Here is a 124736-nt window from a genome sequence, read left to right on the forward strand (position 1 = left end):
TTTAAAGTGGGAAATTTGGTATATAGTCTTTTTTTATTGGCCTAAAATATTGTCTATATCATTCATGAATCCACTTGCTGAACAGTTGTCACTTTTGGGCATTTTTTTTATAGGGGTTTCTTGTGACCCTATACCATTAACATCCTATGGCAGGCAAACATTTCAAACTTTCCTTTTGCTTTAAGTAGCATGTGAAAAGCAGCCATAGCCACTTGCCCAAATGTGCCCAAAATGTGCTGACCACATCACATTTGTTATGACGTCTATGGCCGTTTTTAGCCCAACTCATTCTTGGAGGCCTGGGCCATGGCTCAGTGGTCCAGGCACCTTGGCTGGTAATCCAGTCTGACAGTGTGCCGCGGGTTCGACTCCCGATCCCGACGGCCTTTACTGCATGTCTTCCCCCCATCTCTCTCCCCATTTCTCTCCCCATTCCGCCTACTGTGTCTAAAGGCAAAAGCCAAAAAAAAATGTTTAAAAAAATAAACTCATTCTTGGAATGGATTCAGAATCATGAAAACCCCCTAGTTTGACATGTCACATGCTACTTAAAGCAAAAGGAAAGTTTGTCATTTTTGCCTGCCATAGGATGTTAATGGGAGGGTCACAAGAAACAACAATTGCCCAATAGTGACAGCCGGTCAGCAAGTGGATTCATGTATGTAGACAATATTTTAGGCCAATAAAAAAAAGACTATACCAAATTTCCCACCCGTCCATCTCGGCTGCCGGACTATGAAGTGAAATCTGTGAAAGGGGTTAATACATATTTAACCATTAAAGAGCTTGTCACTAAGTAAAAATCACACCCGTGTGAAGTGAGGGGCGCTCTTATCATCATACAGTACATAATCTCATTCCGGCCAATCATAATTTGCGTCCTCACCTTCGTCTTCAATGTTTGTGTTATGCAATGTTTGTGTTTACACAAACACTCAAAATTGTCCATTCATTGTCAATGGCATTTAATGTTTGTGTAGGACAAAGTTTGGGTTTGGGCACACTTTAAGCTAGACATAGGAGGGGCTATCGCCCCTCAATAACCACATTCGATCCATCGGAACACAGGTTCTTTCTTTCTCTTTCCTGAGAAGTCATGGCTTTGGACATACAAGGTTTCCACCCGACAGAGACCATATGGTAGTGTCTGTACTAACTGTACGTTATGCACTGATTAACATCCTTTTATTATGATGCAATACAATGTTGTGTAGTAAATACAAGTAATACAATGTTGTGTAGTAAAGTAATACACTGTTGTACAGTATGTACATAGTGAATGCTTAATGAAAGCTTGATCAGCTATATTTTCAGTGTTTGGAAAGTGAAAAGGCCTACAGTAAGTAAAGTATCTGTAGATGCTAGTGGATTCTCGTTTTCCTCCTCTAAGAAGGGAAAGCATCACACTATCCTCTATTCTCCCCCCCCCCCCCCCCCCTTTTTCTCTCTCTCTCTCCCTCTTTCTTTTTCTTTCTTTCTCTCTGTCAACTGAAGTCCTTTCATAATGAATGGCAAGGTGCGATAATAGCCTTCAGGTTGCCATGGAAACCAGACAGGAGCCATGCCCCCCCCCCCCCACACCCCCCACCCAAGCATAAATAGCAGAAGAATCTAGTCTCTCTGCTCCCAGCATCACTGTCAGGCCTGTTCTCACTCTATTATCACAATATGCCACAGTCATTTTCATATCCTCTTTTTACGATCCGTTGGAAACTTTTAATTGTGCACCCTGCTGATTTATCACAGGCAGGTGGTAAAACGGAAGTAAATTATCCAAAATGCCAGAATGAACTGAGGAACTATCACTGCAGCCATATCCAGCCATAAAACAGAACAGAACACCAAATATCTTTGCTAAAAATTGCCGTTCTATACAAGCTCACAATGCATTACGTTGCGACGTGTTGTGTGTTTTATATGGGCTATTTTCAGCACGGGGCACCATCATAGGGTTAAGTATAATCAGACAGTGGGTGTGGGGTGTAGTGCAGCAGAGACACATCCAAGCGTCCCACAAGCAGATGGAGGTTTTCTCTTTTTCTTTCTTTCAGTTTTTTTTTTCTTGGTACACAAGGTCTCCTCCCTGCATTCACCATCTTAGTGCAGCTGTTAGTGTTGCTATTGAGCTGAGCTCCAGGGATCTAAGATCCCTGCCAACAGCTGCTTTCAAGCTCAGAAAAGTATTGATCCCGTCTGTTAATATCACACTGTTGTGTACAGTATGTGAAGGTTTGAGATGATGAAGTGTTCATATATACAACACGCCTTACACTTGTCTGTGTGCTGCGTAGATCACAAACCCATTTTACAATATTCAGATCGAATGATTGCCTTCAGTTATATAGTAATATGTATTGCATATGATATCTACCTTTCCCTTTTGATATAATGGCAGAGAATAATGTAGAGAATGCAACCTTGAACCCTACAGTTACTGTCATGTTTCGATTAGGATCCAAACTCTTGGTCTGTATTATTGTTGGTCTCAGTCTTGTCTTGTTCTCACATTTGAGTGACTTGGTGTCTCTCTCGCTCTCTTTCTGAGTGACTTGGTCTCTCTCTCGTGCGCACGCACGCACGCACGCACGCACGCACGCACGCACGCACGCACGCACACACACACACACACACAGAGAGATCCTCTAGTCTACAACAAGTCCTTTGTCTAAAAGGACAAAGGTAGGCTATGAGAGTCACCACAGTAACCTTGACCAGGAACAAAAGGTGACTATGCACAAAGTTCCTGCAGGGTTTCACTGCTCTAGATAAAGGAGCTCCTGTGCTGTAACCTTGGCTCTTGACAACTATTGTGCTGGTCCAGTCAGATCATGCACTGTACTTTGATAAATTGTGAGATAAACTCACCACAATGTAAACATCGGTTAAGTGGTAATGAAGGAGGAGTCGGCTGAAGGTAAGCTCTGCCCATAAATAATGTTTTCAATGTGAAGTAGCTCGAGCAGAGCTGACTGGTAAATCCGATAAGGATGTACATTCTCTAACGGTTAGTGGTGCGGTGCTGTATGTCATTCTAACATCCATGGCAAAACATCTACATACCGAACATAAACTATGGTTGCGTCCGAAACCACATGCCAACGTATCACACTCAGTATGCTCATGGAAGCTGTGTGGACCACAATCGCATGCTTATTTATTATGCCCAAATTACTTTTTAGTATGTCTGAAGTGAGACCCTACTGCTTAGTTACGTAGATACTAGATACTAATAGTAGGCTGAAAATAACGTACAGTGCAGTTAGTATGTAGTACGTTAGTGTGTGGTGTCAGACGCAACCTGTGTCCTCTGCCAGTGTACCTGCAATTCTTGAGTAAAAGTATCAATACTGCAATATAGAAATACTCTGTTACAAGTAAAAGTCCAGATTTCAAAATATACTTGAGTAAAAGTATTGGCATCAAAATGTATGTACTTAAAGTACGAAAAGTAAAAGTACTCACATACGTTTTCAAATGTAGAAAATAGCAGATCTACATCTCACAATGCGTCGCATCACGAGTCACAACATCACGTATATGTATAGGGCTGAAGTGGTTAGTGTATGTTTTGTAATAATAATCAAACAAATTAGTGGAGTAAAAGTACAACATTTTCATCCGAGATGTAGTGGAGTAGAAGTAAAAGTGTTGGAAATTGGAAATACTCAAGTAAAGTACAAATACCTAAAAATTACTTACTGTAAGTACAGTACTTAAGTAAATGTACTCAGTTACTTTTCACCGCTGTCCTGTGCCCAGATCACTGTTGAATCCCAACTAGCTAGCGGTAAGATGGCCACAGCCACACTGGGGAATGTCCATCTTTCAAAGACCTGCCCCCCCCGCCCCATGTTGTCCGTCCAGCTAAAGGCACTTTTGGCCAAAGTCCACGTGGTGCAGAAAAGACCGTAGCATTCCTGATGTCTGTGGCTAATCTATGGTGTCAGCTCGTGTTAACGCCGCACCACCAAATTTGGGGGCACACAGGGCCGCGGAATATTAAAAAGAAATCCCATCAGCGGCATTCCTGGCTGCGGAGGGTGGTTTTGATGGGAGCAAGGGTCAGCTAAGGTTGAATGGTGGCTAAGGGGAGCAGCTTGTACTGTAGCGCTCTGATGTAGCCTGCCGGACAGGACGTGGGGCCAGTCCGGGATGGAGAACATACTTCAAAGAAAGTATGCTTACTCCTTGTCTCCCTTCATTGCAACGAGAGTTAAATGAGCTTTGTATGGGCTTTTGTTCCTGCATTTATAGACAACACAGAGAATGAACAGTAGACGCCGTCAGAGACAGCAGGTCATTTATAGACAACACAGAGAATGAACAGTAGACGCCGTCAGAGACAGCAGGTCATTTATAGACAACACAGAGAATGAACAGTAGACGCCGTCAGAGACAGCAGGTCATTTATAGACAACACAGAGAATGAACAGTAGACGCCGTCAGAGACAGCAGGTCATTTATAGACAACACAGAGAATGAACAGTAGACGCCGTCAGAGACAGCAGGTCATTTATAGACAACACAGAGAATGAACAGTAGACGCCGTCAGAGACAGCAGGTCATTTATAGACAACACAGAGAATGAACAGTAGACGCCGTCAGAGACAGCAGGTCATTTATAGACAACACAGAGAATGAACAGTAGACGCCGTCAGAGACAGCAGGTCATTTATAGACAACACAGAGAATGAACAGTAGACACCGTCAGAGACAGCAGGTCATATGGACGCTTGACCCTTATCTAGACACTGTTGCAGTACAGTGTAGCTCACTAGGAATCATTTTCAAGTTAAAACGCAAATGATCTGCTTCCCAACCCCAGATTCTCTGCATATTACTCCAATTGACCTGTAATGATAACCTGATAATATTCTGCTGAAGCTGCGATGGTAGAGTAGAGTTGTTTGACATACAAATAAAGGTGTATGTCAATCATGTAACATGTAAGGATAAAATGACTTAGGCCAATATCTGAACATGCCATTTTAACTTAGGCAATTATAAACCTTATTTAGGCCAAATTACTTCTGCAGTAAGTGACTTGGGCAAAATGTTTTTATTCCAATTATTTTTAATAGACCATGGTTTAGGGTCAGCCACATAGTGTTTAAAATAATATCAGAGCACAAAGACATTTGATATTGAAGGGGAGTGAATGGGAGTGAATGGGACTGAATGGGAGGTACTGTTACTATGGGACTGATACTATGGGAGTGAATGGGAGGGAATGGGAGGTACTGTTACTATGGGACTGATACTATGGGAGTGAATGGGACTGAATGGGAGGGAATGGGAGGTACTGTTACTATGGGACTGATACTATGGGAGTGTATGGGACTGAATGGGAGGGAATGGGACTGAATGGGACTGAATGGGACTGAATGGGAGGTAGTTACTATGGGAGTGAATGGGAGTGAATGGGAGGTACTGTTACTATGGGACTGATACTATGGGAGTGAATGGGACTGAATGGGAGGGAATGGGACTGAATGGGAGGTAGTTACTATGGGAGTGAATGGGAGGTACTGTTACTATGGGACTGATACTATGGGAGTGAATTGGACTGAATGGGAGTGAATTGGACTGAATGGGAGTGAATGGGATTTAATGGGACTGAATGGGACTGAATGGGAGTGAACGGGAGTGAATGGGAGTGAATGGGTAACAGTACCTCCCATTCACTCCCACTCACTCCCATTCACTCCCACTCACTCCCATTCACTCCCATTCACTCTGAATGGGAGTGAATGGGATGAATGGGAGTGACAGTCCCATAGTAACAGTAGCTCCCATTCACTCCCATTCAGTCCAGTTCACTCCCATTCACTCCCATAGTAACAGTACCCCCCATTCACTCCCATAGTATCAGTATCAGTGTTTAAAATAATATCAGAGCACAAAGACATTTGATACTGAATGGGAGTGAATGGGACTGAATGGGACTGAATGGGACTGAATGGGAGGTACTGTTACTATGGGACTGATACTATGGGAGTGAATTGGACTGAACGGGACTGAATGGGAGTGAATGGGACTGAATGGGAGTGAATGGGACTGAATGGGAGTGAATGGGACTGAATGGGAGTGAATGGGATTTAATGGGACTGAATGGGAGTGAATGGGAGGTACTGTTACTATGGGAGTGAATGGGAGTGAATGGGACTAAATGGGAGTGAATGGGACTGAATGGGAGTGAATGGGACTGAATGGGAGTGAATGGGATTTAATGGGACTGAATGGGAGTGAATGGGACTGAATGGGAGTGAATGGGATTTAATGGGACTGAATGGGAGTGAATGGGAGTGAACGGGAGTGAATGGGAGTGAATGGGACTGATTGGGAGTGAATGGGAGGTACTGTTACTATGGGACTGATACTATGGGACTGAATGGGAGTGAATGGGATGAATGGGAGAGACAGTCCCATAGTAACAGTAGCTCCCATTCAGTCCCATTCACTCCCACTCAGTCCAGTTCACTCCCATTCACTCCAATAGTAACAGTACCCCCCATTCACTCCCATTCACTCCCATTCACTCCCATAGTATCAGTCCCATAGTATAACAGTACCTCCCATTCACTCTGATTCAGTCCCATTCACTCCCATTCACTTCCATTCACTCCCATTCACTCCCATAGTATCAGTCCCATAGTAACAGTACCTCCCATTCACTCCCATTCACTCCCATAGTATCAGTCCCATAGTAACAGTACCTCCCATTCACTCCCATTCACTCCCATTCACTCCCATAGTATCAGTCCCATAGTAACAGTACCTCCCATTCACTCCCATAGTATCAGTCCCATAGTAACAGTACCTCCCATTCACTCCCATTCAGTCCCATTCATTCCCATTCACTCCCTTCATTCCCATTCACTCCCATTCAGTCCCATTCACTCCCATTCAGTCCCATTCAGTCCCATTCAGTCCCATAGTATCAGTCCCATAGTAACAGTACCTCCCATTCAGTCCCATTCACTCCCATTCTATCAGTCCCATAGTAACAGTACCTCCCATTCACTCCCATTCAGTCCCATTCACTCCCATTCACTCCCATTCTATCAGTCCCATAGTAACAGTACCTCCCTTTCACTCCCATTCACTCCCATTCTATCAGTCCCATAGTAACAGTACCTCCCTTTCACCCCCATTCACTCCCATTCTATCAGTCCCATAGTAACAGTACCTCCCATTCACTCCCATAGTATCAGTCCCATAGTACAGTACCTCCCATTCACTCCCATTCACTCCCATTCAGTCCCATTCTATCAGTCCCAAAGTAACAGTACCTCCCATTCACTCCCATTCAGTCCCATTCACTCCCATTTTGAAAGGTGTGTTAAAATGGCCTAAGTCACATTTTATTATGACTTAGGCAAAATAAAATGGCCTAAGTCTCACTCTTGACATAGGCCATTTTTTAATAGGGTGTAACAGGAAGGCCTTTTACGTTAGGGCTTAGGCGATTTTACCAGAGGTGGCCAGCATCACCAGGAGTTGATTTAGGCCAAAAACTCATTTTCGGCAAAAAATTACTTAGGCCATTAGTTTAATAAGGTGACGATTTGTAAAACTCATTCACTGCCATTCATGTAAAAATGTTGTGGGAACATTCTCCATGAGATTTTAAAGTTGCTACAGTAGATCATTTGAATTCAATATTTTCAACACGCCCACTTCATTTCTACATGAGCAAAGGGGCAAATTCACATATTCTGCTTTGTGTGACTGACCTCATTGGCTTTAGTTTTCTTAGAGTGGTCCTATGCGAAACCACATCCACTCAAACAGACTACAAACCAGCAAATTGATTTACGTATGCGACTATGCGTCACATTCTGCACTGCCCATATTTAGGAGGAATTTTGGAGCGTGTCACGAGGCGTGACGGACTGGCGGCCATATATGGTGGAGTGACATGTCACGAGGCGTGACGGACTGACAGCCATATATGGTGGTGTGACGGATCGACTGACGGACTAACAGGTTTTACACGTTTCCAATTCCATAGTAAGTAATTTGTGACCTATGGTCGCAATACAAAAAGGGGGGGGGGGGGGGGGGGTTCTCCCTTTATTTTGAGGGGATAGGAATAAGTGGTAACAATAACATGTTCTGCTACAACAAGTACAAAATAACTGTAGGCTTTATTGTGAGCGCAGGCAGCATGGCTTCCTAGAACACCATCACATACTGTGTGGGAAAAGACTGTAATTTTCTCTTGTGTCCCAGAATCCCTCTTGTGTGTGTGTGTGTGTGATACCATATGTGCGGGCAATGCAGGCTGAATTTAGTTGACCCTCGATGTGGTCCTAAGAGTCTCCCTCAGTGGTGAGTGATGTTCAGTTGAGTGGCGGGCTCGGAGAACAAGATGACAACCTGCAGTATCACAAGATTTCTGGAGTTTATCACACTCGCACGCACGCACGCACGCACGCACGCACCCACGCACACACACACACACACACACACACACAGTATATACTGTACTGCTGGACACATGACCTGACCAGAAGATATGGAAAATGGAAAAGAGCAAGAGTGCATTGAGGACTCTAGCTGAAGCCCTCATTCAATGCCATTTCGACTCTGCTTGCATCTCATGGTTCACTGACATATCAATGGATATGGACTCACCAGGACTCACCTTCTCCCAGCTCACTTTGCTAGTCTGGGTTGGCTCAGGGTAGATGACAGAGTGCAACATCTCTCAATTCCTTCTTTCTCTGTAAATATACCTTTTTTTAGTTTATTGCCATAAGGTCATTTACAGGCAATTTGTTTCATATTATAAGACATCTCTCAGTTCATTTTTTAAGTGTAAAAGTAAAATAAGTGACATTACAAGAAAAAGAAAGAAAAAAACAAAAAAACAGTAATATTATTTGCCTTGCGAGTGCCTTGGGGGTGAACTTTCACTGTGATATGGGAGGTTTTAATTTAGGCTATCTGGGCAGCGTCTCTACCCATTTGTAGAATCTGCTTCCAGATATTCTGCCACTAACTCCCATTAGGCCGTGAGCCTAATGGGAGGCTGTACACTTACACTAATATAGTGTAAGTGTACAGTGTAAGTAATGCATAAGATAACTTTCCGTTCACCATTACATCACCTTTTAGTCCATTTGACACTTCTATCTGTTCAATACCAAACCTAATAATGCTGTTTCATATTACGTTTTTGTTGTTGATTTGTATTTGGGGACAATTTTAGCTTGGTTGCCCAAACTTTGGTAATTGGCATAATCAAAAAAGGCCTTAGGTCAATCTCACATGTTAAAGAAAACAATGAAATAGAAACATATTTATATTTCTATAACAACTTATACTTATACATTTGTAATAATAGCATAAGAAAATATGATAATATTTATCTTTTGCAACTACATTCAATATCTGTAAGCTTCAACTCATAATCAGGAACATAAAATCAACCCACCACATCCCCCTAGCCCTCCTGATTGGCAGCAATATCTTACCCAAATCCTGATCTACCTCATCGTCTCTTTATTATCAACATCACTTCTCATTTGTAGCTTCAACATCTCATCGGGTGTCAGGTCACCCTTAGCAAAATGTGGATCTCCCATCCAAATTGTGTGACATCACCTGAACTTTCAAATTGAGCTTGGTGGTCTGCCACATTCCACTTGTATAGGAGTACAACTGTCGTGGTACAACAGCAGCAACAGATTGTTACATTGTGACACCCAACTCACCCAGCACATCAGGGTAGTCTGGGAAGTTCCCTGCCAGCAAAGTATTTTGTGCTCTGATCTTGCCTTTGCACATGGATATGAGGTTGCACAGGACTGTCCCATTGAAGGTCGTTAATGTCAAGGCAATTATGTTTATGCACTGTCAAATAGGTCTACATCTATTCTATGGTAACATATAGCTGTATAGTCATATTATCTTGCTCATTACTGTGCACAAATGTATACATCTTTGTGTTTGAGCACAAATGCATTTTGAGAACCCCCACATTTTCAGTAAAGCGTGCACGCTGTGCGGCACCCCACACACCATCATTCTACAGTTCAATCTAGTTGAATACCCCTGCTGTAGGTTACAACAACAAACAGCTGCATATCAATGGTAAGGTGAATACTGTGCATGTCAACCAGTGACCATACTGTATCTGCTGCATGCTTGGACACACCTGCTTATGAGACAGACATTGACCTGACCTTTAGCACATAAGATTGACCTACTTATAAGAAATTGATTTTATGTGACAGTTATTCTGTTCATTTTGTAATTGTAATGTTTTTACATAATGCAGTACAATAGAACATCACTTTGGGTGTGGTATGGACACCATTTTGGATTTGGCAATACATAATTAACTAGTGATGGGAGATTAATCGGCAAACACATCGGTATCGGACGATTTGAGTTGTTTTTAGATTAATCGGTTTGATTAATCAGACCGATTACGTTTTTCAATAAACTTTTCCCTACTCCTTTTTCGAACATAGTAACTGCGAGAGTGAGGTCTAGCCAACACCAACTCGGGATTCCTGGATCGCTGCCCTCCACAATGTCCTATCCAACATCAGGTTATTGAGCTCTGCAGTGTTGTTAGCCAAGCTGTCGCGCCGCAGCACGTCTACATAGGTGGTACGCTTCTTTCCCCCCCTTGGCTTTGCCCTGGGTTTGGCTCCCATAGTCAATTTACTTGCCTCAAGTTCTGGGTAGTCTGAAAACCCACCTTTTCAGACTCCATCATGGCCCATAGCACTTACCCTACCCCCCTTAGACAGCACTTCTTAGACTTATATAGCATTTGAAACAGACTTATAGCATGTCATGTAGACAGCACAATAAGTGCATTGTATGTAGTCATAGCACTTCATAGTATATATGTACAGCATAGTATAGCATATATGTATAGTTTATATGTATAGTGTCATTATATAGATATGTTCTAGTCACGTTCTTAGCTTACGCATGTTTCGCGATAAATGCATTTTACATATGTGATGTATTCCCATGCTTTTTGTTCTTGCTTAATGTAAATCGCTCTGGATTAAGAGCGTCTGCTAAATGCCTAAATTGTAAATTGTAATTGTACCTGACGCAGTGCCCTGCCAGCCTCATCCTTCTCTCTCTGACTTTGTCCGTGACCCGTGGTAGGTCCCCATAGAAGAGGTCCACATTTCTGATGTGACACCTAGTGCCATTCGTAGCATTCTTGTGTAGACTCCATCCAGGGATTTTTCCTGTTGTACTGTGAGGGTCCATGTCTCGACAGTATCTATGAACAGCCGCCTCTTAAGGTCTTCTCCCATGTCTGATTTCCACACTCCTCATCCCGTGCAAGGCTTTCCAGGCAAGTGCTCTCCGAACCTTCAGATCCTTTTCAGTTGAGGCAGTCCAGGCCCCGAGGTACTTGAAGTCCTCGACTCGCTCGAGCACCGTCCCGTCTGCAGTGGCAATGGTTTTGTCCTCTGTGTTGACTGTCATTACCTTTGTTTTCTTGGTATTGAGCTTGAGGCCGAACTTGGACCTTGGCTCGAGTCTGGCTGTAGCTTGACTCTATCATCTGGACCAACTTTTCTGGAACTCCGTAGGCACGTAGAATACTCATGAGTTTCCCCCGGTGGATGGTGTCGAAAGCCTTTTGGAAGTCAATGAATGTGATCACCGCTGACAGGTTGCGCTCCCATACCCCTTCCAATATCCTCCTCAGTGCCAGTATCTGCCCGACTTTCGAACATAAACATAAGTTAAGGATTATGAAAGATCATTATTATTATTATTTTTGGACGTTTATTTCCTTTGTCTTTTCTCATTTATTTTTTAACATGTTTGGAATAAATAAAAAAATGAAAATAATGAAATTAATGAATCGGTCTGTCTTTACAGATAAACAAGCCCAAAGTAACAGTTTGAACAGATCTACAAGCTCACAATATTATAAAGGTATTTAAGTTAGATGTGACTTGCCTAAGCCTGCAGTGCAGACACCCTGTTACATGTATTTTTCAGAATAGACAAAATTATAATCTTTCAATACAGAATGAGATCGACATTGGTAATATTGGTTATCGGCCATAACAGCAATTAATTATATCGGATATCGATATCGGCCAAAATGTCTCATCGGCACATCCCTATAATTAACTGATCACTTTCACTGATTCAGCCACATTCCTTTAGTCCTAAACCCCCAAAAAATGATGTTATAGCCATTTTAAGCTCCTGGCAGCCATATTGGACGCCATCTTGAAAATGACGCCTTTCCAGAACATATATTTTCCTATATTTTCAGTATATTCTTAAGCATGCCTAGAGGTACCAGAACCAATTGGAAAAACCTTTTCTATCATTTTTGGGGGGTGTATTACTATTTTTTTTCATATTGATCCATGCAATTTTCGCCTAGTGTTATAAAATAAAATGCATGATAGCACTCATAAAGCTACCACGGGTGCAATGCTATCACATATTTTCTAACTCTAGACATGTATACCTTCACAAAAATCACTATGAGCCTTATTCAGCCAGATGGTACAGACCAACCCCCCTGGCTCACGGACTACATCTCCTTTTGAAGTTAGGGAGCTTAATTTGTAACTGGGCTGTCATATATTCCATCTTATATATTTGTTTAACTTTTTGTAGCCACTGATCAATAGTAGGGGGGTTGGGTTTCATCCAATTAAGTGTCACAATCTTTCTTGTCAACAGAATATGCATTATATAGCACTGGTCATTCGTGAACACTCATATCCTGCCACACTAATAGCCAGCGCAACACCCCGTTCTTTGTCCGCCTTCTCCTACCAAACCACACCGTTTGCACACATCTCACCATGCACAACACCAACAGCATGCCTGTCCAGACAACACGCACTACTTTGCATCCACGCAACTGTCATATTTACTGTACAGCATAGTATGCTACAGTACAGTACAGTACAGTACAGTACAGTACAGTACAGTACAGTACAGTACAGTACAGTACAGTACAGTACAGTACAGTGGAGACAAGTACAGTGGAGTGGAGTGCAGTACAGTGGGGTAGAGTAGAGTACAGCGGAGTAGAGTTCAGTACAGTGGAGTACAGTACAGGAGTACAGTACAGTGGACTACAGTAGAGTACAGTACAGTGGACTACAGTAGAGTACAGTACAGTGGACTACAGTACAGTACAGTACAGTACAGTACAGTACAGTACAGTACAGTACAGTACAGTACAGTACAGTACAGTACAGTACAGTACAGAAGAGAGCAGAACAGAGGAGTACAGTACAGTACAGTACAGTACAGTACAGTGGAGTACAGTGAAGTACAGTACAGTACAGTACAGTGGAGTACAGCACAGTACAGTGGAGTACAGTACAGTACAGTACAGTACAGTACAGTACAGTACAGTACAGTACAGTACAGTACAGTACAGTACAGTACAGTGTAGTACAGTACAGTACAGTACAGTGTAGTACAGTGGAGTACAGTATAGTACAGTATAGTACAGTACAGTACAGTACAGTGGAGTACAGCACAGTACAGTACAGTACAGTGGAGTACAGTACAGTACAGTGGAGTACAGCACAGTACAGTGGAGTACAGTACAGTACAGTACAGTACAGTACAGTACAGTGGAGTACAGCACAGTACAGTACAGTACAGCGGAGTACAGTACAGTACAGTACAGTGGAGTACAGTACAGCACAGTACAGTACAGTGGAGTACAGTACAGCACAGTACAGTACAGTACAGTGGAGTACAGTACAGTGGAGTACAGTACAGTGGAGACAAGTACAGTGGAGTGGAGTGCAGTACAGTGGGGTAGAGTAGAGTACAGCGGAGTAGAGTTCAGTACAGTGGAGTACAGTACAGGAGTACAGTACAGTGGACTACAGTAGAGTACAGTACAGTGGACTACAGTAGAGTACAGTACAGTGGACTACAGTACAGTACAGTACAGTACAGTACAGTACAGTACAGTACAGTACAGTACAGTACAGTACAGTACAGAAGAGAGCAGAACAGAGGAGTACAGTACAGTACAGTACAGTACAGTACAGTGGAGTACAGTGAAGTACAGTACAGTACAGTACAGTGGAGTACAGCACAGTACAGTGGAGTACAGTACAGTACAGTACAGTACAGTACAGTACAGTACAGTACAGTACAGTACAGTACAGTACAGTACAGTACAGTACAGTACAGTACAGTGTAGTACAGTGGAGTACAGTATAGTACAGTATAGTACAGTACAGTACAGTACAGTGGAGTACAGCACAGTACAGTACAGTGGAGTACAGTACAGTACAGTGGAGTACAGCACAGTACAGTGGAGTACAGTACAGTACAGTACAGTACAGTACAGTACAGTACAGTACAGTACAGTACAGTACAGTACAGTACAGTACAGTACAGTGGAGTACAGCACAGTACAGTACAGTACAGCGGAGTACAGTACAGTACAGTACAGTGGAGTACAGTACAGCACAGTACAGTACAGTGGAGTACAGTACAGCACAGTACAGTACAGTACAGTACAGTACAGTACAGTGGAGTACAGTACAGTGGAGTACAGTACAGTGGAGTGGAGTGGAGTGGAGGACAGTGCAGAGGACTACAGTATACTATTCCCGCTAGGTTGCCACATTTACGACATCCAAGCAACTTGGTATATAGAAACACTGCCACTTGCCATGCTTGCTTTTAGACGGAAATAAAAACAACCAAAACAAACAATAGGGCCACTCAGCCAGGTTGCCAAGTTTGCACTTTCCAAGCAACTGGATATATGAAAACATCATGGGTTGCCATGTTTGCTTATCCAAGTAAAGAAAAAAAACAGTATCGAGTATCGCCCTCCCGCTATTGCCTTCTTCCCATTTGCGACGCGTGGTGCTAGGATGAGCGGGCCGAAGGCCCACGAAATTCTAGTATGTCTAATAAAGATGACCTTGAGTTCAGTGGAATATATCTTTTAAAGATTTTGTCTAATTCTGTTTTTACCTTTTTCCAATAAGTCTGTATCTTTGGGCAGTCAAAATATATGGGTATGGTCACCAATCATATCACAGTTTCTCCAACATTTATCAGTGGAGTTGGGTTTAAATGGACTGGCTGTCAAAGGGGTTCTAAAGAACCTCATTTTAGCTTTCCAGTCAAATTCTTTCCATATTTGGCTCTGTAGTCCTCCATGACAGCCAGAGCATATATCTTCCCATATATCATCCTCTATCACAATGTTCAACTCCATTTCCCATTGTCCCTTGTAAATATACCTTTTGATGCTGCTGATTTTTGAGGGGCGTTAGCTCCTCCTATATATAGGTTTAATGTTTGTCTTTAGTTCTTTAGTTAGTTTGTTTTGTAAACGCCATTGACAATGAAGGGAACATTTACTACATAATGTGCCTCATTACGTCATATTGTCTCTTTATTGTTAATGGCGTTTAATGATTGTGTTGGCATTGTTTTACATCACCATTACATCACCTAATCAACATGAGTTAGACTTTAATATATTAGCGCCCCTCACTTCACACAGGTATAATTTTGTATTGTATTGTATGCATTTTGCATATTGTATGCATATTACTGATGAATTAGGTACTATGGACCACAATTGGCCGAGTATATGATTTCGCCCCTGTACGTCCGGGTATGTGTTCACATCGGCCTGTTATAGCGCCACCAGGAGGACGATTACTCCTACAGATTTTGTCAGAAAATCGCACAGATGTAGCATTTAGCGAAGGTTCAATGAGGAAGATCTCTGTTTGAGCTTCAGAGGCGAGCCAATCTGCAGTCAGCCAATCAGGCAATTTGTCATTCTCTTTTCAGCTTGCAACAAGCAACCCACCTCCATCCCCAACTCCACTGCCACCACCAGCGTCTAGACTCCAATGGGGGGTTCCCCCTATTAAAAGCTAATCTTATACATTAAATGCAATTGGAGTCTAATCACCAAAATGTTATCTTTTACTTTTATGCAATAAAACTATTCATTTGCAACAACTTGATCTCTCCTTTCATTGAAATGGATACACATTGGGCCCGATTCACTAAGCTTTTTACACCCATATTTTGGGTGTAAAGGACATTTCCTGACTGAATCAGACTACTAACATGGGAAGTTTAGAAAATTCCTTTACATTCAAAATATGGGTGTAAAAAAGCTTAGTGAATCAGGCCCTTCATCTAGTCATGTTCAAGACAGTTCTGTCCGATTGTTCATATTCCATATTCCTTCCTGATTAGGTAAGATTGGCTTCCGAAGTTTGCAGAATTGGTCCGTTTTGAACAAAACTTTGCAGCGTCTGATTGCCATGAAACTTCACATTGGCCTGTTATAACGCCACCAGGAGAGAGATTTTTACTAAACACATTGGTTGGACCCATCAAGGGTTGAGGATTTTTGGAGAGAAAGCTTGTTGAACACAACATTTGGAGCAACAGTCACATCTGCAGATTCTGCACCAGTGTCTATATTGAATTAGACTCGTTTGTCTTTCAATTTCAGATTATTGTCCATGGGTCTCTTCTTGCGGCTTTTGTTCCAAGAAATAGGCTATTATCCACTTCCTGAAACTCATTCACTGTTTTAGATGATAGATAAGACACATATCTGAAGTGTCCCTTTTCCCATAGCCATCACACATGACACATTGCCAGCAGGGCACTGGCTTTTAGCATGCGAGGGACTGTTACCGTTTCCGCTTGTGTTTCTCAGAATTGGCATATATAGTTAGTAGGCCTATTCTCCTTCTGCCGTCTTTGTTTTTCCTGATACTGTTGGCTTTTAAATGCAACCATCCACAGAGCCCGTTTCTTAATTATTCCTTGGATCACCTTGAAAGTTTGTCTGATGTATTATTTTTTTGCTCCGTCTTGCCATGACAATTGTTTTGTCTAATGTGAGGTCTTTATCCAGCTGCATACATTCTGAGTCTGCTAGTCCAACACCTATCTCTGAGTCTGATCAATTAATTCATCATGCAGAGCTCCACAGTTGCAAGGCTAGTATGTACAGGGCTGTCGTTTTCACATTTGATCTTAACAATGAAAAATGCATAGAATCCAGTTTAGCTCATTTTCTTGGGTAGATGAATTAATGTTGCCATGTATATTTTGTTTATTCATTTACATTTGATTTGCCATCGTCAGCTGAAGCTGATGTTGGCCTCTGACATGTGTTCAGCTCCCACCAACACGAGGAGGTCAGGGGTCAAACAGATATGCTCATGTACATTGCTGCAGACTTGACTTGAGTCAGGACTGAAAACAAACCCATTTGATTTAAACTAAGCGTGACCTACAGTATATTGAATGTTTTTGAATGTTTTAACAACTTTCTTTGTTATAAAATCCCCCCCCCCCCCCCCCCCCCAGTTAGATTCTCTGGGCAAGCACATCTCACGTTATTGTTTTATTATTACTATTTTTTTGACTATTAGAATAGTGTTACAAGTAAAATACCGTAGCTCCAAATGTAAAGTGTTTCTAGGCCCGTACTTGAGTGTTAGTAGTGTCTCGGGGAAGCGATAGTATTCCTTCTGCCTCCTGAGAGAGGCCCTGCCATTCAACAATGTGAGGTCAACGAGTGCAGTCCATTACCCACAATTCCTCTTGAACGGAAAAAAAGGAAAAGAATTAAGCATGCAGGACTGCTCCTTTAAGACGGTGAGACAAGCGTCAGCTGAATGCATTCAGAGACAGAGCAGTAGCCAAGAAGGAGAGAAAGAGAAAACAAGAGAGGGACCATCTAGTGGGGATGGAGGAAATCATGTTTTTTTTCTTCTTCTTTTTCTTGCCTGCCCCAGCTACAGTGTTGTTAATTTGCCATTACTCATATTGTAATATTACGGGTGTCAGTTTTCTCACTGCACCGCTAACAGAGAAGGGGTCTTGTTGCTAGGAGAGGAGAGATTCAGCCTTCTCTTATTGGCCACTAGGACGCGTAAGATGGCCCAATGAGAGCCCTCCCCCCAGAAGCAATAGAATGGTAGAGCTACCCCCACATGCAGACCTGATTAATATGTCAGACATGTTTTATGGGTTAAAGTGAATCTGGCTGGATGCATTGAAAAGACTGCGGTAGGGACATAGTATGAGGAGTGTGTGTGTGTGTGTGTGTGTGTGTGTGTGTGTGTGTGTGTGTGTGTGTGTGTGTGTGTGTGTGTGTGTGTGTGTGTGTGTGTGTGTGTGTGTGTGTGTGTGTGTGTGCGTGCGCGCTTCGCACAATGATCAGATGTGAGCCAGGAGAACATACAGAACAGTACCATACAGTATAGACTCTGACATATAGACTGTATTATTTGTGAGGTCTCAATGTATGTACTTTAATCTCTCTCTCTTTACACACACACACACACACACACACACACACACACACACACACACACACACACACACACACACACACACACACACACACACACACACACACACCAACTAAACACAAACCAGACTAGTAAAAGTGGATAACAGATGTAGTACATGGTTGTTGAGAGAATCTTGTGTACAACAGAGATACCTATAACATGTGTGAATCTGAAATCACTCAACAGTTGTATGATTTTTTTTAAAGTCACATACACTACACTACACACACGCACGCACTTTCAATACAGAAACAATGATAACGTACTGTATGTACTCCCCAAAAGCACACTACTATAAATGATAATTAGGACAATATTGGATATTATAGCATGTCAAATTTTAGGCATGGGAAGTCATAGTTTATTACTGTAATTTCTGTAGTGATCACTCCATGCTTTAAACATCTTTGTTTGTCCAGTGAGAGGAAGCATGTATATATAAACAAAATGCTTTTCATTTGTGTTTTACACTTTGATCCTATGTAGATCCCTCCTACGCATGCTATTTGAATTCAAATGACCTTCACATGCTATCAACCATTACAATAGAATCCATTACTATACAGTTTAAAATCCATGAGCATCCTACTCCCCGCTTTAACCATTTTACACTTCTTTTCAGCTGCAATCTAAGCACTTCTGACGCTTTAAAATGCAAATAGGCGAGGAAAAAAATGCACTCTGCATTAATAGCTAGATTAAAGCATTCTTTTTGAGTGGTTGTTGGGTACTGGAGGCTGGAGCTTCAATCCAGAGCATGTCTCTCTCTCACTCACACTTTTTGATTTTATATTTTTAGTTTTTTAATTGACGCATTGTGATTTAGGTTCAATGTTACACTTAAATCAATTCCTTTACATTTTAAACACTGTTTTTCCTTGCATATTTTCTCCATTCATCTCTTCTGTCTGTTAGTGCAGTTTAAATGAAATGCCTGGACTAGGATTCAGCACCTTTTCCAGCATACACTTAAATGGAAGGCGTGCTGGTCTGAAGATTAGCTAGTTTCCTCTGACTGAAAGATCTCACCTCTTCCGATCCCTGCAACAGGTCATGGGTCCTGGTGACTATTCTTGAGTCTTGACAAAGTGTCCTTTTAGCATGACGTTTACATTTCTACATATTTCAGGGGAATCCCTCTTGACTGCCCCCTCTGGTGAAATGCAAACATCTACAGGCATTGAGAGTATACAGAAGTGGGCTATCCACTCAAAGAAGAATCCATTAGTCTCAGTGAAATAAGAATAGAAATACATTCTGGACTACAGTGTCTACTATAAGGGGTTCAGTTGCATTCTCATGTGTGATTAAATCAAAGAGGTTTCAGAGAGTTTATCACTGCAGAAACTACAGATTGTTGTTAGATTTAGATAGGTGTTGCTAGGTAATGCAAATGTAACTTATGACTAACCCACCACTTTTCTTTCCATGTAGTAAAGCAACAATTAGTATTGGAATGTATTCACACATTTGTAACTGGCAACAGATCAGTCTCATTGTAGATGGATCTTGAGATTTGCATTAAGTTCCATCATGTACTGACCTCTAGTGGTTGGTGTGAAAATGTTGTTCAGGAGAAAATCCCCTGCCCTCCGGCTAGGCATTGATTGAGATGTTATGGTGGCTCTGGCGGCTGGCAGCAGGGCAGACTGAGTAGATTAAACAATGCTATGCCATGACAACAAAAAACAGAAACATAAAGGTGATGCCTTTGAAAATATTCTGTATTTATTTTACAAAATGTTGATGCCATTACAAGCGGACGATAGAAAATCTGTACAATCGTGGGAAAAAAAAACATCATTACAAAACCGTGGTTACATTGACATTAACCAAAGAAAGTGTCCGTTCCATCATACCATCCTTCAAGACACTGCTATCTTTGCCCCCCGTTCACCCAACCTTAATAATTGTAGTGGTGAGACAATAGAAAAAATTATATTATATAGTTTAACATTATATAATTATATAAAAAGTAATTACAAATATGTTGACATTATCTAAGAATCTTCAACATCTGCTAGTTTGGCAACATTCTGACAGTGAGAGATCACCTCTGCTCAATAACTTGACTTCAAGTTGTACTTGAGTCAATAAACAGCAGCGGGTTTCTGGCTGCTACCATTGATGGACCATAAACAAGTACAACAACTGGTAAGTTAGATAATGGATGAAGAAGCACTGCACAGGCCTGTAATTATGTCAAACTGAGAACAGGTGCTCTTTGGAGAGGGTTCGATTTCAGTGGTTCAAGTTACTTTATTTTGTTAAACATCAGTTGAAAATAAGGCGGTGAACTTAAAAGGTCCAAGGCAGCTCTGTTCAGTTAAAGTAAAAAAAAAAGGCTTAATTAATTAGTCCATGGCAAGGAATTAAAAAATGCAGGTGACATCAGGGTCTGATGAGACCAGAGTTCACGTCTATATTTGCAACATTGCATCTGCTATTCTTTACGTTGTGCAATGGAAAGATTCTCACAGCCATGGGAATAGGTGATTTAGCATGAGGCATTGAAGGTTCCATGGAAGCCATATGGAATATTCACAGGAACGTTGGCTCTTCCCAGCTCTTCATAGGTCTTGGCATCCAAAACCAGAAGGAATGTGCCTTTGTCCTTGAAAGAATAGTATGATGTAATCAATATCAAATGTTCAATTGTGACATTATGACATGGGTAACCTAGTTATGTTCAATACAAATTCTTACGAATGCTATACGAATTCTGTGAAATGATCTACATTATGGTGTACACAGACAAAAGACAGGAGTCAATGGGACTCTTGATTGGGCGGAAACCTCATCCAAATACATCATAGATGTCATAGAGCACTAATTGATGTCACAGGCTGACCACATAAAGTCCGACATCCACATTGGAGCCATGCTGTTCCCATGTGGATCCCAAGAGCAAGTTCTATTTTGAACATTCATCTAGTGATTCTTATAATGCAAAACGATAGAACACCCATCAAGAATGTTTGGAACATTGGTTCTCATGATGCAACAATACATTGTCAGTTTGACATTGCTCACATTTTCCTCACATAACATATCTCTGCTGTCGAGGAGAAACCACCTAACTCCAAAAATGTTCAGGAAAAAAAAGAAAACCTTATATTTTTAAAACAATGCAATACTGCCTCATCAAAGTTGGTATTGTGACTTTATATATTGTCAATTACTTGCATGAGAGGGAGAGGCGGTGGAGTTAGCTGTGTTTGAGGGTCCAATGGAGCTAAGAGGTTTTCTCCGGGTGTTCAATAGCATTGATTTATATATATATTAAAAATAAAAGAAAACCTAAAAAAATGAGTTAGGTGGTTTCCTCCCGACTGCGACGATATGAGACGATATTTAAAATCAGGAGAATGAGGAATTCTTCCCTACAGTATGAGAGCAGCTATGATGTCCATGTAGTATTCACTATCAAACAGTGTGTAAGAATCTTACCTCTGAGGGTGTGAGAACCACAGAGAGGATGACCCCGTCATCTTCATCCACTGCATCCGGTGAAGGGACAAACACAGGCTCAGACGGGTAGAAGCCCTGCTGATACCACACCTGCAGTCACACAGACACAATCTGTCACTCTGTGGGTCCCTTTTATTAGAAATAAATTAATGTAAAGGAATGAGTGCAATAGGTTGTACAGTATTATAACTGTCCAATTTAGATGGGAACGCCCTCCCCATCACCTTGAAACTCTTGTCCGTCAGGTCCATCTTGAGCAGAGAGTCTCCCACCAGGTGTCTGAAGCCACAGCCGTAGAAGTAACGGTATGGACGGGTGTTACTTCGCCCATAGTTGATCTGTGGGAACTCCAAGCCACCGTATTCATGGAGGTCATTTCCATGGAGATCCTCATGATGGCAGAACACCTGAAGATACAAGAGATCGTTAACAATCCATTGCTGTTTATAGTGACAATTGACAAATGGATAATTGTAGCACGGAAGCTGGCAGCATGATAGTACATGACTATATGTTGTTTTGAGTCTATTTAACTATCTATAATAAATGTCTCTACTTGTGAGCAGCTGTCATACTACTGACGTCATACTGTTAATGACTAACGTCAAAGACTAGTATAGACTGCCATCCTCTGACGTGTACTGCTTTAGTACATACTTTAATGCCAGGCAATATAATGTACAATTAGTGGTGCGGACCACTCGCCCCACAATGCTGTCCCCCAGTGAAGCGGACCACACGGCCAGCTTGGTGACAACAGACTACAGACCCTAATTATATTAAGTTAAGTAGTAGTAGGCAAAAAACTGTTGCAACAACAGAGGCGCAGCGTCTGAAGCCAACTTGAGCCACTGCCAGGCAAGCGAGTCACCATGTCAAACATTGCAAAGTCTTCTTTAACCAACTCGGCGCCGTTTGAGTTACGATTAGGTTCTTCTGGCCAGAAATACCAGGTGGGTCCGACCGCTCAGAGGTCGTCGGATTTGACTGGATGGAGTGGACCCGTGCTCGTGTTCTCTGCATGTATTCATACGGGCTGGGGCGGCACCTGTCAGCAGGGAGTCTCTGCGTCCTCCCAGCCGGGGCTCCTCACTGGCACGTGACGTGAGTCAGTAGGATACGTGGGTCTAACTGCTCCGTGGTCGCCGGATCATGAAATTCATGACATAAGCGGATTCTCAACTCACCTTATCTGTGCTGATTTTGACACACGTTGCTTGACTGGAGGGCCTTGTGTTTAAATTTGTGTCTGATGGAGTATCATTGGTCACGTTAAGAGGCAGAACGAAGCGTCGTGGGAAGGCCCTTTGCATCATGTTGTACACCTTGAAGGACATTATTACAAAAATAAGTTTTTATGTTTCTGTACGTACGGTATATACATTTCCTATTAGGCCTAGACATGAAATAATTTGCCTAAAAATGCTATCTGTCATGTTTTGTATGCACATGCATGATCTTCCCATCAAGACACCCCCCCCCCCCCTCATCTAGACTGAGTGGCAAAACATTGAGCAGCATGGAGTGTTGGAGTTTGGAAGCACTCATTGGAAATCACTCAACAGTCCTGAGACCACCTGTTTCTAAATGTCACATAATGCAGGAGGCAGCCAAATGTTGTGTTATAGAAAACAAGCACTTCCAAACTCTGACACTTAGAAAAATAATCAAATGCAGGGCATTTCTTGACAGAAAGTAGCTCATAACGTTTCTATGGTGGATTTTTATGAAACAAAAGCTTTGCAGATAGAAAGATAATTCAAGCCTTTCATACAGCTGCAATGTTGGTGAGTTTAACATTGTTTAATGCAATCAGACAGGACTTTTCTGTTTGGATGAATGGGCTGTCAAGGCCAAAAAGTTGTTTTTTGACACTCAGTGGGCGTTCCCGCATAACTTCCAGGTACGATGATGTCACGCGCATATATATATTAAGAGTATTCTTTTCCATCTATCTACTGGGCAACCCGACAGTAGACTACTCTACCCGAAAGGCACTAAAATCAAAACTACGGATCTCTCAAAACAACATGAGCCTAACCCCAGCATGAGCCTAACCCCGGGTGGGATGGCTCAGGGTAGAGAATAGTTTACAATGTTTGCAATGGGCCTGGTCTTCAAGATACTCAAGGGACACTCAGTCAGTGCCCATGTACCTGTCAAACTACTTAAAAAGAGTGAAAAACACCCACGTGCACAACACCAGAGGGAGCTCCACTGATCTCATTCCTGCCAGAATCAGGATAAACATGGGGATGAATTCATTCTACTATTATGCCACCAAAATATGGAATGCCATACCACCACCAGCCATCAAAAAGGTGTGACTCCCTAACCTCCCTAACCTGTCTGCAAAGTACGAAGAATTTAACACGTTTTTGTGAATGAGGCCCACTGTGCTCTTGTTTGGTATATCATCATGGGGGGTTGGCTTAATGATTAACTCAATGTCCACTGAGCCGCTGTGCAAACAAACGAGAACATCAGTTGTAGAGAATTATTTGTATTTCTCATTAGCTTTTATTTGCAAATTGTTCTTTGTTTTCTTTAATTTGATAACTACTTATGGTCATACTTTTCACTTTACTTCAATTCTCAAGTAATATTTACGTATTTTGACAATTATTAAGTTATTGTTATCGGTCAACAATGTTGCAACAAATATTGATGTCTAAGTATAGAGGAAAAAGTGTGTGTGTGTGTGTGTGTGTGTGTGTGTGTGTGTGTGTGTGTGTGTGTGTGTGTGTGTGTGTGTGTGTGTGTGTGTGTGTGTGTGTGTGTGTGTGTGTGCGCGTGCGTGCGTGTTTCAGTGTCTGTGTATGCAGATGCATGCTGACCTCATCCAGTGCATCTCCTGACTTGCGCAGGTTCTGGATCAGGAAATTATTAATGGCTTGGCCATTGTCCGAGCAGCACATGTCAAGCATCAAGAAACCGTCTTCCTCAAAGGCATTGATCTGATGGAACATGGCGAGGGCCTTGGCGTGGTACTTCACTGGACTGGCCTGTAGGGGTAGTAGTGAGTGACAACATACTGCCATTTTACTCAGGTAAGTTTTGATTACTGGACTCTTACTTGTAATGGAGTAGTTCTACACTGCAGTATTGATACTTTTACTTGAGTACTTTTTCCACCACTGACCACTTCCACCCTGGGCTGGCACCCGTATTCTGGGACCCAGAATTGTCATTATAGGCAAACATTTTCAAACCTAAAACAATAGCAGATCTACAAGCTCCCAACATGTTGTATAACATGTTGTGAACATTTTTGAATAAGGCTTCAGTGGTTAAAAACTAAGTATGTCAAATGAAGGAATTTACAGTAGATCTCACCTTTCCTGTATGCTTGTCAACAAGGTGAAAGACAGTTTCCTGCTGGGGGTCCCAATAGATACCCTCACTCAAGCCCTTTCCTCTTAGCTTGCATGTGACTATCTTAAACAGGTCCATCTTGATTGGCTGCTCAATAAACACCACATAGTTCCCAGACATCGCTATAAGGACGAAAAGCAGTCAAGACAGAGTTCATAATATAATACGATATAATGAATAGACTATGAAACTTCACTAATGATCAGTGTTGGATTACCAAAGCTGTGGTAGTAGGAAGGATGGGACTTGTTTGCTGGCACAATAGAACACAGCACTTTAGCTCCTTGTAGGGTGTCTGTGCCGTCTGCCTTCTCTGGTGGGACTCTAATGATGTTGTAAAGGGCACCTATAGAACAACACGGTACAATTTAGCAGGCGCTCTTATCCAGAGCGACTTACGAGGTAAACACATACACCAAATGCACAGAGATAGTGTATTGCCTCAGTAAACTCAGATCACTGGTAAACCAAGAAACTAGCATCAGCGAAACAATATACCAGGGGTCCTCAACTAGAAATGCTGAAGGTCCACTAATCATTTTTGAAAAAGACTAAGGTCCGGTCCCATGCCACGCAGCGCGGGCCACACAGCGTGGGCCACGCAGCGCGGGCCACACAGCGCGGGCCACACAGCGCGGGCCACGCAGCGCAGGCCACGCAGCGCAGGCCACGCAGCGCAGGCCACGCAGCGCGGGCCACACAGCGCGGGCCACACAGCGCAGGCCACACAGCGCAGGCCACGCAGCGGCCAGCGGAGAGTGGGGCTCTATATTTTTTAGTACAGTCACACCAAGGCAAGCTTATACAAATCGGATCCCCTCCCAACCAACCAATACTGGGGTGCAGAGTATGGAAATAAAATGTTTCACAAATATTCCCCTCCAAAAATTCACAGCAAATGAGAGGTATTGTGTTGAGGCACAAAGAACACTTTTATTTTTGCCCAGGGTCCACAGAGAGGTGGTACGCGGACCGCGGTCGTGGTGACCGCGGTCCGCCTATTGAGGACCCCTGCAATATACACTATACAAAAAAAATATCTGTACATTGAAACTAAAACATACCATGTAAACAATGAACATCCATCTAAATAACACGGTAAAACAAAGTTATGTAACTAGCCACTAAATATTTTAGGATATCAAAGTAAAGTAAGTCGACCAAACAAGACCAAACAAAAGCATAATTAGTGATATATTATGTTTATGTTGTCATTGCATAATGTATGGTGATTCAGTCATACACAAAGTGTGTTGCCATTACATTCTTATAACGAAGGAGCTTATAGCCATCTTCTGCTTGGAAAAATAGAATATAGTAGTAATAGTACAAAAACAGATGTATGTGTAAGAGAAGGATTATGATCTCAAAGTCTTTGGCAGTTACTCAACTGCATTATTGTTCACATTTTAATCAAGTGGGAACCCATCGATTAAAAAAGGGAAATCTGTGTTGAGGTTACTGATGGATAAAATTGATGTTTACACGTCATGTCAAGTTGGACAGTTTTCCATATCCTGTTTGTCAGGACAGATAGGCCTATACCATCTTTAACTCTAGCCTATTCCCTGTTTACACCGTATTGTTCATACTTCATAGGTCATGTCACTCATTATTTGCCACCATACACATCCCATATCATCTTTAACTTTGGCCTAGCCCCTGTTTTATGTCATGTCACATTGTTCCATCCGGTTGTTCATATTTCACTGCCCTATTTTATCATTTATAAGATATATTTATATACTGTCCATTATGTTCACTGTCTTTCACCAGTCAGTAAGCTTACTATACTGTAGACAATGTTTTTAACTCGGTTTGCACGCAGTTGCCGTGTTATCAAATACCATTCACATAACTTGACCTTGGTCCTGGACGGAGCCAGCTAGTCAGTAAGGGAAAGAGTTTTCGTTATCTACAGATTGTCATGGCAACGCATTCAACTTCATGGGAGTCTCCAGGACTTCCCATTGACGTCGCTACACCATCCTCATCATCACCAATGTACCAACGAGGACTGATTCACGTGGGTCCACGCGAGTCGGACCAATGAGAGCTCGCCAGCCATCGCCAACTCGGACATGAAATGTTCTCCACCAATGGATTTATATCAACAATCTGACAACGAGCTGATGTCATTTCCACTATTAAATCATGAACAATGCTACAGAAGAGGACTTCGGACCCATCAACATTTGGATTATTTCTCTAAATGAATTATGTAATTGTACTGTATCTGAATTCCAACACATTTCTTGTAAATTGATTCTTACTAACTAAAACTCCTAAAACCTTAATTCACTCAGTTTCCTCGTTCATGCTTCTCTCTAAAAGTTACTATTTCAGGTCTTTCTTTTAAGGGTTGTTTTTTTTTTACAAAGGTTGTCAATCCATCTCCTGGAATGCATTTAAAGGGCATTTCACTCAAAAGGTATAAGAGATTACTTCTTTGGGTACATTTTTAACCTCTCTCTAAGGTATTTCATGGTGTCCTGTCTTAAAGTGACAGTGACATTTTCTGGTGGTCTGGACATTATGGTCCTGGTTCAGACTTTATTATTATAAACATTCTCCTCAAGATGGCTCCAAATTTCCATCAGTTACATTTTAATACATTTGTCAAATTGTGAAATACATGGGTGTCTGGATACTTAGAGCATAGCAGTGGGTGTGGTTTTCTGGACCCACTGAAAAATCACCCATTCATTTTCCCCATAGAGATTTACAAAAATATTTATATTAATTATTTTAAGCCTAGAATCCAGCCATCCAGGATCCTGGTGAATCATGACCATAAAACCTTTGATTCTGTGAAGAAAGAAAAATGAAAACCGCTATACAAAGATATTTATTAAATGTATATCATAAAATAAATTATTCAAACTTTTTTTCCCCACAGAATCAAAGGTTTTATGGTCATGATTCACCAGGATCCTGGATGGCTGGATTCTTGGCTTAAAATAATTGATATAAATATTTTTGTAAATCTGTCCGATTTTTCAGTGGGTCCAGAAAACCACACCCACTGCTATGCTCTATATAAGCTCCTGACAAACATGAGTTTATTGCTGATGGTATGCAATTTCACAGAGTGTAAAAAGTAACAAATGCCCCTTTTATTGTCTCTATTCTTTATTTCCCTATAAATGCCTTTTTCGGCATTATGTAACACACTTTGAACTGCATTTGTGTATGTAGACAATACATATTTATAGACTAACCTTTGCTGCCATAGGAGTTGCCCATATTGTAGGCGGTGCCATCAGGGTCATAGTGTGGGTGAGCAGTGGCTCCATTTACAGCTATGAACTTGCTCCAGTCCACCTATAACGTATAGATAGAATCCAGGCAAACAGACATAACTGAAGCCATTTTCCAACAATATCGGGCTGGTTTGATGAGGTCTGTGGTGTGGTACTATAAGTTGTCAGTTCATGCCTGCTAGTTTAAAGGTGTTATTTTACTTAAAAGCATTAGAAGGACAATATCAGTCAGCAGAACCAGGGATGTGTATTTTAAATTAGGCTAATTGAGATTGAAATTGTATGGGCTTGTGTATGATCTAATGGATATCAAATATTATTTTTAAAGATGAATAAAGCAACTTCAATCCAGATGTGTGTTAAAGTCAAATACTCATTATTATCCACTACTTCATCGCACAAAGAATAGCGAAAATAGCCAATCTACAAGCTCACAATGTGTCAATGTGTAATGGTTTTTTTAAAATATATTTTCGTCTATGCCCAAAATAGGGCAATGTTGAAAGTGGTAAATCTGGAGTAGTAGATAAAAAAGAATGTTCATGATCATCAGTCATCATAAATACAGTATGCTGCGAAACCTTTACAGTACTCTGGTGTACTGCACTGTGATGAGCATGACAAGTACCTTTTCCACAGAGTCCAGGCTCTCCGGGTCCACTCTGTGCATGAGGTTGGTCTCAGTGCTGACATAGTAGTCACCCTTATATTTCACAAAGCTGACACTTGCATTGTCTGTGGGTTCTGCAATTGCAAAATAATGTATGTCAATGTGGTGTTTTACACTCACTCTATTTGTGTTCCATATAGTCTTTGAACACAGTCGTGATAAACTGTGGTGAACAGTGAAACGCACATGTGCCTGGAAAACACATTAATGAAATGTCTTTTTCCCCCCAGCTCGTTCCTCTACGCATAAACGCATATTCATATTTCAACTTTTTAAGTTCTTTCTGTAAATTGATGCCTGTACTAGTGTCCCACAGAACAGAAGTAGTAGTTTCCAACGGAATATGGATGCTGGGGTTCAAGTGTTTAAAACAACGCAAGATAAACAGGAATCCACACTTAAAATTATTCTACCATAGTAACCATACGTATGGTACATGATCATGAATCAGCCATCTTACGAATCATCTGGAATCGAGAGAGAAAGCGCTGGAAGAAGTTTTGACAGGGGTCGGGCAGGGCGAGGGTACCAAACTCTGACACCATGATGCGGTCCCTCTCACTGTTCTTCTTGTAGGAATCACTCCGCAGGAAACGACTTTTGTAAGTCACCTGGCCATTCTCGATCTTAAACTGGTGCAGCAGGGCCATCCCATCAAACCAGTGGTTGTAGCTACGGGGGATAACAGGAATGCTCGGTCACTAAGTGCACTGAAGTGCCCTTGAACAAGGCATTGAACCACTACGATGAAATGTGTTCTATGAGCAGGGCCTGGCTGGAAACAAGTTCTTGAGCTTAGCCCAGATACCCTGGGTAAATATAGTAATCATTTCATTTCATTAAGAAACCTTCAAAAAGCATGATAAGAAGCTGTAGAAATATAGTTCTTATTTTTGTATGATTAGTGAAACCCCTTTTTCTTAGCCTTTTGTTTATTTCATGCACCAGCAAGTGTGTAAAAGTCATGGCGTAATGCACAGTACCAAATGCCACTTATTTGTGTCATCTCAATGTTTTTATGAAGTGGCACAGAAGGGGCCAGCTATCCAATCACAGCTCTGAGCTCAGCAACATTAGGACACAATTCATGACATTGTAGTCCATTGTAAAAGGATGAAGGAAAGCAATTTTCCCACTACAGTAAGATTGACATCTTTTTAATTGATATTTTAATATGCAAGCGATTATATGTAGGGGGATTCAAGCCAGATAAATTAATTTAGCTAACTGTCACAACATCTTTTCAATTCCACAGGGAAACCATGCCGTTATTAGATTGCATTTTGTTTGTATGACTCACTGTGTGTTTCCAAACTCAAATTTCCCTGGGCCATTGCGAAGGAGATTGCCACAGATCCACGAAGGAATGGTCCCCTGCACTTCAGTGGAGATTGTTTCAGGGGTCTCCTCTACAGTGCGGACCAAAGGGGCAATACTTTCCAGACCCTTCGCCACTGTAGAGAGACATTCGGTCATCTCTTCACAGTCAGATGGCTTAGATTCATCTGTAGCAAGTACATAGACACAGCACTCCGATATTAGTGCACACTTCGGCTTGCCTCTGAACCCGCTTCTTCAAACCATTACAGATACAACTAAAATGTTCTCACAGTTGTCTGGTTATTATGAAATGAACACACAAAGCTGTATTTAATGCAAAAACTATGGTACGCAGAGTAAGATCATATTGCTATTGTTTTTTATTGTCTTAATGTTACTGTGTTTTGCCTGTTTTAATGCTATTTGACATTTTTCTCTTTTGTGAAAGGTGCTATATAAATAAAGTTTATTATTAAACAAGTATGAGCTGATGTAGGAGAAAAACACTATACCTGCCACTTTCTCAGACCCAGTCTTGAGTATTAATAAGGATAATTGCTTAGTTTATGATTGTATTTTTCCAAAACCCACATGTTGAATGTCTGTATTAACCTATTTACTTCCATGTGCAAAAACATGTACATTTAGCAAAATATTTAAATCTAACAGTAAGCTAACTGTTACTGTAGTGTTTCACATATCGGAGTATTACAGTACTGTACATGTTTCATAATGTAATTTGTGTGTGATGTGCATGGCCATAACGTTTTCCCATCCCTGGCTGTAGAGTAGAGCCGTAGACCATAGGGGAATAATAGGCCAATGTGAATAAGATGCCATTTCGTCTTACGCCTTTGATGGCAATTGGATGATTTGAGGCATTTTGTTCCAAAAATGTGTTTTGCAAAAATCCACCTGTTGGTGGCGCTATAACAGGCCAATGTGAAAAAGGTGGGATTTATTCCTCAGCCTATAGTAGGAAAAGTGCATGAAGAATTTCACGTAAATTGCACGCTGCGTTCATGATTTGAGGCTTTTTGTTCAAAACGGACCAATCCTCGAACTGTTTGAGTCTGTGGAAATATATTTATTTAGTTCTAAATACACAAACTGACATACTGTAGTGTCATTGATTGATTGGTTGATTTATTAACAGTTTGCAGAATTACAGTAGCCAGGCCTACATTTCAAGTACAACTCAATACAAAAAACTGTTAACTGTGAGTGGACGACACCATAAAGCATTACACTTTTTTTTTACAATAGGGTCCAGTGCCCACCATTTTCAATTAATCAAAACATTAAGAGACGTACGAATATACACAACTATATAGTCAAAACAGGAAACAAAGGGAAAAGAAACATATAGCCTAGCGAGGGGGAAAAGGGGTGGGTGGGGGATTCAGATTTTACGGGGTCCAGTTTCGAATTGCAGCCGTCCGTATGGTGCACTTTGAGAGCGGTTTTGAAGGAGTCAAGGGATTCGCATGTCTTAATGACTGTTGGTAGGGCGTTCCACATGTTGGTGGCATAGGAGCGGAATGAATTTAGTCCCTTATTGTGCTGCATATGGGTTGCACATGGTTTGTAGTAGTAGTAGTAGTAGCCTGACCACAGGCTGACATTTCTACTCCGAGTCTCCGATCCACGCACTGACGCACGGAGTTTTATGCCTCGCGTCCTCGGAGGAAACTAAAGATGATATCCCATGAATTTACGATACCTTGTGCACTGTGCACTACACAGCATTTAATTCAGCATCTTAAGTTTGAAACTGTCCTCACTCAACAAACATGACTTTATCCTTATTTTGTTTACATTCACCTACTGCTACTGGACACGCAAACAACGTATGTTTTTTCCACACAGATGACAGTTGAGGATGTGTGCCGAGGATGAAGCCGAACTCGACGCGTATTCGTGTGAGGGAAAAAGTAGTTTTTGTATTGCACACATCCTGATCCAACAACAGTCAACAGCAACATTGAACTGTTCAACGTTGCATTGGACTGTTCGTTCAATGTTGTTGGATGTTTCAATTTGAACAGGATAAACTGAGAGAATCTTACCTTGGATTTCAAGCTTCACCGGTGCCATGATATCAACCACAGATGGGAGATGACAACAATACTTCAACGAGTGTCACTTTAGCAATTCAGTACAGTAGCAGCGAGCACCCACGCCCCTCTAGCGTCTATGGAGCAGCAGTTGCAGCAGCAGATCTGAGCTAAATTATATAATCCTGTTGTGTAACACGTGGGCAAGAGAGGGACGTACTAGAATAAACAAAAATGTGAGATATCTAAACAAGTGGACATGAACGCCCTAACCTTATAGGATTTTTGATATTGTTATAATATGAATTAACAACTTATTATTTATTGGGCTTTTGTTGATTTGTGGAATAAAAGCAGACGTCATGGTTTTAAATAGTCCTATTGGCTTAAACCTTAAATGTGTATATTTAACTTAATTACAGTGCTCAATAAATAGCTGGCAGTCCTGAGTTAAAGAGATATGGTTCCAAAATACCTTTCTGTCTTCAGAAAGCTGTGGGTGTGGTGATGGTGAGGTGAAATCCAGGTTTATTTAACACAGAGCGGTGCCCGTTGGAGCCTCTACAGCGGTGCCCGCTGGCTGGCTTACTTGGAAGATGAAAGTTGGAAATGCATGCCCCACCCAGATATTGTGGCTGTGTCCCTTATATGGAGTTCTTTGTCAGGCATGCCCAAATATGGAGTCTATGCAGACGTCAGAATGATGTCAGAACAGGCCGGCTCCATATGGACACTGGGCAGGGGCCCTTTCCAGACCCGGGCAGAGGTCTTTTTGCGGCGGTTCTGGACAACTGTGGGTCCGACCGACTCGACACCGGCCACTGCACTCCCTGTGGGGGTGTGGAACACGTGTGTCGAATTTGAAGTCGGTGGGGCTAACGGTTCTCGAGTTACGTGGATTACACATGTACAGACAGACGTACAGAGACTTATTGGTGCATTTATACTGTAGATACCGGTAGATACTGTAGATTTGGTCAAATCCACATACAGTACAATGTAGGTCTGCATCTTCTATTCATTTGCTAATTGTATTGTGGTAGTGACATCTTATGATGTGACATATTATGGTGGTTAGTTATTTGTCTGACCTATAGAGCGCTGCAGTCCCGTCCCCACCCAAATGTGCTGACATCATCAATTTGTGATGACGGCATTGGCCGTTTTTAGCCCAATGAGTGTTTTTTTTTCAAAACTAATGCCTGGAATGGATTCAGCATCATGAAAACCCCCTAGTTTGACACATCACATGCTACATAAAGCATGATGAAATTTTGAATATTTTGCCTTCTATAGGTTGTAATTGGTATGGTCACATATTATGCCAATTATGAAAATTGCCCAACATATGCAAGTTAGCATCCAGCAGTTTCTACATGCTGGGGACCCATACTAAACATTTATAACATAAAACCTTGGCGTACTCAACATGTCCGGGTTCACAATGGGGCTCTATGGGCTGGCTACTAGACTATTGTGTATATTGTCATGATTTGTCACGACAAAAGTTGGCTTTGTCCGCGGCGTAAACGTCTTTAAATAAATACTTTCAGAAAAGTCTATGAGGAAAATGAACGGGGATTTATTTTCCGGGTCTCTCGAGGGGGCGGGACTGCGACGCTCTATAGCCCTGAATACAAGACAGGTGCTGGCACTAGGGACATCTGGGCACCATGTTTTTCGGATGACATGGGCATCTGGACGAGTGGGAACTTAGAGGTGGAGATAACTGGCACTAGGGACATGTGGGCACCTGGACAACTGGGCACTAGGGACATGTGCAGGCGCGCAGATAGGGGGGGGGGGGGGATCGACCCCCTCAGTTCATGAGGAGGGTCCCCTCCAAAAAAAAGCCATGTACCGTATCGAAACTGGCCCCTGTAAAATGAAAAGTCCCCCCCCCCTATTTTTCTATACTGTCCATTCTTTCCCTTATTTTCTAACTGTTTATATGATGATGTCCATCTGTAGTCTTTAAATGTTCTGATTAATTGAAAATGGAGCTCAAAATTATCTTTATTATCACAATAAAGTTTTACAAGTACAAAAGTGTGTGAAATTTGTTTTTATGCACAGTTCCCATAGACCCTTATGTAAACAAGTCTTTTCTTTTCAGGTTTTATCCTCTTAGAAGATTTTGTATTGACCTGTACTTTCTTTGAACTGTACCCATTCTACAAACTGATAATACAATGTTCAATCAATCAATCAATTACAATCAGGTGTCTCGTTTATCCTAACTATATGTTTCGTCTGCCGACCTAAAGTAACCGCTTCATGCACTTATACTGTAGTAAGACTACATTACACACCTCATTATGCATTCCACATAAGTGATGTGCTTAATTAACGTAGTGTCTGCAACATTCCATATTATGTGATATTATTTCCTGTTTGCACCATGCTGCTTGTTCCACCGAAGTGCGTTCTCTGGCAGGACAGGAAGGGACACAGGAAGGATGGCAACAGGCAGGGGCCTCTTGTCTCCACGTCTAACTGAAATATCGAACCAACAGTCGAACCAATATTTATTTATTTTCAGTTCTATCTATATCTACCATGTGTTCTTGCTTACTGTGAGTTGCTCTGGACTAAGAGCATGTGTCTAAAATGTCTAAATTGTAAATTGTAGGTCCCTGCAGGCCTGCACACACAAGTGTGGAGTTGGAATGAAACCACCTTGACCGAGCTGAAGAACATTCTCTGCGAGGACGTTCCTACGTACTGATGCGTCGTTATTGTTCAAAGGTTATCTAGAGTCCAATAAACAGGCTGTAAACATAAGTCATGGGACCTTAAGAAATGGCATATTTTAATGATTGCCCGGGATACATATCCCAAAATGAAAGGGTCCATGTGATATGAATATGAACAGAAAATGACATGGATAAAAGCAGATACGACCTGTTATATCACAAATCAGATAATTCGATCATATCAGTCTGTTGCTCGGGGCACCCCTTGAAGCACAGGCCAGCGCTGTCATGTCTGTCCCGGAGACACCTATATAGAAATCTTTCTGTGACCTTGCTAAGCAGAGCTAGGGTGCACACTCTTATAAGTAATGGTAACTGCTTAAAAGATCTACTTCATCTCATCAGTACCTATCTACGGATGATATCACTACTTCATGTTGTTGTATTGTTTTGTAGTCATCAGGCAGGAAGAATCATCCGGAACTTCCTTTTCCAGCAAACCGGAAGAATAACAATAAAAGCTCTCGTAGCCTGCGGCTTTTATTGAGAAAAATCGGTTTGAAGGGAAAGGAAGTTCCGGATGACTGATGACTACAAAACAATACTACAACATGACATAGCGATATCATCCGCTCCCGACCGGATCATAAACCCGAAAAGGAATGCTGCCCAGGCTAGAATCCTGTAGAATATTTCATGGACAAATAATGCACTTCCGGAAAATTCGTCTGGCTGTGGCCCGCTGTTAAAACGTACTGTAAGTGGAAACCTCATAGTAACCAATTTGAATGGAATCTGGTCAAACTGACTGATACTGATACAGAACCATATACTGTCAGGTGGAAACCTTGTAAGACCAAAATCATTCCTTTACAAAATATATAATAATCAAAAATACGTAAAATTGTTAAAATAGCCTATCTACAAGCTCACACTGCATCATATTCATATCTTGACATGTTGGAAGCTTGTAGATCTGTTTTTTCTTTACTGTGTTAAAGCTGCTGATATGACGACACGAAAGTCATCATTTCTTGTATTCTTTTCTTTTCTTTTTTTTGCCATGAACAAATTTCAGTTTTCAAACACACAGGCTCACGCACAGGCTCACAGACGAATTCCTATGATAAATGGATGTTAATTGTTATTAACATGGTGCACCAAAAACAGAAATCACACAATTAAGCCTCACCAACATTTTAGTTTGTGTAATAAAAAAAAAGAGAATAATTTGTTCTGACCGATATAACCCATAAACAGTCAGTATATTTTATAATGTAGTCAGACTCAAACAAACCCTTCCCACCCAAATGACAGACAGGTGAGCAACCTGTAGTCTCTTCCACTCATTAATGCTGATCATGAACAGCTGTGGGACCAGCAGCAAGCCTTAAAACCTCTGCTGAGGGCCAGTCAGTCACTTCCCCCACAACATCTAACTTCTGGCAGGCAGCAATGGAGGGAAGCATTATTTGCAACATTGTTCTTTTTGGACTAAGTCTTTGTTTTGCCCATGGTAAGAGCTTTTTGGTTTGTTTCCAATGTGCATTTATTAAATTGTAGGTCTGTTGCAAATTCATAGGAAGACCAAACCATTTTCAACTCTGAAATGTTTGAAGTTTGTACTGATAGTTTGGGGGAGCTTTCGTTTTATGATATCACCTGAATATACTATATAGCTCCAGATTTTATTTTAATCTTTTCCAGTCTGTTCAGATGAGTTTATGATGTCAACTTTATTTCTGTACAACGGCTTATATGCACTGCAGACATATTGGGCCTTATAGCCCAAACCACACTAATTGCTAGCCGCAATTTGCAACTCTAGATTTTTTTATAATGGGATGAATCTAGAGTTGCAATACCCTCCATTGACTCCCCACTCATCATTTTGCGTTTGCGATCTGCTTGTCTTAAACGACGTTAAACTCACCAACATTGCAGCTGTAGTCCAAGCTTGAATTATTCTCTTTCAATCTGCAAAGCTTGTTTTTCATAAAAATCCCCCGTAGACATGTTATGAGCTACTTTCTGTCAAGAAATTCTGTGCAAGTGATTCTTTTTCTAAGTGCTGGAGTTTGGAAGCGCTCGTCGTATGTCACTGAACGTCCCTGCATGCATCTGTTTCGCATTTGCACATAATGCAGGAGGCAGCAGCGCGACCCCTTAATACAAACGAGCGCTTCCAAACTCCAACATTTCTTCTTCTTGACAGAAAGTAGCTCATAACATGTCTACGGGGGATTTTTATGAAAAACAAGCTTTGCAGATTGAAAGAGAATAATTCAAGCTTGGACTACAGCTGCAATGTTGGTGAGTTTAACGTCGTTTAAGACAAGCAGATCGCAAACGCAAAATGATGAGTGGGGAGTCAATGGAGGGTATTGCAACTCTAGATTCATCCCATTATAAAACAATCTAGAGTTGCAAATTGCGGCTAACTAATTGCAACAGACTTTATACAAAACAGTTTTAAGGCATGTCACACCAATGCAACCCTTGCAACTTACTCTTGATGGAGTGGGGAGATGAAGGCACACACTAGCGCAGAGCTATGGAACTGTTCTCTTATGCTTGCATAGCCCGTCTCCGGACCCCCCGGGTTGAGCTCCTTTGGACCCCTACCACGTAGGGTCCGGTATCGCCGGCTTCAAGCGACATGGGATGCAATCTGATTTACCCTGACTTAGCCCTGTGCTGCGCTGTGGGTGTCACGCTGACATATTCCAAACGAAGCATATGAACGCTATAGGAGACAACGAACCATCTGACCCCCCCCCCCCCCCGCGAACGGCTCAGAAGCCGTTAAGTATTTTTAATGTTTGTACGACCGTTTTGGCAGCTACCTGCGACAGAGGCAGGAACGCGCAGATAGCCAGTTCCGGTGCTCTGTCGCAGGTGATGGAGGCGGTACAATAGGATGTCAATAAGGAAGTCAAGGAAGGAAGGAAGAGAGCTGCCAAAACGGTCGTACAAACATTAAAAATACTTAACGGCTTCTGAGCCGTTCGCGGGGGGGGGTCAGATGGTTCGTTGTCTCCTATAGCGTTCATATGCTTCGTTTGGAATATGTCAGCGTGACACCCACAGCGCAGCACAGGGCTAAGTCAGGGTAAATCAGATTGCATCCCATGTCGCTTGAAGCCGGTGATACCGGACCCTACGTGGTAGGTGTCCAAAGGAGCTCAACCCGGGGGGTCCGGAGACGGGCTAATGCTTGCATAAATGCAGACCAGCCTCTTCTCTGTAGCAGAAATATAAATTTTTTTTTACCTACTGACCAATACAAAAGTGGTTTGTGTAATTGGAAAGCTTACTTTCCTTAGTGGATGCACTCTGAGCCCGCAGTGTCTACTAAGGAAAGTAGGCTTTCTAATTACACAAACTGCCTTTGTATTGGTAAGTAAAGCGTTTATATTTCTGCTATTGAGAGGCTAGAAGCAAAGGGTGGCAGGGCCTTAAAATGCAGCAGCACAGGGCATTAGGGCTATGGACCAGAGCTAGTCCATAACTGTTTGTTTTTTACTGTTGAGACCAAAGACAAATTTCCATACGTGGACAAATAAATCTAACTAGGCACACACCTGCCCCAATTTTATATTGTATTAGCATACTGTTATGTTGTATTTAAAAAAAATGCATGGTGCTGCTTTAATTGGTAAGATGTGCTAGTCCGGCAGCCAACAAATGGGTTTCTTTTGTTCAAAGTGGGAAATTTGTTATATATATATATATATATATATATATATATATATATATATAATTTTTATTTTTTTTGCTTAAAATTGTCTATATAATTCATGAATCCACTTGCTTACTGGCAGTATTGAGCAGTTTTAGGATGGGCTATATGTGACCATACCATTAACCTCAAAGGCAAGATTTTCATTATGCTTTATCTAGTATGTGACATGTCAAACTAGGGGGATTTCATGATTCTGAATCCATTCAAAGCATTAGTTTTGCATGCAAAACACTCCTTGGGCAAAACGGCCATAGCCACTTCATTTGTGATGACTGCTATGGCCATCTTTAGCCCAAGGAGTGTTATTTGTGCAAAACTAATGCTTGGTATGGATTCAGAATCATGAACCCCCTAGTTTGACACGTCACATGCTACTTAAAGCATAATTACATTTAGACATGTTTGCCATATAGGTTGCCTATGGTTTCATATAAAACTCAATGCTGACAGCCGTCAGCAAGTGGATTCACATTTCCACTCCACACCCCTGGCTTGGCACTTAAATGGGCATTGAAGCTAATCATCCCCACTACCCCAGTTTCATTGCAATGTTTGTTCTCTAGTTTACAACATTCATTCATCAACATTGTATCATCATGAGCTATCAACAAATATTGGTTGGCTTAACTTTGTCTTTCTCCTAAGTCATTAGCTGATTTTGAGGGGTGCTAGCCCCTCTAAACGGCTATAGTGTAGATTCTGTCAAATGAACATTAAATGCCATTGACGATGAATAGAGAATTTACACGTGTCTGAGCAAATCGGCTGGGTATGTCTGTGGCCAATAAGGGACCACCATTCTTGATGATCACTTCACACGGGTGTGATTTAAAAAAAAAAAAAAAACTCCTTGTGCCAACAGGACTCTGTTTCACACTTGGAGCTGCCATCACGACTGTTCCGTCTTATGCCCCTACGGAGAGTGAGTCAAACTCCCCCGCCCTCATGCAAGACGCTGGAGCTGGCACCAACGCAACCGGCCTCATGCAAGACGATGGAGCTGGCACCAACGCAACCGCCCTCATGCAAGACTATGGCGCTGGCACCAACGCAACCGCCCTCATGCAAGACCATGGCGTTGGCAGCAACGCGACCACCACCGCCACCCTGATGCACGACGAGGGGGCTGGCTGCTGCAACTCCACACAAGACCACCAGCAGCACTTGATCATGTTTGCAATAACTGTCCATAATTTAATTAAAGTTTTTAAACTTATCATTGACTTCTCCTTCTTTCCCCATGTTCACTAAATGTGAGAATTGACCAAATGTGGGTTCAAGCTGTATGATTTGAATATTCGAGGTTGAGTAAATGCCATCTTAAAATGTTCAGTAAAATGGTTATCACTGAATGGCTGAAATTGTGTAGGCCTAGGTTTTAAATTATCTCCAGTGTTGGGCAACATTATTTAGTAATATGTTTACTTTACGTATTACTCTTTTAGGAAAAAGTAAGACTCAAGAGTAATATAGTTGCATATTACTTTTCATCCGGGCCCCTTCCACCTGCAAAAGAACAATCTGTTTAGGCAGCTCCACATTTGGAATTCAACACTGCACACATTGCTGCAGTATCTCAAAACGCATAGTATATAATATTGCATACATCAATAACTAACAATATAAAGCAACAGTCTCTGACTTTGAGGCAGCCTAGTCTCAAGACAGACTGTTTATTACTACACCCCCCCCCCCCCCCCCCCCCCTCCCACCGCAAAAAAGGAATGTACACAATCCGTTAAATCAGCTTATTTTAGAACTGCATACTAAAATTAAGAGTCACCGATCAGCCAAAAAGGCTGGTGTGTGTGTGTATATATATGTAACGGCAGCAAACTAAAGTAATGTGCTATTTTTGAGTGGTGTAAACCACTCCAACTGGCTTTGTTAGATTACGTGTCCATGAGCATGGTTGCTATGGTCACTCAGTTCACACGGGTGTGATTTCATTACGTCAGACCACAGCTGATCAGGCTATAATACCTTACACCACTCAGTTCACACGGTGTGATTTTTTTTTTTTACAAAGTAAATGGTAATATTACTGTTGTCAGAGTAATAACTTACTTTACTCGTTACTGGGACGTAATATAGTAACTCGTTACTGCCCAACACTTTATCTCTGTGCATAAGAGAAATCCCCCTTTCCCCAAAGTAGGCCTAGTCCCTTTGAAAGTGCCCTGCAGTTTATGATAAAATCTGACCCATTGGTTGTGTACAAAGGGGATTTATTTATTGAACTCTACTCTTCTGAACTCTTCCATAATGGGTCTAAATTACTGCTACAATTAATTGTACTGTAGCGGCCTACTTATCTAAGTACAGGCCTAGCCTATGCTGATCCCAGATAGGCTAATTTCTTCTTCACATTTCTTTTCGTTATAGTTCCGATTTGAATGTTAGATTACTAATAGTCTTGAAAATCGACCAATGTTTCTTAACAGGTGCGCAAGCTGTATGGCCATGCAGACACCGCCCCCTATGGGCCGTAAAGCGTAAACTAGATTTCCATGATCCATTATGGACCCAGATAATCTTCTCTACAAGATTAGTCAGGGCTTGTCCATGAGGATTCTTGAGCCAGCTTGTTTACTCGGGTCTCTTATTCCATCTGTTATACTTCTATCGATTGTCAGGTATGTGTTAATCTCCCATCCCATAGTGCCCACGTCACGGAGTTACTATCTTTACTGTTGTGTAAAGATAGTTGTGAATTTTCCTCCGCACATATAAGGCTAATTGCCTACAGGTGGCCATGGTGGACCTCGTTTGGTATTCACTTAGGTAATTTTAGGACAGATGGCGACAAATACCAAATGAAGAATCCATAGCAATAGCATCACTAAAATGTGAAGACCTTTTAGGCCTATTATGGTTCAAAGAAATAACTTCTTCTCAATTTAAGCTGCAATAGGCGTAGGGTCTATTTGGTAGCATGACAGTTTATACGCTATACATTTCCCTTTGGCTAATCTTGGAATAGACAACACATAGTGGTCATGCATGTAGAGAATGGTTTGCGTGTGTGGGGACTTTGATCAGTCTATGCGTGCATGGTGATCTTCATTTCCATCCAACAAACAACGAGCCTATTATTTGTGATGCGTTTTTCTCTTACCGGTAACTCAATTATAGCAAACCTACATATGCAGGCAATTCTTTTTACAGTAGCCTACATATGTTTATACGTTTTTGTCAAAATGATCAAAGATACACTTTGTGGGGGAAAAATATGCTATTAGGCCTACAAATGAAACGTTTACACACGAGCCATTTAGCTGGGGTAGCCTACAGTAAGGTGACCATGGGCTATCTATCCCATGATCTCCCACAGTAGGGCTTTAGGGTGACAACTGACAAGTCTCATTTCCAAGACATTTCAGGCGTCCCACAAATTGAAACCATGTCCCACATTGTGACTGGCAGGCATCAGTGTTCAAATGCTCTAATAGTTAGTCCCCTATAGCCGGAGAGCCACAGGCCCGAAAGCTCAACGGTTAAGGATTAAACTGTGATATCATGCCGTAGCCTACCTTCTATTTGTGTTTTCTCTATTCACTTGGTCATTAAGGTCCACAGAATGAGAGGCCTGCTCTGCCGAAAACATTGCGAAAAAAGGTTATGGCCATTTTTGTATACCACACCATAGACAACCAATATAAGGCAAAATTTCCCACATTTCATCATGCTTTAATAGCATGTGAGTCATGTGACATGTCAAACTAGGGGGTTTTCATGATTCTGAATCCATTCCAAGCATTTGTTTTGCAAGAAAAACAGTCCTGGGCCTAAATACGGCCATAGCTGTCATCACAAATGTGATGAGGTCAGCATATTTGGGCACATTTTGGCAAGTGGTTGGCCGAATTTAGACCAAGGAGTGTTTTTCGGGAAATTTGGGAAATGTTGCCTTATATTGGTTGTCTATGGTGTGGTAGGCTATACAATAATGTCCATAACTTTTTCGTGATGTTTCCGGCAGAGCAGGCCTCTCATTCTGTGGACCTTAATGACCAAATTAATAGAAGAAATTACACCCGTGTGAAGTGAGTGGTGCAACTCCGTGTGGGGTTTCCCGGGGGGGGAGTTCTAGACCCACAGGAAACGCACCCAGGGTGCTGGCCCGGTTCCGGCGAGCCGCCCCGCGTCCGAAACGGTTGAGAAATGACAGAGTTACTGTGTGCCGGTCCCTCTACTGTACCCTACTGTACTGTCACTGTACTGTACTGGCACACCTGAAATCACCATATATACAGTTAATATGTGCGTGTGTGTTTGTGTGTGTGTTAGGTTGCGCACAGGTGGTGAAAAACAACCATGCTGTTTTCGTGCTCAGACATACCCAGGCAGCCAGCCAGGCAGGCACCCACACACATAGTCACTTAAGGAAGTGGTTTGCACCACTTAAAAACACAAATAAAAAGTACGGCATGACATCACAGGTCCTGTCCAATTTTGGGCCTGTGGCTCCCCGGCTACTAATAGTTGGCGTTCTGTTGTAAAGCTCTCTCATTGTCTCTTTTCCTGCTAGATGTGTTTTTAATCCTGTTAAAATAACATGAGAAATATCCCCTAGGCCTAGGCCTAGGCTGCAGTACCAAGTCACCCTATACCACCCATGACCAAAATGAGCATTTTAAAACAATGTGAGACACCAGAGGGGTTTAATAACAAAATAGGCAATATTAGACCTATGGTCGAATATGACATCAAGGCATTTAAAGGGATAGTTCAGATTTTTTTAAGCTGTATGAAATACAAGTTTGCCATTAATATAGTGGTTGCAAACTTGCAACTGTATTAATTGATTGCCCGAGTCCCATGGTGGGAGTTCTGCTCTGGTTTTAAAAGTAAATTAATCCACAAAACTAACCTTATTTGTATTGTTCACCTATTTCTATATTAGTGCAACTTTCGTTCATTTTTTACCCCTCTATCACACGGAACTTTGTTTTTTGTGTCCATATCACTACGCCCAAAAGATAGTTCCATGTGATAGAGGGGTCAAAGTTGAACGAAAGTTGTGCTAATATTTTAGAAATAGGTCAACAATACAAATTACGTTAGTTTTGTGAATTAATTTACTTTTACTGCGTGGCCCCTGTGCCCCCCACAAAATGACCGGAACTACTTAATATTGACCAAAACCAGAGCAGAACTCCCACCACGGGACTCGGGCAATCAATTAATACAGTTGCAACCACTATATTAATGGCAAGTATTCCATACAGCTTAATCTGAACTATCCCTTTAATAGCAATTTACGTAAGTAATAAGTTGCTAAACCTGTCCGGTCCCACCCCACACAAGCGATACTTCTGTCCCTCAATTGAACAGTTTGGATCTGGTCACCCTAGGGCATCTTAAATATATGACTGGTGAATGAATCCAGGAAGATGTCACACTTTAGTTTATTCTACGGATATGATTAACAGGAATTATTATAGTAGGGCTGGGCGATGTGACTTCAAACCACATAGACTACAAGTAAGACGCGCGAACACGGGAAGCGAACGCAGCTCGTAAATTGCAATAACAACAATTAGAATAAATTACGTACTTTTTTAAGGGTTTTTTTAAGTTACGTTTTTTTGTGTGTGTGTGTGTGTGTTTTGTGTGTGATACAGCTGCGCCCTCTGGTGGCGGGCCGGTGGTGTTACAGCGTGACACACACAGACACACAGATAGATAGACAGTTTAGGCCAGCTTCAATAGTTAGTGCTCACTGCGTTCGCAATCACTGCGTTCGTAATAATACAGGGTTAAGTAGTTAATCGACTAATCTATTTAGTTGATTATTTGTCAATTAGTTAATTTACAAAACAAATACATATATATATATATATATATGTATTTTCGTTCTGATATATATAAACATATAAACGTGCTTCTTGATTATTTCCTTATAAGTCTGTTATTGGTCCTAAATATTGGTTTCAATGTATTTCCGGTTAATTTCCCAGGCTATAGCATGCTTATTAATTTTTCTTTCTTTTCAGGACACAACAGTCCACACACTTTAATGCCTTCCTCCAAGAGTTCTCATCACTGGGCATTCTCAGAGTTACTTGGCCAGCGAAGGCTCTTAGGGTTTGGAGCTCTGTTCGCATGGCTTGTCCTCTTCCATCTCCTTGTGAATGTCTGGCTCCTCTGTATCTTCACCAGTCTCCTGGTGGTTCTTGGGGGTTGGCTTGGGTCTCGTGCTCTGCTGGACGCTAACAGCTTGCTGCACTTGGAACATTTTCTTCCACTGGGTAACATGCAGCCACCTCTGCCTTCCCCTGAACATGAGCGACGTCTGGACCTTGAGATCCACAGCGCTGTCCACAAAGCCATGCGCGACTTTGTGTCCTCGTGGTACCGCATCCTGCTGGCAGGGGAGGAGGGGGAGTTTGAGAGAGTGGTGCGCGATTCCATGCTGGAGTCAGGGATGGAACTTAAGGAGCGCACACGGCACGTGGACAGGAAAGCACTGCTTCAGAGGGTTCTCGAGCTCTACGGATGCCACCTGCAGAGATTCATGACAGCAAGAGAGATGCAGGCAGGAGCAGCGTTGACGCAGAAAGACAGCGGCATCAGCCTCTGGCAACGGTACAGTCAAGCTGATGCCCCCCATCCTGCCCTGAGGAGTGCAACCGCTGAACTCAGCTACTCTCGAGCTCTGGTGTACCTTGTCTTACATGTGCTTGTCCCATATCCCAACATGGAAACGAGGACTGGAGGATGCATGGTAGCAGAGCTCATCACCTGCAATGTACTGTTGCCCCTCATAAGTAGGGTATCTGATCCTGACTGGCTCAACCAGACCATTGTGGACATATTCACCAAGTCCAGAGAGCCTCACGAAACTGCCACGGATGAGCTTTTTGGAGCAACTCTATACAGAAGTCAGTCCCAGGATGAGTCCTGGGTCACCTGCAGCTCCCTCTCGTCTGACCAAATGGGTCTTAGCACCAAAAGCCTCTCAAATCCCACCGATCTGTACAGCCAGGGTCTGTTTTGGAAGATAGGTTCCTCACTGGACAGCATGGATAGCCTAGCTAGTGTTGGTAAAGGCGAAAATTGCCATGAAGGTCTGCTCATGCCATGCCGGGTTAACTGCTTTTATCAGAGCCCAGAGCCCGACCATGACTCCCAGTCTTCAGAGTGTCAGAAATTGTTAGTCGAGTCCTCAATTCAGTCAGACTCAGACGATGAGCAGGCAGAAAGCTTCTGCAACTGTGCCCCTCCTCCAAGCAGTTTCTGTAACGTGATGACTTCAAAAGACGATGGGGCTTCTGGCTGCTTCAGCACTCTAAGGTCCCTCGGACCCAAAGTGGTGGTGACAGAGGACTCCCATTGGCCAGCAGGCATAGGCCAAGAGCGACCCTCAGTTTTTCCTCCAAAGCGGCGTTGTCTTCCCCCATATAACTTTGATGCCTCTAACAGTCTTCCAGTTGTACCTGTTAACATACAGAATGTCCACATTGCTGGCACGCTCACCTCCAAAGAGCCACGTGGTGCTGCCTCACACCCCTATACTTTATACATTGTGAAGGTATATGCTATTTCAAGCCCATCATTTTGTGTTTGTGTCTTTATGAATAGGATTTCATCTATTATTCAATGAACATGTTAGATTTGACTGCACTGATGCATGGGGCTGTGTGTTTCGTTAACTTTCGTAGTATGAGACAGTAATGAACCTGCAACCTGTGGCTCATCACACTGTCAACCGGCGATACAGTGAGTTCCTTAACTTGCAAGCTCGTTTAGAGGAGAAGCCAGAGCTCAAGAAGGTCATGAAAAGTAAGACAAAAATCCACTCTGCACTGATTTATTTTTACAGACTGATTAATTATTGTCTCCACCAGGCCGAAGGCATGGGGAGAGAGTATGTTTTGCACTCTGTGTGTGTGTGTGTGTGTGTGTGTGTGTGTGTGTGTGTGTGTGTGTGTGTGTGTGTGTGTGTGTGTGTGATGTGTGTGTGTGTGTGTGTGTGTGTGTGTGATGTGTTCAAGACGGATCTGTCCGATATTTCATATTCCATCCTAATTGGCTAACATTGGCTTTCAAAGTTTGCAGGATTGGCCCGTTTTACTAAAGATTTTTGGAACAAAATGCCTCAAATCATCCAATTGCCATCCAAGGCGTAAGAAGAAATGGAACCCTTTTCACATTGGCCTATTATAGCGTCACCAGGAGGCCACAACCTGACCTGGCCTGGTGGAGACCTGTGCCCCGAGGGGCACTTTATCTAGTTGTTTCAGAAATGATTTCCTTATTACTTGTTCTGCACCTCAGACGTCAGAGGCCCAAAGAAGCTTTTCCCTGATCTCCTGTTTGGCAATGCAGATATTGAGAAGGCGGAGGCTCGTAAAGGCCAGCTGGATACATTTCTTAAAGTATGGATTTGACCAACAGAACAGTAATTCAATTAAGAATAATTTTTGTGTTAATGTAGTTTGCCTGATTTATTTTCTCTATATTAGCAATTAAACAGCATTCCTGAAACAGCCAACAGTGAGGAAATGCAGGAGTTCCTCGGTCTCAATGCAGAATCATGCGCTTCTTTTGAAAAAAAGTTTGCGATGTCAAGAATTGATAAGGTAAAGAAAAAAGTTGTTTTAATGAAGATAATGCTCCATTGTAATTAGAAATCAGGTTTCTTTTTAACTGGTGAGAGAAAATACAGGTGGGTAGGCATGGAAATATAAATATAGTATATACCTATATAGTAATATACCAACTGTTGAAACACTATGCTTTTATAGTAAACATATGATGTCAGTAAAATTCAGATTAATGCTGAGAAAAAATGTCATGGGTACTTACTGTACATATCTTATAATGGAATTGATACAGTGCACAGCAACCATGTTCCTTTTTTAAATGGCAAGGTGTGGACTCCGATGAATGTCTGCAATATTTTATTAGGCACTGGGTTGTTTGTCTCATATATTCTCCAACATGACTGCCTCCGAAGATGGTGGTGAATGCTTTAGACACACTGAAGACGGCCTTCCCACGCCCGGAGCCCCAGAGCCCCACAGAGGACCTGGAGGGAGAGTCTGATGGCAGAGCAGGAGACAGCAGGAGATACAGGTGAGTCCCTCTAGTCTCTCCACATAGACACTATAGTGTAGACTAGATACAATACAGTTGGGTGCCACCGATATTGTCCCTTATCATTTGACCCATTAGGCCTGACCTCAATTTTTTTTTAAATCCTTCTAAATCCTCCAGTTTTCTGAAATAAATATTTTCACGATTTTTCAAAAATAGCAGACCTACAAGCTCGTAGCGCGCCACTCGGTGGCGCGCTATGAGCTTGTAGATCTGCTATTTTTCAATAGCTAAATTATAACATAATGTTTAAAACACCAAAAGGGGTTCCCGCCCAAAATGGGTTAACTGTCCTTTTGCGCAGATCACGCAAACCTCAGCAAAAAGAAAAGGACAATATCGATGGCCTCCAACTGTACATCACATTTTTAAACTATATATTTCTTAATAATTTCACCAAAAACATTTATAACAATTTATTACTATTAATATAAAAATCACACCCATGTGAAGTGAGGGCAGGGCGCTCTTATCATCGTAGATCATCATACATCATCTCATTCCGGCCAATCAGAATTTGCGTCCTCACCTTCGTCATCAATGTTTGTGTTACAAAATTGTCCATTCATTGTCAACGGCATTTAATGTTTGGGACAAAATTTGGGTTACATACACTAAAAGCTAGACATAGTACAGGGGGCTATCGTTCTTCAAGAATAACACTGTCTGTCAGTTATGTAACAGATAAAGATAATTAAATAGAATTAAATAGGATTAAACAGCCTGACTTTGGCCAGTTTACTAAAAGGGGCGGAATCAGCATGATCCAGTTTTCAATTAGGACTTTGGCGATGTTATCAGAGGTGGCAAGTGTCTTAGGCCAAAAAATTATTTCCCTCAAAAAATGACTTAGGCCATTAGTTTAAGAAGGTGACGAATAGGCAAAATCAGCTTTGAGTTAGGTTAGTTAGTTAGTAAGGTTCCCCCTTTTTTAAAGGAAGTACTGTAATACTCAAGGACACATTTTACTGTCTGCTTTCTCTTGTATTGTCTTGTTTCATAAGGTGTTGCGTTTGAACTGCTGCTTGGTTGTAATTTTATGTTTCATGCAGCAGGAGGCTCCGTTTCCCCAGCAAAGTTGCTCCCCATCTCAACATAAATGACTTGCAGCCTAAAGTGACATACTGCTTTAGCGAAGGCAGCGCTGTAAGTTAGTGTGGGATTACCTTGCGGGTAACGCTTTTCCCTTCCTAGACATTTTGTGGAGTCAAAAGTAGTTTACAATATTTGCATTGAAAGACTGAAAGTCCATTACATTTCAAAGCAAACATTGTACTATCCAAAAATACATACTAAGTTACAGATACTAAAATAATGTATTTACTGTAAGTACAGTGCTCACGTAAATGTGTAGGCTATAGGGTGCTGCGTTGCTGCTTGCCTATCGGGCCTGCCTCTTTAGTCGACTGGTAACGTATGCACCTTGTTGATACGAGGTCCTCTCAGCCGAGGCTACAAGTGTACCTAGTTACTGTGCACCACTGCCAGATACAAATGATCATTTGGAATGAACTTCCAATTGCAATCAGAACTAAAGACTCACTCCCAATCTTCTGAAGATTGGGAGTGAGTAGTCTGAAACCTCACCTCTTCAGACTTCACCTTAGCCCACAGCACTTACTTGCCCTTACTACTAGCACTTGCCCTAGCCTCGACGACCTTGCAGGCGAATGCAAAGGCTAAACTTATGTAATTTAGATAGCATAATGTAGACATAGCCCTCTACTGTATAGTGTATACTCATAATTGCATTGTACAGATAATCTACTGTTAGACAGATATTAGGTTCTTAGCTTGCTTATGACTATTTCTATGTATTTGATGTATTACCATGTGTTGTTGTCTTTCTGCTAAATGCCTAAATTGTAAATTGTCCCTCTTGGTGGCTGGCCTTGCAGGTGCTCAATGGGCTGACCCCCTCTGGACTGGAGAGGTTCATCAAGGACCAGGAGAGGCTGGTGTGTGGTGGATCCACTGGGAGGGACACTGGGGACGTGAAGCAGAGCTGTGAGCAGCCTGCCACAGACAGGAAGGCATCGGGAAAAGGTTGCGTCATTTTGTCTAGTCTACATCAGTGTTTCTTAATGTGGGGTCCAGGCAGGTAAACACATGTGGTCCTTGAGGGAGTTCCAGCAGGCCCCCAGCTAAAGTTTTATAGTTGGAAATCCAAATGGGACCTTACAGATCTTTTTTGTTGCTAAATAAATATGCTGTAAGTGAAGACAGTGTGCAGGATTCCATTTTTGAGTGGTGGAACCACTCCTATACGGAGCTTTGTGTGTGTCTGGCTGGCTGTGTCCCTGAGTCCCTGGCTCATTGGCTGTGTCCGAGCACGAAAATAGCGTTTGGTTGCTTTTCATCATCAAGTGTCACTGTTGTGCACTAATACACACACATACATTAACTGTATATATGATGATTTTGGGTGTGACAGTACAGTACAGTGACAGTAAAGTACGGATGCGGTTTCGGATGTGGGGCGGCTCGCCGGAACCGGGCCGGCACCCTGGGCTCGTTCCGGGGACCCCCTGGGGACCCCCACACGGAGTTGCACCATTCACTTCACACGGGTGTGATTTTTTCTACTCTTCCTGTTCATTTTTACGACGCACCTGTCCCCCGTAGGTGTGCATAAGAACTTTTTTCTTCTACACTCTCAAAGTTAAAATACACTGAGGGCTCCATCTTGCGCCACCCTTATCCCTTATCCCTAAACGTATTTGCCATTTCTTACTATTTTGAAATGTTTTAAATTGTTCAACTAGCCGATCTACATCTACACGTTGTGAGCTTGTAGATCAGCTATTTGAACTATTTTAAAAGGTTTTTTTAAATAGTAAAAAATGGCAAATAAGTTTAGGGATAAAGGTTTTTTTTCTTTTTATTATTTTATCCCACGATTTTGCAACCCATTTTTTCACCCAGTGTCAATGATCTAATCATGTAATCCTGGGCGCTACACTTCCTCTGCCAACCTGGGGGGGCAGTGGACTGACCTCATGCTTCCTTAAATGCATGAGGAGTCCAAGCTGCTTCTTTTCACCTGACAGGGGAGAGTTTCCCCGGCCGGACGTAGCGCATGGAAGGAACACGTTATTTCGACCAGTTCCTTTCCCCTCCATCAGGTGCCCCGGCTGGCCAGGGGGAGGTAGTTTAGAGACCAGGATTAGTGCATGTTTTTTGTGAGGGTACCTAACCTAGGGGACACGAGGAGAACATGCAAACTCCACACAGAAAGGCAGTTTAGGGATAAAGGTTAAGGGGTGGCGCAAGATATAGCCCTGAGAACGTAACTTTTTGTATGAAATGTGGATCTGTGGCCTAATACATATCAAATTGAGGGTCCTTAAATGAACATGGTTGATAATCACTGGTCTCCATCACAGGCCTAAGGAGCTCACCTGAATATTTTACCTTGCCTTAAGTTACATGTAACCAAATGCAGGCGGATGGAATACAGTAGCACTCTGAATAACAGCATAAGCCTGCCATGGAGGTAATGGCTAAATGTTTAATTCTGCTGCCAGACAGCCATATTTTGTATTTTTGGTACACCTTCCATCTGCATAACTAGACCTGTACGTGCCCGTCGCAGTCGGCCACCGGCCTACTTGGGAACCTAATGATATACGTTGTCATAGCACCTGTTTTAACTGTCAGCCGATGTCCCACATGGAGATCAGTGTATGTGCCTGTAGACAAACTGAAAAGTGTACTTGGCAATCAATTCGGCCCACTGGCAGAGCCTGATTGGTTGAGCCTCAATTGGCTGAGGCAGAGGCTGGAAATTGCACAGGTGAAAGGAGTTGGCCCCATTAGGCTCACTGGCAGAGCCTGACCAGAGGTTTTTGTGGTGGTTCTGGAGAACCGTGGGTCCGACCGACTCGATACCTGGCACTGCACTCCCTGTGGGGGTGTGGAACGTGTGTGTCGAATGTGAAGTCGGTGGGTCAAACGGTTCTCGAGTTACGTGCATTACAACCGTACACGCACACACACGCATACTCACAGAGACGTGGTGCATTTATAGTAGGATATGCCATCTGTGGGGTGGCAGTGACTAGTAGATAGAGCAGCCGTCTGGGAATGAGATGGTAGTCGTTTCGATACCCGGCTCCTACTAAATGCATGAAAGTGTCAATGAACACCTGAAAGCAACTAGAACCCGACTCTGTCTATTGCCTCCTTGCGCGTTGCACACAAGTAGGCCACTTTTTTATGTGCGTATGCTTGGTAGGTATATATACTGATGTTGATGGTGACGTAATTAAGATATGTTTCAATGTCGGGTTATAACTGGCTGTCGATGGTGACGTAATTAGGATATGTTTCAGTGTCGGGTGAATTAAAGGTAATTTCTGTATGTATACATGAATGTAATCTTTATTACGTCACCATCAAAAGCCAGTTATAACCCGGCATTGATACATATCTTAATTACATTCGTACCAGCACAACCACAATACTTGCGCGCTCTGCTTGCGCAAGTAATGAACCCCTAACTGCTCTCCATGAGCAGGTTGGTGCCTTGCATTTTTGTCTCCACTGTCAGTGTTTGTTAAAGGCTCTATAAAAATGTAGACAACTGACCAACCTCAAATGTTGGAAACTAAAGAGAGTGTGTGTGTGTGTGTGTGTGTGTGTGTGTGTGTGTGTGTGTGTGTGTGTGTGTGTGTGTGTGTGTGTGTGTGTGTGTGTGTGTGTGTGTGTGTGTGTGTGTGTGTGTGTGTGTGTGTGTGTGTGTGTGTGTGTGTGTGTGTGTGTGTGTGTGTGTGTGTGTCGGTGTATGTCCGTGTCTACAGACACAGCAGTGGCAGATGTGGTGTTGAACATCCTTTGTCTGCTGATGAAGGACCAGTGGAGCTGGCTATGCACTGAAAACATTCAGAAGGCCATTAGACTTCTCTTTGGCACCTTCATTGAAAGGTAACGTTGTGCCTGATACTGTATGTACACGCACGAAAAATAGCAGGTCTACTGTACATTGCACCAGCCTCTTGCAACGGCTTAACCCCAAGTGTCGTCCTGATAACTGCCTATTTATGTACTGTATACAAACTGTATGTGCTATTTCTTGCATCACTCTCTGGTGACATAAGCAGTGAGATTGATTGATTGATTGATTGATTTGTTTGTTGAATGACACCTAACAACATACAGTACAGTAGGAAATAATGCATACTGAAGCGTTTCCAACAAGCTCTGAGTCCTTAGGGGATTATTTGATGATCGGTTGACACTTCCTAATATGTATTCAATTATCTTCAAAAGGATGAGTGTCCGGACACTGCTCAGTGCTCCCCCTTCTGTTATTTAACAGGATTCTTTATTTTAATGTCTGTGAATATCTATGATATTCATTTTTATTGTGTTATAACATCTGCAAAGTGTTACGGTTACCAGTCATATCTTCCATCTTTTTTTTATTATGATAATTTTTTTATATAATTCTATAGAGGGAAACGGACTGAAGATAAATAGAACACTATACTGAATATGAAAACATTCAGATTTGTATTGTGCTAAAATACCTTTTCTGTGCTTTGATGCAATGTGGTTCTCTATAGAGAGTATGCACATGCCACATGCATGATTTTCCCATCAGGACACGCCCCCCTGATCTAGAGTGGCAAAACATTGAGCAGCATGGAGTGTTGGAGTTTGGAAGCGCTCGTTGGAAATCACTCAACCGTCCTTTCTAAATGTCACATAATGCAGGAGGCAGCAAAATGTTGTGTTATTGAAAACAAGCACTTCCAAACTCTGACACTTAATAAAAAATAATCAAATGCAGTGCATTTCTTGACAGAAAGTAGCTCATAACATTTCTATGGTGGATTTTTATGAAACAAAAACTGCAGATAGAAAGAGGATAATTCAAGCTTTTCGTACAGCTGCAATGTTGGTGAGTTTAACATTGTTTAATGCAATCAGACAGGACTTTTCTGTTTGGATGAATGGGCTGTCAAGGCCAGAAAGTAGTTTTTTGCCACTCAGTGGGCGTTCCCGCATAACTTCCAGGTGCGATGATGTCACACGCATAGCCTCTATTAAATACTGGTCTACACACGTACCCTATTGTGCTGAATATAAGACCATGTTTTTTTTACCAATGGAAATATCCTAAAAAACGGGGTCGTATTATAAGTCGGGGACTAGACTAATTAACATTCAATGTTCTTTTTCCACAAATGAGTCTTGAAAAATGATAATCAGAGTCGTCTTATATTCGGCACAATACGGTAGGTGGGTGAGTGAGTGAGTGAGTGAGTGACCAACTACATGCACATGGCTTAACCTTGTGCACGTCCCTTTTTCCATGTGTGTCTGTATGTACAGCACACAGCAATTTTTACTTGCCGTTACTCGTTAACATGTGCAGTACACTTCATCCGTTCTGTGCTCATTCCCTTGCTGTTGATATCTAGCAGATACTCTTGTGTTGAACTCTTAACTTACAATGCCAACACTATCTGTGTCTCAGATGGGTGGATGTGGGAATGGCCCACCTCACCAGTGCCCCCTGCTGGGTGATTTACCTGCAGGTGATGCAGGAAGCTGTGTGGCCAGGTGGCGTGCTGCCTGCTCATTCTCGACCGGAGCGCAGCGCCACACAGAGGGACGAGACCAAGAAACAGTGTCTGGACTGCCTGATGCAGCTGCTCCCAGGTATGTGTTCATTTAGCCCTAAGAATTTACAAATGATACGTTCATTTACATTTTGTCCTTGATGCCAGAGTGCGGTCTTCTCAGAATTGTATTGAGAGGATGGCCCCTTGAGATGCAGCATCTTGTTTTATAGGGGGTCCTATACACATAAGTAAAACATACAGTACAAATACACAATTTGCATACAAAAACACATACAATAGGTGAACACATTACATACTAGCTAACACCGACTTGGGACTCCTGAATCTCTGCCCTCCGCAGTCTGATATCTAGCATCAGGGTCTTGACTCTAAAGTGTTGTTGGAAGCTGTCGCACCGTGTAGTGCATCTACATAGGTGGTGAGCTTCTTGCCTTGGCTTTGCCCTGGATTGGCTCCCATAGTGTCAGTTTGCTTGCCACTAGTTCCGGGTGCCTGGCGCAGTGCCCTGCCAACCTCATCCTTCTCTCTCTGACTTTGTCTGTGACCCGTGTAGAATAGAGCAGGGGTTCTCAATGTTTTTGGCTGGGGACCCCCGGAAATGCTTTGGTCATGTCTTGTGACCCCCTCCCCAATACAAATTGACCGCTACAATTTTTTCAACCTTAATAATAGAGAACATCATAAATAAATACTGAAACCAGATCATTATGGAAAGTTTATTCATGTACTATGTGTACTATGTAAACTCTTAATTTCCATTTTCCAGCCATGCAGTTGCAAAAAAAAAGATTTTCTTTTGTTTTGTTTTTGTGGGGGTTTTTTTATTATCTGGGGACCCCCCAAAATATTTTTTTGGACCACATTTCTGATGTGTCCTTAATTAGTAATTCATAATTGAGTCATTGTTGACTAAACATCAATCCTGGTTAAGAATTCTTGGACATTTTAAATTTATTTTATCATTGCATTAAAATGCAATGATAATTGATACCATAAATGTCACCTATCTCAAGCAAGTTTCAAATCTCTGAAGGTTGATGTTCATACCATACTGAAAGTAATGGAATTCAATGGCTTCTTCAAAACCACAGTGTGCTTTGGAAAATGGTCCAGTTGTAGTCACACATGCCAGACCACACCGGTCCAGTCCTTAACAGTTTGTTCCTTTATGTTCTCACACAGAGACCATCACTGACATACTTGGTACTGAGAAGTACAGACTGAGTTTGGAGACAATCCTAGAGTCTTTACAGGACCATCGCATTAACAAGTGAGGTGTACACAATAATGAGTTAATTCAATTCTAAGAGTTTAAAATAGGGATGCACTCAATGGGAAATTCTTGGCCGAAAACGAATATTGGAAACCGTTTGCTGAAAACCAGTTTACCAGTTTTTGTACCATTGCTGTCATGGCTGTACCTTTGTTGTAGAGCTACATGATAATGGCAAAAGACATGATTACATTTTGATCAAGTCATCCCAACAAAACAGTAGGTTACGAAAGGTAACCCCGGTTCTTTGACTATTCTGTTTCGGCTCTAAAATCAACCAAATCAGGCCGAATATTCGGTGTATCCCTATAGTTTAAAATGGATGTCAATCTATATAACCCTGTCTCTGTACTGCTATGTACTGTATAGGCATCTCATCTTCTGCATCTGTGACCTGCTATTGGAGTTCCTGATTCCAGAGTCTTCTGATGAGGCTTTCCAGAATTTCCTACTACAGTCTGTCTAAAATGATGCAGAGAAGGACCATGAAGGACACATAACATGAAACATTCTGTCTCAGTGCTGTAAGGAGCTGAATGATGGTGTATCTGTCAGTTAAGTTTGTGTAAGAATCAGATGTGTGAACAATGACAATCAACTTACTTCAAGTTACTTGGCAGACAGGTCAATGAGCAACCATAGCTCAGGGCATTAGTCCTTTGACTTCTATAGATAATGCCAAGACTGGCCAAGTTTTAATTCAGGTACGACCTTAGAACAATGGTTTATTTACAGAAAGCCTCAGTCAACACCAACTAACCTAAGATAACCATAGCACTTTGTGGTAATAAGATTACAGCGCAAGGGAAATGGGAATAAACCCTCAGTAAAAAGGCAACAGCAGAACAGAAAAGCTTTCTGCTTTTCCAGATATGTGGGGCATAAGCATATATAACTGAAGGCTACTTCTCCATGTTTAGTTCTGACTCAGGGTTCAGAAAGCAGACATGCAGTCTGGATGGTTTATGATTGTGACAGTGTGACCAAACACTGTCCACGTATTTTTGTTCTTTACATGCCTATCAATGGTGCACACTTGTTAGGTAGTAATATGGACAACCCGAAACAACAAACTATAAACATTAAGGTTCTTTATTAAGAAAACAACAAATCACAATCAGCTCTCTCTCACCGTAGCTCTGCTCAAGGATCAAACCGTCAAAATGGGTTGGGTTCCAGGACTTTAAGGCCCCATTTACACTGGCAGACAAATCTAGCCTGAATCAGATCTGTGCCACATCCAGATTGGAATCTGATTTGTTTAAATGCAGACAGGTCCAATACAAGTCACATGGAATCAGATCTTTTCCAATGTGACTTGAGCCACATTCAGAGATGGTTTCAAATCTGATTTCAGGAGATCTGTCTGTCTGAATGCAACAACCTGATCTAAATCGGACTCCATGTGAATGTGTATTTGTTTTTGAATATTGTTTTTATTTTCTATTTTACAGATATTTTTGGTTTGCCACATTCTCATGTGGGGAAAATAAATCATGTTAAACTCTGCCCAACTGCATAAATATCTGGTTGTACTAATGGTCACATATACCCTCACCCGAGTCAGTGGTGTGACAATTATGTTTCACAATTCAATGTTTTATAAACCAAAAGTAGTAGGCCTATGTTGAAGTAAAATTTTTTGACAAACAGGGAGCCAGTGTAAAGATCTAAAAACTGGAGATACTCTTGGTATTATTAGTAGGTTTGCTTTTTTAGGTAGACAAAAGCCACTGTTACAGTAGTTGAGTCTACTGAAGATGAATGCACAAGTTTTCCCAAATCCTACAAAGTCCTTAATTCCTTAATATTAGGTGATAGTAGGCTGATCTCTTTTTTTATAATTGTAACCCATTTTCACCCAGTGTCAATTATCTAATGCAATCCTGGGCTTTACACACCCCCGGCAACGTAGGGAGAGCAACGTGGACTGATCTCATGCTTCCTTCAGTGCATGAGCGTCCAAGCTGCTTTTCACCTGATGGGGGGGAGTTTCCCTGGTTGGACGTAGCGCGTGGAAGGAACACATTATTCCAACCAGCTCCCTTCCCCTCCATCAGGCGCCCTGGCTGGCCAGGGCAGGGCAGTTTAGAGACCAGGATGACTGCATGTTTTTTGTGAGGGTACCTACTACCATGTAGATTTTGTAATTGTCTTAATGGGTCTGAAAGTCAGATTTCTGACTTGGGTTATGGTTTTTAACTAAACTAACTATTGAAGCTGAGTCTAATTGATTTCTGGCACATTACATTTTCATGTTAAACCTTAAGTTCTAAAGGTTTGTCCCACATGGGATACAACACAAAACAGATTCCAGGTAAGAATATGTATAACACAACTTGGGAAAAGGAAAAGAGACCTAATTACTTATACAGCATATCCTTTTCTTTTTGTTATTATTATTATTATTGTAGGAGCCAAAATATACATTTTGTTGTTTATTATATTCTGTTTCTTTTTTTTCCCATGCTTGGTTTTTGATGTGCCACTCCCACTTCCCTTACCCGATTGATGAGCTCCTGCTGTGTGTCTGCTATAAATCACCTTTAATATGTCAGCTGTGTGTCTGGGCGGTGGCATTCAGCCTAGCATTCAGTGAGAGAACAATGGGGGTGAGCTCTGGCTCAATATTTTCTGTTGACCGCTTAATCGTTTAATCCTTTATCTATACGTTTTCATTTATCAACCTTTTCAGTACATTTTTGGACCTCTTTGTTTTGTCAATAAATCACCTTAACTACAATAAGAAGTTTTCTGGATTTGATTGGAAACGTGTCATACAGTTCCTGCCGACAGCTCAGCCTCATAGCACTACTTTTATTTGGTTTGATGGGAAGAAGTAGTCGCTACAACAATTATTATTATTATTCCAGTTTCCATGTCCAATGGAAACTGGAATGAAGAGCTGCTATCCAGTAGGCCTACTTGACTTTGATTTGCTGTAATATTAAAAATGTAAGGAGAGTGGGAGAAAATATTAATCTGTGTGTGTGTGTGTGTGTGTGTGTGTGTGTGTGTGTGTGTGTGTGTGTGTGTGTGTGTGTGTGTGTGTGTGTGTGTGTGTGTGTGTGTGTGTGTGTGTGTGTGTGTGTGTGTGTGTGTGTGTGTGTGTGTGTGTGTGTGTGTGTGTGTGTGTGTGTGTGTGTGTGTGTGTGTGTGTGTGTGATGTGATTGTTGGACAACCCACAGAGGGAGCTGTAGATCAAGTTATCCAATATGGGAAAACTAAAAGGATATATTGGAGATATGGACTGATTCATTTTGACAATGGTGCTAGTGCTAATCCCTTACTTCAGTGGACCATCACCACTGAGGGGGATCCAGGTTGTGACGGTCCCCGACCCCAGTTAAACTCAAATGATCATGGAGAGTTGCAACCAACCATAACTTGAAACCCTTACCATACGGGTCCATTTGGTTTCGAACTACCGTTACAAGTAAAAGTACGGAATTGAAAATGTACTTGAGTAAAAGTACAAAAGTATCGGCATCAAAATGTACTAAAAGTAAAAGTACTCATTGTGCAGAATGTGCCATATCACAAGTTCAAAATGTGTACAAAATAAAATCTCCAAAGTAACTAGTAACTAAAGTTTTCAAATAATTGTAGTGGAGTAAAAGTACAATTTTTGGCTCTGAGGTGTAGTGGAAATTGGAAATACTCAAGTAAAGTACAAATATCTCAAAATTGTAATTAAGTAGGCTACAGTACTTATAAGTAAAAGTAGCCTACTTAGTTACTTTCCACCACTGTCAATACACGAATAGCCTACAACACCATGGAATTGTGGACTTATTCAACGACAACAAAATATTCTAATACAAGTTTTGGGTCTGAGAGGCTAAATGTCATCAAATGATTGTCCGTGGCTTATGCAGATTAATGGACCTTGAAATGAAAAGGATTGAGGAGTACTGAGCACTGTGAGCAGGCTTCAAGCTAGCTCTGGTCCATACTAGCCTAGCCTTACTGCTGCAGGGGGTCCATAGCCTTACTGCTTCTATGATTCTGCCCTGCAAGCAGTAACGCTATGGACCAGAGATAGCTTTAAGCGGACTCTTTAAAATCCTCCGGTAGCCACGCCCCTCCCCCTCCACACACACCTGCTGCAAACAAACAGACACAAGCTCCTTCATTTGGTAGGAAAAAAAAGAGTGAAATAAACATCTTATAATGTAACTTTACACCTCATGGAAGTTGAGTGGAGTAGCTGGGTCCAGTGGGTTGTTAGGAAGTGAAAAGTTGTGTGTGACAGTTTGAAAGAGAAGTTAATTTATCTTCATAACAACTGCTTGGTAGGCCTAATTTGTTTTTATTCTGCAGGTGAGTTAGCTTAAGCTATGTGTGTGTGTGTGTGTGTGTGAGCGTGCGTGTTTGAGTGAGTGTAAGAGGGTGAAATGAACAAACATAAAGGTGCTTGAAGAGCTGTGTGCATGTGTCCTATATATGCATTTATATTTATATCAACTTTATTGTCACATTTTACAAGTAAACAAGTGGGTGAAAGTAGTTTTTGTGCATAGTTCCCATCGAGCCATCGTGTCATTTTTTCAGAATAAATATTTTTGTATAGAATAAATATACAGACACTATGTTTTGTTTGGGGTGTCACTGTACCAAATCCTTGTATGAAACCTCATTCTTAACTAGTGTTTATCAATGATGGTTTAATTGAAAGTGATATTGAACCAGTGTTACAACCTGAATTGCAAATCTAGATTTCTATCTCTCAATTTATTTCAAGGCATACCCTAGCCGCAATTTGCAACTCTAGATTGTTTTATAATGGGATGAATCTAGAGTTGCAATACCCTCCATTGACTCCCCACTCATCCAATTTGGTTTGCGATCTGTTTGTCTTAAACGACGTTAAACTCACCAACATTGCAGCTGTAGTCCAAGCTTGAATTATCCTCTTTCAATCTGCCGAGCTTGTTTTTCATTAAAATCCCCCGTAGACATGTTATGAGCTACAAGAAATTCTGTGCAGGTGATTCTTTTTCTAAGTGCTGGAGTTTGGAAGCACTCGTCGTATGTCACTGAACGGCCCTGCGTACCGCCTGTTTCGAATTTGCACATAATGCAGGAGGCAGCAGCGCGACCCGTTAACAAAAACGAGTGCTTCCAAACTGCAACACTTAGAAAAAGAATCACCTGCAGAGGATGTCTTGACAGAAAGTAGCTCATAACATGTCTACGGTGGATTTTTATGAAAAACGAGCTCGGCAGATTGAAAGAGGATAATTCAAGCTTGGACTACAGCTGCAATGTTGGTGAGTTTAACGTTGTTTAAGACAAGCAGATCGCAAACCAAATTGGATGAGTGGGGAGTCAATGGAGGGTATTGCAACTCTAGATGCATCACATTATAAAACAATCTAGAGTTGCAAATTGCGGCTAGGCATACCCTAGTCCAGGCATCTCCAAAGTCCCCACAGCTTCCTTCCTAAAATGTATTATTTATCCGATATAAAACTAATATTACATATGTACACCTCTACTAGAGGCTGTGTTGTGACAGAAATAGGCGTACTGTATACTAAGTCCCCTCAGCTTCCTTCCTAAAATGTATTATTTATCCGATATAAAACTAATATTAAATATATGTACACATACGTATACTAGGCTGTGTTGTGACAGGATATAATAGGCTATTGTATACTACTAGGCTGTATGGTAACCGGAAGGATGCAGTATACGTATACAGGCTGTGTAAGTTTGTCTGCTGTTGCTAGTTGTGACAGGGTACTCACTACTCAGTATGTGGCTCTTGGTCAGCTCACTTTCTTAATATATTTCTACCTTCCTTACTTATACTCAAAGCTTATGGTGTCTCTCTCAACCTGCTCTACAGGTACACGAGCCAGGGGTATGACCCCAGACCCCCAAGCTCAGTTTCTTCTCAGCCCTGAATCCATCCTGTGACATGCTGTGAATGCTGGACCCTAGAGCCTGCCCTAAATCCCTGACCACTGTACTGTACACACCAGAATGCTATGTTGTGCAGTACTAAACATCCAAGGCTGAGTGAGAATATGGCAGCCATGGTCGGTGCCATTGATACTGGGAGGAAAGTACTGGCCAGCTAGCCAGATGTATGGAGGATGGAGATGACTGGAGACGCCGCTGGAGGGCTCATCATGAACTAGAGAGAGCCCTATCTCTATCCATGGGTTCCACAGTTTGACCCTGGCATCACTTACACAACTGATTAAGTGAAGTAGAAGACCGCTCAAGGTAGGAACTTTGTATTTTGCTTATTTGCTGCTGCTTGTCTTGTATACTGTATGTATAGGGCATAGCAGTGGGCGTGGTTTTCCACTGAAAAATCGACCATTCATTTTTCCCATAGAGATTTACAAACATATTTATATCAATTATTTCTTCTGTGTTTTGTTATGGCTTTCCTGTAGCTAAAGTTAGCTCATAACTAGCTGTTGTTACTCTCTTCGCGCTGCAGCGTTGCAGTGTTTCAGGGCTTAGGAGGCAGCAAGCCAAGCATGGACTAGGTCGCTACTAGAAGCACTAGTGGTTCAGAGTCAGTCAGACTCCCATTGACTTAGGCAGCGTTTTATTGTGTGTTGTTATGGCGGGGATCTAAAAGGGATCTACAGTATTGTGCGTTATGACAGTGTATTAAGTCAGTTGCAGAGGAGGTGGGGATCAAACGGCTGGCTGCTGTGAGCAGGTGCCAGTGTGCCACCAAGTGAAAGAAATGGAAGAGGGGCAACTTTTGCTCACAGTAGCTGGAGCCACCTCATTCACTTACTTTAAAGGGCCTTTCAAACGGGAAGCGAGGAACACACACGTTGTTGCCAGGATCAATGAAAGGTCTGCTCAAGACCTGTCAAAAAAAGTGAAACAGAATCCAGGTCTGGTGAGTCGCGGGCGTGTGCACGAAACGAGCAAATTCAAGGGCCGCGCTCCCGTAAATACACTTGCGTTGTCGCACCGCGACTTCTCTGCACAAAAACGCAGGTCTCATTGAAAATGAACTATAGGCGCGTTATATCGCTTCACGTTTGAAAGGCCCTTAATACATTAAAAACAGACATAGTATTTCAGCCTAATGGTAAATGGTGCATTTATCCAAATCGCTTTACCCATTCACACACCGATGGCGCCGGAAACCATGCAAGGCACCAACAATCTGCACATCGGGAGCAATTAGGGGTTCAACGTCTTGCTCAAGGACACTTCGCCATTAACTGGGAACTTCACAGTTCCCATCCAGCTGCTCTACCAGTCACTCTACCCCTGAGCCACTGCCGCCCTTAAAACTCCTTAGACGCCACCTACCACTAGGGGCGGGTTGATGCCCAGTGCCAGAGAAACTTACGACATGGTCAGATCTTGAGCTCTTGTTGTCTGTGTCGCTTGAACCGGATGTAGGAGTCGGCCATTTCGTGCTGTGCCACTGGCTGTGTTGTGTGGCTCCGATTGGTGTTATTGTCTGCGTGACCTTGAATTAATTTGTTTTATAAGGCCCGCATCGTAGTTTATCTCATTATGAGCCATAAAGGCATTAAAGTTCACGTGCACACGCATGTGAACGGAGGATTTCGGATTTTGGCTGTTTCTGACCTGGATGCTAGCGGCGGCTAGCGACCGAAGCTAATTCAAGGTAATTACATCTTAACGTCTTTGGTAACCTGTGCATTCTTAAATAAAACTCTGCTAATCGTCTGTGGCGTCCAACCTCTAATAATAATATAAGGCCTTCATCAGATAAAGCATAATAAAAGTTTAACAACATTTCCCTTCTTCCAAGTATCTGCATAGACAAATTAAATGTGGCTTTAATCGGATCATGTCAGACGTTCTGGTCACAATTATCATTTGGTGTGGCAGAAATGCAGGGTGAACTTTGGAAGAACTTGTGAAGGGGTCAAAGGTCAGAAATAGCAGATAATTGCCAGACCTAGCTAAGAGTGACTGATGGTTGGACTCAGACAGTGGTCCCGAGGAGGGGTGAGAATGAGGTCAACATCAACGCTTATTCACAGAGTCCCAACCCTGTAGTATCATATTACTCCCTCTCAGGGGTGGAAAGTAACTAAGTACATTTACTTAAGTACTGTATTTATTTATGTATTTAAGTATAATATTGAGGTATTTGTACTTTACTTGGGTATTTTCAATTTCCAATACTTTTACAGTAGTTCTACTCCACTACCTCTCAGAGGCAAATATTCTACTTTTACTCCACTGCATTTATTTAAAAACTTTTGATTATTGAAAAAAATAAAACATGCATTACCCACTTCACCCTATACACATTTCGGCCATTTCAAAATAGCCGATCTACAAGCACATTGTGAGCTTGTAGATCTGTTATTTTCAAAAGATGTTTAAAACTTTGAAAACTTGAAATGGGACATTCTGCATAATGAGTTGGTACTTTAAGGCTGAGCTCACACCTTTAATGCACTGCATTGCTGTTGTTAGTGTCATGGCCGCCCCCAATGCATTTCCAATGGAGGTCACATGGTCTGTTGTATGGCTTTCAGCTGTGTTTCGACTGCGCCCCTCCCCCTCACACAACACAATGTTGTGTCAAACCATGTGACCTCCATTGGAAATGCATTGGGGCGGCCATGACACAACACAACATTCATCCAACAAGCATAGAGCACTGCATTAACCATGTGAGCTCAGCCTAAGCACATTTTGATACCAATGCCTTTGTACTTTTACTCAAGTAAACTTTGAATACCGAACTTCTACTTTGTTCTACATTGCAATATTGATACTTTTACTTAAGTAAAACATGCGAGTACATTTTCCACCACTGCTACAACTGCAGAATGCAGATCCTGTAGGTCTACTAACACGTTTCAGTTGTCTCTTTGTTGAAGGCCTATATGGTTAATTCTCATGCCAACTCCGTGCTTGAAGTCTACGCCTGTGCCCCCGCATCGAGTAAAATAGGGCAGCACATGAGTGGGTGGGAGAGAACTGTTACTGCATTAAGTCATACAGTATTGTGATTGAAATGTGTGCTTGTTCTCCAGACCTCAGCTCTCCCGTTTTTTCCACTGTACTCAGCTGGAAGTAGGGCATTGAGGAGGGGTGTCAGAATTCCTTGAAGGCCTCCGCTCTCTCATTGCACATCTGCACAGTACAATACAGGCCACACTACTAACAGGAACCAGATTCACTAACAAAGCTTGATCTAAAGGTCAAATCCTAGAAGCAGGGGTTGGGAGTACTTACACTGGTGCACAATGGTGCATTTTCTGTGTCAAACTCAGTTTTTGAGTGGTGCAACCACTCCCTTACGGAGCTGTGTGTGGGTGGGTGGCTGGCTGCCTGGGTGCCTGCCTGGGTATGAGCACGAAAACAGCATGGTTGTTTTTCACCACCTGTGCGCAAACACACACGCACATATTAACTGTATATATGATGATTGTCGGGTGTGCCAGTACAGTACAGTGACAGTACAGTACAGTACAGTACAGTACAGTACAGTACAGTACAGTACAGTACAGTACAGTACAGTACAGTACAGTACAGTACAGTACAGTACAGTAGAGGGTACAGTAGAGGGACCGACACACGGTAACTCTGTCATTTCTCAACCGTTTCGAACGCGAGGCGGCACGCCGGAACCGGCACGCCCCTCTGGGCGCGTTCCTGGGGCTCTGGAACTCCCCCCGCCCCACCCACCCCCACCCCAACCTCCGGGGACCCCCACATGGCAACCGGGCCGGCGGGGGGGGAATTCCCCCCCACCCCCCCCGGAACCCCCACACGGAGTTGCACCACTCACTTCACACGGGTGTGATTTTTGTAGTGTTGCTGGATGTTGTTGTTAATGACGACACTAATAACCTGCAGAAATGTAGTGTGGAACTCGGCTGTTTTTAATTAAGTTTGCTGATAATGCATCCAACATGGGCGCTATAATAGAGGCTTACCTCAAAAGCTTGGAGAGTCCGAATATTATGTTAAGATGTGGTGCAGTCATCCTTGTTAACTTAAACCCCCAGGTGAGGATGAGCTCATGATTTGACTTTTCGCTATATCTGGGAAAACGTTTGTGCGTGGATGTGTGCATATACATTGGTCTCCAAGTGGAATGGAATTCCCCTATACTTGCTGCAGCTGTGGTCTAGTTTAGCTTGACTCTCTAAGTTGCATTACTGTGGTCACTGAGCGTAGTATATATCTCTGACTGGCACATTGGCTTGACCCTTCCCATCATATAAAAGACATCTGTTGTTTTTGCAGTATGACTAGTTAACTAAGTCTGACTCACAAGTCACAACACTGTTGTTTATGCCTCTAGATTTGGCAGGCAAGTCTTGTTTTGTCTCCAAACCAGTGCTGTAGTCAGTGCGACAATTATGGAGATGCAAGGTAAGCTTCAACAAGAGAATGAACAACCAAAACCATACTCCAGATATTAGTTATAGGTTAATCTAATAGGTTAATCCAAACTCTATGCCAAAGTACTCTTTGAACTCATTCTCTATTATGCAAGAGTAATATTTAGACCAGCAACTTGCATAATACTGTAGTCAGCGGCTAGCGCATTGGTGTAGCCATGGTCCTATCCATGCTCGTAGTTCACTAACGTAGAATCAACAAGTAGCTTGCCCCTGATGCTTGTTTTTCTGTATTTTATTTTATTTATTATTATTTCATGCATTGTTTCTGGCAGCCTTTCAGCCAGATGTGCAACAGAATGTTTATATTCTGGGCTTTCAGATTTAATTAAATGCATCTGGAGGTGCAAGCCCTAGCCTGCCCCCAAACAACAGCTCCTGCAGTGCAATGCAAATCAAGATTGATTGTTTTCTGGCATGACCTTGATCATGATCTTGACCCTTGGCCTTTTCAACCCTTTACCTTTATCCACTTAAACCTTATTTTTATACTTTGCGTTATGACAGTCTGAGTGTTGTGCTGAAATAGCCCATACATGTACAAGCACATTATATGTTCTGCACCATATTCCTCATAATAGTGCTGACTGTAGTGTTTAATGCAAGTTGCTTGTCTAAATAATACTCTTGTTCCTCGGATAATATGTCAAATTTTGACCAATTTTGTCCAATTTTGACTGTGACCTTGATTATGACCGATGGCATTTTCAACTATAGCCTTCGTCATACAACAGTGTTGCATAAAATAGCTTATCTACGAGCAAGACTTTAGGAGGGAAATCAGTCATTTAAAATGGAATTCATTTCAAAGCTAACCTTCACAATCCTGGGTGTAGGAAGATGCCTTTACCTGGCTTTGATCCCGTGGTCACCTCAAGATTTATTCCTATGTTTTACAGATGCTTGTTACAATTGGCAAAATGTATGGAAAATATTGAAACTCTTTGACTTAAGAGTTACTGTATATGGACCACCACCAATGCAGACAGCAATTTCTGAGTCTTCTTATTGCCAGTGAAATCCCAGACCAGGAGAACAGTCTATACCAGGATGTTCCCATGATATCATAAGAAAGGAAGCTAATTCTGGTAAATGTTCCTGAGATTATATTTGAATAAACTACAAGTGGAAACAATTTGGTGATATACAGTACAGTATTGTCAACTGACAAGAATTCTATAGTTTCCATGGGTGTACTAACTGTACTTATAACATCTATCCTTCTATAAATGCACAGAATCTCTGCGTATGCGACTGCGTGTGTCACTCGAATATCCCCGCATGTGTAAGGAAGGACCCAAGGGAGAGATATGCCGATAGGGAAGTCAGTCAGATCAGTGGTGGACCATGCAGGACTCTCTATAAATCGACGGATCTCTGCAAAATGTGTCTGTGTCCCTTTGTTTTATGTCCACTATTCTGTCTGTCTGTCTGTGTCCTTTTTAAATCATAGTAATTCACATCACTAAAGAAAAAGACATATCTTTCTTTGATGATTTAAAAATACCCTGAAAGAGCTAACTAAAGCGCAGACACACTACATCATAAATCCAATTCCATGTGTGCAAGCCTGGTCAGCCTGCAATGACATGCATAAGATCTGGTCATCCCAGCTTAGTAAGATGTTAAAGGTATATTCAGTGATTTCACTTAATTCAAATATCACTTCTTTTTTTGTTTTGTTGTGATAATCCTCCCTACTATAGAGTGTGCTGACCATATAAGGAGTTTCTCCCTGTCCTCAGTTAACCCCTGAGGGTCAAAAAACCATAGGTTTCGTTTTTGGCTAAGTGGCAAAGCCTTCATCCAATCAGGATAGAGAAGGGCCTTCCGCCAATCATGATCGAGCGGGGGCGGTGCTGTGTGTGTGCTGCTGGCCTGTCGCGTGTCACCCCACTGTAGTGCGTGCATGTACATCTTGTTACCGGGGCGGACCGGGTTTTTTTCCAAAATATTGGCCTGGGCCATGGCTCAATGGTCCAGGCACCTTGGCTGGTAATCCAGTCTGGCAGTGTGCCGCGGGTTCGACTCCCGATCCCGACAGCCTTTACTGCATGTCTTCCCCCCATCTCTCTCCCCATTTCCTGTCAGCCTACTGTCTGTCCCTCCATAAAAAAAATATAAAATAAAGGCGAAAGCCACAAAAAAAAACATAAAAAAAAAAAAAGTTAAACACTTTCAAAGAAATTAGAGAAACGGTTGGATGGCACTTACACCCACCTTCTAATGAGAAAATCTGTCTTGGAAGAGCTAGCCACCCATCGACTAATCTAATATACGGCAACCTTCCCTGTATTTCTTCTTTAAGTGGGCTACTCACACCACTCATGTGGTAAAAAAGGCACAACAACGCCTGTACTGCCTACGGCGCTTGAAAAAGTTCAAGGTCAGCTCCTGAGGTCGTTCTATAACTGCACCATTGAGAGCATCCTAACGGGTGGAACCATTGTGTGGTACGGGAGCTGCACTGTCCGCCAGCAGAAGGCACTACAGAGGGTAGTGAAAGCAGCCCAGCGTATAATTGGAGGTGAGCTTCCCTCCCTCCAGGGAATATACAAAAGCCGATGCGTGGCCAAGGCGAAACGGATTGTTAAAGATGTGCATCATCTCAGCAACAGCCTGTTTGAGCCATCTAGGCGGCCACGGCCATGCAACCGGTTCCTCAGCCTCGCCAGCCGCACACAGAGACTATGGAACAAGTTCTTCTTCTCCGCCATCAGACTCATGAACAGACACTGAACACTACAAGGCCCAGACTATATGGCCATATGTCTAAGGCTTTCTGCATTTTTGCACCTGAGATCTTGCACTTTCAGTAGTTGTGTTTAGAGATGTTAGTTTTAACCTGCACTTAGTTCCTTTATACAGATTATTTGACACTAGACTGTAGCTGTTGTATGGTCTTTTAACGCACAATGAATTTCACGTGCCTTTTACCCTGTAACTGGTATTGTTGACAATAAAGTTGAACCTTGAACCTTCACTAGTCCGAACCAAACGAACACAGTTTGCCGGCCACTGCTACAGAGCTGCCAATGAGGTTATATCTTCCCTCAAAGCAGACCAGAGGTAGAAAACTGTCGTTCCCTGATGTCATCGCTAGGGACACATGCATCAGTAAGCATGAACTGGGGATGGCAATGAAGGACCATGAAAGTCTGGCGTGGCATTGTGAAATCCATGATCTCGACCACGGTCTAAAAATGATGATGATGATCTCCACATGATGAACTAGAAAAAGTGCCCTTCTGGGCACAGGTCTCCACCAGGAGGATAGGAGTGTGTGTGTGATGTTTGGCAAAATGTTTAGGAGCAATATAAACGTGTGTGTGTGTGTGTGTGTGTGTGTGTGTGTGTGTGTGTGTGTGTGTGTGTGTGTGTGTGTGTGTGTGTGTGTGTGTGTGTGTGTGTGTGTGTGTGTGTGTGTGTGTGTGTGTGTGTGTGTGTGTGTGTGTGTGTGTGTGTGTGTGTGTGTGTGTGATTGATTTGTACAAAACGGGTACAAAGCGGGCTACTCCTGAAAAGTTTAGAAGCCAATCGTAGCCAATGAGGGTGGATTATGAGAAATCAAACAAACCCGTCTTGATCACATGACTATGGAGAGCATGTGTACCGATTTGCGTGAAATTTAGATAAAATCTGAAGGAGTAATATAAGAAAATGTGTTTTACATATGTCGGCCTCCTGGTGGCGCTATAAAGAGCAGATGTGAAAAATTCCAGGCAAAGGTTTTTCCTTGGCCTCTAGGGAGTTGGCATACAAAGTTATCCACAGATCCGTGCAGTTAGAGGTAAAAACACTTTTCGGCCAGTTATAGCGCCACCATGAGGCTGAGTTGAAAATGTTCATGTGGCATTTCTTCCTCGGCCTAGTGGGAATGTGCGTGCACAATTTAACGGAAATCAGACGATGTGTTCATGATTTGCAGCATTTTGTTTGAAACTGAGCACTCCTGCCAATCTAAGCCAATCAGGATGGAGTCTGAGAAATCAGAAAGACTTGTTTCGTTGAATGGCTCTAGAGAGACTGTGTACCAATTTGCGTGATGTTTGGACAAAATCTGTAGGTGTACTGTCCAAAAACTTGTTTTGCACAAAGCGGCCTCCTGGTGGCGCTATAACAGGCCGTTCTGGAAATTTTGGGGCAGAGGTTCATCGTTGGCATCCAGGGAGTGTGTGTGCAAAATTTGGCATCGACCGGGTTAACGGTGCCGGAGATTAGCTGTTCACAGACTGAAGGACGGACACACACACACACGGACACACGGACACACGGACGGACGGACGGACGGACGGACGGAGTGCAAAACATACTCTCTCCCCATGCCTTCGGCCTGGTGGAGACACGGACGGACGGACGGACGGACGGACGGACGGACGGAGTGCAAAACATACTCTCTCCCCATGCCTTCGGCCTGGTGGAGACAATTATCAATGGTATTTGAACTACAGCACATATGTTGCTTTTTGAGGGGCACTATCCCCTCCTAGGTCCAGTTTGGAGGGTCTGTGTAAACACAAACATTGTGTTAACACAAACATTGAATGCCATTGACAATGAATGAGTGTTTGAGTGTTTGCTTAAACACAAACATTGTCGGAATGAGATGATGTATGATGATCAATGTATGATGATAAGGGTGGCCCTCACTTCACACAGGTGTGATTTTATGTTAGAATAGTGTTGTCATGTCAGGACACCTACAGTATATAGTAGGTGTCAAAATAAGTAGTAAATAGCAGTAATACTTGTTATGCAATTCCCAATGGTGGTTGTGTGGGCTTCCAGCAGGTGTGACTATACAGTGAAATCAGTTTCTCAGTGGGTCTCTGATCCTTGTGAACATGCTGAAGAGTTTAAGAGCTTCACTAAAGAGGCCTTTGCTTCTAGTGATTTATGATGCAATATATTACACTTGTCAAACTTAAAACCCAAGAAAACTTAAGTCTCCTGAATCTGAGTGAAGTGTTGTTGTTGTTACAGTATGCCGCAGCCTGTCCTGGTAAGCTCAGGACTTCAGATCTGTAGTGAACCCCATGTGATAATCAATGCTGTGTTGTTATACTTCTATCTCAGTACCCTGATGCTACAATAGCATGTGCTAGAACCACATTCGTCACGTTGTTTCTGTTCTGCCAGTGTGCTGTATCGAGTTGCTTTGCTGGTTGTTGACATCTTGCCGCCATGCAGCCATGACTCTGTACCAAGAATGATCTTGCATACAGGGCAGCAGTGGTTCAGGTGGTAGAGTGGCGGTGTTGGAAAGTAACTAACTTTAGTTACTTTCTTATTACTTAAAGTAATATTATTACCTTTTCCAAACTAATTACTTTCACATTTTGAGTAATAATATTACATTAACTGTTTCCCAAAAGTAACTAGTTTCTATTGTCACAAGCCTTGGTGTATTTATTTATAATGGTAGACTGTGTTGGGTTGGAGTTGCATTGCAGGCTGCTGATTCGGTCTTGATCTAGACTTTAGAGCGGATACGGAAACGATGCACACTTGTCTGTACGTGTGAATTATCGGATGTGGAAGGGCGGGCCTTAAACCACCCGGGACAAACTGGGTAGTGTAAAGCCCTAAACCACATCAAAGGGTCACCATGCAACTCCTCCAAACGGTTGCAAGGAGTTAACGCTAAAACCGTCTCAGCCCTTTAGTGTGGTTTGGGCCATTGAATTCCATGCGTTGAATCACTAGGGTCAACGTGGGTCAACGTGCAACAAGACATATCACACCGCAGGGATAGCGCTAAAACCGCCTTGACCCTTTGGTGTGGTTAGGGCTTTAAGACTTTTGGGGACAAAAGATGCAATCACTGGGGGTGGAAAAAAGTGAAGCAAAGTAACAAGTTAATTTTGACAGGGAGTAATATGTAAAGTAATATATATATATATATTAAGTAACTAGTGATGGGTAATATATTATTGTTTTTGAGTAACCTTTCCAGTATAGCGGCGGTTTGGGGTTCCATCCTCGGCTCCTCCTGACGAAGTGTCCTTGAGCAAGACATAGGACCCCTAACTGCGCGTATAACTACTCACTCAGAGTGATAAAACAAAGCATGTCTGTCTGAATTCCCTTTTTCACTAGTGAGATGACGACAGGGGTGAAAGGTGCCTTGCAAGATTCACCATTATGTAACAAGCTAGTAAAGTTTTGTCTCTCCGGAGGACCCGTTCCTAACATGATAGTAGTAGTTATGGGGTGTAGCTCAAAGGAAATGTAAAAAGTGACTCCACCTGTCATTTTAATAAGTAGCCTATGTAAGCCTAGGGCAAAATGGGTGGGCCGAGCAGCTTTGACTTGAACTCTACCCCACCTGAACAGACATGGATGGAGGGCACAAACGCTGCCAGGATTAAAGGGCTGTTCACACTGAGCTCTGTAACTATAACTATAATAACTATATCATTCACCATTGTATTTGTTATAGTTGTGGTGGGAAATCTGCCATCAACTTGACTTACATTGATTTTTAAAACTATAATATGTTTGTAGTTCTAGTGCTCGTGTGAATGGACATTACCACTGCAGTCAACTGTGTAGATCTGTAGGAGGAAAAATACTACCAATGGGGGGGGGGGGGGGGGGGGGGTCTACAAGCTTGTTTTTAATCTTGAATAGTGAAATATGTTTTAAACATTTTAAAAACACAAATCCTGTATGATGTGGGTTTGGGGGTGATGAAAATGTTCACCAATAGAGAAGCACAGGTTATAAAATCATCAAAGCACAACTTTGACGATGATTAGGGCCACTATATTTCCACACTTACTCCAGAGGGCCACATTACTGTCGTAGCAAAAATAGCCGATCTACAGTGCGATGCGTTTTGAGCTTGTAGATTTTTTCTATATTTGAATTGAAATGAATTATTTTTTGCTATTTTTTAATTGGAATCCTGGAAATTATTTTTTAATTTAATTTCAAATGCCTTTCAAATGTCTTTAATTATAGTTATGTTAATACATTGGACATAAAAAAGACAATACCATTTTAATACTAGTAATTAAGCTACTAATTTAGACTGAAGCAATTAAAGCGGGTCATGTTTGCATGTTTGCAATTGTAACAGCTGAAATCAATAATATAATAATATAATATAACAATTAACCTGAGGGCCACATTAAGTGAAGGTGGGGGGTTGGGGCCACCAGTTGCCCATGTATGCTCTAGACTGCAGTCCTGTTGATGTGAATAGCGCTGGGTGCGCCCTACGGGCTGTGTCATCATTGTCTAATGCATTGGAAATGCATTGGGGCGGCCATGACACTACCCAACGAGCATAGAGCATTGCATTAACCGTGTGAGTGAGGCCTAAGGGTGCACTCACACGGTTAATGCAATTCTCTGTGCTCGTTGGATCAATGCTGTGTAGTATCATGGCCGCCCAATGCATTTCCAATGGAGGTCACATGGTTTGACACAACATTGTGTTGTGTGAGGGGGAGGGGCGCATTCGACTGCGCCCCTCCCCCTCATACAACACAATGTTGTGACACTCACAACAAAAATCACTGCATTAACCGTGTGAGCTCAGCCTAAGGGTGCACTCACACCTTTAATGCAATTCTCGTGCTCGTTGGATCAATGCTGTGTAGTATCATGGCCACCCAATGCATTTCCAATGGAGGTCACATGGTTTGACAAAACATAGGGGGAGGGGCGCAGTCGAATGCGCCCCTCCCCCTCACACAACACAATGTTGTGTCAAACCATGTGACCTCCATTGGAAATGCATTGGGCGGCCATGATACTACACAGCATTGATCCAACGAGCACGAGAATTGCATTAAAGGTGTGAGCTCAGCCTAAGGCTGAGCTCACACGGTTAATGCAATGCTCTATGCTCGTTGGGTAGTGTCATGGCCGCCCCAATGCATTTCCAATGGGAGTCACATGGTTTGACACAACATTGTGTTGTGTGAGGGGGAGGGGGGCAGTCGAAACACAGCTGAAAGCCATACAACAGACCATGTGACCTCCATTGGAAATGCATTGGGGGCGGCCATGACACTCACAACAAAAATCACTGCATTAACCGTGTGAGCTCAGCCTAAGGCCTCACTCACACGGTCGCTGCAGATTGCTCTGTGCTTTCTGTATACAAAGGGTGTGACACAGCTTGCCCCAATGCATTTCCAATGGGAGTCACATGGTCTGACACAACACTTGTGTTGTACGAGGGGGAGGGGCGCAGTCGAAACACAGCCGAAAGCCATACAACAGCTTGTAGTCCAAAATGTAGTCCTCAAACCATGTGACTTCCATTGGAAATGCATTGAGGTGGCCATGACACTCACAGCATTCATACAGCAAACATGCAGCAATGCATTAAAGGTCTGAGTGAGGCCTATGTCAGTGGTGGAAAGTAACTAAGTACAGTATGCTACTGTACTTGATTACAATTGTTTTAGGTACTTTTACTTTACTTCAATATTTCCAATTTCCAATACTTTTACTTCTACTCCACTACATCTCTGATTTGATTTGATTTAGTTATTTTGTAAATTTTGATTATTATTACAAAACATAAACCACTTGCCCTATATACATTTCGGGCCATTTGAAAATAGCCGATCTACAAGCTAGGGCTTTCACTTCTAGTGATTTTTACTAGTTGACTAGTTGCCTAGTTTACCAGATCTACAAGCTCACAATGCGTTGCAAATGACGCATTGTGAGCTTGTAGATCTGGTATCATATTCATGTGTCTTCTGCCTACAGCGCAGTAGGCAATCAGACTTGTGTTTTGCTTATGTTTTCTTAGCGACAGGAACATAGTGGTCTTTTTGGAAGAAAGAAATTGAGGGATTTCAGATTGGAGAATGCAACAGTTGTAAATGTCTGATAAGACCACCAAGTTTATTGGCACATGCCTTGAGGACAGATACTGTCTGGGTCAGGTGCCTTATGAGTATTAATCCTTCTGATGATTTTACACACATTTGCCCTAGATATTACCAGTAGGCAGAGAGCCTCAGAGGTCCTGCATATCCATGACTGTGGCTGTGATCATATTCTCAAAGTATGTAGCCTATAGAAGGTGTTCAGTTCAGAAATATGCAAACATTTACTACATACTACATTTTTTGGATTTCCTTTTGTAATGTGTAATGGTTTTCAATCCATTTGACATGTTCCTGGTGTTGGAGCCATGGTATTGCGACTTAACCATAACCTGTAATGGAGTTTCACTCTCTGGAGTTGCATTTCTGCACTTTTAGTATGGCATGATGTTTCACCTTTATGTGTGGCTTGTGGTGAGGGAATGTTTGTAACAGTAATCCTTGGTGCAATGTCAATTGCGATTCCTTAGGTGGCTCCAAACGTTCCTAGGTTATCTCTGGGAATTTGGATAAGACACTGGGCTCTGCATGTATAATACCTGTAATATTCATGTCAAAAAGAGTACAGAGCAGCTGGCTTAGGGTTGACGTGCAACTTGCAATGGGCCTGGTCTACAGGATTCGCTACAAACAAACAAGGGGTCAAATTAATTTCACTCCTATGCCACTAAAATGTGGAACGACGGCCCGGACGGTTAGCTCAATCGTCTGGGCACCTAGGCTGCTGAGCCAGCCTGAAGTGGGTTCGACTCCCGATCCCGATGGCCATTGCCGTATGTCTTCTCCGCCATCTCTCTCCCCATTTCCTGTCAAATTACTTTCAACCTATCAATAAAGGCAGAAAAAGCCCCCCCCCCCTCCCAAAAAAGTGGAACGTCATACCAACAGCCGTTAAAGAGACACTTCACCCTTTTTGCAAAACAACATATGTTAATTACATTTAGAAGATTTAGAACACTTTCCTGGGGTCTTTATGTGTGTAATATGTGGTTTTAGATATTTTAGATTTTAGCAGTGAGCCCAGTGTCTCTGATGTCATCGACACTGGGGTCACTTCCTTCCTGGACTACAATTCCCATAATGCTTTGGTGCACTGCTCCTCCTTGTGGATAGGGGGAGATGTAGTCCAGGAAGTAAGTGAGCCCAGTGTCCATGACGTCAGAGACACTGGGCTCACTGTTAAAATCTAAAATATCTAAAACCACATATTACACACATAAAGACCCCCCTGGAAAGTGTTCTAAATCTTCTAAACGTCATTAACATATATTTTTTTGTAAAAAGGGTGTAGTTTCCCTTTAAGAAATGTGAATCCCCAGCCTCCTTCAAAACCGCTGTCAAAGAGCACTTACAGGCGGCTGCAATTCGAAACTGGCCCCTGTAAAAAAAGGAAAAGGAAGGGGGCCCTCTATTTTTAAGGGGTGCTTGCCCCTTCTATAAACAGCTTTTGTCCCCACACGTCTCAAGATTTGCCATTGACACTGAAAGGGGAATTCGGGTCAAATGTCAGCTAAATCTTGTCCCCGCCCGTCTCAATATTGCCATTGACAATGAACGGAGATATGACGTCAGAATTCCCCTAAATATGACGTAAATTAAACATCAAAACATTAAACGCCATTGACATTGAAGGGAAAACTTACGTCATATGTAAATGAGCAAATCAGCTAACCAATCACATGTTGGGAGCGCTTGGCCAATAAGGACCTTATGTACCTTATGTAGCAATGTCAAATGTCCACTAACATAAATTGATGTACGATGACAAGAGCGCGCCTCTTATATGGTTTTTCTATTGTACAGTGTACACATATTCCTTTTTTTCTAACTGTGTATTTGATGATTTCTTTTCATTGATGTGTATGTTTGTATGTCTTTAAATGTTTTGATGAATTGAAAATGGAGGACCCTGATATAAACAAGCCTTTTCTGGTTTTATCGTCTTAGCCGTTTTTGTATTGACCTGTACCTTCCTTGGACTGTACTCTGTAATCTGTTAATAAAATATTCAATCAATCAATCAATCAATCAATCAATCAATCAAAACCTATATGCTACTATTGGAGGAGACTGTAATATAGTCTAGCCTAATATGGAAATATTCATTAAAGAGGGGAAATACTCTTGCTCTGCAAGCATTTCCTATTACACAACTTGAGTTGCTTACTTGCTTTACAACCAATAGAATTGCACAGTATGCTATATAGTGGAACACCACGCCATATGCTGGAAATATGAAATATGCTGGCACAATCCACAGTCAGCTACACAATGTACTCTTTCACAATGCTCCTTGGCAAAAGTCTGCAGAATGATTTACACACATTGCAAAAGATCACCTGCGTAATCTTATTCTCTATTCTTGTACAATTCATGATAATTAATGATAGCGTTTTGTAACTTGCATATGTTCTTTGAACCTGTACCTTCTGCACAAGATGTCAACACTCGCAAAAGGAACATTCTTTGGTCAAGGTAGACATAATGGTACTATAGGGCTTATTACAACTGTAGGTTGTTTGTAGATTTGCTCCATTAATCCTGATTAACGGTGTGCAAGTTAAGCATTAGTTTAATTGGCTTAAAGAAATAATGATGAGCAGTACTCCTGTACTGTGACGAAGCCGGCAGAGATACTGTATGGCGTAACGGGTGACGCTGATAAGGTAAAGGTGCTGTTGATGTTTATGATACATCGTGGACATTTTCAAGGGATTCAGCTTGTATTTTCTGTATTGACATTCCCGATAATGTCCTGATTGATGTTTTGTTTAATGTAACCAAGACTTAAATGCAGGAATGCTGGTATTGCACAAGCACCCTCAGGCCGATAAGGTACAGTAACAAAGCAAGAAGAGACATCTCTGGTTCTTAGGATAACACAGATGAAACAAGGGGTCCAAAATGAATCGATGCCAAGTTATTACAGAATGTACAGTAGGTGTACTCAGCATTAGGCTGGTTTAGGATGGACATTTTCCCCTTGAATCATGACTCAAGCATTAGTAAGCCATTCTGTGATATCCTCACACTGCCCACAAGGCAGGTGAGGGTCAACCCAGTTGTTGAGGAAGTATTTTCAAATGTTTTGTTTTAAATTATTTATTGTCGCCTTGGATACAATGTGAGTCAAAGCACGCATCCCATTCTCTCTTCAACACAACGGACAAGCAAAAACATTAGTTTTTCCATGGCAAATCATGCATAAAGGCAATGGGATGGTGGGAGTTGCAGTTTACATCAACTGTCCTGATTCTGTGGCAAAAAAGGGACACTCAATCCTCTTAAATGAAATCAGCAGCAGTATCACTGAATCACACTTTGACCTACTGTACATGTATTTCGCATAATGTTATTCTACTAGAATTGCAGGCACGTGTCTGCTTTATCCCGTTAACACTACCTTTAGAAGCCGGAAAAGCATTTTAGATGTTGCTATAGCAACAGGATTTCTTTTACATTTTTTGAATAAAAAATAGAAGATTGTCTGAACTCCAGGTTAGGATTTAGAAGGTGTTTTAGCTATGCCTGTAGCAGTACAGTACAGACTGTACTGTACTGTAGCAGACTGTACTGTACTGTACTGTACTGTACTGTACTGTACTGTACTGTACTGTACTGTACTGTACTGTACTGTACTGTACTGTACTGTACTGTACTGTACTGTACTGTACTGTACTGTGTTGTAGCAGACACACAGCAGTACATGATCATGGTTTAGGGTGGAAAAAAATTACGGCACTCCATCTTTAAGTTTCATGTGCCATGTTCTACTGAAGAAATGAATGATAAATAAATCTAATCATATGGACTTCCATTATAGAATTGAGGTTAAATACTACATTATTTTTAGTTGAGTCACTTCTGTGGCCTATTGCTTACTGTCAGAGCAACACACACAGATGGCCCTATCTTGGGTACGCCTTACCCTTATCCCTAAACTTTGCTATATTTTACTATCTTGAAAAACATTTAAAAATAGTTCTACTAGCCGAACTACATGGACACGTTGTGAGCTTGTAGATCGGCTATTTGAACTAAAATAGTAAAAACGCCAAATAATTTTAGGGATAGGAGGTAAGGGGTGGAGTATAAGATCTATATCTACTCTTCTAGACGGCTTGCTTCTGAGGAGTAAAAACTTTGACTTTTGATCTCTGTCTAGGGCAGGCAAATGCTTCTCTGAATGACACATTTTGCTGTGGTTGTGCATTTCAGAGTTAACTGGGAAGGAGAGGGTGATAACAAAACTTTAAAAGACACAACACGTCACTTAACGTACTTTTGTGGGGTCGTTGTGGACCCACAAATCATGCAGAAAACATTCAGCAGAGAGGGGGGAGAGAGCAAGAGAGAGAGAGAGAGAGAACTGCTCCATGAGTCAGTGTTGGCTTTCCCCCCACTCTTCTCACTGCTATAGAGACAAAGGCTCTGCATTAACTCTTGGCTCCATACAGAGGGACTTTCTCAAAGTTGTTTTTTTGGAAGACCAGCTTTCTACCCTGACCCAACCAATCCCTGAAGAAACCACTGGGAGCCTATTTGCACAAAATAATAAAGCCTCACAAAAATCTGTTCCAAATGCTTTCTGAGTGTTTGTGCTAAGAAGTTTGATAATGTTTGGTCAGTGTCAAAATGCATGTTTTAATGAAAGATTTGTATCTACTATTGGCCATTGTGCTGATCTCCTGCCACAGATACTGATTGTTCCCCACTGGCAAATTCGGAGTGACTTACTGGTCCATTTGGTTACATTTGCACACTCTAAAGAGTTCAATTCACACATGTACATCATACTCTTCTATCATGATGCCTGTTGTGATACCAGGTGCTCATTATGTATTTACATACTACATTACGATGATTGTAGCTAGACTGTACTTAATCTATGTTTAGACTAGTCCAAACCAGATTTTTTTTCCAAGTCAACAGTGAAAAAAACCCACACATGGATGCAGATTTTGGTGAATCGGATTTATAGGGTTTGTATTGTAGGGTTCCTTCCACGTAACACCTGGAAGGAACACATTATTTCAACCAGTTCCTTTCCCCTCCATCAGGCGCCCCGGCTGGCCAGGGGGAGGCAGTTTTAGAGACCAGTATTACTGCATGTTTTTTGTGAGGGTACCTACCCTAGGGGACACGGGGAGAACATGCAAACTCTTTCGCCAATCCCACCATTGTAAACAAGTGTAATGCTTTGGTGTCGTTCACAGTTAACAGTCTTTCTATTGAGTTGTGCTTGAAATGTACTGTAATTCTCCAAACTGTTAATACATTCTTCAATCAATCAATCAGGTATGGGCACTGATAACGCGGAGGAGAAAACACGCCCACAGCGTCCCCAGCGGGAATCGAACCCAGGACCTTCTAGCTGTGAGGCAGAGTGACAGAGTATAAGTTAACGATTACAGTCAGCACTAGAGATCATATTTGAGAAACAAAATCAGATTTGCCTGCAGTCTGAACACAGCCTAAGATTGCATCCAGACTGTAGTATTTTGATCACAATGTGATCTTGGCCAACTCTACGATCTGATACTGAAATTCCCATAACAATATGTAAGCAAAATATTGTGCAAAAATTTTGCCCATTCATACGTGTTACTTCAGATCCTGACATGATTGTATAAGACATATTCAGTGCAATAATGGCCATATACTGTACTGGATATTCTAAAGCATGTCCTGTCAAATTCTGAATACTATCCAGATGGCTGCAGAGATTGCTTTGCATGCATTAATTCAACAAAAAAAAAGTTTATGTCAATCTCAGATGATCCTTAGAATGACAATAAACTAAATCAGTACAGCATGTCAGTTCTGGGCTACTTCCCATTGTCCTCACAGAGTTCATCTGAAGAACAAACTGCCAGGGATACAGATTTGTGTATACTGTATAATATTATACAGCATTGTCTACTGTGATATGCAACTCGGCTTGTAGGCTATACTGTAGGTACCGTATAATGCACAATGAAATGAACCACTTTCAGGGCATTATTGGTGAACATTTCCACAAAATAAATTCATGCAAAAAATGTTGAAATAACAAAAATAACAGCAACATATAAAGCAGGTCTACAAGTTCACAACGTGTGACATTGCAGATTTTACATCTGCTATTTCTGCTATTCGTTGTAGGTAGAGTTGTCTCGATACCATTCTTTTTTTGTTCAGACCGAGTACGAGTACAAGTACTTAATATTTTAGTACTCGCCGATACCGAGTACCGATAAGAGTACCCCCTTTTTCTCCAATTTAATTTAATTGTCATGCCTTGTACTTGTAATGATACTGTAATGTTCAATCACCACAATAATAATAATAATAGCCTGAAACAATTTAGAAAATTCTCGTATTATCTACCTTTCATTGTTTTCAAAGAAAAATGTTGACCGTGTATAGCTGACTTTCTTTCATTATGCTCGAGGCAAATAAAATGCACCTATCGTATGTCATGGTCCCTGCAGTGCACATGTGCGGGGAGAAGGGCGGGGGTACTGTCGCAAAGAAAAACAACACATCAAAGTTTTTTACGGCAAATTTAATAATGATTAAAATAAAGATTCATTAATGCTCATTTATTAATCTAATAATGCTGCCCGCTGAATATAGAGTACTTTTTTTGGACCTGGTGGTCTGATGTAAATACCTTATTTAATGTGCTCCTCCTACGAGTAGAAAAGACTACTATAACTATAAGCTAATCAAAATGTAACTTTGTTCATCTGATAGTGTCGTCCGCCAAATATAAACATAGATGCAGATGGATCTCCGATCTAGACTTGTCAGTTGTCATTTATGCTTGTAGATAGGTTGTTTTGGGCGGTTTTCTACAGTGTTGGGTCAGACCTGCTCCAGTTGCATTGATCGTTCAGCCTAGTGTCAATTGAATTGGTACTCGTTCAGAGTATCGGTCCCGGAACTGAGTATGAGTACTTGAGGGTGGTATCGGCCCGAGTCCACGATATCGGTATCGGAACAACTCTAGTTGTAGGCCTACTTCCCAGGCCTGTACGACAAAGTACATATACAGGTTTAGTGCTTAAAGAAGCACCTTAGGCCGGGACAATGCCAGGTTTCAATATCAATTGTCATTTTGTTTTTGTTTTCAGTACATGTTCTCTTCCTCCTCTCTCGTGGTGACGAGTACACCTGCGGTGGCAGGGGAAAGGGTCTGGACTTCCAGCTGTTTGCTCGAAACATGACAGCGCTCCATTTCCTTCAACCACCCCTTCATCAGGCCTCCTCAAAATGTTCTGAACTACAGTGTCTTCTGCTGTTTGGTGTCAGAAAACCCGTGTTGGGTTATGTAACATCTACGAGCATGCTGCTGATTTATGGTACAGGTGTTATCTAGTAGCGCTTAAGCTGTAAAATGACCTTAGCGGCACAATGACGAGCAGGGTGGTGTCAGAGGATGTACATGTGGACAGGTGGGAGGAGATGTCAGCCTTGATTGATGCTTTTAGGTTTTGTTTTTATTTATTGAACATGGACACACACACACACACACACACACACATACACGTGCAGAGACAACAGGAATACGATACTATGTATATCTCTGCTGTCCGGAGGAGACCTCTTTTTTATTATTTATTTAGGGACATCCACAATCATATTATACAACCATTTTTCAAATAGTGTTTCTTTGTCCACAGGTTTTTTTTTCTTCATTTTTAGACGGGAACAAAAAAAGAATTAAAAATATAGCTGCAAGCAGCGATAAAGCGGGACCAAGATAGAAGAAGAACAATGCGCAATAAGAACAATATGCACAAATACGAGCTGAGTTGTCTGTACCTGGGTTTGAAACAACAACCTTGCGGTCCAAGGGCAAGAGCTCTACTGGCTATAGGCTACACGGAGACAATCAGTTACTCCATTGTTAACAGGAAAATCATTCAGTGTTAGTTCAGCATATGTACTCAAACTTTTAGAAATTAGCAGATCTACATGCTCATAACATGTCCCAGTACGGTACGGTACAGCACATTATGGTACAGTACAGTACCATATTGTACAGTACAGCACAGTACAGCACAGTATGGTACAGTACGGTATTACACTATTGCACTTATTACACTATTACACTATTGCACTTATTACACTATTGCACTTATTACACTATTACACTATTGCACTTATTACACTTATTACACTACTATTACACTACTATTACACTATTACACTACTATTACACTACTATTACACTATTACACTACTATTACACTATTACACTACTATTACACTATTACACTTATTACAATATTACACTACTATTACACTACTATTACACTATTACACTAAATACACTTATTACACTATTACACTAAATACACTTATTACACTATTACAAAATGAGACTTATTACACTATTTCACTATTACAGTTACTAGTATCTCTATTATTGTGATGCCATGTCCTAGTTCCTGATGGGTCAAAAAGTGAGGTCAAATGTAATCTACTTCAATATTTCTATAGTTGAGTCATCACAAAACTTGCAGCACACAATGCATACACTGAGTTGTCTTTACCCGGATTTGAACACACAACCTTTTGGTCCAACGGCGAGAGCTCTACCGACTGAGCTATGCAGACAGAGTCAGTTGACTCATTCTACACAGTAACATCATCCAGTATTCATATAGGTAGGTGCAGAAGAAGAATTTTCACAACCCAGAAATGTTCATTGGCTCATAAAAACTTCATTTTTTCACTTAACAAAAATGTGCTACGATTATTTGTCCGTATAGGTCCAAAGTTCAAATGTAGAAGTTTTCGTGCGTTTTGATCAAAGATTCTGGGAGGAGATGCATTTTAAATGTTTTTCATATAATTCAAAATGGCGGGTGATCTAGAGGTCAAAAGTCAAAACACGAAAGTTGTTCGGCATGAGGAGACACATATGTGTATCAAAGTGTCATTGCCGATGGTCAAACGGTTCATGAGATATGCACGTTCAAAGTTTGCATTTTCAATTGAGTGCTATAGCGCCACCATTTGGCCAATCATTTGACAGAATCATTCAATCCTTGCCGCTTCAAAATCTGGTCGCAAGGGAATAATATATTCCACCCTATTAGACCATATTCCACCCTAAAGGGAAAAAGTCCCTTTGGGGGAAAAGTCCCTTTGGGGAAAAAGTCCCTTTGGGGAAAAAGTCACGTTGGGGGAAAAGTCCCTTTGGGGAAAAAGTCCCAAAAGTCCCGTTGGGGAGAAAGTCCCAAAAGTCCCTTTGGAGGAAAAGTCCCTTTGGAGGAAAAGTCCCTTTGGGGAAAAAGTCCCAAAAGTCCCGTTGGGGAGAAAGTCCCAAAGGTCCCTTTGGAGGAAAAGTCCCTTTGGGGAAAAAGTCCCAAAAGTCCCGTTGGGGAGAAAGTCCCAAAAGTCCCTTTGGGGAAAAAGTCCCAAAAGTCCCTTTGGGGAAAAAGTCCCAAAAGTCCCGTTGGGGAGAAAGTCCCAAAAGTCCCTTTGGAGGAAAAGTCCCTTTGGGGAAAAAGTCCCAAAAGTCCCGTTGGGGAGAAAGTCCCAAAAGTCCCTTTGGGGAAAAAGTCCCAAAAGTCCCGTTGGGGAGAAAGTCCCAAAAGTCCCGTTGGGGAGAAAGTCCCAAAAGTCCCTTTGGGGAAAAAGTCCCAAAAGTCCCGTTGGGGAGAAAGTCCCAAAAGTCCCTTTGGGGAAAAAGTCCCAAAAGTCCCGTTGGGGAGAAAGTCCCAAAAGTCCCGTTGGGGAGAAAGTCCCAAAAGTCCCTTTGGGGAAAAAGTCCCAAAAGTCCCTTTGGAGGAAAAGTCCCAAAAGTCTCTTTGGGGAAAAAGTCCCAAAAGTCCCTTTGGGGAAAAAGTCCCAAAAGTCAGTACAGGTACAGTACAATACGGAGTAGTACATTACAGTACAGTATGGAGTAGTACAGTACATTACAGTATGGAGTAGTACAGTACAGTACGGAGTACTACAGTACATTACAGTACGAGGTAGTACAGTACAGTACGGGGTAGTGAAGTACAGTACAGTACAATACAATATAGTACAATATGGAGTAGTACAGTACATTACAGTACGGAGTAGTACAGTACAGTACGGAGTACTACAGTACGGGGTCATTGCCGATGGTCAAACGGTTCATGAGATATGCACGTTCAAAGTTTGCATTTTCAATTGAGTGCTATAGCGCCACCATTTGGCCAATCATTTGACAGAATCATTCAATCCTTGCCGCTTCAAAATCTGGTCGCAAGGGAATAATATATTCCACCCTATTAGACCATATTCCACCCTAAAGGGAAAAAGTCCCTTTGGGGGAAAAGTCCCTTTGGGGAAAAAGTCCCTTTGGGGAAAAAGTCACGTTGGGGGAAAAGTCCCTTTGGGGAAAAAGTCCCAAAAGTCCCGTTGGGGAGAAAGTCCCAAAAGTCCCTTTGGAGGAAAAGTCCCTTTGGAGGAAAAGTCCCTTTGGGGAAAAAGTCCCAAAAGTCCCGTTGGGGAGAAAGTCCCAAAGGTCCCTTTGGAGGAAAAGTCCCTTTGGGGAAAAAGTCCCAAAAGTCCCGTTGGGGAGAAAGTCCCAAAAGTCCCTTTGGGGAAAAAGTCCCAAAAGTCCCTTTGGGGAAAAAGTCCCAAAAGTCCCGTTGGGGAGAAAGTCCCAAAAGTCCCTTTGGAGGAAAAGTCCCTTTGGGGAAAAAGTCCCAAAAGTCCCGTTGGGGAGAAAGTCCCAAAAGTCCCTTTGGGGAAAAAGTCCCAAAAGTCCCGTTGGGGAGAAAGTCCCAAAAGTCCCGTTGGGGAGAAAGTCCCAAAAGTCCCTTTGGGGAAAAAGTCCCAAAAGTCCCGTTGGGGAGAAAGTCCCAAAAGTCCCTTTGGGGAAAAAGTCCCAAAAGTCCCGTTGGGGAGAAAGTCCCAAAAGTCCCGTTGGGGAGAAAGTCCCAAAAGTCCCTTTGGGGAAAAAGTCCCAAAAGTCCCTTTGGAGGAAAAGTCCCAAAAGTCTCTTTGGGGAAAAAGTCCCAAAAGTCCCTTTGGGGAAAAAGTCCCAAAAGTCAGTACAGGTACAGTACAATACGGAGTAGTACATTACAGTACAGTATGGAGTAGTACAGTACATTACAGTATGGAGTAGTACAGTACAGTACGGAGTACTACAGTACATTACAGTACGAGGTAGTACAGTACAGTACGGGGTAGTGAAGTACAGTACAGTACAATACAATATAGTACAATATGGAGTAGTACAGTACATTACAGTACGGAGTAGTACAGTACAGTACGGAGTACTACAGTACGGGGTAGTACAGTACAGTACGGGGTAGTACAGTACAGCACCACTTAGTTCAGACAGGTCTGATTTTTTTAGGATATTTCCAAAGGCTAACTAATGACAGATAAATAAATAAATCATCTTTTTTCTAAACCAGATCACACGGCTAGTTTTAGAACAATACCAGGCTTTCCTCTGTAGTCATGTGAGGTTAGGAGCATTGTAGTGGGGCTTCAACAATAAAATAAAAAATCAAAGACATAGCTGTGACCGATAAAAAGTCCAGAATTTAGGTCTGTTGTCATTGTGCGCACAATAAATATGACACTGTTCGGCCTAGTAGTATGCAAGACTATACTAGTTGCATAGACAGACAGACCATTCTAATACTTTTATTTATCTCTCTCTTATCTCTCAACCTAAAGTTCAGGGAGTGCTGTATTTATTATTTCATTTTCCTCCATGTGTCCTTGTTCATGTAGAAATAACTAAGGCAATCCTGCCCAAATCATCTGAAACAGCCCTGCCAACTGATTTGCGTCATACATTAGCATGCCCAAATTCATGGCCAGAGATAATAAACGGATAGCTACCATGGTGGAAATCTCTCTGTAGTCATTTATACTATTGCACAGTAGGCCTACTGCTCCACTGTCACCACTTGAAGTCTGTACACTAGCTAGTCTTATTGTGTTTTGACTTGCCTAAATGTAGGCCCAGGTTGTGTTGTTATTGTTTATTTACAGTTGTCAGGATTGAACTACATAGCCAATTCAGATAATGGTCTTCAAATGCTTGCCCCAAATAGGCCTACTGATTTTTTTTTAATCAGTCACACCCAAAACATTTTCATTCTGGCCAACGTGTTTCCCTTACTTCCCAAGGGTGTCGATGTTGGAGGTGATCCATCAGGGCTTTTCAGAGGGTTTGGAGTCCTTGTGAGAGCATGTGGTTTCTTGCTTTGATGGCTGTTTTGCTGCCAAACCATGGAAACATGATGCAGTGGTGGGGTTGCTGTGATGTGAGGGTGACTTCATTACAGCATGGCCGTGAGTCAGTCTTGTGGATCTCTGGAATTGAAGCCACTCAGCGCAACACATGCTGACCGAATAACACAACAACACACTGTACAGTATGATTCAACAGATTAGCTTGACCTTCCTTCATGTTCTCATGAGAGGTATCAGTGCCTGCCTGGAAATATTGACCTACAGATACTGGAATATGGGATTAAAAAAAAAAAGTTCTGATATAATTATTCTTTAATGAAACACACATATAACATCAACTTGGAGTAACTTCAAGCCTTGTAACTGTGACAAAAGCCTAGAAAGAATGAATACAAAATGCACTTCAATGTTATTTATTGACTGATTAGATAGAACAAATGAATCCAATCACTTGTCATGACATGCATAAGACTTACTGTAATATAATATTATGTTGCTTAACAGCCAATGATTTAGTATCACATTACCACATACTGATGGCGTCAGATATTCATGTGCCAAATAATGGCTTTATTACAGTGAGTTGGTCAAGTTAGTTAGGTCATTGCAGGATAGGAAACCCCACCCTGTCAGAATTGTGTGAAGTATATGATGTAAAATCAAAATGGGTGCCATGTAATTATGCTCAATAACCCACACACTCCACCCCCGGAGTAATATGATTTAGGCTATGGTACTCGTCTTGGTCTATTAGCAATCTTGTATCGACTTGATCTTAGACAAAGTCTTGGGATTAGATTTGTTAATTTCACAAAACATGGCTACTGCAGCTCTAAGCGATTTACTGTCAATAAATGTAAATGTTGCATTTATATAGCGCCTTTATCCAATGTGCTTTACATAGATTGTGCATTACATTCACCCATTCACACACCGATGGCAGAGGAAACCATGCAAGGCACCAACCTGCACATCCGGAGCAAGTAGGGTTTCAGAGTCTTGCTCAAGGACACTTCGACACTAACTCTGGGGGAGCCCGGGTTCGAACTGGCAGCCTTGCGGTTACCATCCAGCATCCGGCCACTCTACCACTGAGCCACCTCCGCCATCAATAAAGGGTACTATTTTAGTTCTGATTCATTGGTTTGGTTCCTTTTTTATTGAATTCATTAGTTAATTACTTGAATAATTACATTATGATTTCAAATGTTTTCTGGGTAAAAATGTAATAAACAAAAGCTTATTGCAAATACTGTTGTAGAAGTTTAAGCAAGGATTTGAGTACTTAAAATCCCAGTTCATTAGACTAATTAAAGTAACGCATTGTACGTCACGACCCGAATTACAAGGGAGGTCATGTCCAGTCCATGTCATGTAAGTATGTAGGCTCAAGTGTGTCACGGTGCGAGTCAGGAGAGAGTAGCAAGTGCAAGATGAGAGGCAGCACAGTGCAAGTTAAGAGTTTTGAATGATCACCAAACCAGGCAAAAATCAATCCAGGTACAGGCAAAGTGAAAACACTTAGGAACTGAACAACAAAATGTACTCCAGATTTTTTGTCGATATAGGTCCAAAGTTCACGTATAGAAATGTTTGTGCATTTTGATCAAAGATCCCAGGAAGAGATGGATTTGAACTATTTTGAACTGTTTTTCCTATAATTCAAAATGGTGGGTGATCTAAAGGTCAGAACACGAAAGTTGTTCGGCATGAGCATGTGTATCGAAGTTTTATTGCTGACGGTCAAACGGTTCATGAGCTATGCCTGTTCAAAGTTAGCATTTTCGATTGAGCGTCATCCTTGCGCCACTGGTCGTGGGCTTTGCGTCCTCTACCATTGTAGAGGGCAGCACGGGTCCACCTGGAACCGAATACCCGAGAGCCGAACCGAGAACCGAGCCGGTTTGGGCACGCACGCACGCGCGCACACACACACACACACACCGCTGGCTATATTAATGCAATCATTGCGGCCCCCTTGAGCGAGCGAGGTGAAACGCAAAGCAACAAGCAATGTGGGACTAACCTCGCGTCACCAGGCTTTCCACCTCGGCGGTTTTGTTGTGATTGTCAACACCTCTGGTAAGAATGTCTGTGCGCTAAAATTCACTAATATTAGCCTATATGAAAGTTGCAACCCTCCGCTGCTCTGTCTCGAGAGGCGGGGTGCACGTCGCTCATATAGAGAGCAGTCTCATGTCATGTTGAAGCATATAATATTGCAGAGAACACACTATGGGTCCGGATCTATATCGGATCGGATCAGCGTCAAACAGTCAAATCCTTCTTGGCTCCGTTTCGGACCGGATCCAATCCTTTCGTGGCCGTTTCCGGGCGGGTGCGGCCAATTAGAATGTTTCTCGGATCCGTAGCGGTTTGGTTCAGATATCACCGGTCCCATTTCGGACCGGGTCCAATTTTATGGACCTGTGCTGCCCTCTATACCATTGGCATAGCCCGCTACCATATTGCCAAGTTTCACGAAAACCGATTGCACGGTTAAGCCAGAACTGCTATTTTTGGCGGAAGAAAGAGAAGAGGGTTTGGCCCCTTATAAAACTAAACAATACTGGGAAGACACATTACTTCAAACTAAAGGAATACAACTGTAATGTAAAACTGTTTCTGTAGTGTGAGGCACCAGGGGAAGTACATCCCCTGGTCATATGATGTACAAGTAAAACCCCTGGACATGTCGCTAACGTCGCAGCCAGGGACTAACCCACAATCCAACCCTTGATGCTGAGTGCCAAGCAAAGACGTAACAAGTATTACTTGTCTGGGGATTGAGCCCCGACCTCCCAGTCTCAGACCCGACTCTATAACTACAAGGCCTGGAAGCCACTGAGCTAGTCAATCTAATTTATAAATATACAACATGTGCAAATACACACACATACGCACACGTGCGCAGACACATGCACGCGTGCGCGCAACTGTGCACACACACACGCACACACGCACGCGCACACACACACACACACACACACCATTCAAAAATAAGACAATAAATCTGCCATGTAAATTAAAGGTTTCCTGTGCTTTCAGTGTACACTGAGGAACAAAGAATTTCATTCATGTCATCCATAAAGTATGGCCAAGAGGGTACAAGTTCTATCTAGTGAGTAAATTTAAAAAGACATTAATCCAAGTTTTAGTCCTCCTTTGAACAAAAAATGGACGTCTTACATTCTGTTTGCCCCTAAGCATCTATTTTTCCATAAAGCTCAATTTGCCCTCGGCAACAACTGACACCAAATGATTTACTGGTTTGGTGTCCTGTCAATGTTAAGATAATGATTTACTGGTTTGGTGTCCTATCAATGTTAAGATAATGTCAGCAAAAGTGTGCTCTATATCTCTTTGACTACGTACAGTATGTCTTTAAGCATACATTAGATTTCCTCGCCTTGCATTTTGAATCAGCAGCATAGGAAAATTGGCACGCTATTAACTGAATTGTCTCATTTAAAATGCTATCTACGGTGTACTCGTGATTTAATTATTCCAACTATTAAAGTGATCTAAACCCAGCCAACCATAAATCAGGATTAATAACTGAGAGCAACTTGTGAGGTTTATGAGCAACATGGGTACATATACTGTATAGGAGCAGCAGCAGCTTCATGGCCGACCATGGAAGGAACTGTTCGTTCTAAAAGGCATTGTACTATGTTCACCTATACAGACATACCCAAAATAGGGTATACAGTGGTTAATCAATTATGAAAGTACTAATTTAACAAAAATAAATCAGAATGAACTCAATATTACATAAAAAATAACACCAATTTACATTGAATGACATCATGTTGTTGACTTAAAATAATGCCAAACCTATATAAAAGTATGCTGCCTGGGACACACTGTCTGTGGTGCTATGGCCACGCAAAGTCAAGCCTTCAAAGCCATAGTTTATGTGTTTGCATTGTTGAGAACCACTGCTAATTTATAAATGAGAGTAGTCCCTGCCAAGCACTTTTATTGAACAAACAGATGTTTCATCCATGTTTTATGAGCCTGTAAAAGCATACCTATCATCTTTATTTGCCTTGTAAAGTATGTGCAGAGAAATTTGACCCTTGTGCTTACATGGCCCTGACATTACACGGACCTCAATAAGTTACATGGTTGGACATCATGCTCATATAAAAGTAAGTAAGAGAGATGAATTTGCACATTCCTGTAGTCTCTGCCATGCAGGCCAAACACTTATTCATACGATGGTGGCATGTTCGTGCAAAAAACGGATTCCAGTGTGCGACTCTGTACGTCGTACGACATGGGCATCTGGGATAGCATGTGGATGCCACCTGGGTTCAATTTGCATCAGCGATACCTCCTGCATGGCCGGGCACTCCCAGGCACACAATTGGCAGTGTTGGCGGGAAGAAGCTAGTGGGACATTGGGCCCGATTCACTAAAGTGCCTTGCAGAGTCTAACGTAATCGACGCAAGAATACATACGCAACGGAGGGTGAGAGAAATTTCTCCCCTTGCGTCACGTCAGTTATGTGATCCATCACGATCCATCCGCTTGGGATCGGATCCCAAGCCCACGCAACGAATTGCTTATGTTGCGTCGAGAACAGCAAAAGACCCCTGGAGCAGAGAGCAAGAAGGCTTTTCCTCCTCTGCTCGACCCCTCTTGAAAGAGGGTGACACTATCGCCGGCACATTGAGTTGTAATTGTAAATGTAAACACGATCGGCATGGATATATCACATTGAAAGTTAAACAGGACAACATGACATTATCGTTCGAAGCACTGCTTTGCAAGCTCGTCGGTGATTATCAGGCCTGGACTGACGTTATGTCCAGTGGGCAGTGGGCCGCCCAATGAATGGGCCGCCCCCATTGCTTTAATATGTTTTTGGGCCAAATGTCATAACAAAAAATAAAGTGGGCACGTCAGTACAGTTAATAGAATCTAAACATATTTGACGCATCGCATCGCATCGCATGTAGTGAAATAGATCTAGGCTACTGCAGGGGGTGTCATAGCTGCCATCTAGTGGACGAGTAGATGCTTGCACATTAAAGTGATTATAGACCGACGTAAGACGACGTAAGCGACAGAGCAGACTATGTATGTATTAAAATAAACTTGCGTTTTTTTGTGTCCGTTTGACTCCCCCACGCAAGGAACAAAACGGACTCTGTCCAGGCCTTAAGCTGTTTACACGCATATTTTGGGTGAATTGAATTTTTGAATTTTCCATATTTTGGGTGTAAACTTAAAGGAATTTTCCAAACTTCCCACGTTAGTAGTCTAGAATAAGGCATTCTAATGACATACAGCAAGCTTTGGTCCCATGTAAGTCTGCATCCGAGCAGATTTTAGAAAGAGCAGCCCTCCGCAAAATTCACAGGAAAAAAAAAGATTACTGAATCAGACTACTATCGTGGGAAGTTTGGAAAATTAACTTACACCCAAAATGTAGGTGTAAGCAGCTTAGTGAATCGGGCACATTGTGTCCATGTTGCTGCACTATATCGACTCCTACTGGTTGGTCAGGACGACAGGGACGTAGCTGACCATTTGGTTGCCCTACTCGTAGGATATTTGTGCTGCCCCCTCCCTGACGAGAGCGCTGCATTTCCTCATTCAGATCGGCTATTTTTGCCGTTTGCGAGGACGCACACACGGCTACTTCTTATTACGCGCCTGAGCCTCGGAGAAAATTGTTATTATGTGGGTCGGCTTGGCACTTTTTGGCACATTTTGTTGCCCCCCTCGGTGTTGCCCTACTCGCAGTGCGTATTGCGACGGCACTGCAGGACGATGTGGGGGGGGGGGCTACATGGGCTTACATGGTAGTCTACACTAGTGCACCTTCCCCAGACTGCAGTGCTCCGTTAGTAGCAACAGAGCCCAAAGTACACATGGGGGAATTGGTAAGGACTAAATTGGGAGACAATTTGAAATAGTTTTTTTAAAATATCGATTTATTTTTATTGTTACAGAGCAACAGACCATTAGATTATGATGGTTTCATTTTGAGTTTACAATAAACAAAAATGAAAACGGTTGCGTTTTTTGTGATAATAAGACATAAAAACAGAGGGCAGACAAACTAACTAATACAGCAACATTGTTTGAATAAGTGGCTAATAAAACTGAATACTCTCTCTCTCTCTCTCTCTCTCTCTCACTCACTCACTCACACACACACACACACACACACACAATTCAATTCAATTCAAAGGGCTTTATTGGCATAAGAAAACATACGTTTACATTGCCAAAGCAGAAAGCACAATACAACAATACATCAATACAATCAAAACAAAAAATATGTACATTTGAACGTCAGAATCTTCAATAGATCCATTTCTATATTGTACCAAGATCACTGGATGCAGGTATAGTGCAGGAATATACACAATGATTCGTCTTTAGGGTGGTTGTGTTCCGTTTGATATCCACACACACACACACACACATCCCTAATTCTACGTGAGGGTGTCCTGTGGTGTTTCGTGGTTACTCAGTCATGTTCAGGGAGAGGGTAAGTAAACTCTGTTTTCCTGTTGTATGTTAGCTCCCCACAGACGTCTGTCAACACCTGATGACGATGTGTCTTAACCTTGCCTATTTGTCTCCTGACACTTCTCTCCTCACAGGACGTGCATGGGAAAGCCATGTGGGTCAGGGCAGCCCGCTGGAGGCTTGTTGTGTATTTTCCATCGCTGAAGTTATTTCTGTCAGTGGATCAACTGCAGCTAAATACACATGTTCTGTATTCATTTACCACACTGTCTGTCTGTGGCTGATAAAGGAATTTGAGATTGTGTCATCATGAGCTGGACTAGATGTTACTGTGGAGTAATACAGCTGCATTGAACGACACACTGACCCTCCATTAACTCACTCTCTCTTGTTCCTCTCTGAACAACCACATGAACCCTAGCGTAGGCCTATTCTGGGCATGTCATAATAGGCAAAAATGGGCAAACATTCTGCGAAAATAGAGCTTGTAAATCGGCTATTTTTGCAAAAATATTTGATGTAGAAGGAATGAGGAGCCACGGCCGTTTCACATTTTGGAATGCAGTATAACTTTTTTGGGGTTTTTTTTATAATTTTTATCCCACGACCAGTTCCTTTCCCCTCCATCAGGCTGGCCAGGGGGAGGTCGTTTTAGAGACCAGGATTACCGCATGTTTTTGTGAGGGTACCTACCCTAGGGGACACGGGGAGAACATGCAAACTCCACACAGAAATGCCCTTTCGCCAACCCCACCTCGGGTATGGGCACTGATGATGCGGAGGAGGGAGCACGCCCCCAGCGCCCACAGCGTCCCCAGCGGGAATCGAACCCAGGACCTTCTAGCTGTGAGGCAACAGCACTACCGACTGTGCCCCTTGGAATACAGTATAAGTCTTGAACCATAGGTCGACGGGTCGTAGATTATTATTTTTGTTTTTACATGTTTTGGCATAGATTGTTAGGTATGTCCATATGATGACCACGGATATGCTCTAAAAGTTTGAAAAAACGTATTTTTAATTTCCCTGGAAGATGGAAGTATACAAATGTGGCTTCAGGCTGAGGAAGTCACACAACCCATACCAATACAGTGAAATACCACTGGCTACAATGGGTCACCTGCAGTGCATCACCCCAGGGGATTCTTGACACACGTCATAAAACTCTCTCGGACATGTGCAGCATCGTCTTTTTGTTTTGGGGCTGAAGGCAGTGCACAGGTCATGGGGCCAGTCTCAACTGAACATGCTCGGTAGATGAATCAGACAACACACACCAGTCAGAGCCCAGCTGGGTCATTCAGGAGGCTGATCACTTCCATGCATGGGAGGAATGGCTGCCTTTTCATTTACCAACCTCAAGATTCAACATTCAAGAGATTCAAGAGGGTTTATTTGTCTCTCACTCATAGTTCAAGCAGTGAAATGTTGGCGTTAATATTGCTATAAATAAACAATATTACCACAATATTACAGACGACAAGTAGATGTAAAACATTTTAGCAGCAATGGGAAGTGTACAGAAAATTCAAGAGGGGACATTTAGCATCCAGATACAGTATATAGAATAGGCTATGCAGAAAAAGTATTCACATAAAGCAATTAAAATATGTGCAGGCCAGGGCTTTTACCACAAAAATAGTGAATGCATACAGGCCAGGGGTAAGGGTTAAGTTTAGTTTTGTTCCATTGTATTTAGCTTGTCCTCATTCAAGGCTCTGATAGCCTCAGGGAAAAAACTCTTGCTGAGTCTCTTTGTGATGCGATTGTTGTGACATCTTAGGTGCTTTCCTGTCTGCAACAGTAAACAGTCCATGATTGGTGGGTTGATATTTGTCCTTTTTTTCCCTGCTCAAACACCTGTTGTCCTCTATCAGTCCTGCATGGACGGGAGGGAAGCCCCCCCCCTGGTGCACTCGGGCCAACCACCACACCCTTGACAGGGCTCGCAGGTCAGGTCATTATGCTCTGGCTGGCAGCAGAGCAAATGGGTTTCAGGACCTTCTCTGAGACATTCAATATTCTCAACTGTTTGAGGTGATACAGGCAAATCTCTTTTGCCACAGTCCTCAGATATGCCCACCAAGTTACTTGAAGCTGCTCACTCTCTCCACTGCCGTTGATCATAAGATCATTAGCTCTTTCTGACCATACTGTCATGGGTGTTCAGTGAGAACATCAGAGGTCAAACCTGCCTGGTGGACAGAGGTGTGACGGCATGCTCACCCTGACCTGACTATGGTGTTAAAAGCTGAGCTGAGCTGGCTGAGCTCAATAAACAACAGCCTACCAACCATAGCCTGCTTCCCTTCTGCTGTCGAGGTGGGAGAGGGTGGCATGCAAAACCTGGGAGACGGCATCGTCTTATGGATCTGCTGGGATGCTACGCAAACTACTTAACTATAATTAGGATGAATTCCTTGATCAAACGGATGTTGTTTGCTTTGTGTTTGAGTAATGACTTGATTGCGTAATGTGTGTTTGCAATCACGCATACCATATCATTTATATTGGACATGTTTTGCTTGGATTCCATCATATTGGTTCCTTACAGACAGTTTTGATTAACATCATGTGATACTTGTAAGCAATGGAAACATATGACTCCAAAGCTCAATCATTTTCATCAGTTTCAAGGAAAGAGACAATTATCATCTGTAATTTGTGTGTGTGTGTGTGTGTGTGTGTGTGTGTGTGTGTGTGTGTGTGTGTGTGTGTGTGTGTGTGTGTGTGTGTGTGTGTGTGTGTGTGTGTGTGTGTGTGTGTGTGTGTGTGTGTGTGTGTGTGTGTGTGTGTGTGTGTGTGTGTGTGTGTGTGTGTGTGTGTGTGTGTGTGTGTGTGTGTGTGTGTGTGTGTGTGTGTGTGTGTGTGTGTGTGTGATGAGACAGCAGGCTTTCTGGGTGAAATGTGCAGGGGCATCCAAGTGTCTCAACCAGTTAATCTACCAACCAACTGAAAGTGCAAAGTCTTGGGTTTGACACCATGCCTCGGGACCTGTGCTACATGTTTTCTGCTTTTACTGACCTGCTTGTCTTCACTGTCCTGGCTGAATAAAGCCAATCTGCTTCTGAGAATGCATAAATGGAACCATTGGTAAATGGACCATTGGTCATGCTCCCTGGGCTTACCTGTTTTCTATGGTGCTTCATATGGTGCTTACCTGGTCTTCTATATGGTGCTTATATGGTGCTTACCTATCTTCTATGGTGCTTCATATGGTGCTTACCTGGTCTTCTATATGGTGCTTACCTATCTTCTATGGTGCTTCCACTGGTGTTTCCCTGTCTTCTGGTGCCTCTTATGGTGCTTACCTGTCTTTACTTATATTGTGCTTCCTATAACCTACAAGCTCAAAATTGGCCTTGAGGAAAAGCTAGATGCCATGGCAACATGTCTTCACCTTTGGCAGTAAATATAAATATGCATGGACGGATTGGGCGCATGATCCAATGTGAAGACTCTATTTTTGAGGGGCGCTAGCCCCTCCTGTATTCATTAAATTACTTTGACAATGAATGGAGAATTTACGTCATATGTATACGAGCAAATTGCTATTTCGGTCCTACACAAATTAACTAACAATATACAATATGACACATATTATTTCTACATTAACTATTAAAGCAAACTGAAATTCCCAAGGGACAATGGATTGCCATTACATCTTGTACACTTCTATTCAATAAAAAACCCTTTGCCTTAATCTCTGTAACTTGTCAACCCAACTTTTGAATATGAAGTATAGCTTTATCAAACCGTCAATTATTTATACGGCACTGCTTGAACCAATGTTTTTCATTTTGCACGGTTGGTGCAGATGAAACACAAATTGCAGGCTTTGCTGCTGAGCTCCCAGGCGCCAAGGCTTGGCCAGGCCGAAGTTTATAAAACTGGCAGCCTTCAAGACTGTTGGTTGTAATTAAAGCTGTTCTTCACAGCCGACGACAGAACCGCATTGCATGGTGTCAAAGCTTTGATGTCGGCAGTCATTCAGACAATCTCTTGTTATACTAGTTCATTTCATTTGAAGTATGGAGATGAATATTAAAAGTAATCAATATTTTGTAATAAGAGGCAATAATAGAATAGAATTATTGCCTCTTATTACAAAATATTGATTACTTTTAATATTGTAGTGTCATGTGTAGACCAGGTGATGGATTTCACTTAACCACTTAAACACTATATGCTTAGTTGACCGGATTCCCAAGGATTCTATGCTAGCTAGGCCCAGTCCTGTTTTCCCTCTACACTAAATATCTTTGCTGAAAATAGCCAATCTGCTATTTTCGCATGTTAGCCCCACAGTAGAGATTATAGTAAATGAGACCTTCAGTGTGAACTGTGACGGGCTGCTATCCTTAAAATGTATCTCATTTTCATTACATCAGAGTTGACAAACGTAATTTGTAACCAGAAACCATGCATTCTTCCAACTCAGGTACTTTTTTACTAACTGTGACACAAGATATTCGTTTATTAAATGCAGTTTAAAATCCCCTTTATCGACCTTTATGTTTTCCGTTCAAAGTATATGTCTACAGTGCAGCCGACGTCTCTTGATTTATTGCTCGTCACAAGTTATGACCTGTAATCCACAATGTCAGTGGTATGCAAAGGATATGAAAGATTCATGACCATCTATGTACTGTCCTCGCCAACTCCCTAATCCTCCTTAAATCAGAGTGGGTTATGTAATTTCACATGGAAAGGACATGGGCCAAAGTAAAGAATCTTGTTTCGGTGTTATATTATTTTGGTGTCTTGAGTAGAAATGTTATTTATCAAACTAGAGGTTTGGACTGCTACACTGCACCCCCGAACTGACTGATATGCCCATATATGGAGATCCCTGTATCTGTCAGTCCATGTTCCTTTTATGCCCATATATGGAGGTCCCTGATGTCATTATGGGCATGCCTCATTTTGTGCCCATATATGGAGCTGCCTGATTTGTTTGTGGCTGATGCTATCACATGTTAGACAACACACTCCATATTTGGGCGTAGCTGCATTGGGAACTCCCTATATGGTTATGGCTGAGTCTTGCTGACATGAGCGCTGTCAATCTGTCCGCCCGGCAATTTTAGCAGTTATGTTTAATATGAGATATTCAAGACTAATCTATAATGGTAATAATGATCATCGGTCAATCATTATTAGTTATGTTCATCATCTTCCAAGCTGAATTATGGCGATGCGCCATCATGACCATTGGATATTCTGCTCGATGTTGCTCTATTGAATTTTTTTATAATGGGTTCATTTTGTATTACCTATTCAAAATAGTGAATACTTGCACATATTCTCATTATGAGAGAGTGCGTCGACATAACCAAAATGTGCAAAACACTGGATGTATCCAGAAGAGAGTTTGTTTTTTCTCTATGATGCCAGACCAGTAGCCACAATCCTGTTGAGCTCTTCTTTGACAGATCTAATGGGATGGTAACGCTTAATCTCTAATGCTTAATCTCTCTCAGAAATATCCCAACCTCACATTTTTGGCGCAATGTGTCATAGGATGAAAAGTCATAGTCGACATAGTGTCACTGACGAAGAACAAATTAAAACTAAGCTATGGTGACTACAACTCTGACTAAATATACTGACATTTCTGTCAACAAATCAATTCAAAACTAGACTAAAATGGAGGAACTAGTGGAGAAGAGATCGAGTAGAACTAAGACAAGTAATTTTATGCTTGGTTGTGTATGCAGGTGTCATGCTCCAAAAATGCCAGATTTACAAGTTCACAATGCATTGCAGAGCGATGTGTTGTGAGCTTGTAGATCGGCTATTTTCTGCACGCAGCGAAATATAAATCAGGCAATATATTATACATTTTAGTATTTTTACTAAAATCTTATGATATTTAGTCGACTAAAACTAAGTAAAAGTAAAACATTTCAGGTGACTAAAATATTATATGACTAAAAGAAAATGGAATTTCATTCTAAAGACTGACTAAAACTAAATCAAAATGTACTCAGGGCTGTACAGTAAACTGTTTCCACTGCCTTCTCCGACTACGTAATGTAGGTATTGAATTGAATGAATAATGGGGGGACTGAGAATTGCTATAACATCTCAAATAACCTCCAGGGCCACCAAGTGTAGTCCCTCCTGACATTCTGTAGTTTTCTCTCTGTAATCAGCAGGTTGAAAATGACCCCACTCATAACACTAACATCAGGTTACTGTGTACATTTTGAAAGTAATTGATGCGTTAGTAATGAAAAGCTACACGATGCCTCAGTCATCACGTGGGTCTGTGTCAGTAACTGACTCCCTCAGCATTAAAACTCCTGCTCACTCTAGTATTTGATTTAGGACCCTTTCACAGAAACCAACAGCACTTGTTTCATGTGGACTTATTTTGAGCAGAATGTGCTGTTTTACATCACGTCCAGGCAACCTAGCATTAAAGTATGTATGGCAATATACAAGAGCTTCACAGGAATTGAAGCTAAACATTTCCACATGTTGATAGCTCACTCATTACTAGTATAGCTTAGGGACAAAGCAACCCCCATTCTTTTTCATCACAATATCACAGGAAGTAAACAAATATTCTCTGCTTCACTACTCACAGCAGGAACATATACGTATTTGGCAGCTGTCTTGTATGTTATAAAATGTGCTTCCCATTTCATTGATGATGCTGGGTTATCAAATAAAGATTTCTCAAGTTTATCTTGCAATTTTCCACCTGTAATTAACATAAATCACCACTCATCATTCATTTGTGAGACAACTGTTGGGCAACAATCCCAGTAGCAATATGGTAGAAGAATGTCTAAAACATGCAGGGTATGTATCCTATGATATGGTTTGCGTTTGCCCTTAAAAACTAGCATTATGTCACAATGATGCTGATTGCTACATGTTATCAAGAGTTTACAATCTATAGTAGAAGTACTTTTGTGTTTTTCTTTCTTTTGTTTCATCATCTATTCCGATCATGTCAGCTATTTGTGATTGTGAATGTGAATATATTACATTGATAACTTATTTGGCCATGTATTGACTAAGCTTTACTGTATCACATTTACTTCCCACATTCAAATGTTTCCCGTTTCCGCATCTTCAACTTGATTGCTCTTTCTCTGCACAAAACGCTGATGATCATGTAGGTGGGATAAGCCTATCTCGCAGAATTTCCCCGCCCCCTTAATACGCCCCCTTTCGGGGCTAGTGGTGATAGCGTGACGTCACTCCATAGACGCTACATGTTAACAGAGGTAATTTAAGAAGTCTACAACTTTTGTTTTCTCAAGGTAAGGTTTGTTCTATCTGTTCGAGCTGATTTACCATCTTGTTTGCTTCATAATAATATTGGTCTGTCACATTTTTACATTAGAAAATGTACTTAGATTCTCCAGAGAAAAAAACGTGTAAATGCTAATGTTAAATGACACCACTATTTACCGGAAGTGGGCGTGGAAAGCGGGCTGTGAGATAGGCCTATTATGAAGTCAAGTGCATTGTCCTATATGCACATTGGCAGTGGAGGTAATGTGCATACCATAGGCAACAGCAGAGGAGAAGACTGTTTATGCAGCTGTTGTCATTACAGTTGTGGTCAATGACTGCAATGTCCGGAAAAAATTCTTGGATGTGGGGACTGAGTCAAGATTGATGGGAAATACTTGTTTTAATTACTGGATTTGTGTTGTTAACGTCTACACAACTCTGAACATCAAGGTTAATGTTAATAATGTGCCTCTAGCTGAGCAGGATATAATGTCACATCATCTTGGCGGGAGGAATCAAAAACAAAGGAATTGACAGGTGCTTATAATTCTTTCTTTTTTCAGGTTATTTATGTCTGAAATAATGATAATAATGATTCACAGCCAGGAGCTCAAGCCAGCACTGGTTTTAGGCCTAAGGGTGCATTCAGTTACTTGCACAGTTACTGCACACTGTTAGACTTTCCCAGGTGAAGAGAGTTTATTTCATTGTCTTTAAAGTTCAATGTTTTTATTCATTGTAAATTAGCTTGTAAAGTGTGGTTGGGCTACGTTTATCAGATGTACCCTGCTGGTATAGTGGTTTCCATATGGTGTAAAAGACTTCCACTCACACATAGCCTACAATATAGCATGATGTATTGTAAGGGATACGCAATTACGCATGCATGCGCGTGCGCAGTCTCACACACACACACACACACACACACACACACACAACTTTACACTCTAACTGGCTGTTTCCCTAAAAAGAACTGCAAAGGATATAAACCATAAAATAAAGCATACATTAACATATCAGACTCTCTGCTGGGCTCCGTAAGACTATAGGAGCACAGTTTTAAAAAGGAGAAAAGATGAGGATGAAGTAAATTCAATTCAAGGAAATATTTTTCACATGTGTAGCGGATATTTTAGTTTTATGATCCTCAGAAGGATACAGAATCACAATATAAAACACAGTCTAATCCTAAACCTATAATGTTTAATTTTGTACATAGGTTGCACATAACATTGTACTAATCATTCTGGATTCTGGACTATAATCCATACAGTATAGATGAGATTTTAATATTCACTAAACAAACATCACACCATCACATCATAACTTCAACTTCATAGTAACATCATGGGTTTACAGCTGTAAAGAAGTCGGTGAAATAAGTGTTCGTACAAACTCTTGTGCAAGCTTTTCGTAAACTGCTGTCTTATTCTTAATCATCTCTCGGCATCTGCGTTTGTGTATTTGTACACAATGTGTACACAATGTGTGCAATGTGCATGCATATGTACTGTATTGTAATGAAACATACTGAACATAACTCCTGTTGTGCATTATGTAGTATAGTACATATGCATATTCACGTGTATGTATATTTAGTGGCAATGGTCTGTCACTTCTGCACTGCGTGGTGAAACAGTAACACTGCCTCAAGCATCAGTGGTGCAGGACACAACTTTACCCACTCCGAAATGTCATCAACCACTTAACCACTTAAACCTTAGATAGTTTGTTGATTGAGCACCCCTCCTTTTCTCTCTCAACACCAAATCGTTGATGCGATGCATTGTGAGATTGTAGATAAGATATTTTTGCAGATTTTTTGCGGAATGTTCGCCTATCACGACATGCCTGCATGTATTCAGAATCATAGGGTTCATGTGGTTTATACTGTGGTACAAATTAGGGGTTCATTTTAGGGAATTAGGGGTTTGCATTTTGAGTTTACAGATCAGGCATTTTCACCAAATATTCTGCTATTTTCGCTGGAATGTTTGTCTGTCATGACATACCCAGAAGGCCAGAATAGGGATGCTAGTGTTCATGTAGTTAAGGCATACTGCGGGTGCGAATTAGGGACTCAGCTTAAATAGGATGAACCACATGCTGAAAGGGATTCCTTTTTTGAAGATTTAGGAGGGCTATATTCTTTTTATTATATTAGATTATATGCGTAGACTTGTGTGGAACTTTGAGGATGTTTAGACATTTACAGATGAAACCTCAGAAGCGGTAATATGTATATTTCACACTATTTCATTTAAATCATATTGATCCATGAATCTATAGGGTTGGAGCCACCAACCCCTACTATCAAGTATCAATTAGCATGGCATTTTTAATGGTTTCCACTTTCCACGTAGCTACCAGACCTGGGATTTTGTCATTTTAGGCGCAAGGCCACTTGACCTTTGATGTTGTCCTTGTTGAGGGGTGCTAGCGCCTCCTAACTCCTATGTCCAGCTTTGAGGGCGTTGAAGACAAAAGTGAGGACGCAAATTGTGATTGGACAGAATGAGATGATGTATGATGATGATAAGAGCGCCCCTCTTCACACGGGTGTGATTTTTTTAAATGTATTTTACATTGATGGTTGGTAGATAAATACTCTGGGTTATTTTATGACATCTTTGTAGAGAAGGCCTAAAGAAGAAGAAGAATAAATCGTGAGCAGTTGATTTCATTGTGCCACTGTCAAACACTTTGTCTCACAGAACCTCATCACTTTTTTCTCACAATTTCATGCCAAGACTTCCATTTTATGGGACACCATTTGTGGGAGTGTGCATCTCTGCATGTGGAAGCAATCTGCTGAAGTGAATGGGTTTTGCAGGTGGTTGGCGTGGTTGCGTGCTACACTGTAGTCTGAGAACCAGAGCAGCGTTGCTGCGGAAATCTCTTATCGCCATTTTCAGCTTTTAATGTTTTTTTTCTTCTTCTTTTTTGTAAGCTATATGACCTACTTTGCCACGCAGTTTCACACAAAAGTAGCAAAAATAATCGACAAGCTCTCAATGCTTCGCAACGTGACACGTTGTGACCTTCAAGGTGAAAGTGGTTAGGTTTTTGTGTGTTTGTGTGAATATTGAACCAATACAATTTATTACAAGAGTTTGAGACAAAATAACTATATTTGATCCATTGGAACACTTTTTTCTTTTCTTTTTTTCATTTCCTGAAAAGTATAGTAGCTTAATACAAGGTTTCCACCGGACAGCAAAGGGATACTGCAACTGTTCTTGCATCTATTCTCTACACTGTTAAATCCTGATCAGTGCATCTATTCTCTACACTGTTAAATCCTGATCAACTGTTCTTGCATCTATTCTCTACACTGTTAAATCCTGATCAGTTCATTTCTAAATTTCACCCTGGTATCCGTCTTTTGGCCATGACATAGAGGCAAGATTTTCAAAATATGTTGTTTCAGACGTGTCACCAATGCAGCGCATTCTGAGGTTGTTCATGTAGATCGGCTCTTTTCAAACATATTTTAATAGGGCTTAAGTTCAGAAGTTTAAATGAACACTAAGTATTTCACTGTCGATTTCACCTTTACTCTTTTGTTATTGTTCTTTGTGTTGTGTCTTCTTATTGTCACCAATATGAACCGACACATAATGTTTATGCATCATCTTCAGTGGACCAGACCTGCAGCTGTCTGAAGTCACCCAAACTGGCCAATCACTATACCTGGCCCACCCTGACCGCTACCTTAATGCAGCAGTGACTCTCAAACCCCCAGTGGTACGGGTCCATTTGGTTTCATTTGTACACAATGAGTTAACAATCATTTAGCTGGGGACCCCCTGGAATCCCCTCAAGTACCCTGGTCAGTCACCTTGTCTTTACACAATAAAATGTAAGGGTAGTGTGTAAGAAATGGACAGCTTATGGTGAGGATTTTAATGTTTAAACTGAGCCAGCCTATGCAGTAATAAACTACACTGTAATGTTTCTAGGCACAGACAAAAGTAAACATTTCATATAAAATGTTTGGCTTATCAATATTCAAAGAGAAACATAAAGGCTGCAGTTCTTAATGGTTAAATGGCTAGATCCTATAATGACAGACAATTGCTGTCTGTCTGTCACACAAACTACTGAAAGAATTCAATATTTAAGCTTTCCAAGCTTTCACCTGGTATTTCTCATAAATGTCATGCCTGCTGTCATGTGACTTTCCTCTCTAAAGAAATATGCGTTTGCACCACTGGAGCGCTTAGCTGTTTAAACGCACGTTGCAAAATAAAATGGATGGCGTAGCCTTGGAAAAAACGACAGGGGAAAATAGAATATTCTGTGAATGAGTCACCATGGATGGATGAAGGGAGGAGGGAACTGGGGCCAGTCTGACAAAGCTCAGAGAGAGAGAGAGAGAGTACGCAAGAGAGTGTGTGTGTGTGTGTGTGTGTGTGTGTGTGTGTGTGTGTGTGTGTGTGTGTGTGTGTGTGTGTGTGTGTGTGTGTGTGTGTGTGTGTGTGTGTGTGTGTGTGTGTGTGTGTGTGTGTGTGTGTGTGTGTGTGTGTTCGTTGGAGGTGGAATATGGGGTTGGGGGGGGTGGCACCGCTGGGATCGCTAGGTCCTCCTGGACATTATTACATTACAGTCATTTAGCAGACGCTTTTATCCAAAGCGACTTACAATAAGTGTATTCAACATAGGTAGGGAACAAAAACTACTAATCACCAGAAGTCTTTAGTGCATTTTCTGCAAAAACAAGCAACCAAGAGTATACCTAGCGCTAAGGTAAAAGTGCAATATATCAGCTACCTATTTCCTTAACCGGATGAGACAAAATAGCTAAATCAAATGAGCATGAGCTAAAACAATTAAGTGTATCGACTAAACAAGATCCAATAAACAATACAACAATAGAAAACAAACGTTCGTACAACTAGTTAACAACAAGTAGGTCAGGCAGAGAGGAAGGGTAGTGTTTCCTGAAGAGGTGGGTTTTCAACCTGCGGCGAAATATGGGCAGTGACTCTGCCCAGCTGTTGTTCTGAACACACAAACAGACACATATGCATCTACAGGCAAACACACAATAAAATCCATCAATGAATGTGCACGGTGCAGTGCTTGTTACGGATGCGTAGTGGTGCAGTCAGACCGTCTTTGAAGGGCTCAACAAGCTCAAATGTCCTCAGACTGGGTTCATGCATTAACAATGACCAGAGGTAGTGGATTGCATGGTTATGTGATACCGTAGAATTACCTATGGTACTGTAAATAATGATGGAAAATACTGTATAACAAATTAACAATAGTATTGTACATCAACAAACTGCATGTACACGGCAATGTTAATATTTCACAATGTCCAGTATATCTCTATACTTAAGAACTGGACATGAGTTGCCATACTCATTTTTCCTCTACACCAAATCTCTTCGTCAAAAGTAGCCGTATCTATGACACTGTGATTGCTGTATTGTAGCTTGGTCATTGGAAAAGTATAGCATATATTTTCCAGGGTTTGCAAATACAGAAGTATCAAGAATCTTTAAACAGTGGCTGTGACGAGTCCTGAAATGAAAGAAAAAAGTAATATTTAAAAGCAGGGCTAGTTTCACACATTCTAATATCAAAGAAAGTTCTACTCTGCTGTTTCAACTTGGATTGAATTAAAGCCATGTTTTGTCCACCTATAGTATTGTGCTGTATACAGTGATTGTGGGAAGAGACCTCAGTGAACCCGATGCTTTCTGGGTAATTGGACTGTTCAGGACGTTTCACTGCATTAAACTGTAGCTCTTACTGCAGTGTTAGGGTTCACGTTCAAGCAGTCACCCTGCAATAAATTAATTATATTGTAGGGCCAATTCAAAAATGTCCATATGTCCATAGCCTATCACAGTATCACTCGACAAAAATAACTGATTTGCGTCACATTCTTTCAATTTATAAGAATACATCTGGCATTACTCAATATGGACCAGATTTCTGGTTGTTGAGAATGTAATTTTGCATAAAAAATGATAAAACTGGCAGCAGGAGTCACAACACGACAAGAAGGAAAAACTGAACGGCCGAGAATAGTAGACCTACCAGCCAAAGCATTGTGAGCAATGAGGATGTAGGTTGGCTATTCATGCCAAGCGAAACCGGCATTGTGTTCTACAGCAGGTTACCGTAACCTCACCATTGCGCTGCAGAGGGTTACAGCAGAGGCTCAATCCCAAAGATAAGGAGTGACTGCGTGTGGGAAGGTCATACCGTGGAGCAGGGAGGGTCCTCCCTGCTCCACGGTATGAGCCTTGGTGGAGGAATGATCTGGTCATCATGGGAAAGGGAGAGCCAGCACTAACAGAGTACAGATACAGTTAATGTGTGAGGCTGGACCACGTCCTGGTGTTCTGGTGATCTACTCCAGCAACAGGATTATCTCAGGATTTTAATTAAATCTAAATAGAAACAGGCAGACAGTGGACAGAAGCCAGGACATCGGTTAAATGAAAGAAATTGGTTCATTAAAAAAATACAGAAATAAGTATGAATTGGAGAATGGGTGGAAGGAAGACACTGCTAATGACAGAGGATATCTCTGGGAAGAAACCACTTAACTCCACAATGTTCATTTTTCAGGAAATGGAAAATAATCAAAATATACATATTCAGGAAATTAAGAAAACCTTGTAAACAAAGCTATACTGCCTCATCAAATTTGATGTTGTGACTTTATATATTGTCAATTACTTCCATGAGATGGGGAGAGGTGGTGGAGTTATCTGTTTTAGTACACAGTTTGAGGGTCTAATGGAGTTAAAAGGTTTTGTCCAAAGCGCTTTTTACTACTTTTCATTGGTTCAATATTTTCGAAACAACACACAGACGTAAAGGGTGTTCAATAGCACTGATTTATTTAAAAATAATCTAAAACCTAAAAAATGGAGTTAGGTGGTTTCATCCGACAGCAATTATACTATTCAATGTCCACATTTTGCAATTGCTAATTTGCTATTCATGATCCATAATGCACAGAACAACCACATAGCCATATCCTGTATGTTAGTAGAAGTATGGTGGAGAAACCTGATTTCGGTTCAGTAAAGAAAGCTCTAAGAAAGAAACAGCTCCCCTACTGCGTGGTGATGGTCTTGACTTGACCTGTAACACCTCGCCCAGTTCAGGCTGCCAAGTGATAGGGGTACGTTGCTGTTGTGTCTGGAAGGTGTCCATCTCCTGTAACACGATATAAACCATAAAGAGCATGTGCAAAGCACTTCAGAGTGCCTTGGTGCTTCACAGAGCCCCAAAACACTCAATGAAGCAAGCACTCTTATGGGAGGCCATGCTCTGTAAACACTGGATTTGACTCAAATCACTTGGTGGGAACATATCCTTATCCTCAACCACATTTCAAAATTGTTTACTTTACAAATGTCCTCCTTCAATTCATTCACCACTGTAGACAATATAGTGAGCCCTTGATACTAAGCTACACTCTTTGGATCACTATTGCAACACCAAATAAGCACCAAACCTAAGAAAACTATGATATATGGTTGTACTGTATGAGAAAAAATATACAGGTAGGCAAAAGGTGCACAGCACACCGGTCCTTGTGAGGTGCCAGCCAATGGGAAAAATAATGTACAGTATGATAAAACAAACCATATACAGTAACTCCAAAACTCCTTCCACTGATCTTGTTGAAGTTAACTGATAACATTTAAAAACCCATTATTAGACCTATAATCAAACCCTGCACTAAATAAAACAACAGTTTAAATACTTGCATAGATCGTATTGAATCAATTTCCAAGTCAGTATACATTACGGTAACGTGCCAGATGCCAGAGTAGACATCACGGCTACCATGCATTTTATGGCATAATAGGCTGGTCAAAATGAGTCATGCGCACAGGACCCGAGCAGTCGCTCTGAGACCCCCATGCAACACGGCGCCTCGTGTTTCGAGGCCATCACTAAGCATATCGATTTACAGTTCTGGCTCGTGTTGACACAAACTAACCCAGGAATATCATCCCCCAGTCTGGCACACTGGCCATGACCCAACATCACACACCTGCATGAAGAGAAGCCAAGCTCCTTGGTGTGCTGAAAGGGCCCTGAGCTGCAGTGACAGTAATAATGAAGACATACATATCCGCTGTGGATGAACTTGACTCCGCCTCCCTGAATCCTGGCAGCCAGCCAGACCCTGACTGTGGGTCACACACTCACAGCTCGAGTGTAGAGTGAAGGACAGTGAGGAGGTTCTTTGTCTTCTTCTAGGCGTGTGTGCACTTGCAGAGCTATTTTTGAAAGTAACTCAAATCTAAAACTCAGCAGAATACATCATGCAGCTATTAATCAATATTTCTCAGAGGCTTTGGGTTGTTGTTTTTTTTGTTTTTTTTAGAGAGAGATGGAGCTGTTATTACAGGTGAAGCGCATGTGATTAATGAATGATCTGTAAACTGAGTAAATGCACCACCCACCAGGCCACCACCTAACCTACTCATACTGTATATTGATGCCACAATTTTGACATTTATGTGGAAATATAAGTAAAAGAATTGGCCAATTGAATGTTAAAGGCTGCATACAGTAAGCAAGTTTTGCAAGGAATCACGACGATATCGGCAGGCATTCTCATGTGCACATGGATGAAAGGATTTAGTAGTGTGTAATAATGCAGAATTCTCCCTGACTATATTTGCCAGACACAGCCTCACACATATGCAATATAATAACATGATGTTGACCAGACTTAATTAGGCCTAATACTCATGAAAACTAATATAGAAAAAGTCCTCAAATTATATAGACATGCCTTCAATAAAAACTTTTGTCAAATGAGTCAACCGAGCTAGCCTCTCACATATGGATAGGAAGATGATTCCATAATCCAGAGAATAAGGAGGACATGCTAAGAGAAAGCTCTGCCAACTGTTCTGCCTTTTATTTTATTTTCGAGGGGCGCTAGCACAAACATTAAATGCCATTGACAATGAAGGGAAAATTTACATCATATGTAGACGAGCAAATTGACTAATCAATCACATAAAATCAGTTCAATTCAGTTCAATGAAAGGAGAAATTAGGTCATATGTGCCTCAAATATGACGTAAATTTTGTCCACACACGTATCATATTTGCCATTGACAATTAGGTCATATGTGCCTCAAATATGACGTAAATTTGTGGCAACACAAACATTAAATGCCATTAACAATGAAGGGAAAATTTACGTCATATGTAGATGAGGAAATCGTGCGTGCGTGCGTGCGTGCGTGCTGTTATCATGGAGTTCTGAAGATTTGAAAATAAGCTTAGCAAGGAGCATATTACTCCTTATACTCTTATACTAGTATGTATCTGTACTGTCCATTAATCTTAGTCATCCACCATCAGTCACAGTTACATTCCAGTATGACTGCAGTCAGTGGGAGGAGGAAAGAGAGGGACATTGATCAAGAGTACCCAGGTGTCCCTCAGCAATCTGTCTCCTCGTCCTCAAATCAGGTTCCCAAGGTCTCGTTGAAAGCCAGAGAGCCATTATGAAGGCAGTTAAATGTTGACCGCCCACATTCTCACCATGGAAACTTGAAATTTACTGTAACACTGGAAACTCATATATCACGCTCCATGGTATCCTGTTTGTGTCTGTCTGTGTGTGGTGTAAAGGACGATTGAAGCTCTATGCCGTTTCCCCTCTATAATGGAGCTGCTCATAAGGGAAAGTCAGAAAGGGCAAATCAGGGCAAATTACCATAAACCAAATAAAGAACAGAAGGAGAGAAGATGTTCAATGGAGACAATATATGGGTTCATTTGCAACTGAATGAAGACATTGTGGTTAATTTTGCTTCGATGAGCATTTTCCAGATATAGCAGTCATAGACAGCTTAGCAGTATGGACTGCTTTACAAGAAAATTAAACTGTTTCACTGTACTTAAATTAGCAACTGTGTAAGGCAAAGGAAGAGCAAGAAGGGAATGCAAAGCAATTATTCTGAGTGAACCTGGATAGTTCGGGACAAGTGCGATGATGCCTCACCTGGAGATGCACTTCCTCCCATGTGTTTCGCCTCCATTGTGTCTAAACCCTAGCATTGATCTTCACTTAAACAATGCCTAACCCTAACCTCAAACACTATGCCGAACCCTAACCTCAGTGTGTGTGTGTGTGTGTGTGTGTGTGTGTGTGTGTGTGTGTGTGTGTGTGTGTGTGTGTGTGTGTGTGTGTGTGTGTGTGTGTGTGTGTGTGTGTGTGTGTGTGTGTGTGTGTGTGTGTGTGTGTGTCTGTGTCTGTGTCTGTGTCTGTGTCTGTCGGTCTGTCTACACACACACACACACACACACACACACACACACACACTGAATGTTGTATGTACAGCCTATACATCATTTCACATGGTGTGAGTCTGTATAGAAAAGATCAAGTGACATCACCAACATATAAACTGACAGTATTGAGATGCTAATTGCTAACCATGTACTGTACATGATAGCAGACATTCTTGGTACAATCCCCAGAACCTCCGCATGTACAAGAAAGTGTTGGCCTTCGTGGCAAGCCAGACCATGTAGTTGGAATGTTGTTTATTGGAATTCAAAGACTTCTGAGCAGACCCATTCTCTGCAAAACCTTCACTATTCCCCAGGTTCACAGCTTAAACGTGAACATCAATCATAATTTATACTTTGAAAAGTAAATGTCCGAAGGTTGAAGAAACATTGGCTGTAGAAGTGAGGCTTTGGAAAGTTACACTATGGAACTACCTCCCCTGGGACTTTCATCAGCGAGAGAGGCAGTGCAAGCACACACGGACATTTGCCAGCACAGGCTAAGTTCCAAACCGTAATGTGACCAAAATCATTTTCTTGAGCGGCTGGGGCAGTGTCACAAAAACAGACAGCATGTCAAATCTTCAATATAACAAAAAGAAAATCTTGACGCATAATATACAAGTAGGACATGAAATTCCCCGTAGCTAATGGATTTTTCACTTCTGACAGCAAAGATAAGTTAATAATGGTGAGAGGTTTATCTGTGTTATGTTTTCATTATCACCACACTGGACTAAGAGAAAACTAAAAGAAGGGTGAGACAAAAACAGTCAATGTTGGACTATGTTTATTTCACGTCTATCAGATAACAAATCAAAATGTTAAAAGACTCATGGTTCAAGACATTTTTCATGGGTGAAACAGAACACATGTCCAATAATATATGTATGATGACAGCCAAAAACAATAGCCGCATTCAAACACCATTTTGCCTAGGATGGAGGGATACGTGTAACCATGCAATAGGACAATCCCTCATGGAGCTCTATCTGCAGCTACTCCTCCCCACAAGAGATAAGCTCGCTACAGCTGTGCTCTCTTGCATGTCATTTCTAATGATGAATAGTGCACTATGCAGTCAGAGGAATGCAGTCTGATTGTTGATTATGGCAAAACAACACGTTTGGGGTTGATTTGCTGCTGTATTTTACCATGTGTTGCTTTTTAATGTTGCAACTCTAATGTGGCCACCAGCACATCAGCCATATCAGCCACACATCGGGTTTGGACTTGACAGTTTTTAGCTTTTGATTTATGGAATTTCAATGAGAGAGCGGAGTGTAATAATTTCACCAATTGGGCTGATTCAGACCAAAAGGTTATCCGGTTTCTGTTTAGTGAAAGTAGGCTGCAATCAAAGGATTCAATCAAGTAGATGGATACTGATGAGACAATGATTATATGCAGCTGTCATCAATTGATCATTCATCCATAGCCAGAATGGGCTACAGGTCCGTCAGATGTGGTTTCAAACAATAGAAAAACATACAAAATGGGTGAAACACTCAAAAAAGCATGTTCTGTAATGTGAGGTCATGAAGCAGCTGTTTGACCTACACCGCTGGATTAGTTCAATTCAAACCACCTGTACATGAAGCAACTGTATCAGGAAAATGGTACAGTTAATTCATATGTCAAATATTTCTACGCTGCCCTGGATATCTCACAGTTTATGTAAGAGCTGCCCAAATTATTGTGTACATTTCATGGTAAACTCAGTGCAGCATAACATTCTGTGGTTTGTCCACACTACTTGTCCGCACTATATATATACGGTATATATATTATTTATGCTTCATTTTTTATTGCACGACACGTTTCGCCGTTTGGCTTCGTCAGGTGCTTTGCAGGTGTATGCAAAACTCCTGACGAAGCCAAACGGCGAAACACTTCGTGCAATAAAAAATGAAGCATAAATAATCTTGTCCTACTTAAAACTTTACTTTATGGAATAGTTGCTTTTAACAAGCCAGCATTTCCTCATGTGTAAGAGACATTTAATAATCAATCTGAATTTTGATTGAAGTGTTGATTTTCATCGCTGTGCTTAAATAATTGGATTATTTTGCTTTCTTTCTTTGGTTTGCAGATGCATTTGGCATTTCAAACCTTATTCCATGACAGCTCTTAGAGCAACAGAGCTGTAATGTGATGCTTGGGCCCACTTTCAGTTAGCTGTCTCACTTTGGATTTCAGACTGCACAGCAGAATATCATCAACATGTGGGGGTGACTGACAAATGAACATAGCTGAGTGTTGTTTTGGCAATAAAGTCATATGATAACAACAAGATTACTGTCACATCGCTGTTAAGGGATTCCAGATTGTGTCTTTGTCTCTACCATTAGTCACCTACATCTGATCAATGCAGATTATCATTCAGTGCATGTGCTTATTATGCACATTCCAGTCTGAAACTGTCTCATCTAGTCATCTGTTAGTTATATCCTACTAGATTTGAGGTGAAGATACTGTAGTTGCTATTCGCAATGGCTTCATCATTCGGGTAGAACTGGGTGGCAGTAGCTTAGAAGGTAGAGCAGCTGTCAGGGAACCGGGAAGGTCCACTGCACACTGCACAAATCAAGGGGCCAGTGAGGCTATTCAACGTTGAAGCTCTCCTCCCTAGTGGTAGGAGGAGGGACTACAGGCGGACCCGTGGATTCATGACCGGGAAACCCCGTGCAGCTGGGCTTTAACATTGAGCGCTCGGTTGCACTTCCGCATTTGACCACCAAAATTTGGTGGTCAAATGCGGAAGTAGACGTTCTGAGACGGTACTTCCGGCAGTCTTCCGGGTGCTTCAAAACGCCACTGAGCAACTTCCACTGACATGAATAGCTGGGGGGGCGGAGCTTCGCGCCAGTTCAGTCTCTATCCTTTTATATACTCTATGGCACAAATACAAGTAAACTTTAAACTGCAAAGTGTAAAGTGCACTCTGTAGGCTACATTGAACACTGTACCGTGTACAGTACAGTGCACCGATCGCTGTGTTGCTTGTCATGAAAATCCACTTTAAAACGGTGTAATCGCTTGTTGAAGTGTTGAAAAATATTCCAAAGTGCCGACCACAACAACAGACCGGACGGGGCAGCCGCGCGCTGCTAGGCAGCTCTCCCATTGTAAACAATGGGGACTCAATTTCCCATAACCCTTTGCACGTCGGAGCGATAGACCTTTTCGCGATGACGTCCTCAAAACGCGTCTCGTCTCATATCCCATTCTGTCCGGTGGATTGCCCGTATGACTTAAAACTGATTAAAATGTGGATTAAACAATGAAAGCATAACTTGGGCAACTCGCGAATTGCAGGGAAAGTGTTCTACAATGAATTAACTCGAGCAAAGAAATCAAAGTGTTAAAAAATAGCTCACAGCTTTTGAAATCGCAATGTGAATTTTTTAAACATAAATCTTCCTGGCACAGACCATTTTCAGATGGGGGTCTGCGGTCATATATATATGACCGCCCAAGGTCCTTGGGGTCCTACACTGTAAACTTGGTGTGTATAGTGTGCACGGCACACTGTACACTGTTACTGTTCAGTGCACACTGCTCCAATTTGGATGGGTCAAATGTACAGAGGATATCGTACAAACACCTCTTCTTTGTGTAACTTTAATAAATGTCACCTATATCATATGTATTAGGATTAGTCAAGTTGTAATAAAGGCATTAGGCATTATAGGGTCACATCAAAAGCTACAAATTAATTTGCGACATATAGAAGGTGAAATGAATACACTCTACATTTCATTCACTGGTAACAGTTCATGTGTGCACGTGAATTGCACGAAATGTGCCCAAAGTATAAAAACATGACAAAAATCTGACACCAAAATCAATTAGAGAAGACTAAATGGTTTTGGTCTCACGAATGCACAACATTAGAAAGAGAGAGAGAGAGAGAGAGAGAGAGAGAGAGATATTTAACTTGCCAACCCAAATACTTGACTCATATAAAATAAAGAAATCTCTGTAGTGAGTGGTGATAGGTCTTTGGGAGCCTCCATCCATCCATCTTCAACCGCTTATCCGTAGTCGGGTCGCGGGGGCAACAGCTCCACCCTCTCCAGACCAACATTAGTATCTTCCTCCTGGGGATCCCGAGGCGTTCCAAGGCCAGTGAATCCTTGGTCTGCCCGGGGATCTCCTCCCAGTGGGACGTGCCTCGAGGACCTCCCTAGGGTGACGCTCGAGGGGCATCCTAACCAGATGCCCGAACCACCTAAGCTGGCTCCTTTCCAGGAGAAGAAGCAGCGACTCTACTCTTCACACCCTATAAGGGAGAAGCTAGCCACTCAAAAATCCAGTTTACAAAGAAAGGGTTATTGGGTTCATTGAACTCTGCAGGGTCAGCATTTGTTAAGCATTTTAATTTTGTCTATGCAAACTTTTTGTGTCCCTTGACAAAAGTGTTGTGCCAGCAGTGTTTAAATGAATGTGAAAGAGGTTTGCTCTGGGAATAGCTTTCTCAGCAGACATAATGCTAAAATAGGGCAGATACACACACACACACACACAGTCCCTGTGCATCCCTAAAAACAACAATACAAGAATTTCTATAAACTATGTTTGCTTTCACAACCGCACAGCACTGAGGGCAATGGCATATGAGTGTTGCACAACTTTATCTAACAAGTCATATGTAATGAGGAAAATAAAATGAAGAAGGGGGAATTCCAGCTATCATTACCATAAGCCATTTTGTGCTGTGCCTTTAGTCATATAACCCTATTGATGCTTCCATGGAAACTAGGAGTAAGTTATGCATATTTGTAGTGGTTTACTTGGAACATTTCAATAATAACAGGGAACCAATTTGTTTTGCAAAGTATTGCAATGCCTCCACTTTTATATCCTTTAACGATTGACACCAGAACATGAAATGAGAATTCAGTGGCTGATGTTTGGTCTACCGCCATCTATAGGGGAAGCTATTGGTTCTCCTTTTTAGTACAGGAAATCTATGGAAAATACAGGATCAACCTCTAACTAATTGCAAAAAAACCGAACTCAGCTGATTTTGCATCTTCAATATATCCTGAATAACAGAAAAATAGTTGCCTAGAATTGTCTGAGGGGAAAGTGTTGAAAATAGCCTGTACAGTGTGGCCACCATTGACATCCTATTATAAGGTAATATTTTCTAAATGTCCTTATGCTTTAAGTAGCATGTGACATATCAAACTAGGGGGTTTTCATGATGCTGAATCCATTCCAAGCATTAGTTTTGCATAAAAACACTCATTGGGCTAAATTTGGCCATAGCAACTTGCCCAAATGTGCTGACCTCATTACATTTTGGCAAGTTGCTATGGCCAAATTTAGCCCAATGAGTGTTTTTATGCAAAACTAATGCTTGGAATGGCTTCAGCATCATGACCACAACCTAGTTTGATATGTCACATGCTACTTAAAGCATAAGGAAATTTAGAAAATATTGCCTTATAATAGGATGTCAATGGTGGCCATACTGTACAGGCCATTTTCAACACTTTCCCCTCAGACAATTCCAGGCAACTTTCTTTCTGTTATTCAGGATATATTGAAGATGCAAAATCAGTTGAGTTTGTTTTTTTTGCAATTAGTTAGAGGTCAAATTACATTATTACTGGACTATTTCCTAATCCAAACTTTAGATAAGTATATCAGAGAAACATTCATGAAAGCTATTTGATCTCCATCGCAGGAGAATGACGATTTAGGTTTGGTTGGCTTAAGTCAGACCTGTGTTCACTTGTACTGTAGAGCCAAGTCTAGCTAGCCTGAAATTATCAAGAGATTGAAAATCATATACAGCTACAGAGAGGAGCACATGGAAATGGTTATAGGAAAAAAAATCACTATTACTCTAAGAATTCAATGTATTTTGCAGTGAACCGGTAGGCTATAATGCTACTGTACTGTATGAAAATAAACTACATTGAAAGCAAAACTCCCAAACATTTGCTGCAGTGCTGTCCAAAATACTTGTGGAGTTCATGGATTATTCAACTTTCACTTAGCTTGACCAGAACATATTCACAAAAATATGTTTGTATGATGGAAGCTCACAACATGTTGCAAATAAGATATGGTGAGCTTGTAGATCTATAGCTATTTTTGGGACCCTATAGCTGTCGTACAACGGAACATAAATTCGGCATTAGAAAGACACGACAGACCTGAAGGAACATGCCCTCACAAGATTAATGACAATACCTACAGTGCACTCTCCCTCTCTGTTGTGAATGTTTGCTCATAACTCAAAGTATAGATTTCCTCATGGTTAGCAACCGTAGAAACTAATAGAGAAACATAATATGTGTTGTTCGTTCAAGTTGCCTTGCTTTTAACATTCATCATCCAATTTCCTTGATTTCAGTAAAGTGTGCTTTGTTTGGTTTTGTTTCTGTCATTCTGGACAGGGTATACATATCTCTTAGTTGTTCAGGCAATCTCAAGTTGATGTTGTATTTTTCGAACCCAATTTGGGACTTCTATGACTAACATAATGTAAACCATTCATTGTGTATTCTGTAAAGTTTCCCATACATGCCAATAAGAAACGCCGGCTTCAAGTTCAACCTCAAACACACACACACACACACACACACACACACACACACACACACACACAGACAGGCACGCACGCACGCACGCACGCACACACACACACACACACACACACACACACACACTGACACACACACACACTCTCACACACACACACACACACACAGACAGGCACGCATGCACGCACGCACGCACACGCGCGCACACACACACACACACACACACACAGGCACGCACGCACGCACGCACGCACGCACGCACGCGCACACACACACACACACACACACACACACACACACACACTGTTTTTCTATAGGACCAGCTGTGCATGTGTTTTTGCATAGAAGCACTGGAAATGTATTTTCCAGGCTTGATTCAGGGTGTTGTGGCCACAGCAGGTTTTGATTAGTGGGATCCTAACCTTGATTGCATGCTCATGTTTATAAATCATGACTTATTAACTCCTATAATTAGAACTCTCAACGACTCATTTAAGGATTAGGTACTTAATATGCTTTAAGTCACATTGTCAGTAAGCATATTGCACTTAACACATTTACTTATGCATACTATTAAACACAGCATGAAATCGGAGAATAACAGAGCCTTATACTTGTACGATTTTGTAGACTTTGTAAAAGGTATAGCGTAAGTATGACTTCATCCTCTCACTGCTCGCTTTAGGACTGTTTTGCAGTATTTAAGTCAGTGTTTGGGGATTTGCAGGGCCAGACTGAGGTGGCAGCATTCCAAATACACATGCATGCACACACACGCGCACACACACACACACACTTGCGCATACGCATGCTCTCTCTCTCTCTCTCTCTCTCTCTCTCTCTCTCGCTTTCTCTCTCACACACACACACACACACACACACACACACAGGCAACAGCACTATACATTTTTTATCTGGGCCAAGGTTAAAGGGATACGTTGACATTTCCACTTTTTTCTTTTCTTTTTCCGGAAAATGTGGGAAAACATTTCAACATTTGGCCCTCGGGTTTCTTAAAATGGCTTGTTGCATTGTTAGCATTCCTTATTCAAAAAAAGGTGTTCATCTAACCCCAAAGTTCACAGTTGCAGAGAGGGTGAGAGAAAGACAGAGAGGGAGCGCTTTGTCTTCATTTCATGCAGACCGATTTGAGAGCAATGATACTGAGAATAGTGCAGAACTGTTAAACCGGAGTTCTGCATTGTTCAAAAATCCAAATGAATCTCCCGTGAATAGAATATGCTATTTTATCCCTACTAAGCTATATTGTACGAAACAATACTGACACATGAGCAAATTAAATGCAGATTGCATTTTGAAGGAAGCTAAATCTTGTAATGCTCTGGCCCAAATCCAAAGGACTTCCACACAATGGTGGTCCTGGCTATTTTGGAGTGCTTTTTCTTTTGGAGTGCTCATCAACATAGCGGCAGATATACAGTACACTTAATTGCCAACTGACACCACAAAATGAATAGGAATGGAGAGGTGGACCCTCTTGTAAACAAGTGTAATGCTTTATTGGGTCGTCCACTCACAGTTAACAGTCTTTGTATTGAGTTGTGCTTGAAATGTACTGTAAATGTAATGTAATAAATATTTCAATCAATCAAAAAAAGAAATATTAGATCATAAGGAACCATTGAAGTCTGATGCACACAGAGCTCGTAGCTAGACCAGCAGCCTCAGCATTTTTAAGGCTACAATCCCAGAATGTTCAAACAATATAACTCGTTTTTGGAGGTGGTCTCCCTACTCTTACACTAATATCAACCCTGGTGTCAGGTAGGACACCATCTGTCTGTTACAATGTCAGCAAAGCATGACCAGGATACTGACACCAGGATGCTGACCATGATACTGACACCAGGATACTGACACCAGGATACTGACACCAGGATACTGACCAGGATACTGACACCAGGATACTGACCAGGATACTGACCAGGATACTGACACCAGGATACTGACCAGGATACTGACACCAGGATACTGACACCAGGATACTGACACCAGGATACTGACACCAGTATACTGACCAGGATACTGACACCAGGATACTGACACCAGGATACTGACCAGGATACTGACACCAGGATACTGACCAGGATACTGACACCAGGATACTGACCAGTATACTGACACCTGTATACTGACCAGGATACTGACACCAGTATACTGACCAGGATACTGACACCAGGATACTGACCAGGATATTGATCAGGATACTGACCAGGGTACTAAGGAGAATACTGACATAGCATCCCAAATAATGAAATATTAGACTTGTCTGACCATGTATGGGTTATGCAGTAATTAGGTGATTTTGATAATGCATAAGGACATTTCCATGAGGCTTCATTCACTATAGTTGAGCAAGGTGATATGAAGTCTGTCTCAAGACCCGCCCTCATTTGTTATGAGGGTAGATATCATGGGGAGAATCATCATGTGTCATCTCACATTGAGTTTTTTATTTATTAACCTGTGTACTGTAAATGTTTCAAATGTGTCCATTTTGGGAGTAAAATGACATATTAACAAATCTTGATACGTTACATCTCATTCTCTTTCCATTCGAGCCAAATACAAATTTACAAACAAGTATTTAAATATGCATTTCAAATACATGTATTTAAAATACAAATGCACAGTATGAGTGGTCTGCTCTGCTCCTGCTGAATATAAACACTCTGAAACGTTGATCACAACTACATGATTAATGCCATATTTTGGCTTTTTTTCCTCTCCTTTGTGATCCAAATTATAGACTAGCAAAGAGAATAATGTAAGATCTCCAAACCACCCCCACTCCGTACTTAGCATATTCCCACTCATAAAGACACACATGGTTCTAGTTTATGTTTCTCTTCATTCTGACCTTGATTAGAGTAAATGGTATATGAAACCCCAGATTGCAATCTGATGCTCTATGGTTGACGTGCCTGTGGAGGGGGACTTTAAATGAAACATTAAATGATTTCTCCTACAGCTGCACTGAAGCATTCAAACATCTGCATTCATTACTGCATTCTGGCAAACATATTTGTGTTTTCAACACTGACACTATGTACTACTTTTAGGTTTTCCTATATTTTATCTCTAAACTATAAACGATGGCTAAATTGTGAAGTGTACTTGGTACACTCGTTACTGTTCTTCTGGGATTATCCTACATTTTCAAACCCTGAATGCAAATTCTTGCTGTTGGCCTTCCTGCTGTGCATTCATCCATTGTTCCCTATTCCTTTTATTTTCCTAAACATGGACTTTAACCCCTTTAGTTTCAACCTGGCATCCCTATTTTGAGCATGTTATTAAAGGTGAGAAGAAAAAGAAAAAAGGAAACATTTGTCATTTAAAAATGTATACTAAATCTATACTAAATCTCTTGTATCTTTGCCATTTTTGTGCAACATTATTGTACAAACTAAAAACTTAAGTGGTTAAAAAAAAGAAAAAAAATATATATTATTTTTCCAAGGTACAAGTGTCAACTGTCAAGACATGTTCAAACCACATCAAATCCACCCCATGTGGGCCCTCTCTGGCCCATTTTATGCTTCCTCTCCTATTAAGCCCACCAAGCTAGGTCAAGGACACATCTCCATATCACAGGTGGCTTGGAGTGGTGCCAGATTACTGAGCTAATTTTGTGTGGCTCTACTGTACTGTACATATGTGTGTTGATATACTACCCATAGAGTTCCCTATGCATTACCTCATTCTGAACATTTATATTTAAATGTTACAAGATGACTGAGGGTCCCATGAGACAAAACCTTTGCATAGGTGTGATCTGATATATGTTTTATATAATTATATTTAATTTCGTGAAATAGTGTTTTTGGGCCATGATCAGGAGAGTCCTATCTCCAAATGAGGTTAAGGTTTCAGTGCCTTGACCTCCATTATGAAATGTAAGTATAATACACATTTGGAAAAAAACTGGAAGTGTGTCTTTGGCCTACTGGCATATATGAAGTTTGGCGCTGATGGGTCCTGTGGTTTGCCAGATTAGCTCTGTGCGCACGCACACACGCACGCACGCACGCACGCACGCACGCACACACGCACGCACGCACGCACGCACGCACACACACACACACACACACTTTATGTCCACCACAGCATAACATATGTTCAGAAAACTAAATGTTAAATGTGTATGTAGGTATGAGAGGTGGATGAGAGAAAATATATATTAACCACTTGAACCACAACATCCATATTCTGGGGGATATTAGCTCTACAAGCTCCCAATGCGTTGGGAGCTTGTAGATCTGCTATTTTTGGCAAAGAGATTTGACGTAGAGTAGGAAAAAAAAGTGCTTCAATAGAGCCAACTCAGGTCCATTTTGCAAAGTCTAGACTATAGGATTTAAGACTAGAGGTAAAGAAAACATAATAATAATAAAGTAGGTCACATGTATACATTGTGAACACATTAGACCACACAATCCGACTTTGATGAATCAGTTGGGAGGAAGTCAGCCGGGAATCTGTCATCAGTATTGTATTGACTGATGGTGTTCCCGCTGCAGTCAGCAGACCTCCTCAGAGATGTTGTGCATTAATGAGGATGCCTATTGGGTCCTGCAGTGACATTGTACCCACTCAGCATCCCATCAACTTCACACAAAGCACTTCTTTCAGCGTTTTGAACATCTTTCAAATGTTTTTTTCGTGGCCCACAGACGATCTGACTCAGCAAGTACCACAAAAACAGGAATCTGCCGTTGATCAGGCGGAAGAACCCACATAGAATCTAGTCTTTGGCTTCCTGACCCTAATTATCTCCAGAATAGGCCCTCGGCTCTTGACTATTTTTCGGTGGTTTCGCCAATTAAGTGTAAGGGTTTTTTGGCGAGGAGGCGGGGGTGTAAAATGGAAGGAAAAAGTGGATTTGTGGGTCAGTTCCTTTAAACAGGAAACATGGATGCTCTAATGAGGTCAAAATGTCGCCTCTCATCCAACGGTTTGGCCCTTTCTCATTCTTACCCCTAATTTATGCTCCGTCCTATGACGGGGTTGCACGGCGAAAATAGTAAATTTACGAGCTCACAATGCATTGCATCCGCAACACGTCGTGAACTTGTAGATCGTCTTTTTATGGATCACAAATATCATTCGACTCATCGAATCATGATTTGGGCACAAACCTCAGGGATCCAGAATTACACTTTCTTGCAGCCTTTTGAATGATTAAAAAAAGATGTGTGTGAAACTGTGAAGTGTGAACGAACCTGGATGGTATCAGGGATCGTTAGTAAAGAAGGTTTTCTTCCTTTAAAGGCAAAACTTTTTCTGTAGTGGTGGAGCCAGCTGGCAGTTACTATAGTGTACAGTAATGAGACATGCTTTGTATATTAGGAAGGCTGAACACTGTTTTGGGACTGAGAACATTTAATTTAATTAAATTTAAAGTTTGCATGTAACTGGGCCTCACAGAAGTATCAGATTTATCTCTTTGGATCAAAAACATAATGTGAAAGGACTCAAGGAGCCAAACGTTCTTCTTGATAAGGAGTCTGGCATTCTGAAATCTATCAGGCCTGCAACTAGATACCACTGTGAGCCTGAGAACAGGCCAACTTGGGGAGCAAATAAACACTCACTGCCTGCCTTCCAGGTTTGCCTCATTCGACTCTTATGTAGGTCAGACAAGTCCTTGTCACTGACATGTCAGTATAGCTGTTTGCAGTGGAGGCGTACATTTACTAGTGCTGCACTTAAGTACAATATTGTGGTACTTTTACTTTAATTGAGATGTCCATTATACACTACTTTATTCTTCTACTCCAGTATATATAGGTAAATATTGCATTTTATACCTCTACATTAGATGTTTTGGTGTTTGAAGTGTATTAAAAAAATAGCCAATCGACAAGCTCACAATATGTAGCGATCTGCTTATAGACACATTTGAAAAGATTGAGTACTTTGGTACTGTAGTTTGCACTTTATTTAATCTGTTATCTGGATCTTGTGACTGTATTTGTCTGTTCTTGTCCTTTGTATGTTTACTGTGTTTTTAAGAGCTTTTAACTGCTGTAACATGAATAGCCCAATGTAAATAAACTTGACCTTGACCTTGTTTGATATAGAAATGCGGTAGTAGAAAATACCTCCAAGTAGGCTACTTCTTATCTGTGTCCACAGACCTCAGTCTGTCATATGTGCTGACTTGTCACATTCGTGCCTCAACATTGCACACACTTGCATAGAAGAACTTGTAACAGAACATTTGCAGAAGAAAAAGAAACACTAACATATTTGCAGGTGCATGTTTTGAGTGACCTACTTCTAAACTGTTTAGATAACTTTGACTGTTTGATTGAAAGCATGGAGAAACAAAGATTGAAGTCTGGAATGCTGCAAAACTAACACATGCTGACTAATCACCTTTGCGCCAAGATTTTATAATTATTTTATTTATTTTTCTAACATTTTATTTAGCCAAGGAATGCTGAGTTGCTGACTAAGCACAGACTTAATTTGACTACCACATCATGGCTACAAAAATGAAAAATCCAGACATATTGTATCAATGTTGTTCATTTATTATTTTATTTGGAATAAATATACTGAAGTCAAAGACAACTGCAAATGCCAGCGTAGACAAAAATATGAAAAAAAGTATTTACATTGCTTATTTGCACACAGCTGATTGGATGTATACATGGTATACAAGGAAGCCCGTGCAGGTCATTGGATTCTTTTGCTGTACAAAGTGCAAAAGCTGATGAAAAATA

General features: G+C 41.7%; 2 protein-coding genes and 1 long non-coding RNA gene across 6 annotated transcripts; 2 read left to right on the top strand and 1 right to left on the bottom strand.

Annotated features, from left to right (window-relative positions):
• Window positions 1-20074: 20074 nt before the first annotated feature.
• bco2a (beta-carotene oxygenase 2a) lies at window positions 20075-33119 on the bottom strand. Of its 2 annotated transcripts, none has more exons than XM_079508627.1 (12): window positions 32988-33119; window positions 30436-30640; window positions 29596-29807; window positions 29094-29209; window positions 28424-28526; window positions 25420-25548; window positions 25164-25324; window positions 24665-24832; window positions 23015-23152; window positions 22052-22234; window positions 21807-21917; window positions 20075-20970 (listed from the first exon to the last, which is right to left on the bottom strand). In XM_079508627.1, exons 2-12 carry the CDS (start codon window positions 30609-30611, stop codon window positions 20854-20856), a joined length of 1614 nt encoding a protein of 537 aa, XP_079364753.1. In that variant the 5' UTR covers window positions 30612-30640; window positions 32988-33119; the 3' UTR covers window positions 20075-20853. The 2 variants fall into 2 exon arrangements, with proteins under 2 accessions (XP_079364753.1, XP_079364752.1); XM_079508626.1 differs by lacking the exon at window positions 32988-33119 and adding an exon at window positions 32525-32646.
• A 3420-nt stretch (window positions 33120-36539) lies between these two features.
• On the top strand, window positions 36540-40169 carry LOC306927739. The gene is made up of 2 exons (XR_013790571.1): window positions 36540-36724; window positions 39816-40169. It is a non-coding gene; the product is annotated as an uncharacterized lncRNA (long non-coding RNA).
• A 1337-nt stretch (window positions 40170-41506) lies between these two features.
• snx19a (sorting nexin 19a) lies at window positions 41507-57507 on the top strand. 3 transcript variants are annotated; one of them, XM_079507653.1, is made up of 12 exons: window positions 41507-41589; window positions 44953-46490; window positions 46621-46741; window positions 47237-47337; window positions 47425-47541; window positions 47919-48037; window positions 49111-49204; window positions 49957-50104; window positions 52861-52984; window positions 54543-54727; window positions 55834-55921; window positions 56294-57507. In XM_079507653.1, exons 2-12 carry the CDS (start codon window positions 44976-44978, stop codon window positions 56388-56390), a joined length of 2709 nt encoding a protein of 902 aa, XP_079363779.1. In that variant the 5' UTR covers window positions 41507-41589; window positions 44953-44975; the 3' UTR covers window positions 56391-57507. The 3 variants fall into 3 exon arrangements, with proteins under 3 accessions (XP_079363779.1, XP_079363780.1, XP_079363781.1); XM_079507654.1 differs by having other exon boundaries at window positions 47288-47337; XM_079507655.1 differs by lacking the exons at window positions 55834-55921; window positions 56294-57507 and having other exon boundaries at window positions 54604-54727.
• Window positions 57508-124736: the final 67229 nt, after the last annotated feature.

This window comes from Electrona antarctica (assembly GCF_951216825.1).
Source record: "Electrona antarctica genome assembly, chromosome: 8".
Lineage (NCBI taxonomy): Eukaryota > Metazoa > Chordata > Actinopteri > Myctophiformes > Myctophidae > Electrona > Electrona antarctica.

Excerpts from the sequence above, each read along its gene's own strand:
- snx19a (XM_079507653.1), top strand. The coding sequence starts at position 44,976 with ATGCCTTCCTCCAAGAGTTCTCATCACTGGGCATTCTCAGAGTTACTT. Across the intron at positions 46,491-46,620 it reads ATACTTTATACATTGTGAAG|TATGAGACAGTAATGAACCT; the intron begins GTATATGCTATT and ends TAACTTTCGTAG. Across the intron at positions 54,728-55,833 it reads CCTGATGCAGCTGCTCCCAG|AGACCATCACTGACATACTT; the intron begins GTATGTGTTCAT and ends GTTCTCACACAG.
- bco2a (XM_079508626.1), bottom strand. The coding sequence starts at position 32,552 with ATGGCACCGGTGAAGCTTGAAATCCAAG. Across the intron at positions 29,808-30,435 it reads TTTGAGTTTGGAAACACACA|CTACAACCACTGGTTTGATG; the intron begins GTGAGTCATACA and ends TATCCCCCGTAG. Across the intron at positions 24,833-25,163 it reads TTGACAAGCATACAGGAAAG|GCCAGTCCAGTGAAGTACCA; the intron begins GTGAGATCTACT and ends CTACCCCTACAG.